At 47.1% G+C, this 144179-nt stretch overlaps 2 protein-coding genes across 5 annotated transcripts; both read right to left on the reverse strand.

The window, feature by feature from the left end:
* Nucleotides 1–5821: 5821 nt before the first annotated feature.
* On the reverse strand, nt 5822–44095 carry LOC144155265 (coiled-coil domain-containing protein 102A). 3 transcript variants are annotated; one of them, XM_077686594.1, is made up of 11 exons: nt 43735–44095; nt 40071–40229; nt 33052–33246; nt 31301–31522; nt 28422–28530; nt 25301–25417; nt 16731–16934; nt 14293–14463; nt 12264–12367; nt 9813–9852; nt 5822–6602 (listed from the first exon to the last, which is right to left on the reverse strand). In XM_077686594.1, exons 2-11 carry the CDS (start codon nt 40202–40204, stop codon nt 6525–6527), a joined length of 1374 nt encoding a protein of 457 aa, XP_077542720.1. In that variant the 5' UTR covers nt 40205–40229; nt 43735–44095; the 3' UTR covers nt 5822–6524. The 3 variants fall into 3 exon arrangements, with proteins under 3 accessions (XP_077542720.1, XP_077542721.1, XP_077542722.1); XM_077686595.1 differs by lacking the exon at nt 9813–9852; XM_077686596.1 differs by lacking the exons at nt 40071–40229; nt 43735–44095 and adding an exon at nt 39881–39999.
* A 6782-nt stretch (nt 44096–50877) lies between these two features.
* LOC144155266 (C-Maf-inducing protein-like) lies at nt 50878–94097 on the reverse strand. Of its 2 annotated transcripts, none has more exons than XM_077686597.1 (16): nt 93010–94097; nt 88851–89030; nt 84581–84652; nt 77987–78076; nt 77807–77914; nt 76578–76658; nt 76391–76494; nt 72509–72610; nt 70694–70777; nt 69774–69839; nt 69628–69654; nt 66914–67364; nt 64774–64920; nt 64613–64718; nt 62701–62771; nt 50878–54254 (listed from the first exon to the last, which is right to left on the reverse strand). In XM_077686597.1, exons 1-16 carry the CDS (start codon nt 93439–93441, stop codon nt 54201–54203), a joined length of 2175 nt encoding a protein of 724 aa, XP_077542723.1. In that variant the 5' UTR covers nt 93442–94097; the 3' UTR covers nt 50878–54200. The 2 variants fall into 2 exon arrangements, with proteins under 2 accessions (XP_077542723.1, XP_077542724.1); XM_077686598.1 differs by lacking the exon at nt 93010–94097 and adding an exon at nt 92463–92943.
* Between the last annotated feature and the right edge of the window lie 50082 nt (nt 94098–144179).

Here is a 144179-nt window from a genome sequence, read left to right on the forward strand (position 1 = left end):
TACAAAGCAATAAGAATGATGGGACAAACAGTGGAAGTTACGAAAGCACATGTAAACACAGAAGTACTGATGCGTTCTGCTGTTCGTACTGCGCACAGCATGCTTTGGTTTAGCTGCACAGCACTACGGGGCTTGGGGTTGTCTCAGACGACACTGGCCGATTGACGCAAGCAACGGTGTCTTACGTGACCCCATTTGTCGAGCGAGCACTGTTTCAGGGAACGAATATTTTCTCCCAGAACAAAAACAAGCCAAGTTTAAATGCGGGCAAAAACAAACCAAACGCTTGCCACGGTATGGTGGCGCCATCTAGGTTACAGAACGTAAAGAAACGCGGGAACAAACCAACACCGCTGTGTAGGGTGGAGACAACCTTTGAACGGTCCCGTGCCGCCGCAATTGGGCCAACGGGCTCAACGCGTTATTCTTTTCGTTTCCCACGAGACCTAGCAACGCGAAACAGACAATATGATTCAAACTTCTTCAGTAAACCGCGTTGCGGCGATAATTTTAGCGCGGTTTTGACACAATGACTTGCTTCGGCGGCGAGCGAGCAACCGAACATGGCGGCGCCAGCGTTACGTGTCTCTACCCTGTACGGCGGATGCGTGAATGAAGGTACTCTCGGCTGCAGAGCGGTCGGTTCCCGTGATGTCACTTGGGGCCACGAAAACGCACGATTGAGCGGGAAAATCAAAATTTTAACCTAAATTGTTTAATTTCTCAGTGAATAAAGCACCGTTTGTATCCGGACAAGGGCTGGGGGCACTATAAAACATGAAATCTTTCGAATAAAACCAACTTGCATTTTCTCTTCATGGCTCCTTTAACGTGCGCCGAAATCTCGTACACACGGGCGTTTTTGCTTTCCGCCTCTATCAGAAAAGCGGCTGCCGCGGCCGGAATCGAACCCGCGACCTCGTGCTCAGCAGCGCAACGCCTTAGCCACAGCGGCGGGTGGCTTATTTGTTAAAAAGGCCACACGTGATTTTCACCGAGTGGAACAGTGGTGCTATGCACTGGCCACAGAAAACAAAATGAAAATTTGTAGCAAGGTGCCATTAGCAAAGTTTTATGACTTCAAGTGCTTTAGGACGTGGAGTTAAAATGAAATATACACCCCTGAGAAGTACACAAAATGTTTCGCAGATAGAATAAGCATAGCACTCCTTGTAAATGCTGTATACTGCCCCATCGGGGACAACTGCGCTGGAGAATAGTGCGAGATTAAAATGAATTTGTGCTTTTCCTTATGAAAGCTTCTTTAAAATACCACACATACCGCTGAGACTGTATTCTTCTTCGCCCAGGCAGCTACTATTTCTGGCTCGTCTTCATTTTCCTCTCCTTTCATGTTTCCTTTGTTCGAGGTGCTTTTTTCAACTTCACTTTAAAACTGTGGTTAATACATTCTTCTATATACCTCTACAGCTACATCAACGCCCACCATACATGACTATGCCCACAGTGCACTTATAGAGATGTGAATTTTTTTCCTTTGTATCCAGGTAGGCCTTACCCAGGTGAGCTGCAATGCAGACAGATCAGCCATGCAAGCCTGAGAACGCAATTTTCCCCTAAAAAAACACTAACAGGCAAGATATGGGCACGGCCAATAGCCTGCAATGGGACTGCTGGGCTTGATATTCGGCGCATGCAACTAATTTGACCATCCAATGTAATGGGTGGCAAGTAGCTTCTAATCCGTACACAATTAGAGGCATAGGAGTTTGTCACAAGATACAACTGACACACACGAATAATGGTGGCTGCCGTGCACCTGCTTTGGTGATTATGCACCACATGAGCTGGCGTGGCACAACTTTAGCATGCTTCTCAAGGGACAGTGGTACTGTGGCCAGACAAGAAGCACCCAAGTTTCTGCTACGCCACCCCCACTGTGATTTCAAGTAAACGCCGCAGGGATGCCACAAATTTATTAGAGACAGCCAAAAGGGTTCTTTTACACCTCTTCACTGTTCCGTCAATGTACCGCACTAACTATTTTACGCTATACGCCTCGAGATTCGCGATCGCTGCGCCGCCTGCCGCCGCTTCTCCGCGGCGTTTGCGGGATTAGCGCTGCGTGGCTGATAGGTGGTCATGCAGTGTTTTGGTTCCTTTCGATTCCCTTTGCCTTTCTGCGCTCTAAACAACTTGTTTTTGTGACGTCTGTAAGCTAACTGAACGTTTAGGGCACTTAAAAAAAACAGCTGCGTCTTGGAAGAGCGCTACAGCGCCAACAAGAGCTACCCGGGGAGGCGTTTCTGCGCGCTTCTTGGCCGCTCTTGCGGGCGTCGGCGATGGCAGCAGCATATCACCGCTGTCACCTTCGAACCCGTCAGCACAAGTGAATTCTATTTATTGTCGCCTCGTTTAGACCTGATATTCTCACTGTAAGGGGTTGGTTCGTTTTGCAGCGCAGACAACAAATGCGGCTTTGCTTCGAATATGTACGTCGTAGAAAAATATGTTTCGGGGACGTGATAACCCAATAGCTGACAAAAACTTGTGCCTTTTATGGGAATATAAGCCACGCGAAAATGTTAAGTACACTCAAAGGCTGTGCATTGTCAGATATGTGCCCACTCTTGCCTTATAATAAGAACCAAGGTATATGTTAATGAAACCACGGGAAAATGAATGGTCTGCAAGTAAGGAATAAATAGAATAGTCGTACGGGAATGAAAAAAAAACCGAGTGCAGCTTCTGAAATGCTAAAGACGTTTGTTTGAGCAAGGTATACTATTCACCAGACCAACTAGATGCGAAAGGCACTGGTATTTCGCAAGATATGGGGGGGGGGGGGGGTTGAGGAGGAGGACGCTCAACTATTGTTGTTTACTAATGCGGAGCGAAATCAACGAATGAACGTTTTAGTAATCACACACACAAGCTGCGTGTTCACTTTTCTTTTGTTTTTCGCCTTGAAAAACGGCTGATCACTCGGCGGACTCATTTTTTGAAGAATACAGGCTAGGCAGTTCACAAGCGATACGAGGTGTCGTTGGAAGAGTTGATTGATTGATTGCAGGGTTTAACGCGCCGACGCAACGGAGACGATGAGGCACGCCGTAGTGGAGGGCTCCGGATTAATTTTGACCACCTGGAGATCCTTAACGTGCGCCGAAATCTCGTACACACGGGCTCGTTGGATGAGTGTCGTATCTGATAAGGGTCTCTCATTTCGGTGTATGCTAGATTCTGCAGTCTCCCTGTGTCATGACTCATATGACGATGTTTCGAAGAAGAGTTTGGTCACGGACGCGGATTACTCTATAAGCCCATCTTCGCGCTTCTCGTGGAGGATAAATGTAACACGTGAATCTTTGCGAGCGCTCATCTCGGGACAAGACGACCCAGCATTAAATTTGTCATCGCGTGCTGACTCCGGAGTGTAATTTTGCATTATCCATCGTACTTCTTTGGTACGATGTTTGTGAAATTTATGCCGCATTGGCTTGTCATGGTACTGATCAATATCTGATATGCGATATTGGCAGGCGTAACTTGCGTGCTGTCAAGTATGAGTGCTCCGCTGGATTTTTTAAGTGCACAAAGTCGATTTACATCATAGTGTGTATGGCCGCAACATGACCATCGGAGGAAACACTGCTTACGGCGACACTGTCACTAAATTACAGGGCAGCGGAATTACAATCAGCTGCATGCAAATGCTGGCTTCAGGACGCCGGCCTGGGACGCACGCCCGGCGCTCATATAGATCTCACTAAGATCGCGTCATAAACGTTTATACTCTCGTGAACATACCACGCTTGCAAACAGAGTGTCTGCTCCACGTTATTCGGTATTTCGAACGCGGAGAAACGGTAAATCGCTGTCTTGAACGAGCCCCAAAAGCAACGACGACAGGCGGGAGCGGGCCGGGGACTCCCGCGCCTGCTTTCGAAACGGGCCGCTAGGGGGATTTCAGTGGCGCCCCTACAGGCCGCGCTCGAGGCGTATACCCTGTAAAGCACTTTGTGCTCTGATGTACTCCAGTAGACAAGAGAATAGGTATGGCACTTTTAAAAAGCCTTTTGGGACAGCGGAATGCCTTGAGCAGTGAGAATAGACTTCAAAGTTTTCTCTCTCTCCAGTAGACAACACAGGTTACTGGTTTTTTTTTTTTTTTTTTTTTCCCAGATAATCTGCAGGCAAGCACGGAGGACGGAGCTTCAAGCACAATATGCAAGCGACGCCACCTTATAGGACTTAGTGCGACAGCTGGGTGTCCTGCCCTTGCCACCTTTACTGGATGCACCGGGCTAAATTACACTGCCACATAGCATCTTTATCTTTGGCATGTAAGGGTATTTAATTTGTTTTCATATCTAGACTGAGCGGTGAAGAAAACATGCTCCATTACCCGGCCCAAGCTGACCAACCTCGAAGTGGTCCGAGAGAAACTGTTATTGAAAAAGCAAGGTACTACCAGAACGGCCTGGTTGTTGGCTCTCCACCCCTATTCCCCCCAAGCCCTTGTCTGTTCAGCCTCTTATGGGCCAATACCGACTAAGAGGGCACTCACACCTGAAGTTCACCAGGGGAACACGTTCTGATTTGGATGCTTCTGCACTGTCGCCCAACAGGATTTACCGATGCCAACTGCTCATCATTCGCAGTTGCATCACAAGTGAAGGTGCGTTAAACACAACTGGAAAATTCAAACTTTCAATTTTCATGTCTTCAAAACCTAAGATTGGCAGGGTGCCATATCAAAATACCGTCACTGGGGCCACGCCCGGCAGGTAATACCATCACTCAGGGTCGTGCCCACCTACAGCCAAAATATTTTTCAGAAGTCAAGTGGCACATACACACGGGAACCCACCAAAGAGAGCCCCAGCCGATGTCCCACACTGCGGAGCCCATAGGCTTTGTACTGCCCAAGCAACTGCTCCCACCTACGTTGCAGAGGACGAGGTCACAGGCCCTCACAAGGATGCATGACACTGCAGGAACGTGATGCGCTGCTCAAAGAGCTTTGTGGGAGATTCCTCCATTGGGTGAATACTGCTTTGCCTGTTACTGTGACCTGCTTACAAGGCACCCGTTTTTTTTTTTTACGCCCCATAAAGCAGCTATAAGAACAAAGTTATACAAGTTATAAGAACAAAAGCAGGCTGACTCTAATACCTACCCAATGTGTTCTGAATGTTTAGCGTTTAAAAACTCTTGCAACTGCATTTACGAGGGAAACTGTAGGAGCTTAGCGACATGTACAGCCCAACAAACACTACTGTCTCGTTGTACTTGTTTAATACAACTTTTAACTAAGCCAAATGACTTATACGCAGCTTCACTTTTAACACGGGGTTCTGAGCTGACTAGATAGGGAGGCCCTGATTTGCAAATACCAACACTTTTCATGGAAAATTACTCACGCACATGCCCATTGCTTGTGAGCTGCATTCACGATGTTTTCTTGTTTGCTTCAGGTACAAGCACACCGGTGAGCATGTCTACATTTTTGAGCTCCCACAAAAAATTTTCACAAAAATTTGTTCCAACCTGGAAACATATCAACCAGTGTAAATTATTCATTTTTTGCCATTAAACACCTTTACTTTAGATAAATAAATGTCCCCTAGAAATAAGAAAAAGTAGCATTCTGTACCCACTACTCATGAGTACTGATTACACATCAGTTGTAACTGCACAGACATTAAGACATTTATGCCAGCTTAACTTTATGTGGTAACAGATTTATCCACACTGTTCAAGCATGCCCTTGTTGAAGTAGCATTGCGTCAACACAATGCACCAGGTTCAGCTCCACCAAGCTCACCAGGAAGGTATCATGATTTCTGAACAGCAATCATAGCGAAAGTGAATCCTTTAATCAACAAACAACACCCCTCACACACACACACCACCACTGAAGACCATAAATACTATATGTGACAATAAATATGGCCATGGCTACATCTTTCCATAAGTCACAGTAGAAAGAATCCTTAGCCTGGGAATGCTAAGATGGGCAAAATTATGGTTCCTTTTTATTTACATGCTTAACACGAGAGCAGCAAAACTATGATATAGTACACCAAAGTAACTGGGGGGGGGGGGGGGGGGGGGGGGGACAGAAAGGAGAGAAAATTTATTTCCGCTTCACTGTCCCTAGGAAACTTGAAATTTGATCCATGGGCCAAGCTGCAAGTGTTTAAGTTTATTGTTATTTTGTGGCCACTGCCAGTTGACATAACTCCTCACTGACAAACACACAGCAGCATTCGGCAAGTTCTGCAATAGTTTCTAAGAATAAAGAAACAGGCTGGAGGCAGTCAGCCATCAATTGACATATGCACAACTTGCAAGACACGTCGCCACAATTATCCCCTTTAACCAGACATGCAGGAGCCAGGATATGTATGTCGAAGTGGCTAACATGGTCACCTTCAGCTAAGGTACGAGAGGCTTTCTGCTATGCCTACACGGTATTTGACTTTGCGTAATATACATATATAACACACGCCCCTTCCGGCCTCTGGAACGGCGCTCAGTCCTGGCCCCCTTCGTCTTCACTGAGCAGGTCCTGTGCGCCTCGGCTGCTCAGATGATGCAGGCTGTGCAGTTTGTGTGGCACACTGTTCTTCAACCTAGAAAAAGCACGCCACAGTGTAGGACCAGCCACAACTGTGAAATCTGAACAACGAAACTTTACAACCAGCTGATGTGGAGAAAACAAGTTACAGAAAGAAATACCACTGTTTTGGAGCCCCATTTTGATAAGCGAGCAGCTCATCAACAGGCCGTTTGTAACGAGAAGCATGAAAGGCAATACAAAGCTCGCTGCAAGCGCTGAATGGCATCTGAATGGCATTTTTCCAAATGTTGCAAGGAAAAGTCACGGAGTTGCATTGTGAGTACGCATCAGCCGCTTACATTGGAAGCAGGCACTTTCCATGCTGCAGTCAAAAAACCTATCTGCCAAAGTGGTACTTCTATGACTTTCTCTTCTATATATTTTCTTTCTTGCAAATCATTCATATTTCTTAGATCATACAACTTAGTAATTTAGCCACGAATCTGATGGAACCCCTTCTACCCCTGCAAAAGTGATTTGAGCCCCCCAGAGGACGGGGATGGAAGGATATATTCATGTGACGTATTGACAAAAAAATTCGCTCTTGCTTAAGGTCTCTCCTCACCTTCGCTAGGTTTATGAATGTGCTTTTACACTTTCGGTAAGAAAAAGTCAGATGGATGTACACACTTTGTGATGAAACCAACTCTGTGAATTGCCAGTGCTGTTTGCAAGAAAGAAAAGATTGTGACTTTTGTGGGCTTCACTATTCAATGAGGGCTTCGCAGAGCTGTGCAACAGTGTTGCAGACAGATTAGGGTCTGTAGATTCTTAATGGAGAACCACTCAATTATACATGATGTGCCAAATTGCGTGACAGGTGTTCAAAAACCTAAACAAAGGCCACAAGCTCATCAATGCCGAATGTATACAAAGCATTCTGCTTTATGTAGCCCAGGCCTTTCGTTTGTAGCTGCTGTGTGTGCCATTTGAGGGGAGGGAAGTATATAGAGAAAATCCCACACATCCGTTTTTACATCCCAAAAAAGGTATGGTAAAATTTGGTTGGCCACATGTCTACACATGGTTCACCTCCTTAACACGCTTAATGGCATTGATGTTTCGGCACATTTTTGCATTTACATCCAGCCATGTCCCCAACACAAGTGTACTTTTTTAAACCCTTGTCGTTCAAAAACGCTTGAATGAAGAGTGGAGAAACCTGACACTGATGGCCAAACTTTCTCATTGTTTGACAGCCACGTGTGAAACTGCAGAATCACTACAAAAAGTTTCCTCCTGTGATTAATAGAGGCCGGATTTTTAGGCATTAAGAAAGCACCTTTTAGGCACCAAAAATGGGCAGGAAAAACAACGTTTTAGGCCACCAACATCGTAAATATAGGCACCATAAATGTTTAATAATTTCAAACGAAGACGTGCATCACCTGTATTGACAGGAAAACCAAAAATGTTATTGCTTACGATGGCGCAAATGCGCTAACAGTTGAACACAGCTGTTCAATTGTCCCATAAAACTGCTGGACTAATGGTGATCTATTGGCTGAATTCAATAAGCACACTGCTCACATTCAGGTTCAATGGCCACTATCATTATTAGCTCAAGCGTAGCATACAGTGAAACAGGCATGCAAAAGAATACTTGAAAGCTGGGAATACTGATTAAAAAAGTGCTACTTTATATATGCCTGATGAAATTTAATTAGAACACAAGAAAACCATTCACAGATAGTAAATGCAACAGAGATGACGATTTATCAAGAAATTAACATGTTCTTGCATGAGGACTGTTAGGTACAACTCTAGCAATGACATTATCCGAGTTGTTCAGGCAAGACATCTTAACACTGCCAAAATACACTCCCGCACATTTGAAGAGCATTTTTCAAAAGGTATTCAGCAGCCGAACAAATTTTTGATGGAAAAGCGCATTCTAGAATCACTGCGAAAATTGTGGAAACAATAGCAAACTGCCACAATCGTCATATTTTCGGATTAAAAATTGTGCCTCTTGTCACTGAGAATATATGTGTCCCATTCCACTACTGCTAGCGGTTGTTCGTTTTCCGAGAGTTGGTTTAACAGTCAATGCTAGCTACCTGGTAACATGGATAATAATTTCAAACTGCACTCGAAAATGAAAGTTGAGGCTATAAATAGTGTTCATATAGACACCGATTCTGAAAATAGGCATTCCTGGGCATTTATAGGTATTTAGGCACAAATGCTAAAATAGGTATTATTAGGCAATATAAAAACACCATAAAAGCCCTTCTTAACCTCTACTGCATGCTCATATATCAAACTGGGGCAATAGGAGTGCAAGGAACAAAATAGGCATTTGCCTAAAATCCGGTCTCTAGTGATTAACAATGGCTTGTTCTAGCCTTTCATAGCTGTCCTTCAGTCTTCGCTCAAAAAAGTTTTTCTTCGCCCAAGAAATGCCACAAACAGCTTATGAGTGCGTCCAACCAGTGCGCAATGAACACCCCAGTGATGGCCACTCCCTTGAATTTCACGACCTAATTTCACTTCCACGCAGCTCCCCTAGTCAAGCCCTCACCATTAGATGGCCTTCTCTGAAAAATACAGTGCCTTAACATGTAGAAATGATCGAAAAAAAAAAGAGGAAGCAATCATAGGGCGGCCTGAGAACCAGCACATAGCAAGGTTTTAAATATGCGTGATGTGAAACAGATTGAGGGTCACGTGACACACATGCCCCACTTGCAGCAGTCTGAGCTTTGTCTTACTGGCCACCCTGGCTTCGTCATTGTCAAAGTCATCTTTCTTGTTTATTGAGCGCTACTACACATAACTCAACAAAGAGAATGTCAAGCAAATGAAATAAAAACTCCCAGTTTTCTGAATTTTTTGCAACGTTTTACAGACTTGTAAACTCCAGCACACTCCAGCCTTTCCTTTCCTACTTGCTGGAAACCTCCGAAGAGAAAAAGCAGATCACAAAGAGGGCACCAGAGTCAAGACATTTGAGCATTGTCCACTTTTTTGAAAGTGACAATTTCATGCCTGCACATACTGCGTGCTTCCAAGTTCATGTGTTAGTTCATGTGTTATAGGAAATAAACCAAGCTTTCCCAGTAATAAGACAATAATTGTCTAGTAGGACAAGCTATGCATAGCTGCCAAAGGAACATGCGGTTAGTGAAACTGAACAATGAAGAAAAATGAGCAGGAAAATGAATGAACAATGAAGAAAAATGAGCAGGAAAAGGAGAAGCCCTGGTCAGAGTTCCCGTACCTTGTCAGTGTCCAGGTGAGCAAAGAAGCAATTGTCTTGGCTATTCAAAGTGAAAGAGGAAAGAAAGAAAAAAACGTACAGCCAGCAGAACCAGAGCACAGCCCACAATGAACAATGCTAAGAAAACATTGACCTCACTGCTCGTACAGCATGAAGTAGTTTCGTCAAATCTCAAAACAATAAATGTGAAAAAACTAAAGAAACTCTTGACATCCATTAAGGAAAAAAACACTGATATTACATACACGATTTAAAAAATAAAGGTTCACTCTGACAAGGATATTCAGAGCAGTTTTCGAGTTATGCAAGGGTACACTGCAGTCGCAGTGCTGGTTCCAAGCATAGAGCACTACTTGTGATAGCATTTCCTTATTTCGAATGCACACCCCTTCAAACTTATGCAGCCTTTTAACTAGGCAGTGCATGCTCATATGCAACCTTGAAATGTGGCAGTGAAAAGCAGCCCTGCTCGAAGGGCAACCCTTGGAAGTGCCTCAGTTACCAATGCAGACAGTGAAAAACAGCATAAAAATCCACACACACACAGTGTGCAAGGTAGGGATGAATGCTGAACATCAACCGACGCTGTCAACAAAAACCGACCAAAGAGATAGGTACCCAGACTGGAGCACAAAAATGCACAACACCAATGCTGTACTCTCCCTGTGTGGAGTGTGCTTCTATTTTCCCCCCTGCTTTTACTCTCTTTGAAAATGTACCACTTGATTCAGTTCTCTACACGTCTGCAATTAGCCTACCAACCTCTCACAGAGTTTGCATACTCCAGATAATCCGAGTTGAATATCACTTTTTTTGCTAACAGCTGAAAATTTGCAATTATACTGTAAAGTTTGACATTACTTTCTACACTAAAAAATAATTTCGAATCCCAGCCACCTTTCACCACTTAGCCTAACGTGGTAACCACAGGGAGTAATTTTTGTGACCGACTCGACAAGCGATGCGACGGGGATCTGCAATTGCTCTTTCAAATCGCTCGCTGAGGCAGCCACATGAAAGCGATCGCATGAGTGGCTTCAAAATGAGATACCAATATTCGAAGTTCGATTTTCGAAGTACACACGGCCGCAAGGTTTTTTTGTTTTGTGACAAAAACAGAAAATAAACGTATTTCAGTAAACAGAAGGTAGTACTTTTCTATGATTCACCTCGTTCACCTCATTCTCTCCCCAAGCCGAAAGTTGCGCTTCTTCAAGCTCTCCTATTGGCTAGTCACTGAAGCCATCTGGGAGGTGAGCGATTTTTTTCCTGACGACCCACAACCGAGCAATCTGAGGAGAGATTTGGTCCACGGCAAAAAGGAATTTGTCGCTAGTCACATCGCTCCCCAAATCGCTTGCAAAATCGCTCCATGTGGTTAGCGCTTAACAGAGCGCAGATTTCTGCCATAAGTCAGGTTCCTTTGTGACGTTTCTACACTGGTCTCCGCAATTTTATGGCTACTAGTATAACCAACGTCTTGTGGTGTTTGGGATGTTAGTCATGTCTAGAGGTTAGAATCACGGGTTCCAGGAGCCCTGTGGTGGCTTTCGAAAAGTACTCCGAAGCAACAGGGCATGTGTGATGACAGCTCCTGTAGCCATGAAACAGCCTGTGCAGTGGTCTTGCAGACCATGAGCAATAACGACGCAAGACCTGCATGATGGCACATTATATCGGCAGTAGCAACGTGTAAATGGGGTTCATGACTACGCTGCTGCAGACTGATCACGAAGTGATGACAAAAATGGCAAGAATGGGTAACAGTTTACTTTGTGTAACAAGCGCACCCCCAAATATGCATTAAAAATTTCGAGGTAGACGTGCTTCTATTACACAAGCAAATATAGTGCGCCTCAACAGTACAGTACGCAAATACAGTACGCCTTAGTGTTAGATGGTGTATTCCTGCTTAGGGTTAGGAGGAGGGGAGCAGCCGCCGTGCAACAGAACAGCAGTTCGTGTGAGCGCAAGGACGAGCAAGGCAAGGTCGTTGCTCTTCCCCGTGCACAAAAAAATGTGAGTTGGAATAGAACAGGGTACAGTCTTCTCAGCCAAGTATTCCGTTAACATGTGAACACACTTTTTCCCCTCAACTAAAACAAAATTAATAATAATCATAATAAATAACAGTAATAATAATAACAATAATGGTAATTTTGTTGTTACAATCTCATATCACATTTTCTTAGTAGCCCACAAAAAAAAAAAAAAAAGGAAAGCTGATGGTATAATTCGAGACCAGAGGACGTTGGTATTCATCCCCAATGAAAATGTATCCTAAATAACCCAAAAAATTACATTACTACACAAAGTGGCAGTGAATTACTACTGCAACACCAGGTGTAACACATACGTGCACCAAAACCTGGCCATTTGGCTGCGGCGCAAGAAGGAGATCCAACCAGGGCAGTGCCCGTGATCGCTCGCTCCACTCTGGTGGCCACCCACCTGGTCTGCAGGTGTTCCAGCTGCACCTGCAGCGTTTCTACCTGCCCCTGAAGGTCGTCGTTGGAGCGCTGAAGCTTGCGAATGCTGTTCGTGGCACTGTCGGCCTGCAAAGAAGAAGGCACACGTTGTGCAGGAAACCAGCACTGCTTCTAGATATGTATCTCGCACACCATGAGGAGAATGAAGTAGGGACGAGCGAATATTCAGTTCTTTTGAGTAGTATTTAATCAAATGAATGTCTATCCGATATCGCATATTTGACATTACTCAAGTTTTTATCCAGAACAAAAATACTCCATACTTGCAAATGGCTCGCAGAAAGCAGCAGCAGCATTGCTACCAGAATTGTTGATACCTAACTGGTGCCGGGAAATGTGGAAAATAAAATGCCGGCAGTAATACTGAGCAGAGCTGTATGTCCCAAGCCTTACTCTCGAGATGCACAAAGTCAGCCATTCACATTCTCGGCCAGTAATTTATGATCAGAAAAACTCAACCTCAGGTTGTTACCAGCTCAACATTACGGCTCAGTCATAAGTTATCTTCTTTCTTTCGAGGCAAAGTGCCCACCATCATTCACGCACATCATATCGAATCCCCAGCAAGACAGCCTGAGCACTACAAATACCCTGTGCTATTACGCTGCCAGGAATATCTCAGCCAAATATTACACACATACGTGCAGTGTGAAAAAAAAAAAAAAAAGAATTGCTCTGAAATATGCAGGGGAACTAAGCATACTTTGCATCGCTTGTTCTGAATCTGCCACATTATTCAGGTTTCAACGGACGTCACTCGAGCTCTAGCTGTCCTACTGGCTGCAGCTGCACATCAAAGTTTCTCAAAATAAACATAACCATGGCTAAAATAACATACTGGTTGGCTTTGACAAAACAGATATAACAAAAGCTAGAGGCGTGCGAATATCAAATTTAAGACTGCAAATCGAATACAAATTGTACAAACTAAGTGCAAACTGAATCGAATATTTCCTAATAAGAACATCTTAGCTTTAGTGTATAGAGCTTCTGAACCATAGCTAAGAAAAGAACATTTTTAAATACAAATATGTAGCAGAAACTGACTGCAAATCAAATTGAATATCTTTGAATATAAAAATCATTCTAAACCATAGCTATAAGCAAAAAAAGGATAACTTAAGCAGTCAGGGCTTAACACTACTGAGTGTTCACGTATGTCTTCATTGGTAAGAAAATGGTACAAGAATTAAAAATAAAAGGTTTAAGACAAGATGGCAAAAGTGAAAGAATAGAGGTTCGTCAACATGCTGCGAATACAGAAGTATATTTGACTCTAGTTTCTAAAGTGGTTAAAAGGAGGCATGCCAGTGACTGGATTGACCTTACTGCAAGTACATAATAACTTGATTGCTCACTCATGTTATTATCTTATAAATTTTACAGTAGTAATGCAACATACACTATAGTTAACATACAGTTGTTGTGAGCAAGGCTTACACATGTTAGGCTTTTTTGCATAGCTTTTACACTGTGGGAAAAAAACCTAACCTGAAGGGGCATGCCGTGCGGTGAGGCTTGAAAGTTTGCATGTTGACGGCAGAGCCAACTTTTATTGCTCTATGATTCAAAAACTTCGAATATTCGAAAACTTAAAATACTCCAGCAACTCCAAACATTTCAAATGGCAAAACTGCACTGCATATCAAATCGAATAACGAACACTATTTTGTGAAGTATGCAAAGTTTCGAAAATTCACACACCTCTAAAAATGGCACACAAAATCTCTCTCTCTTGCACTGCCAGTACCACTGACTGTCCTCGGTACTGTGAACAAACCTGGCTCTCTGCCAAAACCGGAAGCCTTTGCAGTCTGAAAACATGGCCACATGGGTTGGTAATTTGGCGGTGCACTTTGACGTGTCTGCATTTCCCTTATTTGTGCTCACTTTGGTCTGCGAGCTGGCATTGTCACGTAGCATGGTGCACGTAGCTTGTTCTATAGTTTGCTCTCTGAGAATGGCATGTCGCATATATGCAATTAACTTACCTCGTCTTCAGCTGTAGCAAGTTCCTTCTTGAGCTCATCAATGCGACCTCGAAGTTTTTTCACTTCAGCCTCGTACTGCTCTGATCGTCTTAAAGCATGAGACAACTCCGTACTTTTCTCTTGGAGAACTTTCTTGAGTTTGCTGTGTGCATGCTTGAGATCAAGCAGTTCCTAAAGGAAGTGCACATTATTGCATTATACATGTCCATTAGAACACAAATTTTGCAGAAAACAACATATAAGAGTACCACAAATTGATCTTAATGTTTCTCTAAGCTGATTGTATTATTTATACAGGCACAGGCACTTTTAACAACTTGTATATTCTTTACATATACAATTTTCTAAACGAAAAAGGCTCTGAAACATTTTTTTTTTTTAAGAAAAATCCTTAAAACCCTGCAGATACCCTGGGACACGTAACAGGCAACAAAATGGAATTAGTGAACGTGTCAAAAACGCCGTACCAACACTTTAATAATTAAAGGGGTATTACTCAGGAAATTGGCTGTACAGTGTTTGCATGCAGTAGATTTTAATGCCCCATGTAATAAACATGTCAACCTACAGCAGCACAAACACCTACAATTCTTTGGTTGCTAGATCTTACTTTTTACATATTCCTGCACTTACTAACCCTCCTATTTGATATGACGTGCAGTTTTAAGACATTGGCCTATCTCCACGGCAATATATAAAAGCTTGTTAATTTGAACTCGGTTAATTTGAACTGACACCCTGGTCCCGGAATGGCCCTGTATATTTCAATGGGGGAAAGCTGATAATTCGAACGCGTCGGTATCCAGAACAGTTAACTCTTTCCTTACCGCGCCTATTCAATTTCGATCAATTTGATCGATGGATTCAAGTTGAAATTCCCGCGCCCCAACGCGCTCCGTTGACGTGAGGCGCCATCTGAAATGAAGCTCAGGAAGCACACAACCCATGTCAGTTTCGGTTTTGGTTTCCGGAGACACGATGATTTTTGACCTTGCTGGGAAGATAAACGAGCGCCTAGCGATAGCGGCAGCCATGGCATCGTCGTCGGGCGCCGGGTCTGAAAGGAGTCGTCGTGTTTCTTGCGATTCTAGCATTCCTACAGTCGATTTTTCTGATGAAAGTGGTAGCAGCAGCCCTGAAGAAGATTCCCTATCATCAGAGTTTAGCACCGACAGCGATGAACCCCTCAATCAACCTGGAACGTCTTCGTCAGCTCGACGGTGAGTTTTTTTTCGGGATTTATCGCGTTTTTGAGCGCCTGCGAGGGGACTGAGCGTGTTGTCACTGTTATTATCTCTATCCGCAGGGTCTCTATGTCCTATGGGCGCGATTCGATGCCTCCCGCTGCACAACGCGTGAAGTTTTGTCCAAGACGGAGACCGGGGGTCGATCTGGGCACGGCGCGACGAGTGCTAACTTTTTTTTTGCTGTGCTAACAATTTTTTACGTGTACTGTTGAAACTTTGAGGATATTTAGCTATATAAGCGTGCCACAAAACGTATATCTTGAAATTTTTTTTACTGACTTATTTGTGCCCCCCACGCTCACTTTTCCAAAAAATTTTTGCGGTAGTTACAAAAATTTTGTTGTTTGGGATTTTTTTTCTGCTATTGTGTTGCACACACACGTTTTATACTTATATCATTAAAAAGTGCATTTATTTGTCTACATTTTGGTATATTACAATAAACATGAAAAATTTTTTATATAACAATAAAAAAAATTTCCCTGCACCTTATGAAAACGGGTCTTTTCCTGGCGGTAAGGAAAGAGTTAATTCGAACTGGGATCCCCTGGTTTCCATCACTCCTCACAGAAGGCGGCCCCGAGTGATTACAATGTGCTACAAATCCAAACCAAACCAAATTTACTAGAGATGCAAAACAACGAAAATGAAGAACGCCAGCGTGGCGTGCTATTTTTTCGAGTCCGTAAACATTATTTATGAAATCGCATGCCACAAATATGCAGTAGCGCTTAATTCCCAATAACAAGTCCAGAGGTGGCTTCTTTGTGTTCTGCCCGCACAGTGTGGTGCGATGTCCATTCATTCTAGTGCCCGCCCGTTAATTCGAACAATTTTATGGTTCCCTCCGAGTGTGAATTAACGAGATTTTACTGTACTAGAAAAGTTCAAAGTATGACAGGCTTCACGCCCATGAAAGAGCACCTGCATCTACTGCGAGGGTAGGAAGGGCTACTCCATTATTCCTATGGACAAGTGCGGTGCAGAAGAGGGAACAGGCATTATGGGAGTGACCCCTTTCAAACTCCTACGCAGGGGACACCACACACACGTGCACAAAAAAGAATGCAAAGGAAGTGAAGGGGTGGTGTGAAGGCCGTCCTATCACTGCAATCGTATCTGAAAGTGCGACAACGTAAGCAACCTCCCCGAAATGCGCAGCCCCCCCGGGGACGGCAGGGTGTCGGGCACCTTGGTCCGATGCTGGAGCTCCGCCTGAACCGTCTTCTGGTCGGCGCTCGCAGTGGGGGACTGGGCCTTGCGCTGCAGGCACTCGTGCATCTCCTGCAGGGAAGCCCGCAGGTTCTTGTTGTCCCGCTCCAAGGCCAGCTTCTCCGTCTCCAGCCGCTCCCGCCGACCCCACTCCGCAGCATTCTCGCCTTGCAGCTGCACCAGCTGGCCAGGGGCAACAGCACTGAGTCCCCAGGGGGGAGCGTTCGGCTGCGGCAGCTGCTCCCCCGTGCAGGAACTGCTCAGGGCCCCCCATAGATCCTTTTTTGCAGCAACACTCTACACGCGTCCTAAGGCAACAATATAACCCTGTAAAGTGTAAAGTTGCCAGGGCTCGAGGTCTGTTTTTGTGCTTCTCCTAGTTCTTCCTCCTAACTCCTAACTTCTTATATGTTCCTGTACATTTCTTCCAGCTCATTTCAACTGTAACTCTGACAAGGCAATAAACAAGAAATAAACAAGAAAATTCAGGAAAAATTAGTTATTTTATCAAGCGACACTTATTTAAGCCTGGTTGAGAACAGTGTCCCTTGCAAACTGGATCCCTCCATGAAGGCCTTTACAGTAAAAATAAGTGTGAAGAAAGTACAAAGCGGTCCATAAGAAGCTCAATGAGATTTCATTCTTAACGTTCCTGTCATTTCATTTTTCACTAAATACTAAAAATACACACTGTTGAGTTCAAAAGAAGTCTATAACCAATTACTGGCTGAGTAAACAATGCTTATGCAAAAAAAAAAAAAAAAAAAAAATGCCGAGCCCCAAGTTTTCCTAGACCAAGGGCCACAGCTCTTTCCCAAAAGAGCAAGTTAGGAGTGAAGTATTTCATCAAAGTGACCGCCAAGCATACTCCAGCCCACTTTGTTCACCCTGTACATCCCTTTCCATTGCCTGATCTTCCACAGTCTTCCATTCAAGTTTGCACAGCGCCTAATGGATACCACCAAGGATCCAAAATGCCCCCTCACGAAGCAGCTGAGGGCTATGCACAGCATTTAGTTTCATACTAATATACACTAGAGGGAAATCAGGCACTGCAATCGTGGGCCGTCGTGGGCGCCGCCACTGCAGCTAGCAACGTTCCTCACCTACTTGGCTTGGCTAACCACAAAGCTTCTTTCTTGTCTCGAAGCCAAAATCAACAGGAAAAAGTAACATCTTTTTAGATACACAGACAGGATTGCTCATCGCCATAATCAGGAAAACAGCCGCCGCGAAGAAAAATCTACCATATAAACCAGTATATAAGTCGAGTTTTTTTCCAAAAAGATCCGCACAAAAGTCACCCCTCGTCATATATAACGGTCATTGGCAGAATGTAAACTGTTGTCTGGCAACAATGTGCAAGCGTAGTCTGGCAACAAAGTGCAAGCTGCCGTGCAAGTAGAGTGTACTAGAAGTTTTAGAGTGGCCCGAGCGGCGGCCTCTCCCATTGCTCCGCCGGGTCGACTTTCGCGCAGAAAATAAACCGGCATAGCGGCGGCGCTGCTGTCCTCAACCACTGAACAGCCGCCGCTTCCCGGCCCCAGCTCCTATCCTGCGCGCGGCAAGATTTGCGCTGCTCGCTGCGGTGTTTGGCGCCTGGGCAGCTGATTTATCGATCGATTATGAAGTTTAACGCGCGGACGCTACACAGGCGATGAGGAGCGCCGTTGTGGAGGGTTAAGGATTAATTTGGCCACCTGGGAATCTCTAGCCTGCGCCAAAATCTACAACACACGGCCGTTTCTAGCTTTTCTTTTCCGTCAGAAAAGCGGCCACCGTGGCAGGAAATCGAATCCATGCCTTTGGGCAGCTAATTTAGAGAGTAAACGCCGTAAGTTGTAATTCCGCTTGTGAAAATTTTAAACTAATACGACCCAACATCAAGTTATCGACGCCTTTTACCTAACGATGCTTTAACATTTCCTGATGCGTATTCTGAAGCTCCCGTTAACTCAAAGTCGTAAAATTGTCTGAAACTTTTAAGACATGTGGAGTGCTAAAAATTTGTGGCCAGGTCACTGAAATAACAGTTGGTGCTCCCGTAGCTCCACTGCAAATAGGTGCTTTGCTAATAAAGGGAAAATAATTCGCGGGGAAAACAATTTTTAATATTGCAAAAGAAAGAATTTATATGATCCTCGCCTTTTTTGCGTTCGCATCTGCTTCCCAAAAAAGCGTTCTCAAGCTGCTCAATGCATCACATCGGTTGTTGCTCACCAACGCTACGTTCTATCTTGTTGTGAAGCAGACGTTGCATGTTTGGTGTTTCTTCTTTTGTAGGCACTTCCGGAGGCTCCTCATTGTCCGCATGATCAGCTGCGTTGTACCCATGTAGCTATGTCAAAACGATGTAAGCGACAGACAGCATTCCGGTAACAGGAAGGTCGGTTTTGCACAGCGCGTACTTCACGTAAATTTGCCATTCTCGACCGCGTTTGGCGCGTAGTAATTGGATCTAAGCGTTCGAGCAGGGACATTATCAGCTGTCTGTGCTAACTTTGCCTTGTGCCTTCTCTGTCGAGATTTCAAGATATCCGTGTTCCTAGGGAAAAAAAACGTTTCGAGAGAAATGGGGGCAATTTCGTACCGCCTATGGGAGGTAATTATGCACGCAGAGAAAAAAGCTTCGATTTGACAGATTTTCGAGATTCCAAAATCGAGTTAATATTTCACGTTCGGTATCGGGAAAGTTTTCCCCTTCACCGGTATTGGTTGCGGGCAGCACAGTGAGACCTTGACTGCAAAGGAATTCATCGTACTAGCGAACATTAGGACAGGGACACAGCTAAAGAGAAGACGAAACACAGCGTGTGTTTCGCCTTGTCTTTAGCTGTGTCCCTGTCTTAATGTTCGCTAGTACGATGTATTCATTAGTGTACAGTAACCAACTCGCACAACTTAGCGCTTTAGTTGACTGCAAACTTGGTTGTGTTCTACGTAGAGACACGGATGCATTTCTATATAAAGAGTCTAAACAAGTCCTGTGAATACATGCGAAGTTTTTAAAATGCGTTTGCCCCAAAATGTAACCAAAGTATTTTTTCCCAGGTAAATCTCTATGCTAGCGTTCTTGTACTTTTCTTGGTTGAATAGATTTTTTGTATGGTTATTTGCGTTACATTTCATTTTTGTTGCCATCGAAAATGCAATAGAAATGTGTATTTAGTACCAGTTCCGTTTATTTGAACCTTGAACTTTCTTTTATAATAGACTGTGTATAGTTTCCCGCGTTATATTTTATTTTTGTCGCGATTTATATTTGTTAATGATTTTATCGATGTCTTGATTTGGTTTTATGTGCGTGTAGTTGTTCTCTCAGTATACTTGTGAATAATATTTCTGTTTCTTTGATTCGACTTTTCTTAGCTGAATTACGCTGTTGAACTCAAGGACGCGGCTTCGATTCCCGGCTGCGGCAGCCGCTTTTCTGACGGAGGAGAAAAGCGAAACCCCCTCTTGCTCTATATTTCGGCGCAAGTTAAAGATCTTCAGGTGGTCGAAAAAATTAACCTGGAGCCCTCCACTACAGCGTGGCTCATCTTCTGTGCAGCGTCGGCGCGTTAAACCCCATAATCAATTATTCAATCAATCAATCAATCAATCAATCAATCAATCAATCAATCAATCAACCAATCAATCAATCAATCAATCAATCAATCACTGAACCAGGTTAAAGGTGGTACAAAAAATAGAATGTTGGGTAAATAGTTGAAAAAAAAAAAACAAGGTTTTGGGGACAACTGGGCTAACTGCTAAGATAATCCTTAAGTTAAAACAATTTTTCGCTTGCGTGTGTCATTCCTGCTGAGTCAGGTGACAGCATGGATTAACACCACGCTGATCCTTAATTATTACAAGTGGACCACTGCTCACGGCTATAACAACAGCTCACGTAAATTACACCACAATAAAAAATATTCTGAAAAGCCGTCATTCCAGGCCTCATATTTTTTTATTTTTTTTTTGTGTGAACGAATTATGTCCATCCAGCAGCATAACAAGGACAGGATCATAAAGCAATCATGATCTCGCTCATATTAGGCCGTTTCACGCAAAAAGTTTTATTGGAGAATTTGTAATAGCGAAAATGTCGCTGCAATTACTTAATTTACAATCCACTACAAATACTGCACCAAAGGATCGAGAAAACCGTAATTTTTTTTTGTTGTCGATTGGAAAGGGCAAAATTAACGGAAAATGCGCCGCAGCCTTTATTTCTCATTTCGCTACCCACACTCCACTGCATCTACAGTATATTTAAACAGTCGGACGTCCCCCAGAACAAGCTTCAAGCACTCCGCGCGTACAGCAGCAGCGTTTCCTGGCCGCCGACAATACGGCCGGGCTCGCGGCCGTGCGCGCGGCCAGCCGCCGCTTTCAGTTGTCGTTGACTACAGCGCCGCCGCTATTTTCTGCGCGAAAGGAGCACCGCTCCGGGCCGCCGGTCGGGCCACTCTAAAACTTCTAGTACACTCTAGTGCAAGCGTTTACGCATTTCCGTAGCGAGCGTAGTCCATCGCCATCGCCCTTTGCGTCAGACTGCTCTCTTGCTCTATCAGGCCTTTATTTGCTTTTCGCTTTTCTATAGTTTTTCGTCTTTTAATCGTCTTGTGTGTGTGCGTGCGTGCATTTATGTACCTGTCTGCTCCGAGATGAGTGGCGGAAGTCGATGCCAGTTCACCGCTGTGTTTAAGCTGAAGGCGACTGAGTCGCCGAACACGTGTGTGGTACTGGCAAAGCCAGAAAGCTAAGATGTGTGCGTGCAACCCCCGGAACAGATCGTTCCCTGGACGTCAAGCGGTGCACCCCAAGTTGGAGAACAAAGTGGCGGATTTCGTTTGGGAACTTCGCTGCCGGTTACAGCAGAGGCCACCTGCGGACCAGCTCCGCGAACTGCACAATGAGTGGATATCCGGCGACAACGAAAAAACATCTACGGGCCGGCTGCGAAGACCATCCCTTGCAACCATGTCAAGCTGGGTGTCCTCCTCTTGGCAGTCGCTGCTTGACGACATGGTTGCACGAGCGTTTAGGAAGTGCTCCATCAGCAAAGCGCTCGACGGCACTGAAGATGACACTGAGAAGCAATTCTCGGACGACTCTGACAGTTCGGACGAGTGACTTAGACACGTGTAGTGAGTGGCAGTGACGAACGGGCGTCGAAAATAAATATAGACATTGTGTGTGCGCTTCTCTGCCGAATTTTTTTTTTTTTGTCAACTTTTCCCACCTCAAGGTAGGGGGTCGACCTATATACCGGGTTGACCTTTATTCCGGTTTATACAGTAATCTGTGACATCGTGCTCAGTTGCGGGGAACAAGAAAATGTAAGTGATAAGTGTGTCCAATGTGGGACTGGCCTCACTTATTTGGTACTGCCCCCTTGCATGAAAAAGCAGAATTACAGAGAGCAGTAAAAGAACAGGAAGATTAAATAAACACCAGTGGCAACCAGTTGGCTGCTGGCGCGACACAGCGCGATTCAACAAGGTTGGTGAAAATGCAGCAACGAACTAGTAATACAAGTGCCCGCAGCTAACCTGAGTACTTGCTACATGACACCGCAGCTGCCGGCATGCCGGTTTCAAATTTCAAAGCTACTTGAAAACGATCGCACTTTAGTATCCCTCAGCTGTGTGGTCATGAGTCACGACTTCGACAGTGCCCAGGCATATTTAACCCACACTATGCAACGCGACTCAACTTGCATTGCCCATTTTTTCACACACTGATTGCAAAAACTTGAGTTTTTCGGCATTCAGAAGAACTGCGAGCTGGGCATGTTGGTACAGGTTCATGGTGGGAAAAGCGCTACAGTAACAAGGACAAGTGAGTACACAGGACAAAGCGTGAGTACGGGACAAAGCATAACGTGTACTCACTTGTCCTTGTTACTGTAGCGCTTTTCCCACTATGAGTTTTTTGGTTTTTAATCAAGTGTGAAAGCGGCAGAACTCAAATGTTTTTTGCACTTCAGATCCAGCACATCGCAGCTGGTATGGTCAGGAATAAACCTGCCAACTTACCCTTAGCTTTAAGGGGGTACGCGGGTCTTAGATTGGTCAGAAATGCCCAAAATGTCGATTTTGAGAGAATCAAATTTTTCGAATAATTGTACCTTCAAGCACCTGCCTTCAAAATATCAACGCTAAATTTCATTGGGAAATACTCTAAAATCATGTTAACGCCTCGGGGTCCACGAAATGCCCCAGATTGGGCAAAAGTTGTTTCAAATTCCCGCGTGCACTGCGGGCGAAGCAGCCGACCGATCTCCGCCATCTTGATCTTATTTTGAAGCTTGTTTCTTTGTGCGCATTTTGCAACATCTCAAAGTGGCGTCGCTTGAGTAGAATGGCCGCCCTTGCCAGTTTTCCGAAGGCGCCTTCTGGGCTGCCAATTGGTTGGGGTGCGCGCGCAGTTTGAGTTCGTCGTCTGAAGCCTCTCATTGGTCGGCGCAACTGCTACGCCAGTTTTTTTTATTTTTTTTTTTTATTTTTTTCTTTTCCGCCACCATGGCGTCTGCTACGCGCGTCTGACGGAGTTTGCTCTTCTGGCGCAGCGCTCGCTTAGAGCAGTGTTGCTAGACATTTTCGCGGTTTCTGCGGATTCTTTCACCGCACACTTTCATGACTGATGCCAGGAGACGTACGTTTGCAGAGGATGACCCGTCATGCGTAATTGAAGCGAAAGCGTCGTCCGCCTGCGTGGTGCGAATTTTGGCCGCTCGACTAAGCCAGATGAAAATTGTTCGCCGCCTCGTATTGCGTCACCTGTCCCATCGCCTGACCAACTACCTCGGGAATTCAGACCTGGTCCAAGCACGTCTTGTCGACATGACACAAGGTATTACATGGTGGAGGAGATCGCCACGCGTACAGAACACGCAGACGAGATCAAGCGCGGCATGGAGACCAAATCACCAACGCAGCGGAAATTCGACTTCCTTGAAGTGGATCTGGAGCACTCGGAGGTAGAAACCGGCACAAATTTTGTCTTAATGGATATGGCAATGCTGAAAGACCTTTTTGCACACGTCGAGTGCGGCAAGTGCGGGCTGGCGGCACCGGATTTGAGACGGTTGACAGGGAGTACGGACTCGCCGTGAGGCTCAAGGTGACGTGCTCGGTTTACGAACATCGTGTAGAGCGTTTTTCGTCACCAAGGGCCAAAGGATCTGGCAACATCACTCCTTTTTAGGTGAACATAACGGCTTTGAAAACTATTCAAAGCATTAGAAAGGGGGTGTCTGCTCTGTCAGTTTTTTGTGCTGGGATGAACTTATCCCACAGAGGCCTACACCACAAGACGTTCCAAGCGCACTTGAGAAAAGTGGTCCAGGTTTGCGAGGACACTGCAGCAGCCTCTGAAGCAGATAGTGTGTGTGTTGTCAAGGGCTTGTACAGGGACCTTGCCCAGCCACCAAACAACACTGATGTGATGTTTGATGGCACGTGGATGACTAGGCGACGGTCGTCACACATTGGAGTGGTACAGCAAGCCTTCTGCAACATGTGAAAGCCCCCACCCCCCCCTCTCACTTAAAACTTCAGTGTTGCAAAATCAAAGATCAGTGTTTTGTCACAGGATCGCCTGAACGTTTTCTGCCATAGGCCAACAAAGCTTGCCTTTCGGCTACTTTTTTTTCCCCAAAAAAGGCTCTTTTCAGGGCCAACGACGTGATGCATTTGCAGAGAACGCACTGTGCAGTGTCCCACCCCTGTATCCTCTCAAACTTCCTGCGCAAAAACCACGACTAAAATAGTTTCACCCCGTCAAGCAAGTTTCACCCCGTCTCCTCCGCCGTACCCAATTTTCTGGGTACCAAAGTGCACTGTAATGAATGATGCCAGTTTACGAAGGACTGTTGCAGTTTTCACAATGCCAGCAAGACGCCAACCGATTTGAAGTCGATAAATTTTGCTGGATTCCTGACGGTGTCCGTTACTTGGCCTCTGCTATCTCCGGTTGTAGTTGACACTTTTGGAATCCAAAGACAGATTTGAGAATGGGAAGAACATGTCTTTGTTTTGCTTCATAAGGTCAATCTTGGTACCATTTTTTTCAGTACAACCTGAGGCACCTGATGACATTCTTAGTTTTTCTATTTAGGCCATGCATAAATAATGACACAGTTATTTTGATGAGCCAAAATACCGAACACTGCCATCTTTTATACTTGACATTTTTTTGGGATGCATTGACTTTTGAGAAAAACGAAGAATGTCATCAGGTATGGGGACTCTCTGGCTATCAATTCATGTAATAAAAAGCTACAAAATGCAATCCAAAAGTTCATTAAAGCTACGTAAGAAATTACCTCATTACGGTTTAGACTTTGTATGAGAACTTTCAAACTAACAGCAGCAGCTGAAATATAATTGCATATTTGAAATCTATAGTGAAAAATAAATTTGTTTGCAAATCTCCTCCCCCCTCAACTGCATCTCCCTAGCAGTCTAAATCTTCAAACTTTTGTCCAGCCATCTACGTTACTGTGCAAGTATGCATGTCCACACACCTTAAAACTAGTGCCAGACACACGTTACCTGGGCCCTCAGTTCTGTCATTCGCTTGTCCAAGCAAGTGCGGCCACTTGCTTCGTCTTCAAGGTCAATAAGAATGCACTCCAGTTCATCTTGGTGCTCAGCTTTCACTTGATTCAGCTGCAAGAAACGGGCAAATCATTATGAGAACAAATTACCTCTACCTCGAAAATGAATTGTGGTTTGGTAATAAGAATGAATGGCAGCAAAGGCCAAAGAGAAAAGGTGCATTGGCTGCTGCTTTGCCTTTAAGTGACTTGGCTCTTTTGCTCAACACAACAGCTGTGCAAGAAACCTATATGCACCAACAGGTGTACATAAAGCTGTGTACAGTCAGCCAACTTATGCTGCAAGAGCAAAACACTTTGACCATATGTCATGTGTAAACGTCCCATCTCCTTTTCACTGTGAGCTTTGCAATGAATACTGCAAGTCCAGAAAGGGTCCGCGGTACGTTTATAGTTGAAAACCACAATCTCATGGTTGAGAAACACTATCACAAAGCTTTGATTGAGTTGGTACAGCGTAGTTGGAAGGGAAGCAGTGCAACAGGTGATATGCAAGACCAAGGGACACAGACCAGCACTGCAACTGTGTGCCCCCCATTCTTGCATTTCCTCTTGTACCTACACTGGACCATGGCATGGTAATCTTGCCACGGACTAGTCACAACTGTCAGATACACTTCTCTGAGTACACAGGTTGCGCCAACTGAGTACACAGGTTGCGCCGCCCAGCTGCGCGGTTTCCATGCTTCAAAGCATGCTCCATCAACTTCAGCTTAGAGCTAGCTGTGTAGATCCCGTATTGTCCCACTGTATGACGTGCACCGTGAGCACAAAAAAAGATCAGAGCACAGCATGCCCTGTGACAAAATAAACGCTAAAAAAAAAAAAAAAAAACATGTAGAGAAACAGGCAAGTCGCAGAGCAGCATAAAGCAGGGTAGAAATGCTGAGTGTGGGGTACGTTTGCTGCTTTGTTTGCACGCTGCCGTGCTTCTGTGGTGCCACACGCAAGAAGGTTTGTTTTATGCTCAGCAGATGGCATTCTGCAAATGCGCAATTTTTAAGTTGTGAACCACGGTATTCATACTCACACCAACGACTACTGTTCAGATTTTTTTTTGTTAATGCTTTTTTAGCATTTCTGTTTGTACTGTGGCGTGATGCTACTGTGATCATCGACGGCATCAGCAACTATGCCGAAATAAAAACATTGACAGTAACTTTTCTATTCGCGCCGCATTTTCTACGCAAGGTAACACAAAAGTAAATTCTCAAGAAGAAACGTGCGGGGTGTGTTCATTATGCAAGTGGTTCATTACGCAAGTACCGTATAATGCGGAATATAGGTCGAGATTTTTTACAGAAAAATTTGCTGAAAAGTCACCCCTCGACCTATTAGCCTCGAGGACATACCGTGGCGCCACCTATGAGTGACGTCACTTGTAGGACGCCGGGTCGTGTTGTCGTCTGCTACAACACAGTTCCTGAGCGTACGCGACCGCGTGTTTTTTGTTGTGACCACCGTCTCCCCCCTCCTTGTGGATTCGATCCGAATTACCCAAAAAAGTGGTCTGCAGACCGAACAAAACAATCCGGGCAAGCAATTAGCGACTCGCTGCTCGTTCCTGGCGACACCGCCGCGTTTAGGTAGTTGCTCCCATCGCAACCCACAGCTCGTACGCAGCCAGCTAACGCCAAGGACGATGCAACTGAAGCCGAGAAAAGTACGCTGTAAATTCATTATGAAATACTTGTGACGAGACATGTACGAGACTGTGTGTGTATGGGAACACCTTGTAAAAGCGACGGAAACGCGTCGCTCACTTGTGATCTCACCGCGCGTTCTGCTGGCATTGCCTGGTAAATGAATAACTACGCGAGAACGGTGATCGGATTGCTTTGCCGCACATGCTTAAACGTGCTGCTGTTATCTAGATTATCTTAAGCAGTGCCTATTTCCCCTACAATGTTTTTATAGTTATGCCCGGATTTGATTAACGATCACTGTTTACTTTTTGCAACAACTTATCCGCAATGTATGAATGGTATGAACACGAGTTTTCAGCGCCGTCGAGCGGCTTTGGGCAAGGCTATATTTACTTTTCATTATGATCTCGGCATGGAAATTGAACCTACCTTTCTCTAGCATCAATTTCGAAACCCACGACTGCTTACAGAAGGCGACGCTGTGTTCGAGGCAAAACACGTCGTTAATGATTTGCGAAAATGTGGAGTTTTAGAATATAAGAACCGAGTGTTGAGGAGGGCCCCCAAGAAGTTAAGGGAACCCAAATGCAACACGCGCGCGCGAGACGACAGGGTCTTCTCCAACAAGCTCGCCGCCAACTTCGGGTGCACAATCGAATGTTGGGAACGTGTAGCGTCGCGGGAGATATTTCATCGCCGCTATCGTTGCAGTTGCGAATGACAGTCCCTAACACAACTTATCACCGCACTGTGACCCCCCTTGTCGTACGTGGAACTCTGTATCCGCGGTAATTGCATGTTAAGCGATCGATGATCAAGATGCCTGCCACGGCCTCGGCCAACCTTCGGCCCCTCGCCACACCGCGCGTGAACGGGCCGGCGGTGCCGCACCGACCTCCGCGCGGCGTGAATTGCGACCAATATTTGAGCGTCACTCTGAAAACCACAGCTGATGACACTACATAGCACAATTTTAAATTTTAAATTTTAATTTTCTAAGCTCTAAGAATAGCATCACTTTCAGCATGTTTTGACTTGTAAATTAATTTATTACATTTGTATATATCCAAACACAATGTAACTTATTCATTTTGAGAGAGTAAATTTGTCATCTATAATATATAACTTTCATGCAGTGCACCTTGTTTTAATAGGTGGACTATTTCAACTTAATTCTTTTACTTAAAACCGAGAATGTACTTGAGCATCCCACACATTTACTGCCTGATACTCCAGAAAGGTTCTTTTGTTTTTTTGTACAAAGGTGCTAGGGCACCTCAAATCTTGTGAAATATGATTGCAGAAACAGTTTAGATCCAAATGTAGGTGGAATAAAGTGCATTTGGACAACATGAAACAACAAGCCCAACAATAGAGCGAAACATCGAAGTGAAATGCTCTGAATGTTACCTCCTTGAGCGTATCCTGGCGAGATTTTCGGAGCTCGTCATACTTTGCCCGCAGCTGTCCAAGTTCTGCCGTTTGTTTTTCAAGGGTTTTGGCCAGGTGACTTTTCTCCCTGAAAAATATTCCGTTATCAAAACAGTACATACAACTATGCTCACTGCTACCAGTTATGATAATGCTGCATACATTCCGTATTTTTGTGCACGTAACCCACACCAATAATTGCCCAATCTTTAAAGAGCAAGGTTTGAGTGCAGGTAATACATGAATTATGCAGGTTGCACTGTGACACGTGCATGATGCGCCTTTTCTAGCCAGCATATTGTCAAAAACAAAAGTAAAGTGGTTTTACTGGTTAGTCTTTAATCCGTGCCTAAAACCCATGCAATCTTAAACCCATGCAATCCTACTTTTATTGTGAAGACGCTTGGCTTTCCAGGGTCAGATTCCACTGTGCAGCGTCAAAGATCAGGTAACAGGCTCCGCCCCTGGCACAAGCCAGATGGAAATGCCTGATAACCTAGCAGCTATGATCAAACAATCAGCTCAATACATGTATCTCGTTGAACAGCAATACAGTTTTCATTCGATGTCTTTCCCCCCTACCCGTTCCAATTGCAATCTTTTGGAAGGACGGCCACCCTACCTGCGTGTGCCATGCCTTACAGCATTTAGTAGGGAGTGGTGGTAGGGCCGTAGAAAGGTGCACACTGCGCCAACACTGCACTTGCTGAGGGGCTGCCCGCAAGCCCAGACTTGGTGCCAGAAACTTTGCACTGCGTTTGTTCCTTGTACCCATCTGCCAAGCACGGCGGCCACCCCACTGTCCACCCATCTGTCTGTCAAACAACACTGCTTTTATGCGTCCCTTGCAGAGAAACAAGCAGAGACACGGGCATTTTTTTTCTTCTTCTCTAGTGTACCAGATCAAATTGCACTTGACAGCTGTCCCACATTAAGTGCAGATACCCATGAAAGGTCCCACTTCAATTTGATTCTCAAGTTAATGCACAGACACAACAATACAGCTTTTTCGAGCATGAATATATTGAGTTGCTCACTTTCAGATAATGCATTGCCGTTTCTCTCAATACCGCACCTGGGATGATACACAACGGACTCACACGACAGATTCGCTGAAGTTGCCTTATGCAGGTTTCAGATAGGTCACACACATGCAACACACTCACACCTTCTAACAGGATTGCCAACACCCCTGTGCAGCAGGTGCGGAGAATGCCTATCCATAATTCACATTCTATAAAATGTAAGGCACTCAACACAACACGGCATGAACATTTTTCAGAACTCTACAGATAACATGCTCCACCCCACCCATCGTTCCCATTAAACGTGTTTTTACGTATCCATCAGAGGTTAAATTTTTACAGCTTATAAGAGACTACACATAATCACAACTCAGCCCTTTAAACCGACTCTCATCTGTCTTTTAAACCACTTACCATTACCTATATGAATGTAAGTTTTACACTACTTGTATATAAAGCGAGCTTTCTTAGTGAGACTGATGGCGTCCTGTCAAAAAACTAATGCATTTATCCATAGACCGGTTGGTTGACCGAAAAGCTCCGTTAAATTCTCTGGACACACGGCGTGTTCTTGAACATTGTGTCAAAACAGTTACTTGAAAATCACGAAAAACGAACGGCTCTAGATAAGACAATACACACACTGATCATAAAAAAAAAGAGTACCATAGTATACCTTTATCTCATAAACCACATACCGGTATACATTTAGATTGTTCGTAGACCTAGTACGGGAAAAATCGTCGCATGGGTTTGTTGTTCGTTTGCAATTTGGGTCTTCGAAGCTCGCTTGACGATCAATTGCATGAACTTTCAACGAAGTATGAATGCATTTTTAGCAAAGGTTTTTACACACTTTTGACGCAGTTTTGCTGATAGAAAGCTTCCGCGCTTCTCTCAACTTCCTTCAGGAAAGGATGGTAAAGTTTTATTTTTTATTTTAATAATGTTTGGCGCTCTTTTCCCTCTGTTGGTCTTGCACCAGTAAAAAAATCATCATCAACACTGCTTCCCTCAATGGGATTTTTGCTAGAGACATGCTGCCATTTTACTCAACCTTTTCTAGATTATGGATCCCCATCCCTCTCCCCCACCCAGTGTTTTGCTGTTACCTTCGTACAAATAATATTTAGACCAGGAAGCCAGAATTTACTATGACTTTTTCTGTCTTCATCAAATAAGCAGCTCAATTGCAACCTTTAGGGAAATTTTCTACTTTTTGACATTTTCATTGCTTCAGTGTAGCTTGAATGAATGAATCAATCAATTGTTTGGAGAGGGAAATGCCAAGTGACATGGGTGGATAAGAATTGCTGTGCATCTACCCGCCGCGGTGGCTCAGTGGCTAAGGCGTTGTGCTGCTGAGCACAAGGACGCGGGTTTGATTCCCGGCCGCAGCGGCCGCTTTTCAATGTGTACGAGATTTCGGCGCACGTTAAAGATCCCCAGATGGTCAAAATTAATCCGGAGTCCTCCACTACGGTGCGCCTCATCGCCCGTGTTGCGTCGGCACTTTAAACCCTACAATCAATCAATCAAATTCCTGTGCATCTACCATGCAGACATGCACAAGCATTTTGACTGAGATGGGGGGCATATAACTTCTATGGGTACGCCCATGACTTCAAACCTGCAGTTCTGGCCCTGCCTTTCACCACATATAGTTGCACTGGCATCCCTGCCAATTCTTCATGCAACGGCCCTCACTAGTTCTGCAACCACAACGCAAGTTTACCCAATTGCACCTTCCTTCACTTGTCCCCATGTGTCCTACTGAGGCCATGTGCATTGAGCACAGCGTGCCAGCAACAAAGGGGGCAATAGGGCACCCACTGTCTCTCAACGAGGAGCAGCTTGGTGCATTCATCGAGGCGCAGCTGTAGCAGTGAAGCCTGCTGGTCCGCGGGGTCCAAATCCTGCTGGGGCAGAACGCCTGCCTCCTCGTCCAGCAGCTTCTCCAGGTGCTCCCGCTCGGCGTGTGATGAGGCACTGCCAGACGATGCCGCTAGCAGCTCGGGGTCCCGCACCACTGACGGCCCACCACCATCGGTGGTCCTGAGTACCATTCACAGCAGAGGAGCAGATAAGGCTTTCACAAAAAGACGTACACTGAACTGATTCATCAAAGCAGTGCTACACTCGGGTGGTCTTCACTGAAATGGTGTAATCGCCTAGTTTATTTAGCATCTTCCTTACATAGAATTCCTGCTCTTCTGTTGGCAACTATAAATAAAAGTATGTGTTTTCGAATAAATCCACAAAACTCCAAGAAACATGCGCCATAGATTTTTGACAGCTTTGGGGAGAAAACTCGGGGAGAAAACTCTGGCTTTGGACGATTTCTGTCCAGGAAATGAGTGTTCATGTATCCTTTTCTTTTACTTTGGGTGAAAATTTTGTTCAGAGAATTCAAATACAGCCAACTCTCATACTAAACCATGTGCCCAAATGGCAGAATGAATGAGGGAGAGGGGAAAGAATCTAGTTATAAAGCAGCAATCTACGCAATAGGTTCACTTATACCTATCAACTTCTACCTATCAATGCCTGTTTTAAGCCTTGCTTGTGGTAGGCACCCCCCCCTTTATGCGCTTCACACAAAACTGTTCTACTATGTCATGACATTGGTTCTACAGCACCCTGCAGGTTAGAAATTCATTTTCAAAATTATTACACGGATGGGCTGGTCTGCTGAATGGAGGGCTTGCCAAGGTAAATGGCAGAACCTCCCATGCGAGCCTGGCCTCAATGCCCTAAGCTACCTTTCCCAGACTTACTGACGAACATTCTCCCACAACTTGCTTGACAGTGATTCAAGCGGTGCCACTCTCAGGTATGCACATCTTGTACGGGTTGGTACAAGACTAGTACTAGTTGGCATGCATGTCTTGTACTAACTGGCCACTTTGTACCCTACCAATTGGCTTTATCTCTATACCAGGTGGAAGTGCTGTGGAGGCCAGTTGTAACAAAGTTGGTGGCAATTTGAGGTCCCATTGCTCTATCCACTTTGTTATATCTGGCCTCCACAAGTGCAGAACAAATGAAAATTACGATTACTTTGTCGCTACCACTATTTCATTATTGCTTACTTAGATTATTTTGAGAAATCGTTTCCAACTTAGGGGTCAGTTGTTTCCGTCTTAGTACGCACACAAAAGCTTGCAGGCCACAACTGGAACCAAAATTTCTGCCAAGGTGGCAATGGTGCATTTGCCAAGATGTTGCAGGCCACAGATGAATATGCAATGTGACAGCTGATTATGCCATCCATGACCTCACTTGCAGAAATAGGCTAGTTGGGACAAAATGTACTTAATGGGCGTAGTCTGGGAAGAACTGTTGCAAAATTGGCAAACTGCATTCTATCCCTTTTGTTGTGCATGCCACACGACTGAATTAACCCTGTTAATGCAGGGGCATCCCCAGTGGGAAAAATAAGGTAGTCCTCAGGCATGTGACCTGCCTTGTCCTGCCCATACAGGAGCTACCAATGGGAGAGGAACACCTCTCATCGGCCAATCGTGGTGGCCCCGATCCCAGAATGGGAGAGCAGCACAGAGGCGGCTCCCACAGGCCCCCACCGCAAGTAGTGGAACTCCTGGCGCAGCTGGTCCACCTCGGCCTCCAGCTCGTGCTTGTCCCGCTTGAGAGCAGCGGCCTCCTTGGTCGCTGCATCCATTCGGGCCCTGAGCAGGCGAGCCTCTTCCCGAGCCTTGTTGCGCTCCGTGCGCACCTTGCTCCACTTCTCGCGCCAGTTGGCTGTGCAGTCAGACCACCTGCAATGGGGGGGCCTCACTGGGTGAGCCTTTTAAAAGAGCGCTACGCACTGTGATTTCGCAAAAAAGAAACAAGGCAGAACTTTACCCTTAGTTTTATTAATCTTTTATATTTGTTGGATGAAACGAGGTAGCACAGTGAAGTTCCATGAATGCTCTCTGTATTGTTTGGGGTTTACCTGCATTTCAACAGTATTCTGCTACAATACTGGTGCTACCGTTGTAATTAGCTAACAGGCACATGCATTAAGAGTGTGAAGAATAAGCCAAATACCACGAAAGAAAAATAAGAATGAGCCTACACTGTGTCAGATCAGGTAAACATTAGAGTGCATTTAGACTAAGTTAACTCTGAGGTGTAGGAGTGCCTTTTTATTCATAACCATATTCACAACCCAGTGGGGTAGCCAGGGGGAAAGGGGGGAAGGGGGGGGGGGGGCTGACCGTCAGCCCCCCCCCCCCCCTCCCTTCCCTTTTTTCTCTCGAAATTTTTCCGGCCCGCGCTGTGCTGCCTGTTATGCCTAGTATGTCACCTGTGAACAAAGGCGCATAACCTTCGGACATGCCACTATTAAAAACATTCACGACTCAATGCCTACCCTAACGCATTGGTGCTTACACAAAACAAAGCGCCCCGGTCAGGATAATTGTGGAGGAGTGCAGCTCCAAAAGCGGTGGCGCCCTTGGGTAAGCTCAGCCCACGTTGTGCCCCTTTTGTGTGTGGCATGTCGCCCCACAGAGAATAATTGGCCAGCTGAGTCGTTCTCAGCAGAGGAGATTGACTCGTCACGGTATGGCCAGGGAAGCAAGGAGTGGTCCGCACTAACTGGCGGCATAAAGAAAGAGAGGCATTGATGGGTGAAGACTGGTACGATGAAGGCCGGATAGGGAAAAGACGATCTTTGTATGTGTAAGCAGAACCACGTGCAAGCAATGGTGGCAGACAGTCAATACTCCTGCAAGTTAGCTGAAAGAAAGCGATGGGTCTGTGTATTGGGTGAAATGTAATGTGCGCTTTAGCTGAATGCGGCAAAGTATGCCCCTCTTCCATGTGTCCCCCTTCATTTTTTCGTTTTCACGTTTCTGTAGAGCCTGGAGGGTGCTGATGTGGGATAACTGCTTGGTCTCAGCTTGCACGCACTGCATGTCCCCTTCTGAAAGCGGTGTTGCAGACAGTCATTCTCTCCTCTGCGATTAGACAGATTCGTTTGGCAGTATTTTTCGCCAACCTAGGCAACTGGGGAAAAGCGGGTTGGCAAAAAGGGCACACTGCGGCTCGCCGCCAAGTTCCAGACTTAATCATAAACGTGAAGGCACGACGGTCACCAGCCCTGCAGACGGCGGTCGCGACAGTAACAAATACCCGATGGCCATCTTTGACCTCGGTCACAACTAAAGCCCCTCCATTGCGTCCACAGTCGCTTTTTCCCTGGGCAGCGGCTGCCCAGAGCAGTGTATATTCAGGGGCCAGAGTCACAACAGCGATGTGACAGAACGGCGCAAGGACAGCAGCGCCCCGGCTTTGGAAAGTGCCAACGCACAAAAGATACCACAAATGTAAGTCATTTTCTTCCCCTGACCACTGATTTATCCTTGTGTTATCATTGAAGTCTTTTAATATTTAAATAATCGCTTCCTAATATTTACACGATGTCACAGTACCTTTATGTCTGCGAGCCCAAAAATTTTTATCTCGTTTTATTTCTAAAGTAATATCTGCATTTGAATTGGTTGTTGAAAGAAGCGCCCACAATGAAGCAGATAGGTAACTTTGAACAAAGGGAAAACGTAAATTCAACTCATATAAACGCCTGAATATTCTATGATGCACAAAGTTGGCGAGGGTTACTCAGAGCGTATCGGGACAGCGTTAAGTACATGAAGAGTTACTGCTGTCCATGAAGTACATGAAGAGTTAAAGTACATGAAGAGTTAAAATATATATCTGTTCTCGCTGCAGTTTTAGCAGTTTGCTTCATTTACAGGCACACAACTCCATGTGAGGTAGCCGCTGCTGCATGGTGTGCTCGTCATCACGACTTTTGTTGCCCCGTTACATACCGACACGTGCATCCACTGCTACACCAAATTTAAAATCATCATAGCAGTGTGCGCAAGTGAAGGACCTTCGTACTGGTGGCGACGAAATGAACGTGCCTTTCCAGTACAATTTTCCTTTCCCTCTTTCTGGCCTTTCTTTGAAGTTTTGTGGGCTCAAGAGTATCCTTCTTTCAATGCTCAATCGACTTGGCATGATAAACGAATGTAGTAATTTAAAAAAAATAGGCTACAGACCACAGGCCCTTTCAAGAACACCAGCACACTTCCGCGCTCCCCCCCCCCTCCCCCCCTCCCCCCCCCTTCTTTCTCGGCCCATATATGGGTGCACGCTGATGTGATTCTGCTTGAATTTTGAGCAACAGTCAGCATTACTTAAGTAATCAAAATGACCGAGGAATCAACACCGTAAACAGAAATTATCACCGCAAACTTGGCAATTTTTTGCCAATATGCTATGTTGAAGCCTGAAACCATGCATCAGTTTGAACATCACGGTCGTTGTCAACCAAGCGAGTGCCTTAGCTGTACTATAACTCTCCGCTTCGTGCTGAAACACTGTAGTCTGAGCATTTATGTATGCGGGGCCATGCCCTTACGCATGTTTTTTTGGTGCACTGCGGGCAACAAAATGCTAACTTGTTTCGAGCATCGACCCACGCCCGAAGGTCATGCTGGCTCTGTACAACTGCCCAATGCTCCGTTTTCTGGTGGACCAAGGAGCTTCCCTACATAATTTCCATTTCCTGTGTCGCTAACGAAAACTACAAAATTCCTATGCGTCCTATACATTCCCGCCCATGCTGTTTTATCGTTTAGCTTTAAAACCGGCAATGTGTACTCGGCTGAACAAAGCAGCGCACGCGTCCACTAAAAAGTATGTTCTTTCATTAATGTTTCAAACCAGAATGGTAGGCCCTCATTATAATTCTTTCCTCAGATCTCACGACAAAATTTCAAATGCAGCAAGATTTTGCTCAACTTGCGTAGAACATAACCAACCACAAGAGTATGGTCATACAATGCCGTCTTTGCATTATTACATGTTCTTGCTATATTTAAAGTTATATATAGCATTGAATAGTGAAATTTGCAGAGACTTGCTCTACCTTATTCAGGAGTGGTACCTACAACTAAAGGGGATGGCCGCCCAAGTAAAGTTACTGGATAGCACCCGCCTTCAGGCAGACTATAGGGCATTTATGCACGAAGCATTGAAAACTTGACGGAATAATGCAAGCATTTTAAAACACCAAGGGGGAGCTCATTACAGCAGAGTCGACATGTGGGCTGTACCGAAATGTTTAACCAGATTGACGTTGTTACAAAGCACCAGCTTCTCATGTTCGCCCGGCGTCCTTAGAATCTACGAGGTGGACTGCGTCAGAATCAAAACAGAAGCGAAACTTTCAACTGACATGGCTTGACAATACCGATGTCTGAATTATTCTGCTTTGCGTAAGGGCTAATCCTACCATGTTCATGTAATCTTCACCATTAACAGCGCAGTTCTTGTGCGTGATGCCTGTGTTTAGGTTTGGTATTTGCTGAAATTATTGGTCGTGATATAATACTGCTTGTATGCAAATTCATAGCCTGTCGTATTTTTTTTTTTTAAGATCAGACCAGCACTACACATAACGTAAGTGCATAGATTCGATGTAGGCTGCACAAAATGAGCTTCATTGGCCTTACACTGGAAGCTGCTGTACGGGCGTAAAATGCTCATAAGCAAAAAATTTTCTTCTGCATAAGCAAAAAATTTTCTTCTGCAACTAAATAAAAAAACAACTATGTAATTCTTACGACCTAACCGTTTTATTGCGGATGTCACACTCATCATACCACACACATTGAAATAACGCAAGTAATCACATGAAACTAAGGTCATTTAATGCAACGGGCACAAGGTGCCTGTGCGTGCAGTATATGTCCCTTATCACGGGCGCAGATTTGCACCACGTGGTCTGCGGATTTCTTCTCAGTTTACAACTTCACCTGGCACTAAAATACCATCATAATCAACACCAATATCATGAGCGAGACCTTACACAGCCCATTTGAAGACAGAATACAACCTTGTTGAATTTGAAAGAACTCCCCTTTGGTAACTCACTCAGCTCCATCCCAGTCACAGAAGACGTTTTTCAACCAAAGCAATGCAACAAATATCAAAAATTCGCAAACTTCGCGCTGCAGTGACGTAACATCGGCAGGAGTGATGTAGTTTAGGCCAGCACTAAGACGTAGTTATGAGTGTGTTAGCAGCACGTTAAAATTCACATGATATGACTAATTGAACTAGAGGCCCTTCAACAATCGCACGATCATGTTTCTTGGCGGTGGTTTAGGTCGTTGGGCGCCAATCGTACCAACAGGATCCTGTGACATCATAGAGAAATTGCCGGAAAGTGGCTGGGGATTCGTCACTGCTTCTTAGGTTTTCTTTAATATCTCGATTATTCCTTTGAAGCTTGCGATAAGAATGGTATCATTGCTATCCAGACAATGGAGTCTATTTAATGAACCAAACATGTACACTCAAACCCGATTATAGCAAACTCTAATATGCGTTGCGATTAGTTCAAGATATCCAATAATTCGATATAGCCGAACCCGTCTATAACGAATTTTTTTGTTACGAGTTCGCAATACGTGAGACGCCCCCCCTGCCATTCCCAGATAACAAAACGAACACATTAAGTATGCCATTACCTTACACACAACAATCCATTTTTTGCATACAATAAAGCTACTTTCCGCCTTAACTGCCTACATCGCAAGGAAGGTGTGCTTTCTCATTCTCTACACAAGACATGGTTTGCACCAGTTCAAGTCCGTGTCCTCCAATATCGAAGCAATACTGGTGGGGAACATTGGCTGGCAAAAGCGCTTCATAAAGCGTCGGACGGCTTTACATTGTGACATCCTCAGTCTCTTCAGTGCTTTCAGCAGCACCAGCTGCCATGACACCGGTGACGGTGTGTGCACTCGAGGGGCTCACAGTGACGGCAACATCATCGTCAACGTTCAGGAAATCCTCTGAGGACACTCCTTTCGGCACAGTGCAGTTCACCGATGATGCCATCTTGGTACAGACTCGCTGGCTGGATGGGCTCCGTCGTGAATCCCGTCCGTCGGAAACAGTTACGGAAGGTGTCGGGCGTCACGTCGGTCTATGCGAGGCTCAACATCTCAATCATGGCCAATCAGCACCTCAATCGCCGCTCCAAGACAACGCATTTAGGTGGTAATTGTAGTCGCGCCGAGTTCCATATATCTGATGTGAACTTCATTACAAGCAATATGCCTTGCATGCATTTTCGTAACAGATTTGCTTTTGTTCGATATATAGCGTAATTTGCTCTATCCGGGTTCGTTATAATCGGGTTTGACTGTATTTTGTCTTCTTAGCCTTTAGGGACGCTTGCAAACTAATTCAATTTTTGTTCTGTCGGGGGGCGGGGAAAGGGGGGGCTTGAGAACAACATTAGCCCCCCCCCCCCCCGAAAAAAAAATCCTGGCAACGCGCCTGTCACAACCTTCTAATGCTTATTTATACAATCTTCAACCAGATACATACTAATGGTTGCCATCTTCCTCTTAAACTTTTTGTTTACACTACAGCTGCCGATCACCACCCATCCCAGCTAAATAGACCTGTGGAGTAGAAACAGATGAATGTTGTATAAAAATGCTTTGACGACCTTAGGAGACATTAAATGTTATATAAAATTTGATGTACTTTCCTACTGCAGTATACTTGGTGTTCAGCTTCGAAAAGCAGCTGGAAAGTCATTAAAAGATACCAAAGTCTGCTGCTGTTCAGAACAATTGGAGCAAACGAAAGCACCCTTGCACACTCCAGATATTGGAATAAATGGGACTTGAGCCCAAATCTGCGGGAAACGAGCAGAATGCACTCAATGTGAGCCCAAATGAAGACTAGAGGAGAGTTGGTAAAACATTATCGAAAGCTGCCACGGCAGTGCCCAGTGCCACAGAACGTGGCCACGCCCGCCCACTGGGTGACTTGGCCACGAGACGAAGGTAACAAGGCACGTCACTCGAGGGGGGAAAAAAGGGAAGAGCAGCAAGTAAACAAAGGAAAACGAAAAACATGAAACCGGGTGATGGAAAGAGATAGTGAAGAAACAGTAAGTGCATAGTGGTTTATATACGAGAGCTTTTGATCTCAACTTATTCTCGACTACACATCAGCTCTCGCATTAAGTTCGATTTGGCACTACATAGCGAAATGCACAATGAGGTATACACATCCCTCCTTCAAGTTACACATGGGGAAATGGTAGAGTAAAAGACACAGCACGAGGCCCCCTCCCCCCCCTTCATAGTTGGCACACTTGCCGTTCGCTTGTGACCGTTATGGCAAAACCAAGCTGGCTAAAGTGAGAGCAGCAGCTATGCTCGCACACCTGCTGAAAGAAATGGGCAGCAGCGCATGGACAGTATTCACCATTTTGCCACAGCTGTTGACACACGAGCCGCCTGCTGCACATTTCTCAGTTTCAAGCTGCTTGCACTAGTCGTGCAAAGCCGGTGTGTAGTTACTCACGTAGTGAAGCTGGAGAAGAGCCTAATTTCTTTTTGTGCCTTTAGTGGCTCCTTCCCTTTCTTCATCTAGCACTGCATAATCCAACCACAAATTTTTTTCTAGACTTTTGAACCCACTCACAGCCAGTTCTTAATTCCCCGTCCTATACATTCACGAGAGGAACAAAGGTTTTGGCACGAAGTTCCCATACCACCGCATAGTTTTTTCCATCTGGGCAGCCCTGGCACGAGCTTCCTCCAGTTCCCGGAGGCGAAGTTCTTCTTTGGCTTCCCATTCTGAGTCATAAGAGCGGTAAGATGGGTCACGCTTTACGTGCGACGACATGGCTCTCAGTGCGCCTTGTGGTTGCCTGCACGAGAGTCACCAAACCATTAGCCTGTTGAGCAGGGAGCAACGACACTCAGTTCCTTGCCACTGTTAAACATAATCATAGTCAGCACACTTTGCTTTTATCATCACTGCTCGAACATAAAAGGCTCGGGAGGATTGGATGTTGCCTGCAAAGTGCCATTCTGATAGTCCCTCAGCACTTGCAAAAGGCGCAGACTTGGAAAGCATAACGTCTTACATATTTCTTCAAAAAAGGTCTACGAATGTACAGCTGACTCGTTAACCCGAACCAACCCTTACCTACAATGCTTTGTGCAAGTTTGCAGTCCAAATATGCCAGTTAGTGCCATCATGCCATTGTAATAGATGACAAGCTGAGAGATATGAAGAGTGGTAAATTTGACACTTTATTTCAAGGAACCACTCTTTGTACCTTTTTACGAACCATCACAACAATAATGTGCCACGCGTACCAACTTGTATGTGCAGGAAAAACTGCTACAGTGGAATTTTCAACCCAGTGTGACAGCCCCTTTTTTGAAAGGAATACAATGGACTAGTTTCCTACGTTCAAAATAAAATTGAAGATGTTTTTTAACAACTCCGCAGTTCGTGTCTACATGTGCAACAACTTTCTCTGCAATGACTAAAAATTCAACTGCATGTTATTTAAATGCAATAGTGCACAATCCCAACCTTTTTTGATGGCACCATGAAAAGAAAAAAAAACACGAAAGCAAAATATGCGGGCGAGCTTCAGTGACGTAACCAGCAAGCAACCAAACCAAAAAGATTATTAATGGGCTATCAGAGGGGCTTTGCTGTACAATTTTAAAGCCACCTAGTTGCAAGGACATGGCCTAATCCAGTAGTATCATGGCAGGATAACTGCCCAGCTCAAAACAAACGTGTATGCACACCCCGAGTATGCTGTCAAAACACATTTATTGCACCATACACGTGGCTGTAGAAAATCTCACCCACATCAAGACACCATGTTACTCTGGCAGTATGAAAAGCCATGCGATCCCATGTTACTGTGAACCGTCATTAAGATAGTAGTTCTACTAAGCATACACTATAGGCAGCCAACTCACACAAGTGAAAAACAAAACTAAACTGAGATGCTACCTACAAGTCCCCATTGCTACAATACCCAGAAAAGAAATGTGTCGGGCCGTAAGTGCCAAGGCTACATCTGGGCAATATGGCGCACCATAGTGGAAGGCTACGGACTTTAGACCACCCTGGGACCTTTAACACGCGCCGAAATCCTGCAGACAGGCATTTCCATTTTTTGCCTCCATCATACTGCTGCAATGCTTATTGGCACTGCTGCAATGAGGATGCATGGGGCCCTCTGTAGAACAGCGATGCCTGGTAGTCCTCTAGCTTCAATAACAATGTGGACCTTGACACTTTGCCTACCAAAAAGATTTAATCAGTTCTGCCTGTGAACTGGCAAAAACACAGACTTAGTTGGTTTTGCAGTAACTACATTTTGATATTGCTTTTCTTGCTTTTCTGTAAATGAAACGCTGCAATAGCACAGAGAGTACGGGTATTCATGAATGACAACGTACAAGCCTCCTCCCCCTTTTTTTTCATATGTTAAGTTCCACGCAACAAAACAATGGACGGGCTATGAGGCACGCTGTAGTGGTGGGCTACGGACTAATTTTGACCCCTTAGGGATGTTTAACATGAGCCGAAACGCCTATCAGCCCCTGGGTGTGCAGTAAGTGTCAACGTGAAGTGCATAATTTTGGTAATGTTTGTGTCATTTTATTTTTCGTCAACCCAGCATTGCATCCTATTTCTTCAATGCTAGCATGACAAAAATAAACTTGTTGCTTATAACCCAAAAACAAACAGATGACATTTGTTTTTCATGCAGTGAGCAGCCAGTTCACAGTCAGATGTCTACAAATATGTAGTGACATGCTTGACCAAATAAGGGTACATGATAGCAAAATTTCAGCAAGTGAATATTTTTTTGCTTGCAGTGAACAATGAAAGTTTTGTTGTATTACATTCGTTGCACCCACAGGAAAATATCATAAGTAACTGATGGTGTCCTGACTGACCGAAAACTTCCTTATTGATACTTGGAGGATACAAATGGAATCGATAGGGGAAGGATTAATGGACACACAAGTGAGAAGCATGGGTCTAGGTTGGCTTTTTGTGTGACCAAGGAATGGTACAGGTGCCCTCAGAAGTAATTGGAACACGGGAGCTGTAGCCAAGCCGCATAGAAGTGCCGTGCAGCTGCACCAGTGGTAAACGGAAGAAGCAGAACACGCATGAGCGCCTGCCGACGGTGATAACTCATTAATACCTGTAAACACACTTTTACCATGGCATGAGCATTTTTCACAGCATACTGGTTTCACTGATGGTGCTGATAGCAAGACACATCGGGCGGCAGCGTCTCTCACACACTTACAGCATACACGAGCTGCTGGAAATCTGCAGTGATGATTTTTCCTTCTATTATTTCTAGTTGTGTTTGCTGTCAGCGCAATCACCGACATTATTATGCTGCGAACAATGTTCGAAGCCAGGTTAAAAGATGTTGTTTGAGAGGTATAGATGGGCTATCCCCTTCCATGTCCTTTGGCATGCCAGCATGCATGTTCTGATCCCTCCGTTACCACTAGTGCAGCTATACGGCGCTCCGATACGGTTCAGCCACAGCTCCCGTGTTGTAATTACTTCTGACGGCACCTGTACATCGCATTCTAGCTCAACAAAGTGGCAAATTACACTTTTTGTTGGAATAATAGGAGCTGATCACTTGAAAACTTGTTAGCGCACAAGAGAGATGACCGCGAAACAAGCATGTCACATATCTCTATTCGCAGACTATTGCCTATTGGACACTTGGACATTATCACGAGTTGTTGCTGCTCGTTAGAGTTGTAGTTTGAATTTAATGATTTTGTAAGGCAAAGCCAAAGTGCGTGTAGCTTGACATTTATAGGCGACGGTATCATGCAAGCCCGCCAAGTCAGAGAGAGGCCGCACAAGCGGATATCCCTGGCTGCCGGCAAGTGCTCCGCCCGGGTATTCCTTTCCAGCAGATATGCAAGGCTCATCGCTAACATGGTACTGAGGTCCATTACACCCCCCCCCCCCTCCGCCCCCCATTAAATAGACATGAAAAGAAGGCACGATATAAAATGACATGTCCCTTGTCATCCGCCGGAGCATGCGAGGCAGCTGCTCTCCGTCGCCGGCAAAACCGCCCGCTCAACTGCACGATCTGAGTGGAACGTCAGCCCATAGCCTCCTTAAAGGAGGCTATGGTCAGCCACACAGCAGCTCGCCAGCTTTGCCTCCTGCGTTGCTAACTCCCGTGGGAACAACAAGAAGGCACGCGGTCAGCTGGTACAAGCTCGTAACCTCCACTCCACTGTCGTAGCAGTTGAGGCACACGATCTAAAGCGATCGCATACGAACATGAAACAATGGCACATATATTTGACAGGCGGATTCGAGAAATAGACGTCATCACTTGCCTTCACTGTAAGAATCACGGATCTGTGCGGCTTGGTGGCCTAACGTTCCTTCTAGTACAAACTCGCTTCAGTGAACCTTGCGCTCCCGTTCCGTGTGCCCGCACTGATAGACGTTGCGAAGCCCACGACTGTCAAACAGCATTTTGACAATCACTGATGATATCGCGAGCGATGCTAGGACTTTAGATCAGCGGGATATAACACGATACCCGCAATGGCAAGTAAACGCAACGGCTGCATAGCGGGAGCAGATCTAGTCGAACGGAGTCGTGAACGATACGGAACGGACCATGGAGGAACGGACCACCATTTGCAGACCGCCGTCTTGGAAGCCACGTTCATCCAAGCCGCCTGACAAGCCGGAAGTGAATTTCACTGCCTTCAAGGAAACTGGCGATGAGGGTGAACATGTCAAAAACATTTATAGATGCTTATTTCTTCTGTTGGTTTCTGATTTGGATATTTTTTCTTTCGCAAAATGTTGGTGTGTCGAGGGAAGTAGCCGCTTGTTCCAGCGCCGCCTTTAATAAGGCCAGATGAGGCTCTGAAGTCCCATCACCAGTACATCAAACGTGACGGTAGAGAAATCAGCTGATTCTTTGCGGTTGCGAGGAGTTGGTAGTGTGATTCCGGTGAAGCCGCTTTACGGCTTATCCGACACCGCTTCCCCACTCGCCCTCGCTACCACTAATGCTTCGTTCACAAGTTGCGCAATCAGCTGATCAGCAATTGCAGTTTTGACTCGCGTCGTCCGCTCGGAAGAAGAGCGGGAATCGAAGGAGCGTCGGCGCGCACAGAAGCGCGAATGGGCGCGAAAACAACGAAAACCCTCTGCTTCAGACGTGCAGCCACCACCGTTACCACCTCAAGTCCCACTTCATCGAGTAGCTGCGAATCCCTCCCGGATGAATTATTATTATAATTCTTTATTCAGAAGGGTGAAGGTCTCGTCAGGGATGGGGAAGATGGTAAAGGAGGTGGGGGCGTCTACATCCTCATGTATCCCCATGGTAATGGCGAAGGTCCACAGGGACATGACAGGCTCTTTTGGGCGAGCCCGGCCCAGAGGAAGCGATGCCTACTCCTGGAGGGTTTTGATGTTTGGCAGCTCTTCTCTCCGCCGCGAGCCTCAAGCACTCCCACAGCATGTGCTATATTGGGCCGCGTTGGCCCGTGACACGAGGAGGAGGTCACGATGGTCGTCTCCCTGCAGTTCACGGGGGCTTCTCTCAGGTGTCTTGAGCGGCGGGAAATGTATGCCTGCCACTTTGCGAGCACGTGCTCCGTGAGAGCAGCCCCGGCTCTTATTTTGTGTACCAGCACTTGGGGTCCCCCTGGGACAGACAGACAGAAAAACTTTATTTCGGTTAATGCCATTCAGGTCGCGCTTGTAGCCGGTGGCATCCACTCACCAGCGACCTCCTCAGCCCTGTCGATTAGCCGGACCTGAAGGTCCGGATCGGAGCTGCGGAGCGCGGCCTCCCAGTGCTCCTCAGTGGTGATCAGTGGGAACGGATCCTGGGGGCATGCCCATATTATGTGAGATAGGGTGGCGTGTTCACCGCACAGGTTGCAGGCTGCAGTGGGGTAGAGACTTGGGTGTACGTGGGTAAGACGGGCTGGGTTGGGGAAAGTGTTCGTTTGTAGCAAATGCCAAATATGAGCTTTGCGGTTATCTAATTGCTGGTCCGCCGGTGGGTAGATCCGGCGGGAGAGGCGGTAGTGTGTGGTGATATCATTAAATGTGACCAGGCGATCCCTCGCAGACCGCGCCCCGTGATAGGGATAGAGATTAGGCCCTGCCCGGATCGTGAGCCCTCGGGCGTGTTCGTGGGCCGTCTCGTTTCCCTCGAGGCCGGAATGTGCGGGTGCCCAGGTCAAGTGAATTGTCTGGCCTGGGGATATGGGTGGACATTGTCCCAGAATTTTGAGTGCCACTCGCGATAATCGGCCAGTGGCGAAATTTTGAATTGCAGTCTTTGAATCAGAAATGATTGTCTTGGGGGTGGGATTCCGTATTAAGGCTAAGGCTATGGCCGCCTCTTCCGCCGTTTCTGGGCGGGTGGCTCGTATAGTTGCCGAGTTTAGAAGTCTTTTAGAGAGGTCCGTTATAGCGACTGCGTATGCATCATGGTGCCTGTATTCTGCTGCGAGTCCTCCTGGTAGTGGTCATAGGTCGTGGTGTGTGTGGCAGCAGGGAGCTTCGCCCTGCTCTCTTGTTTGGTGGTGGCTGTGTCGTCTGCAGGGTCGGGGTCGTGCTATTCTAGGGGAACAGTCTGATGGGTCAGAGTGTATGCTTTTTTGTCGCTCGCCCACGCGTGGGTGGCCTCGTTCCCGACTCCACCCGCATGTCCTGGCACCCAGTCCACTCACACGGTAATGTATTTTGTTGGCCAAAAACTCTTCGCAATCGTCTGGATAAGGTGGCTTGTGGATACGACGACTGGGGTGCCACCAAGTCTTGCCATCGCCTCTCTACTGTTGGTATATGCGGTAAACTTCCAAACCTGGTGCTCCTTCGCTTGGGAGTGGTTCGATGTTGTTCACCGTGAGCAGTTCTCCCTCCAGCTCGCATCGCACTGTGCTCAGCAAGGTGTCAAACTGAAACGTCCGCCTTGCCCACACTGGCCCATCTGCACAAGCAATGGTAACACATTTGGTGGTCACATCAATGGTGGCGTCCACGAATATTGCACCTTCTTGCAGGTCCACTCGCACTGCGACTGCGGCACGCTTCTCTGTGGTGGTTTTCCCTGCAAACCCTCAATGTGGGTTTGGGGGTGCTGACAAGCTCATCTTCCCAAGGGGGGTTTGGATTTGGTGGTGGCCCCGCATGAATAGCAACTTAGTTCTTCAGCTTGAAGGGCTTTCAGTTCGACATTTTCGCCGGTGTCCTTCACGTCTAAGCCCATGCACATCACCAGTTGCTGGTTCATGTGTGCTCAGGTGGAGGGAGGGGGTAGAGGCGCACGCACTGCTAGGCTGCATGCCCACACCGATGACATGCCGTTGTGCTGGTGGGAGATTTAAACATGGATGTCTCACGGCCCATTGCGACCTGCCTGCTGTCCTCTGTGGTCAAATGGTTTGGGTTTGTGTGCTACACAAACATTACGTGCCTACATTGCAGGAGGGAAGCAGACAGCCCCATGTTCGCCTGCGAGAATAAAGCTCGAGTCCTCCCAAGCTTCATTCAGCTAATGGGCTAGGAAGTGCTCAATCACAAATTTTAAGTGTGTTTTGTTTCGCGCACTCCTTGGACTGCACCCAGCTTTGCTGGTCATCCTTCTTCAGAGAATGGAAGGGCACTAAATTTTCAGGTACATTAGCCTTCGCGATTGCAGAGTTTAATTTTTTATTTAGAATGGTCATTTTGTGCTGCATTTACCAGTGATTGTAAGCACCAGGCAGAGGACATCAGTAGGGGCTAGTTGGTGCAGCGTAGCTGGAGTGGAAAGCGCTTAAATTTTGAGCAAGGGAACGAGGACAGGAAGAGCGACAACACAGAATATGCACATCGCCCTGTGTTGTTGTTCTTCCTTTCCTCATTCCCTAGTTCAAAGTTTAACCGCTTTCCACTCTAGCTAATCAAACAGAGGAACTGGCACACTGAAAGGGGTTTAAGCTGCTGTCGTGTGGGAGGGAAGGTAGGACTCTGTAAACATAAAAGTTGCAGCCTAACGTTATTGTTCTTTAATGGCGCAAGGCTAACTAAAAATGTTCTGTGTCTGAAACATCTATTTCAGAAAAATATTTTGGTTGCCGTTATTATTCCCTTTCGTTATGATGCATCCCAACCAGACGGGCTTCTTTCCGTCAAACCCACAATTTCAACTCGAACTGAAGCATAAGAAATAGATGAAACATTGAAATACAAACCTCGTGGTGCGACGTGTCACCTCCTTGAGAAACACATTGCACTACACCTGCATTCATGGGCATTTTTATACAGGGCTGTTTCTTCACCTCCTTCCTTCAAACAGCAAAAATCTACAGGGACCACGTAGCTGTGCACAGAGCCCACAACCCACCTGTATCTCGCATACGGTAAGTACATCCTGCTCCCAAGTACATCCTGTCCTTGAATAAAGTAGAACAGGCCAGTTCGAATATACTCGTGGTGGCCAGCATATACGAAACAAGACACAAAGAGGGGATGACACAGGCATTCCAAGCTCGAGTGGGGATGACATGAGCTCCATAGCACCCGCGTCATCCCCATTCTTTTTGTCCTTTGTTTTCTATGTGCTGGCTATCATGTGCATACACCTTGCCACATACCTGCAAGGGTGTAACCCCCATATGTACCCAGTTCAAATTTTTATAGAAACTTTTATATACATATAGCCATTTTCATAAACCTGTCAATTTCATACATCTGGATATTGTACTATCTCTACTAAAGATCACCATATGTAGTCTTTGTACCCCTCTGATGACCTCCCTAGCTACCAACAGCACCAATCAAGTGCAATGAGTACAGATTCCTGGGCTAGTTGGTGTTGCACTGTTGAAAAATTCATGGCGCATGCAGACAAGGACACTATGATAAGGGTGTAAAGGAGAATACGATAAGTGTGTGACTACACATGTACACATTTTTCTCATAAAACTAGTTGAAAGTAAGTGCTCTGTGGTGTCTCTTCCTTCTGTGTCCTTGTTTACATGCGATATGAATTTTTCAAAAATCAAATGCCATCACTGCAAACACCAAGCTTTACTAGTTGCAGCCAATATAGAAACATTGTGCAAGTACAATTAATGAAAAACTGCACACATGATGCGGGAAGCCAAAAAATAAATTGGTTATCAAAAACCAACTCATCAAAGCAGACAATGCCAGTAGAACAGTTCAAGAGCTGTAGCTATTTTGCACACACATATAAACTTCCAGCTAAAGAATATCAGTGTCCTTCCTGCATTAATGGTGATGAAATTTCACGTTTAGTTATTTGTTTTTGGTGTAGTCAATTGGCAAGCGTTGCCTTCTGTAGCCACTCCCCCCCTCTTCCCAACCTGCCAACAATGGTGTCATGCCTATGGAACCGGAACCTATCTTGCTTAGAATGATATATGTATCCCACAAATATTTGTTCAAATTATCTTCGAAATAGATAAAATTAGCACCCTGGCAACGTCGTGTCTAGGGCTCAGGCCGACACTATTGCCTCCTATGCATCGACCTCTGCAACTGGTCATAAGCCAATAGTGGGTTCACTGCACCTGGATCCCCGCTTGAAGCACTTTCAGCACTTTTTTTTTTTTGCCAATGAAGAGAGAGTTTCCCTTGGCCAGCATTAGCTGTTGCAATGTCGCAACTACAACCAGTCTGCTTAACTGAAGCATTTCCCCTTACATGCACTATACTGTTGGGCTCTTGTTTTGAAGGTCGCACGTTGATTTTTTGCAGCAGCTTGTTGTCAAGTTCAGCGGTCACAGATGACAATGGGCACATCATGGTTGCCCCGATTACCCTTTGTGCCCTTATCTACGAGAACATCCGCCTGCCTTAAGCCCTAGGATTCACAAGCAATAAACAAGATAAGTGTGCATGGGCGAAAATGACTAAAAGGAGACAAGAATGCCAACGGAGAAGAAAAACAACAGGCCCTCTCTGCTCAGGCAGTGTGCGTAGACTCCCATGATAGTTGCACGATCATCTGGTGCCCCAGCTACATTTCCTGCCAGCTTGTGCTGTAGCACCCTTTTGAGACCAGCAAACTGCTTGCACTCGACTTCTCTGGTTTTCCATTCTTCCATAAAAAAGGGCACTTGTTCTCCTCTGGAAAGTTGTCTAATGGTGCTGAACCAAGAAATGGCATCCTTGAGTCAAACAGTTTTACGCAGTGCAACAGCGCCCAGCTGTCTCAACAACTCGCAAAAGCCATGCGTGGATTCAGCATGGGAAAGGTGCTCCTTTGGGCATCTACTCTATCTTTCCCTTTGCCGCTCATTTACTCCATCAGGGACGCTCTTCCTGGTCTTTAGCCCTCCTTAGTGCATCGTTCTCCCCTTTACTAATGTTCTTTCACTTTATTGTCTCACCATCACCTTAGGCGTGCCGATGAATGTCTACAACCAAGTGTTATCCAAAGATTTTAGCTGCCCATCATAGAGACTACTGCTTTTCACAAAGACAACCAAAAGATATTTCCTCCTCATTCATGATGCCCGCACTGGCGGTGCACAGTATTAACCCAACCACAATAGTGGCTTATGCCGCACAAACAAAGCAGTAAAAGGAGCCTGATCTCGTAACCTGTGTGCAAAGCCCCAGCATCCGTTACGCCTTAGCCACTATTGGTGCATGTGCAAGTTTCAATACACCGCTTACAACACAGCCAATTGATTTCCTTATCCAAGTCCTGTACAAGGCATTGGGACTTTCAATGAGATTGCCCCACCCAAAAGGGACCATGATTGCTATATTTACAAAAAAAACTGCTCGTAGCTAGCTCTACACGACTTGCATGAACATTAAATTTGATTTCAAGAAATATAAACAAAAAGGACAGCACTGGCGCTAGGTTTACTGCCAATGCCCAAAAGCAATTGCATCCAAGAGATAACTGGATAAGTAGCATCTTTTTTTTTCTTCAGGCAAACTTAGGTACCATGGCCACCATGGCAACCATAGCCACCATGGCAACCATAGCCACCTTGGTTGGCTAGGCACAAGGTGCATGCTCGCATCGCGGATGCCCTGCTGTCACCAATGGACACAACAAAGACTTGGAGGACCTCTCGCCTAGCAACAGGAGTACAAGGAAGGGTAGCGCATACCTTGCTGCGTATCAGTGCAAGTATTTAAGTGTATTTCATGCCAAAGTGTTCTGAAGTACGAAAAGATGAGTTTTTCACCAACATTTCCCCAAAGCAGCTATCTAATTTCAAGCATATCGGCCATAATAACTTCATGAAACTTACCTTTACCTACAACTTATGGTATCCTGGACTAAATGCTCACAAAATTACGGCTTTCCTGTAGGCTACACAGCTCACAATCTCGTAAAGACTTCAGTACGCAAGCAAGACAGAAGAGACAGCAATGCAGAACAAACCTCCTTCCGTGACCTTCCTGAGTCACAGAAGCAGGCCATTTGATGTCTCCAACACACAATGGGCAGTGAATGAGACGAGGAATTCATAAACATAATCTATATTTAATCAAGCAATAAAACTTGGAGCAATAAGCATTACACACATTCAAGGACAAAATATCTGTAGCAGAGATCATACATTAAAGGCACGGACAAATCATAAGGTGCTATCGAGAAAAGAAATAAAGGAAAATGAAAAACGCCAAATGTAATGCTATCGAATTTCAGTAATTTCTGCAAATACAAGCTTCTGCATGCAGTTGACATGGAAGTGTCCAGAGTATATCAGACTTGCTCTCTTCCCATGCTGTGCGCGGTAAAAGACACAAAAGTTACCAATGCGGCTAAAAGCAAGTACACAACATACCACGTAAGCCCTCCAGTGATGCTTGCACTTTGCCAGAAAGCATGGTGCATGCATAGCGTAAAGGCAAGGACACTGCAGCAGAAAAATAGCGGCAGGGTACAACCAGGCAGTTCAGCTGATGCCAGCCACCCAGCCATGTTGCCACCTCTGCACAGGTGGCTTAAGGGTGGCACAGCCCACCCAGCTGGCTTCCGTGCCCACCGTCCTCAACGCACACGCAGGTGGCACCGACCGGCTCGCACCGCACTTGTGCCACCGCGTGATTCCCGTTCGTGCCACCTCGAGGCGTATTGGCATAAAATGAGCAGCATCAAGATACCTTGTGGTGGTCGCCCGCAGTAATCTCTCACAAATCACAAAAATATATTTCCTGCCATCGCAGCAAGGAACAGACCTCTTTCTTGTTCGTATGCATGTCGAGCCAATCGTACTTGCTGCGCACGTACAAAGGCCCGCGTGTCAAAACACCAGAGCGAGCCTTTCTGTTGAAGCAGCTACATTGGAAACTAAAATTTCACGGCTTGGAAGCAAACGAGGAACAAGCAACTCCGAAGCTCTACAGTGCTACTTCTTTTTCTCTTTGGGAAGGAGGGGAATGGGAGGGCGGGGGGCAATTGAGACATGCAACGTTGACGTCACACCTTACATGGCAGCCAACTCACTAAGGACTACAGCTACATACCAACCACGGTCATGATATTTGTACATGAAAAGCTAAGCCTGCAAGATGGACAACACTTTGAATTCATAAACTTTATCATTGAAAGTTGTAATTTGTACATGTAATCTTTGTGTCAAGTGAGCTAGCACTCAAGAGTTCAGGTTTTTTTCCCCCATGATTTGTGCTGTTCAGGTGATAAGTATTGAACTTGATATCGGTAGGTCCGAAAACAGCATAAAAAATAAGAGGCTACACACAAAGTTACGCCGCATGAGGAAATGCTACACTGCAGAGGCCAAGAAAGAAAAAGTAAGTAGGCTTACGTGAAAGAGTGTAAATGTGTTGTGCCAACGAAAACAGTCTCAAAGCACACACACATGGTTTGTACGTTGCTTGCTAAGGCTTCTGTTTTGACACAACTGCAGCAGACAAGCCCATGCTGTCCCCATTCCTGGTCTTCTCCTCTTGGCCGGGCCCACCAATCCCCGAGCTGTCTCCCGCACACGGCTGGCTCCTCCTCCCCTCCGCCGTGCCACCGGGCATTGCCAAAGAAAAGGGAAAAAGAGGGGCCCAATAGACGTAAGACACTTCTCCTTTTTGCCACACCCGTGGACCTGCGGCGCCAGAAAACTTTTGTACCTTGCACTGTGTGAGGTGCTCCAACAAACCAAATGCCACTATGAAACAAACCGTCGTCCTCAATTCGCCCCCATCAAGCAATCCAGTGCTCACCGAAAGTGGGCCCTTGCAGCAACTTTTTACAGTCAATATATATGCTCTACTTTGTACTGTTTGGACAACACAGACTGACGCCTGTGTCTCGTCTGGCCACTGTTGTCCCATGCAAGCTCAGAGAGTAAGGACACAACCTCAGAAGGGGGGACACGAGAGAGCAGGAGGGCTGGTGGAAGGGGGCCCCAGGGAAGAAAGAAGCTCGTCACGACTGAGCCGCCCGTGGCTGCTGAGCCCCTCCACATTGCTCAGCACCTCGACTAACCAGCCGCGTCTCAGAAGCAAGGCTACGCAAAATATAGTCACACCTTGTTTGACCAGCAGCTCGGCACACACAAGCACTGCTACAGGGGCTGCTACGTGAGGGGGCATCGTAGATAAATTAACGGGGTGGTACTCCACAAGATTCAGAACGCAACCACCAGCACAGCACAGTATTCTGAGCAGTAAAGAGTAAATTGATACCTCCAGGCTTTGCTCCACACGGGTTTAACCTGCTGCACACACACACGCAACACACCTATGCATCCACACAAGATATACTATCCCTGAACATATGTCTTAGGAGTTATTCATACGTTATATATATATACACACAATCAGCGTACATTGAGGATACATATGATATCTCAAATACAAGCTCCATTGACGTTTTGGCAAACTATTGGATCACAAGAAACAAAGACGACGGAGTGACACGTTAATGCCCCTTTCCAAGACGGTTACTGCACAGAAGCACATGTGGTGCCACCACCGCGCTCGAGCGATTTGTCATAGCTTAGAGTAAACTGTCTGAAACCTGCCTCTCCTCTTCACTAGCATTCCTTAACAGTCAGATCTCTTCTGGGGTCCCTGCCACGTTATGAGTACAGGGCTCAAACAGACAGTTATTACAGGGCGGTCACCATGACGAGACAGTTCATAGGAGAAAGAAAACACACAAGCACCACAAGGAGGCATAATGAGAATGCCTTTGTCACCACTAGCACATGATGTGTATATGCAGAACACACAGAAACGAGCACTGCTCCACTATCTCGTACATAACACAAGAAATAAATGCTCATTCGCAGCACATTCTAGAAACCCTGATTGGTGGAATAAATTAATAAATAACTACATTAGCACGAGTAGGATTACAGTGTCCGCAGTACCACCAGAACAGGTTCCCAAGCTGGTAACTCTTTGTGGTACCTTCCATCTGGTCACGTGATTGCACAAACGAACTTGCTCGAAAATACGTGCAGCAAGTTTTTCCACATTTGGTCATTCTGAGAACCCCGGAAACGCAAGGGGAAAGCCACAGCAAATTCTACTCTAACAGTTAAAGGCCCGTACCAAATGCAGAAGATAAAAGGAATGTCACACAGCAGATTGAAATCTGCATCAAATGGCTCGTCATAAAACAGAACAAAAAAAAATCTTCTGGCCTTTTAAGAATAGAGCTGCTCAGTTAAACAGCAGGTCGATCATTTTTCGTACTAGGCGTAGGAACAAGTTGGATCACCATGGGAGACACCAAGTGGGGGCTTCAGGCCAAATGGTGGGAAAAGGAGAACTTAGGCTCAGTTCCAAAATGCAGTGCAGAAGTTTCCTCCGGCACAGGCTACCAAGCATCTGTGTAGCGCACATCACACTCCTGTAGTGCAGGCAGCTTCTCCTGAAAGGAACACAGGCCTTGTTAACAAGCAGCACACCCCAGAAACACAGCCAAAGCCTTGCCAAACACCGGCCACATGGAACAACAGAGTTACAGGGGCATCACATTGCAGGAAAGACCATTTACCAGCAGCATAAGCCGATACGGCTGCCAGGTGGTACTGACAATGGACGCCACACCATTTTCAGATGAGAAACGTTAGTGGCAGCCTAGCTAATTCAGGTTAACTGGAAAGATGCCATTAAGTTGATGAATGGTAACCGGCGAAATGGTGCCAAACAGTATAGGTTACCAGTCTTCCAATTTTGTCATTAGTCAAATTCGATTGGGGTCTTTATACACCTGGGCTATGAAGTGCGCCACAATGAAGGCCTCCACTCTTTAGACAAACTGCGAATCTTTAACGTGCACTGACACCTTGGCACGTCTTCATTTCTAGACTCCATAAAAAAACAGCCACCACGGCCAGTATCGAACTCATGTGTCATGAGATAGAGGGAAAAGAAGGAGAGACTGGGAGAGGGGGAAGGAGGAGGGGGAAGGAGGAGGGGGGGGGGGGGGGTGTCACCGTCTCCAAGGAACCTCGGTTTACAGTGCGTTACGATTCAGCGCACCGCTATTCTTTCCGCGCGTGCTGCAAGCTTCATGCAGTGCTCTTGTGCTTTTTGGCAGAGTCTACCACTACGTGCGCCTTCCGCTTGGGTGCCTCACTGTTGGTAACTCCAACCAGAGTCCTTCAATGCTTTTCTGGTCGTGAAACTCCACCGTAATGCTATGGGAAAGCTTCGTGTGCTGTCCAAGGAGGCCACACCACGGCACTGTCATTGATCGGAGGGCAGCTGGGGAAGCGGCTGGAGGGCATTTGGCAAGGAACGGACGCTCGCCGCGTTCACTTTACTTTTGCCGTGTGCCGCTAAAATGAACTTGGCATTTTGTGAGTGCCAAAAGATTTCTTGTGAACGGTCATGCTGTTACTGCATTCCTGCCTGCCAATCTGGCTACAGAGGAAATAACGACAAAGCATCGCTATTTCACTCTTCTTCTGAACAGCGCCGTTCCCAGAGGGTCGATGGCCATGCTGTGAAATCGATTTTCAAGTTGAGTGCTGCAGCTGGGAAGGGCTACAAGGAGCACTGTCAAACGTAGGGAAAGAATTTTGACCATCTCGGAACCCAACTCCCCCTAAAATCTGCCACCCAGGGGGCTTGAAAATTCCTCAGAATCAAACCGACATCAGTCGACAGTTTTGAGCAAGCGCTCCGCCTGACACAGATTCCGGTAAGGGCTACAATTAAGACTTTCCTGTCGGCTTCGTTTTGTAGCAACAATTGCGGGTATAATTACCAACACCGTGTTTCTATTGAGAAAGTGCTGCCGAAGGCGGGAGCAGGTTCTGCCATACGGCTGCACGCACGGAGCAGCGGCGACTGCCCGATGCCCTCCGATCTGCAGTGGCACCACTTGCGGTAGCCTTTGTCCCCAAATGAAACTTGGGCGGGAGTTTCACGACCAGAAAAGCATTGAAGCACTCTGCTCAAACCGTTGCAGCGACAGCCAACGATCGCAAGTTCAGACCTGACCCGGCAAGGCGGACGCCGCAGTCGAGATCTCCTCTCCCCTATCTCTCAGGCTCAGCGAGCACCGCACCGCTGCTGCCGGCCCCTCGCGAACTCAGAAAGTGTGTTGTGTCTGTCTGTACTATTTGCAGGTCATGTGCACATTAGCACTGGGAAAGGCGCACAGCAGTTACGGCTATTGTGTATAAAACCGCCCTCCCGGTGGATAGTTCCCATTCGTTTTGCAGCAGCAAATCCTTGCCGTCACTCTGCTCAAGTCCTGCACTGTAATCTTGCCCTTAACGGTATTGTTCCTGTATGGCTTCAGCTCATCTCTATCCATGCAGTAAACCAGTTAAGCTTGCTTTCGGATTCTTGTCATCCTCACCAAGTCAGCAACTTTTGCTGGCCGCTCACCACCACGCTACCACACGCATGGCGGAGGCGACAAAGCCCGGTTTGGGGACGCCTTCCTGAATGTAACCAGTACAACCTCGTTACAACAGATCTGCTTACAACAGATATTTGGATAAAACATACCGATTTGCAATGTTTCGCTCGTATTCCTATCTGCGCCATTGATTAAACTTCTTTTACAGCAGATTCTGTTACAACGTACATTCAGATATAACAGACTAGATTAAAAGGTTAACAAGTCTATTTTTGCACCTCTACAGAGGACTCTTTAAGTGCACCCCTTTCATTTCATATATATGGAGTGTTTATTTATAATTTACAATGCTGATCAAACGAAAGCAATTTGGAACAACTAAAAATAATTGTGAATTAGTAGAAATGAAAATTTTTGCTTGCCAAAAACATACACTAGCAGTATGCATACGTGTGATGTCCTGACACTCAGGTGATAGGATTTAAAATTTCACAATGTTAAACCCGTTTTACATGGTGCGATTTTCCCTGTGAATTCTCAGATGCGGCGCCGCTCGTGCAGCAAAACGACCTTTGTTCGTTGCTGCGGCATAGTGCCAAATGTTTGGAACGGTTGAGCCAGTCGAGCATCCCCCGCGAACACCGCTCATGCGGCGTAGAGGGGCCGGACCTGTGGCCAATAGGAACACAGCTAGGCGAACGTCACGGCATCACCGTTTGCACGCTTAGCAACCAGATGGCGTTGCATGTATAAGCGCGGCATAAGTGCGGGCGCACCAAAACAAACGCTTGTGCGTTCAGAACACAATGTCGTGCGCCGTTTTCAACGAATGCCTAATCGGTGTCCGTGCAAATGGCGTACATCATAGCAGGGAAGAAGTGCAGAAGAACCCAAGAGGAACCATCCGAGGCTATAAACGTTGGTCAGAGGTACACCAAAATGCGCTAGGCACGCACAATAAGCGAACCCAGGATTGCTTGCTGTGTTTGTCTTCTCTGTTATGTGTGCGCATATTGATAAATAATTGGCGATTGTTATGTGAAACTGCAAATAAACTCATATTTGCCGCAAAACAGTATGAAACAACTTGCCCAGAAAGTAAAATAAGTAGGGGTGTGCGAATATAAATTTTTTAATTTGGACCACAGATATCCGTAGGATGTCCGTTTTACAGCCGAACGTTCCGAGTCCCGCGCTTAACGTCTGGCGGACGTACTTTGGATGTATTTTTCTGGGAAACGTGAACGTCCGTTCAATTCGGTGCAACGAACGTCCAAGCTACGTTTGTGCATGGACGTTTGCTATGGTACCAACAATAAAGTCCGCTGGACGCCCATCGTACGTCTGTATGGTTGAAGCAATATTCCTCGTTCATGTTTGTAACGCATTGTAATTAGCCATTATGTTACCTATATTCTTGCTGCCTGCAGCGGGAGGCAAACAATTTGTCAGCTCAGAAAACAACTGTAATAGCTGTAACCCTCGCGCCTTTCTGGCTCACGCACAAAACACTCGTTGCGGGCTGAACGAGTCAACTTTATGTAGTTATGTTCGAATTCAAAAAAAGAAGACAGCAGATCTCGTAAAGTTTCATAAAAACAGTCGGGTTGATATACAGTGTTGTATTATTTGATTTGCTGCTAATTAGGCTAAAATGTATTTTTTTATAACTAAAGCTTTTCACTGTTTTTCTTTTGTGCGATGCAAAGCCAACACTGGTCAAGCCACGTCAAGACGTATAGCCATAGCCATTCGCTTTTGTGTGCGAGTTGCGAAGCACCAACAAACTTCGATTATCTTAGAGAAAGAAACCCTGCTGCTTTCTTCTATACTCGGTGACAACTTAAGAATGGCACCGGAAGTTGCCGCTGTGCCTTATCACCGTAGCCGGATGTTTCTCTGCGCAGCGCAAGTAGGGCGTTACTGGGAATATTTTGAACATGGCGTGAGCCGTTCCCGTGATTTTTTGGACTTAATATGCTTATAAACGACTCCAGTGACGACAAACAAACTGCGTGAGACAAGGCAGACGATATCACGCATTCATAGCAAACCCCTTTCAAAACGCGCGCGCACTGACGTCACGGGTCCGGCGTTTTGGCGGAGTGATCTTTTTTTTTTTTTATAGACATCTTTTTGCGTCCTCAACAAAAGGTAAGACATTTTTATAAGTGCCAGTGAGTGGGAGGGGGCAGAAAAATCATCTTTAGCTTTCCATGTACTGCAAATGCCGTACGATGTGCCGAAGTTAGGCATAACTGGCTTAACGCGTTTTGAATGACAGTATAAAAACGCGCTCAGGGAATCACCTTTTCTTTGCAAACATAGGCACGATAAATTAGTTATGCCGTTTCCTTAAAGCTATCAGTGGTACGTGCACGTACTCTCACTGAAAGAGAAAGTCGTTGAGTATGCCCGCCCGCATTCTTCTTCTTTATTTGGTACCCACAGCGCCTTTTTGGCATTACAGTGGGGGGAATAACAAAAAGAAATAATCAACTAGTTACACAGATAACCAAAAAAAAAATGTTCCATAGGTCGCGAGCCCCTTTTAAGATACATTCGTACACACAAGGAGAAAAAATAAAAATAAAAAGAAAAGATGTGCCATGCTGTTCAAATTTCGGAACTAACGGTTGTCAGTCGCAGCACAAGCGGTACAGAATATCAGCGAGTTTCAATAGCTATACAAAGAAAAGGCCGCGCCAAGTCGCTCCCTTGCTTTTCACTCAGTTGCTGTCACAAGAAAATATAACACTGCATCAACAACAACACGAGCAAAAAATAATCGAAGAAGTGAAAGTACCACTGTCCTACCATATCAGGCTACAACGCAGTCTCTCTCTCTCTCTCTCTCTCTCTCTCTCTCTCTCTCTCTCTCTCTCTCTCTCTCTCTCTCTCTCTCTCTCTCTCTCTCTCTCTCTCTCTCTCTCTCTCTCTCTCTCTCTCTCTCTCTCTCTCTCTCTCTCTCTCTCTCTCGCACACGCGCACGCACACACGGGCACGCGCTCACGTAGACACACACACACACACACACACACACACACACACACACACACACACACACACACACACACACACACACACACACACACACACACACACACACACACATAAACGATTTTTGCATCACAAAAAATGCTCAGTGAACAAATGTGCATTAGTTCAAAGCTTTTAACAAACACATGGAAGCGTAAAATGCATCCCCAGACTGCTCCGTAACTACGGGCACAGGTATTGATTCCATTGGTGTATTGTTTTCGGAAAAAATGAGTTTGTGAACGCCAATGTGTTGCAGCGAATTTCACGCACCTTGCAGGTGTGATCCATTCGCGCTGACACGTAATGAGGTGCAAAAATGTAATCATCGCGGGGAATTTCAATTTGAGAACAGTATATGGAATGGAATAGTTTTAAGTGAACCATTGCCCTTCGATCTTCTAGTGTCTCCCATTTCAAAATCTCTTTGCAGTGACTTGCGCTAAACGTTCCAGTCAGCCCGGCGCTACCTACGACGTGGTGTGCAGTGGCTACTTTTACGTTCACTCAAGTTTACAGAAAGGGTTGTAAGAATTTTTACTGTGTGAGTTCGTTGCAGAGATGCGTTATGCATTGGCCTTGAGGTGAAATGTAGGCACAGTGTCATGAAACGTGTAAAAAGCCGCACAGTGCGTTTTAGGTAGGGGGGTGATTTCACGACCCCAGAGAAGAGGACGCGGCCGTAGTGTTTACGCCGAGGTGCCCTATAGTGTGGCTTATGCCGGCGAACGCGGCGAAGTAAACGCATTTTGCTGACGTGAACATGAAGCGTGTACTAATATATTAGCCATGCTTGCTGTATGCGCTTGTAGACGCACGTATCTGTCAATACCCGCCGCGGTGGCTCAGTGGCTAGGGCGTAGTGCTGCTGAGCCCAAGGACGTCGGTTCGATTCCGGGCCGCGGCGGCCGCTTTTCTGATGGAGGCGAAAAGAGAAAACGCCCGTGTGTACGACATTGAGGCGCACATTAAAGATACCCAGGTGGTCAAAATTAATCCAGTGCCCTCCACTACGGCGCGAACACCTTATAATTGATAGACACCGTCAAAGCGCGTAGGTGAAAACGTATGTTTATATTGTAGGATATTCGGCGGGCATAGAAGAGCTTTGCTCGATGCAACCGAGGTATGCAGTTATTCTTTTTTTCAAATTAGGCTAGGCCTTTGTTCTGCAGTACCCTATCCGCAAACTGCTTATGCTAGTGCGCACGACAGTGCAGCTTGTCAGTTAGTGAGATCGAGGGTGGCGAAGCACTGCGAATCCTACCAGTCTCACTATCATTTGGCTGTATACAGGTTTTCAAGAGTCAAAAATTTAGTTCACCATGAAGTGATGACCGAAACATGTTCCGACATAAAACCACAACAGTAAAGGATCCCCAATGTCTCGTAAAAATTGTTTTTTGAAGGGGGCAGTCAAAATTATTTCAAACATCATTGGTATTTGTTGGCATGCCACTACATTAGCTGTAGATTCGTGCCAACCAAAATAGTTCAAAAGCAGGCTAAAATTCTTTTTGTGTGTCTAATAATGTAGCCATATATAGGACAAAATAAACCATGAAGTTTGAATTTACATGTATTTGACTTCTTCTGTAGGGTGGCTCCAAAAAGAAACATGTAATTGTTGCTTTTGGCTTTGCAGGTGCTGACCGAGGAGTTGGGGAAAATTTTGAGCCAAGATGTTCCTGGCATGAAGTGCGATGAGCATGTGAAAGGTTGTACTTACATTGGAGGTTATAATTCGTTAAATAAAGAATTTTCAACCTATTCATTCATTTATCTATTTCATTTAGCATATTTGTTTTCAGCAGTCTGCTTAACTGTTCAATAATGCACTTTTTCAAACTAACTGTAAATTTAAGTGCTTTATTGATAACATGCCTCGAAGCACTACTCAAGCTTTAAGAATACTCGATAAAAAAGCCCCTTCTGTAGCTTGTTTTGACAAAACAATAATTATAAATGCTTGTACCCTGCACTGTGTGGACCGACAACTCCACACCCTATTCATAATTTTCTTGGCAAGAGTGGGAGCAGCGATGTTTGCAGTAGCATAATACAGTGGAAAGTTGCGAGCTTATTATCGAAACCGCTTTTCAATACGGAACCATGTGTACACTGCGGGCTGTCATGCTGAAGCATCCTATTCACCGAGGTGGTAACTGCCAGCTACAACTTATTCATATTTATGTTGATACAACAGCCCGCAGTGTATGCATAATCCTTATTGAAAAGTTGTGACGATAAGCTTGCAACGTTCCACTGTATTATGCTTCTGTAACATCACTGTTTGCACTCTTGGCAAGACAAATATGAATAGGGTGTGGAGTTGTCTGTCCACAGAGTGCATGGTGCAAGCATTTATAATTAGGGTTGTGCCAAAACAAGCTACAGAAGGTGCTTTTGTATCAAGTATTCTTAAAGCTGGAGTAGTGCTTCAAAGCATGCTATCAATAAAGCATTGAGGCTTACAGCGAGTACAGGTTTTCCTTGATTCGAAAAATTTGGGACTAGAAATGGATGTCCGGCGGACATCCAATATCCGCATTTTGTTATCCCCTGGACGTCCCCTGTACATTTCGGTTTGGAAATGTCCGATTTTGAACATCCACCGGATGTCGGAAAATCCGGCTGGGACGTCTGTCTGTCTGACGTTCGTAGGATGAGCAATTACTTTGCATCGGACCATCCCACGGACGTCCGAAAAACATCCGCTGGCTTTTTGCGGATGTCTGACGGATGTTAGATAGACGTCTGTGGTCCAATGGGTTTTATCTCTTTCTTTCATCTCTAAAGCTGTGTCGTGTTTATGCACTCCCCTCATGCAACGTGAGAGCATTGCATGAAGAGGAGAGTACAAAATAATGAAATGACACTGGCAGCAAAAGAAACAACACCATGCACCATTCGCAGCCGCCACACCAACTACCATAATGACATCCCACTGGTCAGCAATGTGTTCTCATGTCGTCTCAGCCACCGAAATTTCGGTTTTTATCCATCACATGGTTAATATCAACTTCGTTTGTCCACACATAGGCTGTGCACAACAAACATTCCAACAATCTGCTAAATTTATTTCCGAAGCCTTGCTAGTGTCTCGTCATAGCCGTCAGAAAATAGGCGGGAAGGATGGTGCAAGGGTAATGAGAGTTTCAAACATACTTTTCTCGTTAAAAAATGCGTGCAAGTCGACAGAAACACTCAGATCGTGGCCTATGCATTTTAGACTTCAATTAACTAGACAATGTTTAGAACTTCCTTCAGAGTCCGATTAAGTAAGTCCTGCGCTCAAAACACCCACACAGCCACAATATTTGCTAGCACCTGGGGTGTGGGAAAATTTTTCATAAACCCACAGTCCAGGCCTTTGTTTGCAGCTCAATGCCCCTCTTAGTCACGACCATGCAACCCAGCAGCCCCAATTCTACACTATGATTAACGTAACACTACTTACTTTCAGGCACTCAAATGTTTGTGCAGACAAGCTGGTACTGTTCAAATTCAATTTCCGCAAGCTCTTCATTGCTATATAAATAGGCAAAAAAGAAAAAAAAAGCACCCATTAGCAAAACTCTTGATTACAGAACACTTCCGACCCAAAAAGGAAATTAAAATGTGGCCTTTAAGATCAGACACATGAACATTTGATGATTTTCCTGTCAACAAATGCTAAACGATAAAATTTTTTTAAATTGTACAACAAAGGTCAATGTTGTCACCTCTGTCTTCAAGGCAATAGGTCCCTGCACTGTGAATAAATAAATACGTTGAGCTCTAGCAAAGCTCTTTCATACCAAATGTTAGGCAAAAAGAATATCCACTGAATGCATCAGTAAGTTGCTGAACAAGCCAGTCTTATAGTCTAAACAAAGTGGAAACAATAAACTAGTCCTTGTACTTCCCATGGTATCATTGGCACACTTTAAAGGGGTACTGACACAAAATTTTGAAGGCGAGATAACTTCGGAAATAGATTGGTGTGGACACATATACATCATCTGCAAAATATCAGCGGCGAATACAGCCTAGAACATATTTAAAATCAATTTTAAAGTGTGAGAACCGCAACCGAGCAGCCAGCACAGGACCACGCGCAATCGACATCCCGTGGGTATTTTGTAAATAAACAACATCCACACACGTCACGAGTTTATGTTTGCCGTTTCCGCACTGCCGGCGCTTTTCGCCGGCTCGCCGCTCCAATCGGAGGGCCAGAGGGCGGAGCCTCTGCTCTCGAGAACGAACTACCCGATCGTTGGCGGCGGAGGCGCCGTGAATTCGTCAGCTCATCGGGCAGCTTGCCGCGACCAAAGTTCTACAGCGATTCCAGGCACTCTGCTTCTATTACTTTTGATTTACATTGGACACGAAAACGCGCCGGAGACACGAAAAGCCCACTGACCGAGCCGCACGGTCGCTGTGCAGGCGGCGGCCACGAAGTGGCCAAGGCCGGCGCCGGTAGCTCGAGTGATAGCTTGTTACAGCTGCACGAAATTGCACCCAAGTCCCAACCACGGCAGTTTATATGAGAAAGGAGTTAATGATGCGATGGCGGGTTGCGTTAAAAATTGTCATCTGCAACGCTTACGAGAGCGACAATCGAATATCCGCCGCAGTGCTAAGCCGAACACATCTGTAGGCGGACCTGTAGGCAGACCGCCCGGCTGCTCCCAGCGCGCGTCGTTCTCTAGCAGCGGCAGCATTTGCACTTGCAGCGCCTGCGTCACGTCCACGGTCGCTTTTTAATTAAGCGGATCACGAGATCAGTACGTGGGGGCATTGGCAGAAACTGCCGGCGACACGGATTCGACAGGGCTACGGCAGCTTTGCTCTGTGATATCCCTCCGACAGTCACATGGTCAGCTTTGTTCACACAAAATCCATCGTTTCGCGGCACCCACTGAAACCGAAACTGCGACTGGCCGCATTGGAAATGCCTCTAATTAAACAACGGTTGCACGCTGAAGCAAATGAGGTTTCTACAGGTGATAAGTAGGTCACTAGCTACTTATCGCAACAAAAAAAAAAACAAGATGAAAAATTTTTGTGTCAGTGCCCCTTTAAGAGCAAGGATATTGTTCTGAACCAATTTCCCTCAAAGGCTCTTTTCATCTCCCTTTTTAAATCACTTGAAAGAAACTAGCCCATGGATGAAGCTGAATTAAAAGTGCTCAAAGGAGACAACAAAGAAATCTGAACACACTACACCTACTCGCAAGCAGTCCTTAGCTTCTTTATTTAACTAAAGTTTTACCTGCCTACCCCTAGTGTCCCAGCAAAATAAAATGGTTTCACGTAGGAGGTTCAAGCATATGCAGGACGCAGAACCAGCCTAACAAAAACAAAACAAAAGCGTGCAAGCTTACATTCCAATGATGTGAGCCCCTTGTCGGTGACTGGAGTTTCACACAAGTTGAGCACTTGAAGCTTAGGCAGGTGCTCCGAGATGAGCTTCAGCCCAGAGTCCCCAAACTGAAAGAGCTTGGCCTTAGTCAGCGGTATGCCAGGATATGGGCTGTGTGCTCACCTGAGTTGACCACAGATTCAAGTAGCGCAAAGAAGGGAGCTTGATAAGATGCTCAGCACAAGCGCTGGTCACTTGGGTGAAAGCCAGGGACAGGCATTCCAGGTTCCCAAATGAACCACAGCTCAGCAATTTCTCCAAGTCAGCATCCTGAAATTATAGGCAAATGTCCTTATGTTCTTCAGAAATGGTCACCATCATCAACAAACCCGTAAATAGAAATGATACAAAGCTTAATTGTTTGCTCACTGTATATGGTTCAATTATTATTAAAAATTGACTGGCTGTTCTTCAGCATATACCTGCCTTATTTATGATTACCCTCAAGCATGTACAGGGTGTTGCAACAATAAATGAGCTTTGAGCTTTACAACATTTTCCTGACCAAACCGTTCTTTTGTTCGAGTCAAACTACACGAAATTCCGATGCATGGCATTTAAATGTCTGTTTAGAAATCTAATACAATGATTTGCGTCTAGGGCAAATTTGACCGCCACGATTGAAAAGTGACTTGAAAAGCGGTGATGCCACCTGGCGTATACAAAACAAAATGCACTATTGTATGTGGGTTTGCAAGTGGGTACACAGCCCCACGGTATAAAGCCACACTAAAGTACATTCGTGGTCATCCTAAGCGAGTGACAATCAGAAATGTTTAATCTGCTGCCACATTTCACTCCCCTCTGCTGCAAACCGGCATCGTGCATATCGTTTTGGGTATGTGAGGTGATGCCACCATTCTAAAGTGTTAACTTTTTTGTCAGTGCCACTGAATTTCTCAAAGATAGAAACCACTTTTATTCGGTTTATAAATGAACAGGTAACTTCTATTACTGGTCTCGGTATTAAACAAAGCAGACCATGAAATGTAACTTTTGCTTGATAAATTGGTCACAGTTGGCACAGGACCGGGGTAATTGGAAAGTAATGGGAGAGGCCTTTGCCCTCCAGTGGGCGTAAATAGGCTGGTGGTGGTGGTGGTGGTGGTGGTGGTGGTGGTGGTGGTGGTGGTGGTGGTGGTTGTGGTGGTTGTGGTGATGATGATAATGATCCAGCCTAATGCAAGGTTCGGCCATCAAGTGGACATGAGAAATGCAATGTACAGCACAAGAGATGAATCAGCAAAAAATCATTCCAAGCTTATTTGAAGGGACACAAAATCTGCCTAGCCATCACAAATGTTGTAAAGGTGCCATTTTTTGCACCTTGTCATGTATGTGCCTGGCCTGCATGTGTCTGGTATGTGCCTAGCTTATAAGCAAAGGACAAATAATTCTGCTGAATTCCTTTTTGCACAGAATACATAAAACCACCACATATAATGACAGGTAACAGGTGTTTCCATGACGCATGGCCATCCCTTACGAGAATCACAATGACATGCATACGAAGCGACAAATTTTTGCTTTGAGCTGCGCATGCATTAGGCTCTATGATAAAATGTCATACCGTATTTACTCGCATAATAATCGCACTCGCGTAATGATCGCACCCCTGAAGTTTGTCGCCGAAATTCGATTTTTTTTTATTTCCCGCGCAATGATTGCACCCCGAACTTGCTGGAGCGATAGGTCGTACATGTGCCAAGTCTAGCCAAGCCCCGTCACGTCTTTTTTTTTCTCTGCACTCGTTCTGTCACTTTTTTTTCTGTCCCGTCTGTGTGCACAGTTCGAAGTTTCACAATGAGAAGTCGTGATTGAGTGAGAAATAATTAATAAAAATGTTTTTGTGCTGTTCATGTGATGTGTGCGTCTATTACAAAGGTAAGTCATATTTACCCTTTATTTTTAATTATGTTCATGACACCTATCGTAAAATTATTGACCCGCAACTTGTTGCGTTTCCTGTGGTCAAATATGTTTCGCGAAAAATTTACCCCGTGTAATGATAGCACCCCTAAATTTGCATCAATTTTTTTGGTAAAAAAGTGCGATCATTATGCGAGTAAATACGGTACTATTTGTAGCCAGGAGCAATGAGAAGGTGCGCTGTATTGATTGTTAATGGTGCTCCTTGTGCTGTGCTGCAACAGATACCAATTTTTTTTCTTTCTTATATGTGCATTTATGAGGCCGAGTGCTGCGGTTTTGTGCCATCTGCCTGTCGGATGCTAGCGTGACCCTTCTGCTCTGCCACTCTCACCGTGGAGCGTGCGGGCAGCGTGAGCTTGGTGGGGCCCCCCTTCTGCTGCAGCTGGCGGGCCTGCCCCTGGCGCATGCAGAGGGCCCCATAGTGGGGCGAGCTCTGCAGGGCGGAGCCTGCCTGGAGCCGGGCATCGGGGCAGTCAAGGGCGCCCAGCTCGAGCATGGCGCACAGGGTGAGCTGGCAGCCCACATCGCCAGCCAGGGCACGCTCGCGCAGGGCCCCCAGCCACTTGGCCAGGGGTGCCAAGAAGGCTCGGCGCCGGCCGCAGCCACAGCCCACCAGGGTGCCCAGCAGCTGGCTCCACAGGGCCCCGCCGTCCTGGCATGCCCGGCTGCCCGGGCTGTACAGCTCCAGCCAGCCAGCCTTGCCCTCGCGCGCGCCCAGCACCACGCTGTGCACCTCGCACCGCCCGTCCGTGCCCAGCCGTTCCACCACGGGCTCCAGGCCCCTGCGGCGGCAGGGACCCCCGCTCTAAGGCTTCTCGCTCCCCCAAAGAAAGCGCAGTTCGCACGAAACAGCTGAAACTGGCAAGCAAAAGCCGTTTACAAAGCTCACTGCCAGACCTTGGGCTATTAGCCAAATCATTGCGAAACCATACCTCTACCAAGAGGACACACACTGCGACCCTGGCACACGTAACGGCAAGCCTCCTTTCTTAACCACCAGGAGCAGCTTGAAAAGAGCTCCACACGGCCCATACCCCATCGCCAGAAAACAGTGGGAATAGCCCTAATCCCAGCACTGTACACCCCAATAATCTTAACCGTAATGACACTATGCTTACTAAGGCATCACAACTTGGCTTCATGCCGGGCACTTTATTCCCACAAAGAGTTAATTCACCTCAATGTAAATGAACTTTTTTTGGGAATGCGGTTCATCTGTGCCTGCTTAGGAAATATAAAAATGCTAAGCAATCACTGCTGAACACATAATTTGAACACGGGCAACTGAAGTTCATATCTGAGGCATTCTGACGCACATAGTCACAGACCACCACACTTTGATGTCCACTTTATTGAAAATGAAGCAGGGTTCTGCGATTGAAAGTTTTTATAAAACTTGCTCTTTATATTCCCTTTACGTCAACACATTCCTCTTGGTTTACAATCCCCTGGAAGAGTCTGTGTAACCAGCGTTCTGCCGAGGAACAATGAGTTATGTTGAAATGCTGCAGCAGCACTTTAATCTTGCTTACACGGAGCCCCATTACATAACCATTTACAAAGTTAAAGGGAAACTGAAGACAACACCGAAGTTGGTCTAAACAGATAGACTGGCGTTTCCAGAAAACAAATACACCAGTCTCTGGGGCAGTACCCTTTTAATAGTCTCGTAAATAGTAAAAAAAATGAAGCTATCAGTCGCCCAGCAGAGATGACGTAAACGGCGACTGAGCGGATGTGCCAAGAGTCATGTGAGGAGCAACAGAACGAAAAGCGCGCACACAAGCTCTCAAAGAAACACATAAAATCTTCCTTTGCATGTTAACTTACATAAGTAATAAACAGTTATAAATGTACAGGTATAATTCAAGCCATGGCAACATTCGCAAGCTGCCAAGTCATGGCGTTGGTGGCGGCTGCGATGGTTATTGCAGGTTCGACGTAGTCACATGCCTGTTGCCTCCAACTGTATGTATACCAAGGCTGCACTACATAAGCCCATCTGTCCAGCTGTAAATTTGAACGTCGTTTTAGAATTTTCCAATGAAAGTGCACACGTACGCCTGCATAGTAATAGCCCACAAATGCACACATACTGCCATTCAGGTGCTCGTACACCGGAGTACCTAGGCTCGTTTTCACACTGGGCATTGGGCGCGGTTACAAGTGCAACTAATAGATGGTGCCACGTAACAAGTCGAGTGCATCGAAGCGACTAAAACCAGACTATCCATAACGGGACTGCAAAGCATTCTCGCTGCGGTTGCGCTAGACGTTTTGTACGGTGAAGTAAAAGGCTGTGCGGCGCATTCAAATTGTTTAACCACAATCGCACGTCCCGTGCGGCACCAAGGATGGCGCACACAGTCCGGCAGCCTGCGGACGTGTAGGGCGGGCAGGTTTTGTTGTATGCACTGAGAGCGCAACTAATGGCTCCTGCGGCCACGATGATTCACTAGGTAGGTTTTACTTTTTCTTCTAGACCACACCACTGTCTCACTCGCTTTCGGCCTTCGTTTACGTCCCATGAAGCATCATGAAATGGCACGAAGAATGAAATGCGTTTTTCAATTGGTAATTTCCCGGCAATTAAAGCATCTTTCACCGCTGCATAAATGCTGAGAGGGCTACGGGGCAGTTGAACTTTCGTCTGAGCCCAACTAGTTGCCTTCAGTGTACCCTTAAGTTTCCATCATTTAGTGCATGCTTAAGGCAGAGCATTTCTTAAAGGTAGCTTTCTAACCGGCCGATGGAGGCCCGTGTATCGAGATTTTGGCGTACGTCAAAGATCCCCAGGTGGTGGAAAATAATCCGGGGCCCTCCACTACGGCGTGCCTCATAGCCCAGGTGTAGCTTCGGAGCGTTCAACCCCACAATCAATCAATCAGACCTTTATAAACAGAGTAACCGAAACTCTGGTAATCTCCAATATACAGCTACTGCAGTACATTCATTTCAAAATATACGTACATAGTCACACATGCTATAACACCACTTGCATCTGTTTTAGAAGAGAAAAACAAATATCAAGGTGGTTGCACTTACAAGGTGAACCTCTGGCAGGCAAGGGCACTGTTAAAGAGAAAAGCAAAGTACTGCATTAAGGTTCTTGCCGTAAATGGCATCTCTTGTGCTAAGTTTTATATATGCATGCAAAAATGCACAAATCATCAAAGAATAGCAACACTTACTCATCTGGAAATGGCAAGGGTTGCAGAAGTTGGCCCAGTGGTAGGCGCCAATCTTCATAGTTGACACTGCATTAGCAGCAAGAAAAGAAGCTGTGAGCACGGCCTGCTCGCTCAGGCAAAGCAAAAAAATAAAGTGATATTTCAGTACTGTGGAACAGAAAAATTTTCAGCGCCAAAATGCCATTTTCTTTGGCGCTGAAAATTGTTTTCTTCAAGCAAAGAGCTGTTGTCAGAAACTTGCTGCAACAAAAACACCTCACATGTAAAAATCTATTCAACACTTATATGCCAACATCACCGAATTTTGCAGCTTGGCCAAATCTATTCTGAGCATGCAGTGGGAACCTTCATACCAACTGTGGCATAAATGGTAACTGTTTGAAGTGCACAGGTAATCAATTGTAAGCATCTGCCATGCCGGTAGGGGGAAACAAAAGGCCCTGCATAAGTAGTCGCATTATGTACATCCAGACAGGCTGTCAGAGAACCTGTCTATCGCCCCTCTGCTGACTTCTCCCATAGTGGCCGCACACACGCTTACATTGTGCTGCATGCTTCCACCTGAGCAGCCTAAAGGCACTCCATGCAGCTACGGCCTGCCAGCCAGTCTTGCTTGCGCCACTTGCTTGGCCAGCCATGGTAGAACTTCCATCAGGCCTTAATGGCCAACCCTTCCAGCTTCAGCATCGCCCGCTTACGGTGAGATTGTGAATATCATAGGAGTCTCATGTTCTAGTACTTTGCCGTCATCTTAAGTCAGACTACACGGCAACATGTTCACACGAAGTTGAACTTTACGTTGCAGCTGGCTTTAAGCAGACATCAAGTTATAAATATGAGCACAGACCAGAAAAAAAGATGCAATCGAATGAACATTAGGTCTGCGAAAGTAAAGGAGCGAGAAATAGAGAGAAACTCACATCACATCTAAAACCTTCACAAAGCAGTCATGCTTGGCTTCCCAGTCAATATTGGAATGTGATGCATCATTGTGATCTTCAGGACTGAAATCAAATGAAGACAGATTTTAAAGCATTCTGAAAGTTGTTTTAAAGTAAAAATCGATAGCCTTAAAGTTGCGGTAGCAGTGTAGGGAAGAGCCTGGCAGAAAGCCTGCTCCCTAGGCCTCCACCTAACTGATCACTGTAGCCTGCGTGCCAGCATTTCAACTCATTCCAGCCGTCGGACAACAGCTAAGATCTTCAAGCAGGCCAACTAGTGCCTTCCTGGCAATCCCCAAGGTGGACTAGTACACCTCTCCGCCCAGCACACTCCAGCTTAGCATATATGGGCTCTGCATTTTTGGCTTCTAGTTTTTTGTCCCCTGAGCACACTTTTGATGCTGGCAGCATTGGTACGCTACTCAAGCCCTTTTGGTCCGCGTTTATGCCCCCACTCCATCGCTCAGTTTTTGTTGTAGGTTCTAAACTTTTGTCTTCTGTGTGCGTGTTTGTGTGGACATACATGTTCATTACCCCCCAAACCTGCAATGATACTGACAGTATGACCTTGGCCATTGTTCAACTCACACACACAATCCCTTTACATAGCCACCTGAAGCCAATTCTTCAGTGCTTCTTCTCTGAACTGACCCTCTTACACTTACTTTTTTCATAACTACCCAGCATTGCACAGATCATCGCGATAACTTCTTCAATCCCCTGAACACTTTGCAGTCATACTGCTCAGAGTGATCGAAAGAGGCACCAATTCCCTCCTCCCCCCTTTTTAACCCGAAAGTGTTTTATGCCAGGGTACACAAGCCTCGGCATAAATGACAAACATGACATCAGCAGAAAAAGTTCTATTGGAGCGGCGGCGCTAGGATTCGAGCCCACTATCAGTCTGGCCGCAAGGGAGGTATGAAACGCTCTGCCAACTAAGTCATGAAGTCATGCCCGGAGAGCTGTACACACACGCCTTATGTCCTTCCCTCTAACTTCTCCATTCAGATAGTGCTGCCGTCTAGGAGAGGTGAAGCGAAGTAGTGCATCATGATGATAATGAGTGCCGATAGTTGGCGCCTCGGTAGGGCAGCGTATAGCAGTGGAAGCTGCTGTGTTTATTCGTCTGCCACCTATGTGAAACGCCACTCAGCTTGTGGAACGCAGCCGCCGTGTTCCCCAAGCTGAGCTCGTCGCAATGCAAGCATCTAGCGTACACACCACGGAGCAGGACCAATGTGGTCGCACCTTTGCCGAAGCGACCCGCCAGCAGGACATCGCTCGCCAAGCACACCCACAAGACTGCTCTGCCAACCCACAAATCATGCTCCTTTCACTGTAGCGGACCGTGACTTCAACGATTCACTGACAACCCGTTCGATTTCGTTCGCACGGTTTGCGGGTGCCTCGTGTTTCAATCGGATTTACGCAATGCTCTGGCGCGTGTAATCCAGTGTCTAATGTTGATGCGCCTAACGGTGTCATACTGATGAAACATAAATAGTAATGTGCAAGTTCATATCGATGCACAATAAACATTCAAATGCTCCCGTGAAGGCACATTTCACTTTTGTGTTTTACTGATTCGTATGAAAGAAGGATAAAACACATTTTTTCAGTAGTACCACTGCACAGTCACTGATGCTTCAAACAAATCCAGACCAACTGGTGTTAGGGCACTGGCATGCAAGTTTGGAGCAGACCTCACTTGAGCATTAATTGACTTGCAGTGTACTTGTGCCTTGTATTTAAAATGATGCCAGAATAGTTGATGAACAAGAAGAAACTCACTTTCGGCGAGCCTCAAACAAGGAAAACACACCAGCCAGTACCGTAGCCACCAAGTTTGGCAGAACTCGAGGATGGGGACATGTGCTTCCTTCCCCGTGCACACTGCAAAGAAGGACAGCAAGGTTAGACCTGCCGCAATAAAGCAGTTCACCCTCTGAATGATTTGAAATATTTCAACACTGCCCGTTTGATAGTCAATATATATTACCAATTTGGGACAACGGGAACTTTAAAGGGACACTGAAGTGAATTTGTCAAGCTCCCGTTTTTGCTTGCACTGCGTAGACTGGCTCAAATTAGCACACTTTTCATCGTTTATCCGGTTGACAAATCGGTAATTATTTTACAAAGCGCGAAAGAAGAAAAACTACCATGCGCAGTTTGCGGCGGCCGCACCAACTAAGGCTGTGACGTTGAGAGGAGGGGCGCCGTGATTGGACAATGCCCAAGGTTAGCAATCACACAAGTTTCGGTTTCGGTTTCGGTTCTGTAAAACATAACCAATGGCTTTGTTGGATGGGCATTCTCAATATCTCAGTAATCATCGTACCGCGTTTCTGCCTTGTTGTCGGCTGTAAAATGCACAAGATAAGCCTCCCAGGACGGCTTGTAGTCGTAGCATTCACTAGCCGAGACCTACGCAGTGCATGAACGCCCTCCGCGTACCCGCAGACGCCCAAATGTCATGCGCTTTTCCCCCATATTTGGAGCTTGCCTCCCTCATGCCTGTATCGTAAAAAGCGTGTTCGCACCAGGCCAAGGGTCTGTTCATTCTGGCCTGTGCCCACTGCCTGCAAGCAGTCGGTGCTTATGGCAACAGCACGCCAACGAGAACTCGCTAGCGCGCCAGTGCCAGCCTGCGCGCGTTTTGTGAACTACTTCGTGTAGCCAATATAGAAAACATCGGCGGAAAACAAAAAAGTTAACTTACAAAAAAAAAAAAAAGCACGTACCCGCGGGGATTCGAACTCGTGACTCGCAAAACATTTACGGTGAAGTCCTAGCGCCCCAGACTGCTAGGCTACAGAGCGGGACACGAAAACCTTGCTAATATAGGGTATATATTGTACAATGGGTTTACACTTTTATTTAGTTTTGGCATTTCAAGCCGCTTAGGTGACTATTTGTTGTACTGCGATCGTGCAGTAAGCGTCGCCCGAGTTTGCACAGTAGCTCACGTCTAGCAATTGCATTTCGTAGACGGAAAAGCGTTCGCAGATGCGTAGTCGTGCTGCTGACCGCTGTGCTTGTTCGCCCAGCGTAAAAAAGTGCTTCCCGCGCCCTAGTTTTACGCTGTACGGTAAAAATATCAGTTGATTTTATTTGCTTAGTACATATATTGACTTCGCTGACTCTTCTCCCGCCTTCAAGAGGCCTTATATTTTCCTACTGGCGTACCAGTCAGCGAAGCGTCGCATGTGCAGTGCTTGTGTGAAGCGACCTTGACTTGGAGCTAGATACAGTGTACAAACAAACCAAGTAAAGAAAGGCACATTCTTCCATTCACAAACGTGTCCTGGCTTCGTTTCAACTAAGCGAACGAATTGCGACCAAGCAATTTTTTTTTAACCTCCTTGAGTGCGACGACCCGCCGGCGGCCGGCGGACGAAACGCTGGGTCGGCCGGGGAGCCGTGCAGTAGCGCAGCCGTGGCGCAGCCAATTGCCAGCTCATCCCCTCCTGACGTCACACGAAAACGCCACAGAAAATGGGCGAGCATAAAGAGAGGAGGACAGCGTTTTCGAATTAGTTTTTCTACTAAATAAAATCGCGTAAACGCGCCTAGAGTGGTCGAAACATGGCCTGGGGACTCCGGACTACAATTTGCGCTAGTAATCCCGCAATGTTTACATATCACTTCAGTGTCCCTTTAAAAACAATGTGCACGATGCAACTACATGATGTTTGCTGTGACTGCACCTAACAATGCCTGGTTACATAAGCAGTATTGAATAGGCTCTTTCACTGTCATAATATGGTAGCTCAACTTAAAGGGGCCATGCAGACAAAACACAAGTTTGGTTCCTTCGAAAGATTGCCTTGTTAGAATAATACTGACATCACTTTTAACGTAAACTTTGTTCAAATAAACTACATAATTAGGAAAAAAGGGAATAGCCATGCGACTCACTAACTCATTTCCCGCACTAGAAAATATGACATATGCACAGCCGTGCGATTGGCTGAGGCCAGCAAAAGCAAATGCAAGTTAGGCAGGGCTTATGAGCTTGCTGAACGAGCTATTTTCGCCTAAGTGTAATGCATATTCCTTTTATAGCAGTAAGAATGGTTGGGTAAACAAAAGTTACGAAAGTGCACATAAACATAGAAGTACCAGTGCGTACTGCTGTTGGTACTGTGCTCACTATACTTGTTATAGCTGCACAGCAGTGCGGCACTTTGCGGTTGTTTCAGACGACAGTGGCCGATTGGTGTAAGAAATATTGTCTTACATGACCCTATTTGTCAAACATACCCCATGTTTCATGAAATGATTACTACCTACCATAACAAAAACAAGCCAGGTGCAAATATGGTCAAAAAACAAAGCAAAGGCGAATAGTGGTGCAGAGCAGTATGGTGGCACCATCTAGGAGGACTGACAGTAAACAAGGCTCCGCAGTCCGCTGCAGACTGAACAGTGCACTTGAAGTTCGCTTGAAGACCTGTCCTTGTGACGTCATGGTAGACGTCACAAAACAGACGATTTGGCGGGAGAATAAAAATTTTAACTTGATTAATTTCTCAGTGAACAAAGCATCACCTCCTGCCGGAAAAGTGCCGGGGCCACTATAAAACACCAAATCTTTCAAATAAAACAAACTTGTATTTTGTCTGCAAGGCCCCCTTAAGTGACAGGGTTCATCAAAGCATTTGGCCTGAAATTCATGCTAAACTCAAGGTCCCCAAACATGTTGGAAGATTTAGACAGAGCAAAGTACTTTTTAATCTTATAACATAGCAGCTGTCCTTTCATTCCAATAGATGCCTTATTCTTCTGCACAATATCTGTTGTTTTTCCTTGCAGTATTGGGACAAAGATGATGGATATACCCCAAGTTTGGTCCTTTGTTCTTTTCTTCTAGCACCCTACCCGCTGCATTGAAGCACTTTTCCCCGAGGGTGTTCATTCTTCCTCATGGCTAGTGCTATACATATAGCTAACGCTTCAAGCTGAACTACAATCCACAACTAGGGTAAAATTAGAACAATACAAGGGCCTGTAGCTCCGATGTTGCAAAGATTTTTGATTTTGATTTGATTGTAGGGTTTAACGCGCCGACGCAACGCAGGCGATGAGGCGCGCCGTAGTGGAGGGCTCCGGATTAATTTTGACCACCTGGGGATCTTTAACGTGCGCCGAAATCTCGTACACACGGGCGTTTTTGCTTTTCGCCTCCATCAGAAAAGCGGCCGCCGCGGCCGGGAATCGAACCCGCGACCTCGTGCTCAGCAGCGCAACGCCTTAGCCACTGAGCCACCGCGGCGGGTCGATGTTGCAAAGACCTGCTGCTAAGTAAGTGCAATGGCCATGGCTAAGTCACAGTGCCTTTCCAGAAAACACTAAGATGGCTTATCTGACATCCTGTGCAAGCTGAGCACTAGAGATACGCCTACTCAAAGCGGTACATGATAGAACTTGACATACTGCACAAGAGGGTGCCACAGATTTAATATCTCATCAACTCTGACAACGTTCAAGGACAAAGTCATGCAAACCCTGTAATGACCGCAGCTAGTTTGTGACACCTTCCATGCACAGCACCGCTGCTCAAAACAATAGAAGCGGCTCCCTTAGGCAATTTCTAGCCTAAGGGCAGCTGCTTAGCATGAAAAAAAATACTATTAAAGGGTGGGGTAGCCCAAGAAATAGTGCCAGAACCTTCGAACGAATTCCTCCACAGCCTCCAATCCAGAGTTCTGGCAGTTCAAAGACTGAATGTACTCCTGGACCAGCAAGCGCGTCATCGGGTATTTGCCGAAGTCCTTGGGAAAAAGAGAAACAAATGATTAGAACATAGTGAATATGTGCCGCAGGGGGAGTAAATTAATTACGATATGCAACTTACCATGTTGCGCTTCAGTATACGCTGAACCATGGGTGTGTACATTTCGAATACCAACTTTGACCGAGGGCACTCTCTACAGTGCTGTAATAAAAACAAAAAACAAATGTAGTTCGAAGCTGCATCAAAAAATCTAGAATTATGAAATCGACTGGCAAAATAAGGATCTTATTTTCATACGGTCCTAATAGCCTAATTATAAAAGCCAGCAAACTGAAAATGCTACATGGACTACTGGACTACACTGGACAAGCATTCTGAAAGGTTAGTGCAGACTGTGCACCCTGAAAATGCTCAGTAAATCCTTTGTGACCGGAAATGTAGTAAAGTAGCAATCTGGGCCAGCTGGTGTAAATTCACACAAAATGAGGACAAAAGTAGAGAGAGGATACGCAAGCACGTCCTCTCTTAGCATTCATCCTTGCTTGTTCTGCTGCAGTACAAGAGGAAATGTAGTCCTCAGTACCTTTATGGAATAATAGAAACCTTGCCCCTAAGAGCCAACCTCAGGATGCAATTTTGGTTCCTTACCATGGTTGCTTCCTAACAGTAAAGACTAACGCCAAGAGTACAGCTGCAACTACGATGGCAAAAATTTAGCAATGAGCCTGAAGCTTACATTCATAATTAACTAGAATTAGACACCTCGAGCCCATATGAACTCTCAATGTTCCAATGAGAAAACAAGCACCCAGAGTTGTGGCATTTTTTTAAAATTTTGGCAGCGCACAACCAGACTAAAGTGAGCGGTGCTTTAGTGACACCATGTTAGGAGAGCCAAATAGCGATGGCGTCATATCCTAAACGCGACTCCTTGAATATGCGTTTATCACAGCTGACCCATACATGCCTGCCGAAGGCACTGTCTGGTGACATCGGCTTGTAAAGGCAATACCTTCAGCGGAGGGGAGGGGAGGAAGCACCACCCCATTTTTATCTTTTTTAATTATGTAGCTTGATTAAATGCAGTATGCATTAAGCTTGACATATATGTGTCATTCCGACATGGCTACATTTTGAATAAATCAAGGTTACATGCTGTCTTCATGCTCCCTTTAAATTTGGTCAATTTCATAACATTTTTGCCTCACCACAAAGTACTTCGTCTTATGGAGCGAAAGAAATTCGAACCACCAAGTGGATTTTCAGTAGATTCTCAACATGTTTGACAGCAGCATCACCCCATTCCAACTGGCACAGATAGTACAATGCCTGAGAACAAACTTGCTCACCTTACAAAAATATTCACATATCTCGGGGGTGGGTGTAGTTCTCTCCATAAGTGGCAGGACTGTCTTGATGACAGCCTCCACAGCTGTGCCAGGAAGCCATCCTTGACTCTGAAGCACAAATGAGGCAGTTTCAGTGAGTGTCTGCAGAAAAGCGGGGTCCCACTTTGAAAGACAGCTTACCGCAACAAGGAACTTAGATATAATTTCTAGGGGCTGCTGGTAGATGTTCTTGTCTTGCAGAGGAGTTGTTAGCACAAGCTCAACTAAGTTCTGGAACAAACCAAAAGGAACAGCCATTAATTTAGGAGCTTTATGGGAACACTTCGCAATTTTTTTTCATCAAAATTTCTTCAGAGGCCCCATCAGACTGCACCAGCCGCAGCTATCAAAAGAACATGTCGTCTGATAGATACCTTGGGTGCCAACAGTTTGACACGCTGTGTGGGCAGCAACACACCATAGCACAAAAAGATGTTGAGCAACATGCTCTTTTCAGTGCTCAGTTTTGCAAGATGAGGAGAGAACAAAACTTACTGAGTTCAAAGTGAAGAAGGACGAGAACCGACATTAATAATGGCCTATTTTAGCAAAGAAACGTACGTTCCAGTAAAAGCTTTCTGGGAGCAAAAATCATCTATGCTGCTTTGCTTCATTCAGGCTGTGGCGGAGGTTGCATGCGCAACCAGCAAATTTGTAAAAATGCAATGGTATCTGAGCTAATGAGCACAGTCGGGCATGTTAGATTATGCAATACAAATCCAAACCAAGAAATGCTTTTTTTTTTTTTTTTTCCCATCAAACGTGAAGGCGATGAGCGAGGACTGTCCGCAATGTAATCACGACCAGGGCCCCAATGCACAACTCCAAAGTATTACCTGGTCTAAAAATGATAACCTAACTGAGTCTGCTGCAAAGTACTCACTCCAAAAGTGATAATAAATTGCTCCTTTTAGTCCTTAGAATAAAACCAAACAAGTTCAGATCATACTACACATAGCACACAGCTTCACCAGCTTCTAATTCTCCGGTACTTCCCCATTGCCGGCTCATTGTTCATGCAAAGTTTAGCGCAGTGTGTACAGAGCATTCGCGCACGACTATAAGCTCAAATCTTGAGGCGGCTAATTATTTTTGTGGAATTGTTGCGCAGCATAAAAAAAAGTTTCTTATGGGCTAATTTAATTTGTTACTCAGCTTTCAGTGCCAGATTAACACCCATAACACGGAGGTCAATTTTGAGCTGAAATGGTAAACTAACCTCCCGCCCACCGATGGAAATTCATCAGCACTGAAAGCTTCATCTACAAGTTATTCTAGAAACAACTAAGTGCTCACATGTTAAGCAAAAACTGCATTAAATTAACAGGGAGGAAAAAAAAAAGGAAAACATTACAGTCCTCTGAGCATCCCCGGAATCAAATACATCAATGCACATGTAAGTGACCTAACACGTGCAATCCACCAGTATCAGAATACCAGGCATAAGAGGCCTGCGCAGCCATTCCCTTTATGTGCACCCAGCGGCAAAATAAGCAGAGCACGCGAACGCGTCGCAAAATGCATCACCGCGCCATCTGACATTGCCCTTCTGGCGTCGAGACATCCATGTGCGCATGCGCGTCCAACCACGCTCGCCATCCTGTCTTTTCCTTCATTTCAAAAGGCAAAGCTGATCACATTCAGTATTTGGTGATAGGAGTCACTTTATTTGCTAAAATGGCTCGCTTGCACACGCTTCAGTGGCGAACAGCGAGGGTGAAGTTTGCGTTGCTCACTCTGCCCCGATCCAACAGATAACATATTTTGCCAGTCTCGGTAAAGAACTTGTGCCACATATATTTTATCGCGTCTTTGTATTTTTTGCTTAAAGCATGCAGTTGGTTGGTAACTAAAAATGAGAACAAAAAAACGGGAAGGAATTTAGGGGAGAAATAGTTTATTTGAATAAAGTGTGATTAGAGGTCACCTTGCACACGCACTAAAACAAGTACTGATGGGGAAAAAATGCGAGCAGAGATCAGCACAGTTGTGGATTTGGAAAAAAGAACAAAAATAAATAACAGGTTGCAATACGCTAATAATAGGTTGCAATTAAGACTAATACATCAAAATCTTGTTGCAGTGCGTCCTTTGTCAGAGTCACGCAGTTAGAGCAAAGCATGCTTCACCCTCGCTGTGTGCCGCCGAAGCATGTGCTTTCGAGATGTGTTGAGCATAAAAGGTGACCCCTAGCACCAAGCACTCAATGCTATCAGCTTTACCACTTGAAACGAAGGACAAGACAAGTTAGTACATGGGGGCTGGACGCACATGCGCACATCGGTGTCTCGACACCAGAAGTGCAACGTCAGATGGTGCAGCGATGCATTTTGCCACGTGCTCGCATGCCCCGGCTTATTTTGACTTACCATTTCAGCACAGAAGCCCTAGTGCACAGGAAAAACACTTTTACATAAACACTGAAGAAAATGCGGCACCCACAGTTGTGCAAAACTGCCTATGCTCCATTTTCTTCAAAATTCGTGTAAAAGTATTTTTCTTTAGCCGCACAACTTGTAAGCTTAACTCGTGCACTAACTAGCCCGGTCAAGAGCACTGACGATTTCCGCATTTTGAAAGGTTAAACTAAGAAATTATTAATTTCACCTTTGAGCCCCTAAACAGCCCAAAAGGCGCCAGAAATGTGCACGCGCAACTGGCCTCAAGTTTGCCCAGCACTGCACCAGTGCACGAGCCTTGCTCATTGCTTTTAAGCTCACTGAAGCAAACTGGACGACTTTAATTGTTTATATTAATGTGAAAAGCATTACACGCCTTGTAAGTCCTAACATTCAAAGTTCTTGTCAGATGGCACCAAAAATGGCCGGCAGCGCCGGCCATTTTTGGTGCCATCGCCGTCAAAAACATGTCAAAAAGGCCCAGGTTGACGTAAAATTTCTTGCAGAGGTTTCTGTAAACAAAGTAAATTAATGGCTTTGAAGATAAAATTTGGTATGCCCTCGACTAGGTGGGAAATGATCCCAGCTCTCCAGGGTACAAGATGCACACACTACTTTGACACCACAACTTCTCCACGACTCTGGCTGACTAAAGGTGTGCATAAGGTGTGCGACACGGGCGTGTGATGGCACAGCCAATAGGAAGGAAGCACACATCACAGCACTTGAGCAGAATGGGTGCCCCCCAGTCTCAGAAAAGGTCGAATGTGGGTAAGTAGTGGCATGAAGTGTCACCAGACTGCCTGTTGAAGTAATTCGCACCGTGCCCAGGATGGAAAGTGCCTCTACGTCGGATATAGCACTAATTTATGTACCAGCTAAGCACGGCCAACATCACAAATACACCCGCAAAGCCGAAGCACAGGAGGTGAAGAATGCAGCAAGGAGAGTAAATACTAAATAGACAAAGAAAGAGACATGAAAACAATGCAGCACAAGTATTTCCAGAGGAAGCCATAATGCTTTCACGTTGAAAGCATGCGCAGACTTAAGAGGGGACTGGGACACTGCTCTTAAAACAGCTTCCTCTAATTGTTAAGTAAACTCTGTGAAACTTGTCAGTCTTGCTGCTTTTCCCCAACTTATTTCAAATATGGCATTAATTTTTGAGTAAGCCAATTAGTTACCAATATAATTAGAGATAACTAGTCATTTTTGGAGGAACAATAGACAGGGGTGAGACAGCTGAATCAGATTTGGGAGCAGTTTTCGGAGCAGCGAAATCTCGATTTTGGAGCAGCAGAACCTTGATTTGTAGCAGAACGACATTTATTATGTCACCTTAGGAGCTTAAAAAATCAAAATTTTGGCTACTCACGAGAGAAAAGTGCATTTTTTAATTGGTTTTGAACGTACACAACACTGAAGAAGCCCTTCAATAAAGTTTTTTCTAACAGGGTATCACAAGGTACGAACTGCACTACCTTTTTACAAACCATTTTTTTTTTATTCTTAGGCTCTATGCATAGATAGCTTAGAGTTCTGTTGAAAATATCGAATTGAAAAACTAAGCAATCGTACGCAGTTTTATTATGATCTGAATGCCGAAATTATTATTTTTGTAGTAGAGCCACGGCAAAAGTTGCGCGAAGCGAGGTGACGGTCGTAGCCCCCACCAGCCCTCCCATTTCAATCCCCACGGTGCACGTTCACTACGATCGTAATTTGAGTAACGTTGCTATGTTTAGCCACCTACATTTTGGCATTATATTTCCCTTCAGATGAATGAACCATTATTACTAGCGTGCAATAATAGCCCGTCCCGCTATCGGACACTGCTTGAACATTTTGCGGCGACGTAGCCTGCACCACCACTTCGATCGTCCCACTCTTGACGATCACAAGCTCGCTGTGAACGGCAGCAATACCTCAGCGTTTTATGACACCGCAATGAGTCCGAAATTTCAATTCAAGTGCGCACCCCGCCCCACACTCAAGGCCGAAACACAGCGAATTCGTGAGCACCACGTTGTTTTTGATGAACTCCCGTCTTTCGAGTCGCACAACTTCCCGCAACAGATCAAACGACTAAATGTAATCCCAGCCACTCCCACAACCAAAACCAAGGTAGAAATCGGCGAAGAGCACTCTGCCTGAACCACAAGCAACTGCTTAGCCCGGATGCAATGTTTTCCAATCTTCACCACAACAAGATGGCGGCGCCCAGTAATGTCGTTCCGGAGATACGGAGCCAACGAAAATTGCTGTTTTTTCATCAACTTACACAAGTAGTTTGGCGCCTCAGTACACATAATTATTTTTGCTACAGGACTTTGCAATGGTTTTCGATGGGAAAACTAAAAACGCACAGAGTATAACATTTGCAACTTGACATTATGACTTTCGAAAGAACTATCTCAAGGACAATTTTATGCAGGTTTTTTATTGAATGGTCAATCAATTAAACATTTACAAACATCATAAAAACAACATTGGGGGTGCTGAAAAATTATGCCGTCAGTAAGCATTTTCCCCCACTGAAACTGGCGGCAGCGTTAAAATCCTTGGCTCTGAGACTGTTTTGGAGCAGTTTGGCAAGCTTTCGGAGCGGCCTGGCGCAGGAAAACACATTTGTATCAAATCTGCGCAATATGCGCAGCTGTCTCACCCCTGAATAGACAAAACAGTGTTAGTCATAAAACTGTAATCTTTATATTTTCCAATACTATGTACCCTGGTGAGTGCAATAAGAGAATCGGTTTTTTGATGCACCACTCGGAACTAATTTTACAGCTCATCAAACGCTGGTGGTACCAGTGGCAAGGGACCATTTCAAATGCCCATTTCGAACACCAAAGTTTAATGAGCTGTAAAATTAGTTCCAAGCGGTGCATCAAAAAACCGATTGTCTTATTGCACTCACCAGGGTACATAGTATTGGAAAATATAAAGATTACAGTTTTATGATTAACACTGTTTTGTCTATTGTTCCTCCAAAAATGACTAATTATCTCTAATTATCTTGGTAAGTAATTGGCTTACTCATAAATTAACGCCATATTTGAAATCAGTTGGGGAAAAGCAGCAGGACTGACAAATTTTACAGCATTTACTTAACAACTAGAGGAAGCTGTTTTAAGAGCAGTGTTTAAGTGCCCCAAGAAATGTTTGTGTATGCTAACCTGTGCGACTGCTCATAACAATTTTTCGCAGTTCTTTCTTTTTTTAAGAAACAACATTCGTGCCGGCATACAGCATGCAAGTTTGATTTGCCACAACTCAAGTGAAGTCAAGCCGCACTGATCAAAAGGCAATTATTTTCTGTCCTCCTTAATCGAAGGTTAATTTATTGTACTGTTATTGAAGGTTAATTTATTGTACTGTTGTCAGAACAGAATTTGCACAGCAGTTCAATATGGCCCCCTTTTGTTTCATTCCATTCAGCTTTTACTTTGTTATAGAGAGAAAGTAAGAATGAGGGTATAAGGTGCACATGCATAAGTACCGGGTCAGGCCTCCAACATGTATTGGCCAACAACATTGTTGTGCGTTTCAGTTTCCAGAAGCTGTCATACTGAGCAACATCATTTTTGCTGCCTTTTATGTTTGCCAACTGTCTGTGCCATGTGCGAGGCTATTAGGCAACAATGGCAGTTTCACTAACAAGTCAAGGGACTGTTTGCAAACATGTTTATGTTACTGGCGTATCGTTGCAGTGGGAACGTGCTTTTACTAAACAAACAATTTAGGTTGGCGACTTGCTTTGCAAAATGAACCGCTTTTGTATTATTCTAGCATGATGTAAAAATGTACACAGAGCTATTTTCTCCCTCCAGTGACGAGCAATAATTCAGTCATACACCAGCGTGTTTGAAATATTATACAGGAAAACATGCTAGAAATAGCCGTCATGCTTCTAGGCCAGCCAAGTATTTTTAGGCCTATTAAAAAGAAATAGCATTTTCTGCGTTAACAAACAACTGCTGCTACTGTGCGTGGTGTATCTGTATCCATGGTGCTGTAATCTACCGATAGAAGCTAATTAAAGGCAAACCTGATGGGCCTTGTGTGCACTGCAACAGTCTTTTGACAGCGTGCAACGATGACGTACAAAATCAGTTTAGAAGGCAGGAAATGCTAAGCCACTGTGTACTAACAGAAACAAAGTAAAATCTTTAGTCATTCACAATCCCGTAATGTTTGCATTGTCAAGTCAAGTGCTATGCCAGGCATGCTCTGAATGCTACAGCGCATGCCTGGGCATGCTCTGGATGCCCAGGCATGCTCTGGAAGCCATACAAGACTGTATGCAGTCAACAAATAATGTACACCTTACCTTCAGTTCTTTAATCACAACTTCCACTCTTCGTGAGGTCAAAAGAATCTTTTCATGCTTCAGTAGGCTTTTCTGTTAAAGAAAAACACATGGAATGACATTTGTGACAAAAAAACACTTAGCCATAAAAATTCCCCCCTTCACTGGCCAAAAATTATCGAGGCCACACAGTTTAAGGTACAACTCTCTTGCTCACGCTCATCCCATAAGAAAAAAAAGAAAAAGAAATGTAAAACTTTGCACTGCCTATCATGCAGCATTACGTATGCATGAACACAATCAAAGAGCCCTATGAACAGCTTGTACTCGATGCTCCTTTACCGAACGCAAGTGACGACTGAGGACACAGATCACCCGCAGCAAGCCTACATTGATGGCAACACATTGCATGTGCCATTCATGTCCCAGACAACGGCACCTACAAACAGCAGCTCAGCCGAGAGACTTTTCTGGCTTTGCACACAGTGACCAGCCAATGGAGCACAAGGGTCGCAACAAAAACTAGTTTCGTTGTGTTGCTCTTTATTTTGTGACCTGGTAACTTTGTCATGACTTTCAACATTTCAGTACATCATAACTGAATTTATTGTGCACAAAAGTTGCAGGTTATGGAGGCAGTATCTGCGGCCACCTTCTACAATCCACTGCCCTCCTCTTCTGCCTACGCTCCCGTCATCAATGTTGACCCCATGCAGCTCCACATCTTTGCAACGTCACATCCTGACACTTGTTTATACGTCACAGGCACGCTCACTTGCACGGGGTGTGCGTCAGCAGTATATCCTCGACGTTTAAGAAAAATACAAGGAACACACGCGAGTAACAAATTAACCACACACAAGCCATCGTGTTATAAATATACTTACAATTACTATGACAACATTTCTACAAAGAGCTGCATTAAAAAGTGTATTGTTAATAAGAGTGTTATGAATATGAACGCCACTTATGTTATTCTAGCTTTCAGTTTATCACAGCACAACAAACAGAAAAAGAAAGACGTTATAGAAAGATGTTCATGCTCTGTGGCTCCAGAATTATTTTCATGCACCACTTTATCTCATAACCAGTACTTGAAGCAAACTTTTGTGATTCTTGAGAGCCTTCCGAGGCAATTTGCTGAAAGTCTGAGCCAGCGCTACCATGTTGCCCATCAGACAAAGGGCCACACTCAAGGGCACCAAAAACAGCACAGGACATCCCTGTTCACTTTCACAGCTGTGCATTTCTATGCCGCAGTTTGGTAAATGAATGCAGCTTATTACCCACACAGTAAACCATTTCTCTCGTCCTCTGAGATCATTTATCAGACCTTCTAAAGCAAGTATGAGCTTTTCGACACACCTGTTATTGACATTTATGCAGAGTCAAATCATAACCTTTTGTCATAAAGGTATCTGACCAGAGCTTTCTTGAATTCTCAAACATGTATTTCAGCAGATGTATGCACGTTCACCCAAAACGATGCCTACAAATAAGGCTCACTGTGTGGTCTTTCTCAAAATCTTCTATGAAAGCCAGTACTCATGACAATTTCAAGTAAAAAAATTAGAAGTAAGCTTATCTTATGCTTCCTTTGTTTCTTCCCTTATTACTACAGCATACAGGGCCTCCAAGCTTGTGCCACTTGCAATGCTGGATCAATTTCCGCCCACTGTGGGTGCTTCACCCAAATTTCCAAGGAGTACAAGAGGCGCCTAAATTGAGATCTTTGGGGGATTTCGAGAAACTTTTTACAAAACCAAAGGTGTTCGAGGAATTTAAGGGCTGCATGAACAAATAAACAATGGGGAGCCCATAAATGTGAAACAAAAAAATTTGAAATTAAACACCCAAGTATTTAACACACTACCTGGAAAGTAGAGAAAAATGAGCTAGATTCAGGTGTGGAAAGCTAGCTCATTTCTCATTACTTTTCTTTTGCATGATCCAAAATTTCTATATACTTTATTTACCCGAGCATGAAGTGCTCCCCCACGCTTTCCTTTGTGTTCATGACTGTTTGTTTCCTTTGCTTACGTATATACATTCACGCATATGCACACACACGCACTTTGGGGAGAGGGTTCCCAGAGTGCCATGAAAGAGGCAAGGAGCACGCTAGCTGCACACTTCAGCATGTCCTTGTCTAATAACTCTATGCCAAAAGGCACTTATACAAGTCCTCAAAAAAATCTTCAGTGTAAAGATGCATGTTTCAAAAATGGCCCTCTCAAGTGTACATGCTGAACTATTTGTGAAGGCTGCTTCAGTTATGCCTGCGGAAAAATTGTAATTAAAAAATAAGCCAACTCAGGCACTTAGTATGCTTAAGCCATTAAAGGCACACACGCATCAGAAACCTGCCAGTTCCAAAAGCAATACTTAGAAGTAGAAAAAATAGACAATCGCTGCATCTGCAGGGTGAACTGAGGCCTGTGGCTGAGAGCTCCCAAATGTCAATTTACATCGGAGCAGATCACCGTCGTCGAAGTAGCTATCACCCTTGCGCATAGATATGGGGGTTTTTCACACACGAAAAACCCAGGAACATTCTTTTGGTAATGACTGCATGCAAACACATGCCTACTCCCCTTCCCCTGCACTAAGCTTGGCTAACTGCCCGCAACCTGGCCAGCACATTTCCACTAAACAGGGTCCCACCACTGTGACACTGGAGCCTGTTTATGCTACATAAACAAACTTTCAGCATCCTCTCTGTTACACCTTTGCATGCCCATGCACGCACGTAAAATATTTACTCAGGGTCCCTGGTTTCCATCGAAGAAGAAATGGTAAGCAACACTATGAACAAACACGTGACTCTTATGAATGAAATGCTTCAGCAATAGAAATGAGAGCTAGTAAGAACTGCGCTCAGGAAGACGCCTAAATGTACAGGCATACAGGAAAAAGCCTAGGTGCCCGTTAAGCATGAATCCATGTTTCTTGATGAACAGTAACAAGAGAATCATATGACCAATAAATGCTAAACTATGTTCCAGTTATATCCATGAAGCGACTTCTTCCTGTTTCTCATTGTGGTGTTATGGCCCCCCGGTATTTTTATTCCGTCAAATGCACAGATCACCAGGAGTGCTTAGCTCCCAGTGAGTGACTGCACCTTTTGGCCGAAATCAATGGGAAAGGCACAGCCCCCAAACCCTCTCTTAAAAAAATAATGCACAAAAGTGTCACATGTTAAATAAGTAGCTGATGAAAAAAACTTGTCCAAGAGCAAAAAAAAAAGATATAACTCAAAAAGAAAGATGTCCAGATTCAAATCTGGCTCATCAGTATGCAAGTCTGATGTGGAACCACATCGTGGAGCCGAGTTGGATTTGTTTAGGTAATGCTTCCTTCAACTGTATGGTTGGGACGTCCCCAGGTTTTCCACTGCAATCTTACTGCCGCTTTTAAGAGAGGTAGATACTGTGTGATTACCCTTTAGGTACTGTCAGTGGCCGGCACCATAACACAGACTCAACCATTTACTCAGCTTTGGCATTTACATGCGACAATATTAAAAAATGATTGCGCATTGTCAAAATCAAAGCCGTCATTACGAATTGTTCTCTCTTCTGTGGCCATAAGATTGCCACCTCCCAGAGCAGTGGCCACAGACAGCACTGAGCATTGGCATTGAGGGAAAGGGTTCAACAGCCCTTCTATGACCCAAGTTCCCAGCATCTCGTTAAAGGAGGCAAAGGCTTGCAGAGAGTCGCAATAATGTGCACAAAGCCTGCTTTTACAGGCCACAGTGAGTCAGTGCTGTGTGCCCTTGACAAAACTGACCCATGCATACGCAACAAGTTCACTGCATACACATCAAGTTATTTTTTCCCCTGTTTCAGGAAACATTTTTATGCAGTTGTTACTCTGCCAAGTAAAAACAGGAAAGACAAATGACAATACTACTACTGATAACTCTACTAAAATGCATGTACAGAAATGTCGATTTTTGCTGATACTAAAGCAGCTGCATTTTAAGGGGCTTGCTAATTTTAACAAGCCACACACAGCTACTGATAGCTCGTTGTAAGCTACAGCAATAATAATTAAGTAAAATCGCTCCTAATATCAGCATATGCACTGCACGTACTACAAATAACCTCATAGATCATGTAGAAACCGAGTTCCACACCACAAACTTCTGAAGTCTGATGAACACTGCTAATTACAGGCTGAACAAATGCGCATTGCAGCATTCCCAATACAGTGCTAGCAACATCTGACCCACTCCCCTGTAATGAGCAACGAAAGAGAGAGGACAGTGCAAGAGGCAGCTCACTTTCCAGAGGATAGAGTGTAGCCACTGATCACGGAGATATCCATTGGCCGCCTGGAGCAGAAGGGAGCCCTCGGGAATGACTACACGGAGGCAGAACTTGTGACTAGGGTCCCATCGGCACAGGGAGTACACATCTTCCATGACGCTGTAGCTCACGGGCTGCTCCATAAAGCCACCAGGCTGCAAAGGGGATGAACAACGCACGTGCAGCATCAATGGCACTGGCAGTGACATGCACAGCATTTGCGTGACATCAGCACCTCCCATCTGCTAAGCCCCTCACTGCGGTTGCTTAGCAGTCGGCTGACGTGTCGTGTTTGCACGCTCCGCATTTTACTTCCGCAGAATTTTTATCACAATGGAGGGCTTCCCATTGTGTAAACACTCCACAAGGTGTGGTGTACAACGCAGCTGTTTTGTTTTTTACAATGCTGAGCTGGCCCTGCCTGCCTCTCAAGTACCCAGGTTAATCGTGACAAGCAAGCACTGCTCAATGGCGCAGCTTTTGTACCCCACAAGCTTTCCAGAAAACATGAAAGGTAAAGTCCCCCTACACACTAGTCGATTGATTGTGGGGTTTAAAGTGCCGAAGCTACACCTGGGCTATGAGGCACGCTGTAGGGGAGGGCTCTGGATTAATTTTGACCACCTGGGGATCGTTAATGTGCGCCGAAATCTCAGCACAGGGGCGCTCTCGCTTTTCGCCTCGACCAGGAAAGCAGTCACTACGGCCGGGATCGAGCCCGCGTCCTTGAAAGCAGCAGCACAACGCCTTAGCCACTGAGCCACCGCGGCTGGTCTCTGCACACTAGTTAAAGAGGGTAGAGTTTCAATTAATGAATACAGGTAACAGTAATGCCTCTTGATGCAGTGGCTCCACTTTTATTCAACCACTCAATTTTCTCTCGCAAAAATGACAAATCCTTAAACTGAGAAAGCGTGGTAGTGCGGGCTTGCGGAACATACTGAACATTTGAACAACAGCACCCTGAACATTTGAACAGTGACAGCGCCCTGTCCTGTCACTCTTCTGCCCCATTTAAGCGATGTTGTTCAAATGTTCAAATCCTTAACGGCACAGAAAGAAAATCTTTAAAAAACCTTCCTTTGAAGATTAAGGCACTGATAAAGCTGTACTGTAACTGAACATTGAATATTGAACCGAGATAGAAGGCTGTCCCAAAACAGTATTTGAACCCTTCGGAGAAAACTATGGGTCTCGACAAACCAAAAAGCTAAGTTGAGCCCCTCGGCAAGCTCACAACCATGAAAATGCAAAAAAGAGCACAACCAGCACTGTAAGAATGTTGCTGGCTGGTGCCCTGATGGTTGCAAGTTGCACTGATATTTAATTCTACACTCCGTCTATTCTCATCAGCCTGTATAAACTATCACACACAAAAAAAGATGGGTGCAAAGAAACAAAACATAGCCCAATCAGCCACTCAGTGCCTGTGTTCCCCGCACTAGTTTGTGTGTTCTAGTTACCACAGAACCAATCAACTGTTAATTTTATTCAGCATTTAGAAGAAAAAAAAACTAATATGATATGCGGTGTCTCATGCTATTGATTTTTTTTAATGATAAGATAAATATATCTTTTCCACAGCCTGTTTATCTAAATATGATGCCAGAGATGCGCATGTATCAGTATGCTGCACACATGGTGCATTAACCTTCTGTTACTAGCCAGTTACTAAATGTTGCACGTTTAGTAACTGCTTACTAACTGAAGGTCAGCATGAATGCCTAGTTTCGATATTGGCAGTGCATTATTAGCCTCCCAATAAGACTAATATACCTGGTACCTGGTAGTAAATTCAAGAAAAAATATTGTTGCAATGCTTTTTTTTAAACCTTAGTTATGTTCTCGATAAAACATCTAACTGCACCTGGCTAGAAATAGATCTCAGGTGCACGACCTGAGCAATAACAAATGAAACAAAACTCAACATTTCAGGTTATAATGAGTTGCAGTGGAGGTGCATATGACACCCACTCAAGACCAGCCAGGCCCTTTCAGTTCCCCCGCGAAGTGAGTCAAAGCCATCCACTAAATTGTCACTGCATTCACAAGCCTCGTCAGATTCTTTCTACCTGTCAAGGCGCTTATGGCAAGCACGTATTTTACATGATGTATTGTGCCTTTAAACTTTTTAGCAACACTATATTAACACAAGGGCTCTTGTTACGTCGATAACAATTCCTCAGTGACAATTATGTGTCAACACCTGGCTGTTAAACACAAAGACTACACATTTTGTAGCTTTGTCGGCACATGTTTTGCTTAGAAATGTAAAAACTAAACCAAAGGTTCTCACATTTCTTGCATGTGTCTATCTGAGAAAAAGTGGGCAAGGGAGCACTTCCTCATAGATGAAGCTAGCTTCCAAAAGTTGCTGGACAAATGGTTCGTACACTTTCAAGCAAGTAAATAAACACTCTTTACCGCAAGCTCTAGAACAAGACCCGCTTTTTACAATTCACAATACTGTGCACTTTTGACATCACAATTGCAGCTGAGTTTATGGTACCCATCTCTACCAGCTGTGCTATATTTGTAAATTGGCACCTTGATTTATCTGTTAGAACCAACTTGTTCCTGGCCTTTAGGGTGCTTTTAAAACGCTGCCCTTGCCAGCTCACCACAAGTTTGTTCTTGCCACATTAGCAAGAAGAAATATTAAAATACTGCTCTATCTTTCAAAAACATTATGTCGCAGGTCCACTGCAGTATTCCAGTACCAATTACGATTAGTATTGCAATGACCTTTGTGCAAAGCTTTAGTGTGAATGGAGACAGTTTGCCCAGGAAAAATTTTTAACGACACTCATCTATTATCGCAACACCCTGTCTTATTCCAGAGGCAACCAGCATAAAGGTCAATCTTTCAGTACTAAACCTAAGACTGTTAAGAACGTGCAGGCCAGATTTCATTCACCGTTTCCACACGACGCGGCCATAAGGAAAAAAAGAAAAAGAAATGTAAAACTTTGCACTGCCTATCATGCAGCAATATACGCTGCGAAGAACAATAAGGCCAGAGTTCAAAGCTTCGAGAATCGCTGCTACAGCACAAGCATGGTGATTCACAACATACCCGGCATAGTGCAAGTAACTGCAGCATAAAATGTCACAGCCATTCATCTTTCTTTTTATTTTTTTCCTATGCATTGAAATAACAGACAATGCCTGCAGGCCACACAGATCTGTCATGAACATCTGCTAAGAGTAGTTTTTTTTTTCTTGCCCTATGAATGGCTATAGTGCGCTTTCCGAATAAGCGTGCCCGCCCTAAATGCGAAATACAGCAGGAAGAACATCCATAGCATGATTTCACTTGCTTCTTTTTTTCTTGTTTCACAGTTATGATACCGTCTATTAATAGACATTACAGCAGCAACCGCGCAGCTGACCTTGCACAATCGTACGCAAAGCCCACTCAGTAGTGGTAGAGTACACGCACGTTACATAACAAGCCGCTGTGTGCTCCGGGGGCCCCTTCAAAATGTCCACTAATATTTCATTACTAAAAAAAACATCCAGGAAAATTAATACAAGGAATTTTTTCACGATTACAGTGTTTCACAAAAATAAATAAATTTTCGTACGATTCTCCTGAAACTCCACTGGCTGTGCTCAGCGCAAGTAAACAGGAGTTCCGCCGCACTTCGTACGATCATAGGTGTGTAGAGTTTGGTATTGTTAAATTGTTTGCTCAGCAAGCAATAAGCCATCAATCACCGGTGTCGCTAGAACGCCTCCTACGCAGATATTCCATAGACAAACAAGCCACTAGTCACACGCACAAAAAAAAAAAACGAAAGAAAAAGGGAAAGGTGTACGCATTGCCACATAGCACGAATTGAACGAGCAACGTTTCGCAAGAATAAAAAACAGTGCTGACAAAGTACTGTAGTCCCAAACGACGTCACACTGTCCGACATATACTGCCGCCCTGCTTTCAACGATTTGAATGTATCGCATGAAATTATTTCTGTAAGATTCGTAGACAAAAAAAAAAGGGAAAAGAAAGCAACTGGGAAAACGACTGAACTAAGCAAAAAAAGCACATCAATCGATTTCAGAACCGACCACGTGCATACAGGGGGGAGCCAGTACAATGGAGAAGTGTCAAAGGGGGATCGGCACACGTACCGTCTTCGATGACATCTCCGAAGTGCCGAGAAGGACCTTGTGAGTCTCCCAACGTCTAAGAAACTTGGAGCTGAGGATTTTGCTGATGACAGTGCGGCTGTGGTTGAGCCTACAAAGCTGCACGTCGCCTTCGTGCGTGAGTTTAAACTTGGGTCCTTGAACGCAGCAAGCAGCAGCAGCGGGCGGCGCGGCGGCGGTGGCCGAGGCCGAGCCGGGCCCCTCCGCGCTGGTCCCCGCCGCGAGGGCCGAGGAGCAGTCGCTGCCGTCGCTCGACGTCGAGTCGACAGAAGCCTGAGCTCCGCCCGTGGAGAAGAGATTTCTGACGAAGCCGGTCTGGGAGCTGCTGCCGCCAGCCATGTCACCGATGTCGTCCAGCGGCAGTGATCTTCGCGAACCGGGGACGCTGCGGCTGTTGTTCGGCCGCTCCTCCATCGCTGTCGGTATGCGCGGCCTCACTCGCACGACGGCCCCCTAAGCTAGCGGGAAAACCGCATGCAGCATAGCAGCCGACATGCGCGCTCTAGGCGACACTTGGCCCATGATGGAAAGGCGTCACGTCGCGAGGCGGTAGGAACATTAGAGAACTTTAAATTGCACAAACAACTCGGCACGGCCTGCGCGAACTGCCTGCTGCGACTTGCGACTCACTAGCGCTCGAAATCAGGCGGAGAAACAATGTCGGACTGGCGTTGAAAGTGGTACATACTCAGACTTTAAGCCCACTATATTGTCCGCTATCGCGCGTTCTCCGCTCCTCGTAAAGAAACATTGTTCCTGACGTCCATGCCACTTAACCCCTGGTTCGCCATTGTATAACAGGAAGTGCCCTTGCTCCCGGCTGTAACCGCGGATGAGGAGGATGTGACGTCCCTGCGTTGCCCCTAGCAACGGCCGCGCCGGCGAGACGAAACCGAAACGAGCGTGTTTCCACGAGTTGCACAACTGTAGAAAGCGGTCGCGTGCTCTGACGCTGAGCGATGAATTATAGTACGCTACGATTGCGAAAGCTGCGAGACGAAAAAGGGCGTACATAGCGCGTGAACGGCGGAACAGCCGACGACAAGCAGAAATAACCACGCTGCAAAATCGAAAATTAAGCGGCTTAAAAAAAAACCCACCTCCTGTGGCTTTGCATAATGTAAAGTAGAAAAAGAGCAGGCTTTTGCATCGTTCGGGGCACTGCGGCTATGAAACGATGGAAGCACACGTGCACGGTTTCTAGAGAACGAGAGGGAGAGAGGGGAATAAACTTTAATGAAATCGAGGAAAGGCTTCAGGGAGGCTAAAAAAGCATGATTTTTTGCGCAAGACTTCGGCATATGTCAGAGTGTCGCCTAAATATGGAGCAGTGAGATATTTGGTAGGTGTTCGTAAGGTTGGTGCCATCTCCGTATTGTTAGTGCGGGACCTTCTTTAGTTACACCCATCGCAATACGTATGCCTTCTGGCTGCTTTCGCCTTCCGACACAAGGAGTTAAACCCGCACCGCACGCACACGGAGCGGCGGTATGCGCTCCTCCGCAACCGCACCCAGGCTGTGAAGCACGTGCACTCAAATACTAGCCTCGAATTAAGTGGCACACTGCAGATGCGCTGACAGCATAATTGCGTCATAAACTGCTAAAAAATTGGCTCAACTTTCACTAGTGGTTGGCTGAAGAAACAGCACAGCTGGCGGCCCCTCTCCCTCCGTCGGAGACCCGGCTGTTGCACCTCACATGAACTTCGAACTTGCGGTGAAAGTTCTCCATTACTGGCAGGCCCGGATCGTTTCGGCCGCAGCTTTTCATATCTGTCCCAAAGTGGACCGCATTAGCACGCGCTAGAACCCGCGGCAACCGGCTTCGCGCACTAGGCGTTCTTCACTAGGTGCTCTTCACTTACAGACGCAAACGCACGTGAACTGGCAAGAAGAACGGCATGCCGGAGACCACGCCATGAGCGCTGGGCAGAGTGTTCTCGAAGGTCGAGCTGACCGATGCCGGGCGTTCCTCACGAGGCGCACGCTCACGTGCGCTCGGTATTTTTCTTTGTTTTTTGCGAGCTCCTCACGAGGCGCACGCTCACGTGCGCTCGGTATTTTTCTGTTTTTGCGAGCTCCTCACGAGGCGCACGCTCACGTGCGCTCGGTATTTTTTCTGTTTTTGCGAGCTCCTCACGAGGCGCACGCTCACGTGCGCTCGGTATTTTTCTTGGTTTTTTTTTGCGAGCTCCTTCGTGCGCTCGGTATTTTTCTTGTTTTTTTTCGAGCTCCTCACGAGGCGCACGCTCACGTGCGCTCGGTATTTTTCTTGTTTTTTTTTTTTGCGAGCTCCTCACGAGGCGCACGCTCACGTGCGCTCGGTATTTTTCTTGGTATTTTTTTCTGCTAACGCTCGACGGTGGAACTAAAAGCAGCTTTGCTGTTAAAAGATCGTTAGTATATCTATACTAGTTGACAAGCATGATGTCATCAACAACATCGACACCATGCATGAATAATGTGTTTACTCAGTTTCCATCAGCGTTGCAATTTACCTGAACAAAAAACACAGTAAATCGACCATTTTACAATGACGTCGAGATTGTGAATAAAGTTGGGTCAATACTAAAGCGTGATTGAATTAACAAAGTGTACTGTTGGGCGAGTTGGTAGTTCATTGTAAAAGATATGCTACAGCGCGAAATAAAACGTCGCCTCGCGCTGTAGCATCTTTTACAGTGATTAAATTAGCTTCCCCCTGGCCCTTTTATAATAATCCCCATATGCAATTAGCATCACGTTTGAACCATGTAGGAGGCCCTTCGGTCTACCATTCTCCGCCTCGCCTCGGCGAGTCACTGGTCCCACCCTGACAATCGTCACAAAAGACTACACCGTCTGGGCCCCGACTGCAAGTTTCGGTTACCTCCTGGTATTCAGCGAAACCACGCCACGCTGTTTCACCAACTACGGCTTGGCGTAGCCTTTACCCGTCGCTACAAGCACCTCATCGGCGTTACGAGTGACCCCGATTGTGAAACATGCCGCGTACCAGAGACTATTTCGCATGTTCTCTGCCACTGTCCACGCTACGCGCATCCTCGAGAACAATTAGCGAGAACATTGGCCCGTTTGGACTGTCGTGTGGTGTCGGAGGAAGTACTGCTGGGACCTTGGCCAGGCGCGCAGCGTTCTCACAAGGCATTTAAAGCTGTGCTGACATTTCTGCGGAGCAGCGGCCTCTCAGCAATATTGTAGTTGAGGCCCGTCCGGCTTAACTGCACAGTATAAGTATAGGCATCTTCTGTACATAGCCATTTATTCATTTCTCCGCCATCTTCATCTCTCTCGTCCTCTATCCACGCTCTTTCCTCCCCTTTCCCTTCCCACACACAGAATAGCTGGCCAGATATACTACCATCAGGCCGACCTTTCCGTGTTTTTCATTTCAATAAAATTCCTCTCTCACTTGAACCATATGGTGTAGTTAAAGTTATTGATTCACTGAAATATTCGTCATTTGTCGGAATCGATGGTATTAATTAAAAAACACCATTCACGCGAGCCGCTTGTCTTTTTTTCAAAAAGGGAAGGCTCCCTTTTGAAGGGAAATCGTTTTGCTCCTGATGATTACGTACTGTCCTATTTACATTACTAGCGTTTGTGCGAAAATTGTCGAGAACACTTTGCATTCACATATTGCTAAATTTCTGACTCCCTTCAACTTCATTCACCTTAATCAGTACGGCTTCCGGGTCATTCCTGCGAAAATCAGCAATTGCCCTCTCCTTTCGTGATATACAATCATGCTTAGACCGCAACATTCCCACTGGCGCAGTTCTTTTTTTTGTTTCGATAAAGCATTTATTGAAAGAATGATGAACACGTACACGTTTATTGAAAGAAGAGAGAGAGAGAGAGAGAGAGAGAGAGAGAGAGAGAGAGAGAGAGAGAGAGAGAGAGAGAGAGAGAGAGAGGGGGAGAGAGAGAGAGGGAGGGGTCCCCCTGACATGACCGAAGGCCTCGGACAAGACTTGGAAACGGGATAGGAAGTAAGGAGTGGGGAGAACAGGGAAAGAAAGACAGCTAGAAGCAGTCCCCAATGCCGGCTTCTCTGATGAGTATCAGCAGAGTGTCCAGCAGGCAGGCGCGTAGCCAAGATTTTTGCTCGGGGGAGAGGGGGGGGGGGGTCTGAGGTTGTTCTCAACCCCCCCCCCCCCCCCAACCCCCCGAAAGAAATAAAAATAAATACAAAATACATGTTTGGCTCAGTAAAACGGCAGCATGGTCCCGACAACAATGATATACATTTTATCGCTAATATTAAAAGAATGGAGATATTAAATGAAACATTTGACGCGGTGCCGATACCCCAGCCACTTTCCGGCGATTCCTCTGACATCACCGGATCTTGTTGGTGCAATTGACTGCCAACGACCTGAGCTAAGTTAGTTACCAAAGGCTAGTTCTTTGGACAAAGTTATATTAAGTATTCACATGGCCCTTTAAGGTCTCTCACAGGATACTGCTGTTAATTATCATGGTATTGTAGGGCCAGGTGAAGTTGAAACTGGGCAAAAACCCGCATACCGCGTGGTGCAAATCTGCGCCCGTGATGCGGGACGTATATACACACTGCGCGCACGGGTACCTTGTGCAGGCATTATGTTAAATGACGATAGTTTCATGTGATTACTTGCTTGATTTCAACGTGTTTAGTGTTATGAGTGTGACATCCACAATAAAATGACGTAGGCCTAAGAATTGGGTCTATATTTTGTTTTTATTCTCCAAAACGAACTTTTTTTTGCATGCAAGCATTCTACACCCGTACAACAGCTTCCAGTGTATCGAGCTCATTCTGTGCAGTCTACATCAAACCTATGCACTAACGTTAATTGTAGCGTAGGTTTTATCTTTTAAAAAAACGACAGGCTATGAATATGCTTACAAGAAGCGTTAAAACTGGAAATAATTTCAGCAAATACCAACCTTAAACACACTGACATCACGCTCAAGAACAGCGCTGTTAACGACGAAGATAACACGAACATGGCAGGATGAACCCTCGCGCAGAGCGGAGTAATTTTTTTTTTATCAACGTTTATTTTGCCACAGGGCATATATATGGGGGTACGAGTTGATGACGAAAGGTGATTAGATTTCGCGGATGAAGTCAAGGAGTGAACGATGATGGCGCCCATGTATCCATGCGGCATATGCGGAGGCGTCGTCTACTCGGAGGCCCGTCGCCGCAAGGTGCCGCAGTCTCGTCGGCCTCAAGGCGAGGCGGGACCGCAGCAAGCGGTGCAGGTCGGCGATCGCGTCGCTGCGGTGGCAAACTGGGCAACCAGGGTTTGTAAAGGAACCTCGGTATTGAGGCCAGTGGCGGGTCACGGCGGGAGTTAATGCCACGGTCGGCACCACAGCATCGCTGGGCATCCTTCTTCACAGAGCAGAAGGACACTGAACTTTTTTAAAGCGAAAACTTCGCTGCACAGTCACCCGATGGCGTCCTGTCAAAAATCTAATGCATTTCCCCATAGACTGGTTGGCCAACCGATAAGCTCGCATAAAAAAAACATTAAAAAAATCCCCGCCAACTGGACCAGAAAAAAATATGTCTTCCCAGCAATGCACCTGTGTTTAGAGGTGAAGCTGACTTTCAAGTTTGGTTTCTGTAAGCTGGCCTGTTCTGCATTGCGTATTACGGGGTGAAGCATGGCCATCTACGAAGGAAGTATGATTACAGAAAACGGCTGTAACTCTTGTGTTGTCAAAAGTATACCGAAACAAATTACATGACAATTACCCGCTTAGGAGACTCTAGGTGCGTAAAACGTGGCTTCTGTTGTGTTAAAACGGTCAGTTGAAAATCGCGAAAAAGGAGCGGTTCTGGATGAGACAATACATGCAGCGATCATGAAGAAGGAGTACAAAAGTATAAATCTCATGAATCACGTATCGGGATGCATTTAGATTGCTCGTAAATGCGTTTACTTAGTGCGCAAAAAAGCGTCGCTTTTGCGATTCTCTCAACTTTTTCGGGGAAGGGATGGTAGATTTTTTTATAATTACCCTTGTGCAATTGCTTCTTTTTCTTTTTCTGATTCATTTTGTTTTTTTAGGAGGATGTATAATCGTAAAACAAAAGTGTATTTGACAGTTCATTGCCGCGAGCTGTGTGTTTCGGTTAGAGCACTGCACGGGCCTGATTTTAAAGCCCGAGCCCGGCCCGAGCCCGCTTCGCGAAGCCCGAGCCCGACCCGGGCCCGTAACACTTAGCCCGAGCCCAGGCCGGGCCCGGGCATTCATAAGTGACCCTGGCCCGAGCCCGGCCCGGGCCCGCCATCTCAAGCCCAGGCCCGGCCCGGCCCGGTAATTTATTTTTTGGCCTAGGCTGGGCCCGCGCGTCTGTGACCAGGCCCGGTCTTTGACGCTGAAGAAAGTTTGTTTATTATATTCCGGGCGATCAGACGGAGCATCTAGTCTGTACAAGCACGTCATGAACTGAACGCAAAAAATAAGGGTTTAAATGTGCACGTAGTTTAGCTTTCACCGTCTGAAGTTCACGCCACATCGGCGTAATAATAGCTCGTATTCTTAGACGAGAGACACCATCACCTTGGATTACCCGACTCTTGGCAACTTCACGCGGTTGTCTCGGCCACAACATGGTATTACTGAAATTTTTTGATCCGCATTTGAATCAACGAGTATGTACACGCGTTGAAATACTTCACCTGCAGTGGTCGTTAAGCGGTGGTGTTTCTCTGGCAGGCGTGTTTGATTCCCGGCCACGGCATCCGCATTTTGATTGGTGCGACATCTAAAACACACGTGTACATACATAGACATAGGTGCACAGCTCCAAGATATCTGAATTAGTTCCTTGCCCTCTTGGGCATTCCTTGTAATCGTATCTTTGGTATGTTATACACCAAAATATAAAATCTTGATGCAGTACAAGAAATGTCATTAAAATTGCAGTATAGTGGCCATCAGACCTAGCACAACACGTTTTTAAAACAATGCGTACAACTAACAGCAAGAAGCGCGCAAAAATAAACCAAGAATATTCATTTCGATGCTCTTTTCCAACACTTCACGTCGGACCTATTAACGGCCGTGCCTATGAATTCCAGCCCGAGCCCGGCCCGGGCCCATGGCGTCGAGCCCGAGCCTGGCCCGGGCCCATGGCGTCGAGCCCGAGCCCGGCCCGGGCCCACGGCGTCGAGCCCGAACCCGGCCCGGGCCCGCCGAAAATCGACTTCGGGCGATTTTTTTGTAATTAGGTTTTTTTCTTGTACTTTTAAGGGACTTGTACTTGTACTTCACTCTTTTTTGTTTCTCTTTAAAACAGCCCTGCTTAGAAAGGTGCGTAAAATAAGACAGCTGAATCCAGGTGTTGGCGTACGTATTAAGTTTTTCATCAGTTTGTTTGCTACACGGGAGGGAGGAGATTTCAATAAATAAATAAATAAAGTTTAGAAATTCCAGGGATGCCTTCCTCGTGGCGAAGCCCGTAATATCAGTCTCTTCTCGATAAATAAATATTTATTCTCTTTTTTTCTCGTAAAATAAAACCAACCAGGGCTTTAAAACAATGTCAGACCCCGGAAATGCAACCTCCCTTTCCGAAGTAGCCAGACGATTGTCCGAATTTTTTTTCCATGTCCATGCACACAGTAGAAATAGTAGCAAAAAAATCTATAGTTACTAAAAAATAAGATCAATTTAATTTTAAGCGTCACTTTTTTCTGCCTTAAGTAAAGCTTACGTTTCGGGCCGATAACTTCGCGATTAAGCGCCCTTTCCGCGTAAGTTTTGTTCTTGTTTCAGCATTTTCTTTCAGCATAAGTGTCGGAGGCAAACAGTTACACTTGATTTAGTTTTGTTAATACTGCCTCCCAAAGTCTCCTCAGGCGGTTATTCGGAAGGCCAATTACACCTTCGCACCCTTGTTTTGGGTGTGAAATTGTGGGTCCATGCTTCTCGTTATAGGCTTGAAAATTTGGGATTATTTGGACATAGGCGTTTTCTCCTTCACTTCAAGGTGCACCGCCAAAGTCTTCTTTTGATGGACGGAAGACAGAGCCGGGTGGAAAGAACAGGGGGGAGAGGGGGGCGTTCAGTGCAGGTCGGCGCCCCCTTTTCGCCGGGGCCTTGGGTGACCGCCCTGGTCGTGCACCCCCAAGACGGTACTGCCTTCAACAAGACATGCATTTAAGTGCTGCCGTGGAACTGAAAAGAGGAAGCGCTCAGTTGTGCGCAGAAACCACACAACGCGACGCTGTGAGGAAAGTGCGCCTTCCCGCAACGCGGTCGCGGCGCGCTAAGACGCTACAAGAGAGTAGAGAGTAGAGAGTTTTAGCATAGCGGCTCCCGTACGCTACGCTAAGGTTAGCGGGTAGCGGGACCGGACTGCGCATGCGCGCGCGGGGAGTGCGAGGAGGTTGCCCCTCAGCGGAGGGAAAGAGCGGGCATGGCGAAGGCAGGGCGCGCGGAACTAATCCACCCCACCGTGACGAATTTGCTCTCCCCAGTCGCGCCCCGCTACCCGCCGCCGTAGCGTTAGCGGACGGAGCACGCTATGCTAACGCTACCGCACTAGCAGACGACACGAAGACCCTCCTCCAAGCCCCTATGCGCCTGCGCCGTTTAGCTTCGATGCGCATCCGCGGCTTGTGCGCTGGCGCTCCCCGGAGCGCGGCCACGCTGCGCCGTGTTCGCACCAAGAGTGGACGGCCCTGTACATGCGCTGTAAGACGGTTGACAGATTCTCGGCCAGGAATAAGCTGGGTAGATGCAGCATGGTGAGCAACAGGCTTGATTCCCGAGACAGTGTTTCCACACGTGGTTGTTTGATTAAACACAGACTCCAGTTTGTTCGGTGTAACCAATGTTGTGTACTGCATTCCTATGTCCTGTGGCCGGGTGTACGTCGGCCAGACCGGCCGCTGTCTCAATGTACGCTTGAGGGAGCATCTTCCTCCTTGAAAGGAAGGCCCTACACACACCTGGCGCTGCACTGTTCAGACTGCGGTTGCCATGCTTCAGACACGCAAGTGCTTTTTAAACACAGAGACCGTGCTACCAGGGAAATTGCTGAAGCCTTCCATATCCGGATTAGGGGTTCGGATTGTATAAGTCACCCATCGCTGAGAATGCTAGATAAAGAAGTGCAACTTCTTAAGGACAGAGGGTAGAGGATGAGTGAAAGAAAAAGAAGAGAAGGAAAGGGGGCGGTTGTCCTCTTGTACCGCCGTACGCATGTGCGACGGTCACATGTGCCTGATTGTTGGGTCTTGATATGGTAAAAATGTGTTTTAGATGCAGAGCATCTGATTCACTCGCCTTGTCCCTCCGGCGTCGTCGTCGTCGGCGTTGTCCGCCCCTCCCCCATTCTCCTCGCCGCGCCAGCTGCGCTCTCCGCCGCTCACCCCCTCTCCTCTCCGATAGCGAACACTCTCTCGCGAGGGGCATTGGATTGGATTCGATTGGATTGGCTTGGATTGGATTGGATTGGATTAAAGTGGATTGCGTTGGATTGTGTTGCGTCATAGCCGCGGCAGACGCGCTGGGGCCGGCGCATGTGCAGTACTCTCTCTTCCGCGGTTTCCTCTCCTTCGGGCGCGCTGCGCATATAACCGGTGTGCCGTTCTCCGGCGAAGCAACATCCACGCTTGGCTCAAACACCTAGAGTCCACGCCGCTTTACAAGTACGCCAACGTCGTCATCGACTGGGACCGGCTTACGCAGTCCCCTCAACGTTATGCGCGCTATAAAACGCGGTCCCTTCGCCACTCCGCCTATGCGTCGCATCTACACAGGTGTTCCCGCGAGGGGAGGTGGGAGTTTTTTTTTTATTTTAATAAATCTTTCAGTTGATAGTAAGCGCTGGTGTCGTTCTGCGACGTATATATTCGAAACGAATCCGCGTTCGTTGTCCACACTGCAAAATGAAGCCAACCTCTCATTGTGCCAGTATCAGGCCTAAACGAGGCTACAGTAGAATTCATTTGTGCCTGATGTTTTGGAGGTGACAGCGGTGATATGCTGCTACCGTCGCCGACGCCCGGAAGAGCGGCGACGAAGCGCACAGAACCGCGTCCCCGGGTAGCTCTTGCAGTGCAGGCGATCGCGTACTCTACGAAGACGCAGCTGCTTTTCAAGTGACCTAAGCGTACTCTTTGCCTATATACGTCACCATAACAAGTTTTTTTTTTTTAGGGCGCGGAAAGGTGAAATGAAGCGAAACAGAACCAAAACACTGCACGAGCCCCTATCAGCCACGCAGCGGACACCTTCCGTTCCACACTGAATGCATCCTTCTCGGAGCCCATTCCGGATCCCACCGCTCTTTTTCGGCGTGTCCTCATGGACTCCTCTCAACATACGTGGGTGGAGGAGTCCCGCCCAAAGCCCGATCTTCGGCTCCTGCAGCTTTGGGCTCAGCGCAAGCAAGCTGAAGTAATTTCCGCACGGGATCCTTCGTCCCTACCAGCCAGGCTTCAGTATCAGCGCCTTACCGGTGCTGCCAGGCGGCACGAAAAAAGACTGTCGAGGCAGCGCTGGCTTGACTGGTGCGCCTCTCTAGGCCCATCTTCCTCAACGGCGTCTGTCTGGCGCACGTTTCGCGCAATGGAATCGGGCAGTCGGCCTCCAGATGCAGCTGACAGCGCTTGTATTGCGTCAAACAAGGACCCGGCACAATTCGCCCCCGACGTTGCTCGGGCCTTGTTTCCTGCATTTGACGTTGTGCCAGTCGCCATGCCGTCTCCGTTCCCCCTGCCTAACGGTGTTGGATTACGGCCTACTCATGAAGCCGTTTTGGGAATCCAGGCACCGTTCACAGTGGCTGAATTCCTGGCAGCGATCGATCACGCTAAACAGCGGACTGCTCCGGGTCCCGACGGCATAACTTACGAGGTGTACAAGAACATCGACGACCCAGCCCTCGTGCCGCTTTTGGACTCGGTTAATCAGGTGTGGCTCTCCGGTCAACTACCTGACTCTTGGCTTCGGCCGGATATTGTTCCCATTCCAAAGCCCGGGAAACCACCACATGTACTTCGGAACTTGCGCCCCATCGCCCTGACATCGACGCTGTGCAAGTTGTTAGAGCGAATGCTTGCAACACGGCTTCAGTGGTGGCTTGATACCTTTCAATGGTATCACCCGGCGCAAATTGGATTCAGGCCCTATCTCGGTACTGAGGATGGGTTGGAATACCTCTCATCTATGGTTTTAGTTGGAGGCCGATCCCGCCGTGTGAGATCTGTGCTCGCCATGGACATATGCAAGGCATATGACAACGTTAGTCACGCTGCCATCCTACAAGTTCTACATGGCCTCCACCTTCCAGACAAAGTCTGCGATTTCGTCCGATACTTCCTTCAACACCGTTCTTTTTCCATCCGCATCAACGGAGCAAGTTTCGGTCACTTTACACCAGTCCGAGGCGTACCACAAGGGTCTGTTTTGTCTCCGCTTCTTTTCAACATCGTCATGTTGCCGCTAGCTTGGCACCTTGCTTCAATCCGAAATCTATATTTCCTCATGTACGCGGATGACATTACGGTGTGGTCAGTGCATCCAGACCTGTCACGACAAGCTGAGTGCCTCCAGCAAGCACTAACAGACTGCCAGAGATGGTGCGAGTATGCGGGCCTCTCTCTCTCGCAAGAGAAAACTGCTTTACTTCCCGTGGCCAACGCTTGGGGCCGCCGCCTCCTTGCAGTGTCTCCCGTTTCACTGCAACTGAATGGGAACGACAAACCCGTGGTTGACCGTCTTCGGGTCCTAGGACTAGAAATATCGGCATCAGGGTCAGCAGCTCAGTGGCTCCGATCTGCTCGGCAGAAAGCCGGACAGATGCTCCACCTCGTTCGCCGCATCGCCCAGAAGTCTGGCGGGGCCTGCTGGACTGTTGCCCGTCTCCTAGTGCGCGCCGTACTACAGCCACGGCTTGTGTATCAGGCCCAGTTCCAGCACATGACGCAAGCGGACTGGGCTCGGCTTGAGGCCATCAACAGGGCCGCCATGCGCACCATTACTGGCCTCCCTCGCATAACACCAATCCCGCCGCTACAAGCCGAAGCCCAGCTAAACACCCTAGATGAGATCATCCATCAGCGTCGTTCCGCTCGCCTGCTAAAGCGTGGATATGTACCGGAGGCAGCGGCTCTCGCTGCGTATATGGGCCACGTTCCTGATACGATGCCAGTCTTTTCTGCGGCTAGACCGGCCTGGCTCTACCATCAGGTGACGGACAACAAGCCTCTGGCAAGGCTACATGTCCGAACCTCTGGCCTTCATCAACCTCCGGATGCAGCCCTCCTTCATGTCCGTCACTGGGCGCCTGCGACGCGGACACGAGTCATACAGGCTTTCGTGGACGCCGGGGCACACGACTGCCTCGTAACCACAGCCTTGGCTTGTCCCTCTCACCCAACCTTAAACCAGTGCTGCGCCTACGAGACCCTCCGACCTCTCCCAAGCCTGTTGGCAGAACTTACTGCAATTCGGGATGGTCTCCAAGCGCTCTCATCGACAGTAACTACCGGTGTGAAACTGGAAATTTACACGGACTCAACGACGGCGATACGTGATCTACGTCGCGTTGCGCGTAGCACCAGCATGTCGGCACGTATTCACGCGATCCTGGACACATACCCATGCCCTGTGCGTGTATTGTGGGTTCGCCGGGACATGCTTCCTGCCCACATAGCGGCGGATCGCGCCTGTCGCCGTATAGACCTACAAAGGCCGCTGCCACTTCTTCCGGTGTCCACCCTAAAAGAACTGCTGGTGGAAAAGGAGAACCTCCGCCGCGCCACGCGTGCTTTACTTCCACCGCGTGGAACCGACCTCCCCAGTGGGCTCGCTCGCTGGGAGGAGGTCCTGCTGCGGAGGCTTCGAGTTGGGGTGGCATTATCTCCAGCAGTGACCCACGCTTGGCCTGCCCGCTATCACGCACCGTTTGCGGACACCTGTCCCTTTTGTACGATCCCTGCGTCTGAAGCCGACACGAGCCACCTTCTATGGACCTGCCCTGCCTTTCAAACCTCTCGCCTGCAACACCTCCGGGGCACAGGGCTCCATCCTGGGAGACCCCCTGATCTACAGCGGTGGATATGGGGCCCTCAGTACCGGTCTCTGTTGACGTTTCTGCGTGAAACCAATGTAATGTTGTATATATGACTGTTATGCCGTAAGGCAAACTCTCGCAAAAAAAAAAAAAAAAATCCCGTCAACGCCGCGGAGAAGCGGCGGCAGGCGGTGCAGCGATCGCGAATCTCGAGGCGTTGGGACCAGGGTGTCGAACCGGAACCGGAACCGAACCGAAAACCGGCACCGAACCCGAATTTTTGCCCGGAACCTGAACTGAACCGGAACCGTATTTTTTCCGCCATTTTTTAACTGAACCCGAACCGGAACGAATCGAAGGAACCGTTCCGAACCGGTTCCGGGGCCTCAAAACTGTGATTTCTAGTTTTCCATTTCGGTACCCTACCTTGCGTCTGAAGATATTTTTGCACTCGCCAGACAAAACCATGAAATATTTTGCGTAGTCTGCAGTTCCCAACGCCATCATGTTCTCTTCTAATTAATACCCTCAATTTAATGTAAAGTTGTCCGTATATACTATCAGTTTGCGTTAGGTACTGCCCATCTCTCCCAATTATCTTTTAAATTTAGCATAACTTAAGTTATAACGGTATATTACGAGGCAACATATCATGGAATATTCTTCATGGTTTCTATCTACATGGTGTTTAAAATCGTGTAAAGTTTTCAATGTGTTGTTAATTCGCATGCATACCTGTCCGCTTGTGAAGGCCTTCAGGGACACCATCAACAATAAATCCATATCTTCCACTTATTCTAGTTTGAATGGGCAGTTATATACAAACATCACTGAGACACCAACACTCGCAGTTCTCAAAATTAACGTCACTTTTTCTTGTATACAGTGCCGTTGTGTCCTATGGTTACTGCTCTAAGAGAACATGAGATATAAAAAAATGGGGAATCCTAATTTCCACTTTTAAAGTATATTTGATAGCATTTTCATGTTATATTGAATCTGCTCAACCTTAAACTTAAGAGGCGGATGGATTGAAGTCGATTAGTGCGGATTAGCGGGTAGACTGGGGTGAATTAGTTAGGTGAGTGAATGAGCTAATGTTAATTAGTGGGACTGGTGTGTTGATTCATTTGGATTAAAGGAATTAGCGGGTCAGTTAAGGCGGATTCGACGGTCGGACCAAACGTGATATCTTTGGGGTCCTTGGCATTTGGAAATTTTGCAGCGTTCTCCTTGTCGACCAATCAGGAAATTTTGTCACGCACAAAGGAGCCCCAAAGTTATGTGACGACCGCCTGAATGCTATAAAAGGTCTTTCTTTATGCCCGTATTGCGCTATTATGTTGTTGCTATATTAACATTGACATCTCGGACTTAAGGTTAATAACTAATTGCCTAATACATATTTTATATTCATCAAAGGGTTTTCAAAACGTGTGTATGTATGAGGGTAGACAGTTGGAAAGAAACTAAACTGCAAGAAAAAAAGGGAGGGACGATCAACTGGTTTGATGCAAAGACGCCCGATAGCATTCTTCAATGTCTTCTCTTTGTGTTACCGTTCTGCAGCCTCCCACACGTGTAACATCTCAACCCCCGAACACAGCCCCCTCTAAGCTGAGGAAGCGGCGATAGCACGTGCGCTTAGCCAAAGCGGCGCCAAAACTCCCATAACAGACTCTACTTTGCCAACGGTCGATTTCATGTTACAACACTTCCGATGATCAATCAGAGACCACCAACGTGACCAGTCACGATTGTATTGGCACCAGCTCATACTGGCATCCCCGGCAAACACGATCACCAACCTCGTGGGTCGAGATTTGACTCGCTCAGCCAGCGCTGATGAAGCCCGGCCCGAGTGCATGCATCCTGCAGTCACAGACCAGGAAGTTACTCAGCACTACGGCCTCTTCCATAGAACGTATTCCTCCCCGCACAAATCGCTACCGATTAAACAGGAAAGATTACTCCGCACCCTGTGGGCATACACCTTCCCACACAACACCAGACTTCACCTCTTTGACGGGACACAACTCTCTCCATTTCGTTGCTTCTGTGGAGAGCCTGGGAACATAATACACATAGTAGGCGGCTGCGACAAGTGTGCCGTAGATCCATTCAAGCTCCACGTTTCCATAGAGAATTGGGAGACAGCCATGGCCAGCTCCGGCCTGGAAGATCAGTTGCTCTTGATGGAAGCGGCTGTCGATTCAGAGGTCGCCTCTCTGAAACTTTGCCTCGATTGAATTAAACTTCATTCTCTCTCTCTCTCTCTCTCTCTCTCTCTCTCTCTCTCTCTCTCTCTCTCTACAAGTGATCATTACTGCTACTTGTGACTTCACTTGGCTATCATCTTTCTTAGAGCCCAATTGCTGTCACCAGTCGCTGAAGGGCCATTAGCAAGTTCCTATCTCCGGTGGTTCCCTATCCAATGCCGTCCTATACGCGCGGTCCAGTGAGTCTTTGTATCCATTCTTTCTTTCTAGCAGCTCTGTTAGCAGATAAAAGATGAGCAGAAGGAAATTTCTCTAAATGCCACCTGCCACGCTTGGCAGTCGCCGCCACATACTCGTCACACTGCTATAGAAAACATTTTGCAGTTAAGGAGCTCTTCAACACTTTAGATAAACTCGCCGCGGTGGCTCAGTGGCTAAGGCGTTGCGCTGCTGAGCTCACAGACGCGATTTAGATTCCCGGCCGCGGCGGCCACTTTTCTGGTGGAAGCGAAAAGCGAAAACGTTCGTGTGTCCAAAATTTTCCCGCGAGGAAACCCTGATGTGATGCGACGCATGGGGGGGTTCAATTGGCGTTTCCATTGGGTTGATTCTCTTGCGCTGACGCTGGTATTGGATTGTGTCAGCCCACTCGCTGAAGGGACCGTCGCTTCCATCACGTCTTCATCGGAAGAATCAAGCCAAGCAGGAAGTCGTCAAGCAAGTCACGCGGAGTCGAACGAGAGCGAGCGCTGACTGAACCGCCGCAGCGCGCTACCCGATTTATATTCACAGCGCCTGAAGGAGAGGAGACAGCGGAGGAGAGGCGCGCATGCGCGCACTTGCGTACCGGAGCAAACGCGAAGCGCGCGCGCAGCTGTTGTTGTTATGCTAATGCAACGGAGTGAGAGCGTTGCGCACAGCTGTCGGAGAGAAGGACGGGGGAGAGTTGCGCATGCGCAGGTGGTGTGCGGACGCCACCGCCGCCGGAGGGACATACCCCCGAGCAAGAGATGCGTCGCATCTAAAAGAAGCGAAGGTGAAGCAAAACATGGCATGAGCCCCTATCAGCCAGCCAGCGCTCTTCGCGCAAACGCGGCGTATAAGCGGCGGCAGGCGGCGCAGCCATCGCAAAGCTCGAGGCGTATACGCGCTCGTCGCAGACGGAATCGGGTCGCCGCCTTCTTGCCCGGCTCCATATCCAACACACCACACTTATGGAAGGAGCGGGTACGCATTCCAGCGCCGGGCAGGTACGCCCGCCACGCACGCCCTCTTCCCGCCAAAATGGCACGAGAAGACCATGATGGCCGACGCCTGCCTCGGGCGAAAGCTCTGGCCCACCATTATGGTTCCGGACCCGGCGTTTATTATGTGGTCGCCTCCGACCCACACCATGGGGTATGATATACGCCGCAGTTGTTCACGAGACCAAAACAGTCAACGGCCTTAGCTTCAGGGTCAGCAACATAACTATTATTTTCGACTCGCGAGGGGCCTGTCGGAACATGGAACAAGGCTGGATCCCTTATCTGGCGTATTGAATCCTTCAAAATAGCTCCTACATCGGGGACCCTGTTGACCGATACATTATTTGCGCGCCTGCTCACCAGGGGCTGGCTGGAAACGAGGCTGCCGACGCTGCCGCTCTCTCCCCGGGAAGTTTCCTCCTCCCCCTACGACCAGGATGCTGATCCCAGCTTTCAAAGAGACCGTCAGTCACCTCCAACGTAGTAGCCACAGCCTTTACAACGGCGGATGAGCGGCTCTAAATTACTTCGCCTCTATACCAATACATGGCCTTTCCCGGCAGTACTAAAGAATTTTGACCCTTCTTTCTTTGGCAGATGCCCGCACTGCGGAGTGGTGTCTTCGGACATCTCCCACATGGTGTGGGCCTGCCCCTCCAATCCCGCTATCCCCCCTCACCCACCCAACCCAACCCGGGAGGTTTGGGAGGCGGCCCAACAAGCCTCGGTAAGGCGAGCCCGGGCGGCAACCGACGCCACTGGAGCCCAGAACTAGGGGCCTCTACCTAGTATCAATATTGCTGTAGGGGCTGGGTCAGCACATTCATAAATAAATGTTTTCCGCCACCACCACGCGCTACGTCGCCCTTTCTCAGGGCTAGAGTTCCGCTATATAGCTATATATAGCTATATAGAGGAACTCTACTCAGAGCCCTCTTCCGACACCGCAGCTGTTTCTTGGCGCGTGATCCCCGGCTCGCCTCGCGCTCTGACTTTCTGTACCACCCTGTGCACCTCACAATGATTTTTCGCATCTCGCGCGATTCGTGAAACATGAAGATATAAGGCGTCCGCCTTGAAAATGTGAAGTTCAACTGCACAATTGCTGAAGTTCCCAGGGATGTTCCTTTTGCTGCACCCGTCAAGTTGGCCACTGGGAATAGCCATGCGCCGTAGCACCCGTAATAAACTAAAAAGAGGGGCTTCAATACAACGCTTAATGCGCACTACTTACTACATATACCGAACACCCGCCTGAACACATGCATCTGTAAAAAAAAAGTGAAAAATATTATTTCGCCTAAAATGATTTAAAATTCCGTAAAATATTACATGAAAATATTCCGCCTAAACTGCGAGCCTATTAACTTCACTCTTGTTAAACCCGATCGGTCAAACAGAGGAGAGACAAGAGTCGTCGTTCCGATGATGTTGTTGTTGTTGTTGATGATGATGATGATGATGTTCCTTACTGAATGGCCAACTGCCCCCACTTCTTCTTTCTCACTTTGTTTCTCTACCTCTACTTCTACATTTTCTACAACTCTAAAACATTACGCACTGAACATTGCAATTTATTTTTCAATATCGGTTGCTCACTTCGTTCTTAAAAAAAAAAGACCGAAATTTCACTGAAAAGTCGCCCAACTTGATATTAGAAAGCTTCTTGAAAAATACGCCTCTGTATAATAAAGCAACATGCTAGCGGATCCCCATAATTTTCCTGTGCCTATTGTACTTAAGGGAATAAAAAATGCATAGAAGCGGACAGAAATGTGGCAACACGGAAACGCCGAGACACGACTAGAGCACGTTTTGTATCGCCTGACAACGCGGAATCGGGAAAAACGTGACGGCGCACTACCTTCACTTGGTCGCAAGACATCCTTTTAGCTTGGCGCTGGATGAGAAGCCCTTTGATCTTCGTGCTGAAATACTACTTTTATCCGCTCTCCGAGGCATCAGACGTTGCTCAACCGTGGTAGCTTGTCGTCGAGCTCCTGGGTACGATCGTGATCGCGTGAGAGAGAGAGAGAGAGAGAGAGAGAGAGAGAGAGAGAGAGAGAGAGAGAGAGAGAGAGAGAGAGAGAGAGAGAGAGAGAGAGAGAGAGAGAGAGAGAGACTTTTATTGCCGGGAGGGCTAATTCGGGGGAGGGGTGGTGGCCGAGGGAGGAAAGTCCGCGGTGACTTTGGCAGCCCGGGCGACGATGGCATCTTGCACCGCCGAATTCGAGTTGCCCAACGCCCTCGCCCAGTGCTCACCGTCTCGATATGGGGGGAATGGGTTGGGGGAGGGGGGGGGGGGCATTGTTAGAGGAGGTATCCATGGTTTGGACCCCCCACAAGCGGGGCAGTGGGGTGAAGAGTACAGATTGGGGTACATGCGGTGCAGGCGGGAGAGGCCCGGACGGGTGCACGTTTGCACTAAGCGTGCGCATGCGGCGGATATTTATCAGTTCTCCAGCATGAGTACCCGAAACGTTAGAAATTGCCTCCAGCTCGAGAAATTTTCGGGGATGGTGGTGGTAAAAACATATTTTCTTTTTCATATTTTGTACGTGCTATGACACTTTCTTTGTAATTGAGAATTATTGTATTGACTCACTCGTTGTGAAGACTAAGTTGCTGGTACGGCATAGCCAACTAAATAGTGAAGACGTAAAAATAGGATGAGCTAGCCCACACTACGTTGTTAATAATTATTTCTGGAACCTCAAACGTTCCCAATTTAATGCTTGGGTCAAGTTACGTAAAACCCTGGCAAAAAAAAAAAAAAAAAAAAAAAAACGGGGGCAGGAATAGAAAATTTCAATTGTCGACCACACCAGTGCCAGGTAGGCAAATGGTTAATAAATATTTGCACCATTTTGTTTATCTGTCACGTTTTGATTAGCTATAAAATACTTCGCTATATGGTGAAATAATCAACTCCTTTTAACCCTTTCGGCCCTTGTGTCCTAGTTATATTTAGGACATTAACCAAAATTATTGTAGCAATTTCAGAACGAAACCAAAACAGCTAGTTTTCTGTGAAATAGTTCTTCAATGATTCCTCTTTCGATACATAGCACCATTGTTCGTTTTTTGCAAGAGCTGAACGCTAGAGAGAGGAAGGCATTGCTGTGAAGACCAAAACTGACGTCGGGGTTGCCCCAGGGACCGAAGTCCTAGTTTGATTAAATGGCTGTAACTCAAAAAATACTTTCAACACCAGGCTTATTTTTAGTGAGAAAGTAATAAGAAAAATACGCACAAAAAATCATTTTGTTAGAAATAAAAAAATCAGGGTTGAAAAGGTTAATAATTTGGTTGCAGTGTTTAAATAACCACCGCGTTGATTTTTCCGAGCTTTAACTAAAACGCGCAAAATTCTAATAATCCTGCAGGTGGTTGCACGCACCCAAGATAACACGTAGCAATATGCAAAATTTACGAAAAGTTTGAAAACCTGGAAAAAACCGTCCTTTTCAGTTTTTTTTCGAAAATAGTTGAAAGTATTACTAGTTGTTTGTAACGAGCATGTTGGTGCATTCGCGCGTAGCGCCAGTGCAGTTCTGTTTTACTGAAGCGCAAATTACACACACACACACACACACACACACACACACACACACACACACACACACACACACACACACACACACACACACACACGCGCGCGCGCGCGCACACGCACACGCACACGCACACGCGCACGCACACACAAAACATCCGCACAGCGATATTCCGACGATAGATGAACGAGGCGGTTCGACTGCTTCTGTAGCATGCCTACGAGGTGGCAACACGTTTATTGAGCGAACAAAAAAAAAAAGTACGGTGGGCGGCCTCCTCAGTCCAGGCTGCGCGCCGCCGCTGCTCGTGTGGCCCGCTGGATCGAGCTGCGCTGCTCCTGCAGGTCCGAGCTGGTCAGCGCGCATTCGCATTGCTCTGGGGTTGAGAAAGGAAGAGGAACATGACGTCGCGGGCACAGGAAGACGAGGTGGGCCGCGGTGGCAGGAACTTGACAGTCCGCGCAGTAATACTCGAAGCGTGAGGGGGAGACGTGGGTATCGTGGCAGAGGACGTGCCGGTTTGTCGTCGGCGCCAGATTCTTCGACGGAGTGGATAGGTGGGGCGAGGGATACCTTCGGCGAGTGTGACCAAGGCCGGGAGGCTGGCCAATGACGTAGCGCTACTGGGCTGGCTCCGGCCGCGCGAGAGCATGCATGCTGGAGAAGCAGTGCGATTGCAATGGTTTCGGCGGCAGCGGCCCGCTTCTCCCTGTACGAATTACTAGGAGAAGAAAAAAGATGTGTCACAAGGACGGGTTCCTTTTAAAGACGACAGTCTTTCTTGGGCTACTTGAACGGGAAAATTTTGGTCTGTCTGTATGTCTGTCACTCGATTCAGCCAGCCGGCAAAAGTGAAACAGATGCTGCGCAATAGTCTTGTATACTCAAAGCCAAATCTAAACGTCCAAGTCCGATGTTAACGTTCATACTTGTCAACATTGTTGAACAAGAACAATACATTACGCAATTTCAAGGCAGAAAATCAATACATGAGTGATATTTGCGGTTTTCCTTAATTAAAAAAAAATTACGGATGCTTGCTTTTTGCGATAGCAAATAAAATACATCAACTTCAGTAAACCGTCGCCTGTAAGGTCCCTGAAAATACTAAGGTAGCGCCATCTTTAGATCTCGCCGCCTTTCGCCCTCGCCCGCGCTCCTTTCCTCATTCGTTTTTTGCCATTTTCTTTTTCGCCGGCGAACGCCGCGCGCCATTGGCCAACGGCCAGTGACGTAGTACCTCGTCCCCGCGTTGTTTGTTTTTTCTTCTCTTCGCCCCCACTGTCCATTTAAATTCGCCATTTTAGGCTCAGCTGCCTCGGAGCAGGCCTTATCGAAGCCGTCAGCGTATAACAACCGAAGAGTCAGCTGCTCGTTTCAAACAAGAGTTGCGTCGGCGTCACTTAAAGGGACACTGAAGTGATATGTAAACATTGCGGGATTACTAGCGCAAATTGTAGCCCGGAGTCCCCAGGCCATGTTTCGACCACTCTGGGCGCGTTTACGCGATTTTATTTAGTAGAAAAATTAATTCGAAAATGCTGTCCTCCTCTCTTTACGCTCGCCCATTTTCTGTGGCGTTTTCGTGTGACGTCAGGAGGTGCCGAGCTCGCAATTGGCTGCGCTACTGCACGGCTCCCCGGCCTTCAGACAGAGTCAGTCGGCCCAGCGTTTCGTCCGGCGGCCGCAGACGGGTCGTCGCAATTCGTTCGCTCAGTTGAAACGAAGCCAGGACACGTTTGTGAATGGAAGAATGTGCCTTTCTTTACTTGGTTAGTTTGTACACTGTATCTAGCTCCAAGTCAAGGTCGCTGCACACAAGCGCTGCACAAGCGCACATGCGACGCTTCGCTGACTGGTACGCCAGTAGGAAAATATAAGGCCTCTTGAAGGCGGGAGAAGAGTCAGCGAAGTCAATATAGGTACTAAGGAAATAAAATCAACTGATATTTTTACCGTACAGCGTAAAACTAGGGTGCGGGAAGCACTTTTTTGCGCTGGGCGAACAACCACAGCGGTCAGCAGCACGACTACGCATCTGCGAACGCTTTTCCGTCTACGAAATGCAATTGCTAGACGTGAGCTATCGTGGAAACTCGGGGTACGCTTACTGCCCGAGCGCAATACAACAAATAGTCACGTAAGCTGCTTGAAATGCCAAAACTAAATACAAGTGTAAATGTGTTGTACAATATATACCTTATATTACCAAGGCCGGCTGAGCCGGTAAATTGTTGAGAGAACTTTATGAACTTGAAGGCCGATGTCCAGGTCAATATATGGATGACATTCGAAATGTCAAGGCGCAGCTACAGGCGTTTGATGTTGAGAAATACCGGGGAGCACTAGTGCGAGCGAGATCACAGCGCTTTGCTGAAGTGCAACCGTGTCGCCGGTCACTAGGTGATGAGCGCCGTCATGCTCTGTCTAAACAAATACTTGAAATTGAGTATAAAGAGAAAATTACTGATGACACTACTGTGATAATGATGGCCTTCGTCGATTACTATAGAACTGTATTCCAAACTCCCAAAAGAGCAGTGAGCGAGGACTCCATTGACAAATTCATTACTCTGCTGCCCAAATTAAACCAGGACGAGTGTGAATCCATTGACCAGGAGATTGGCATTCAAGAATTGGTGTCTAGCATTGAATCATTGTCGAAAGGCAAAACCCCGGGACCTGATGGTCTCACTGCAGAATTTTACCACACATTCTGTTCTCTGCTGGCTCCATTTTTACTTGAGGTTTACCGCGAGGCTTACAAGACTGGATTTCTTCCACCTACGCTGTACGAAGGCCACACGGTTCTAATCCCCAAAAGTAATGATCCTGACAAACTGCGCAAAGTAGAAGGATATCGTCCCATTTCCTTATGTAATGTAGATTATAAAGTCTTCGCTAAGATTTTGGCCAACCGTCTTCAAAATGTAATTGAGCTACTAGTTGGTGACCATCAGACATGTGGCATCCGTGGGCGATCTATTCAAACTAACATACACATAGCAATTAAGGTCTATATTGGAGTGTGTTTCGTGTACGTCCGCCCAGGTAGCCTTAGTACAACTAGATTTGGCAAAGGCATTCGATCGCGTCAGTCACCAATTTCTGTTTCGTGCTCTACAGCATGTGAACGCAGGATCTTGGCTTACCGAAGGTATTCAAATATGTTATGCTAATGGCTCGACAAGAGTGATAGTCAACAATCGACTAACCCAACCAATCCACCTTCTTTCATCGGTTCGTCAAGGGTGCCCATTATCACCACTCCTGTTTTGCTTATATCTGGAACCATTATGCATGCGCATAATAGAGGACATTAATGTTAGAGGGTTCACGCTATCGTCCTTCGAAGTGAAAATTTTAGCATATGCCGATGATGTCGCTTTATTTTGTACTGACAAGGCCAGCGTGGAGAATGCTCTTGCCATTACACAAGAATTTTGCGAGGTTTCAGGTGCGGCCCTGAATTTCGAGCTGCGGATTTTGGTTAGAAGAATGGGGAACCACACCCGATTGTTTCGCCGGAATCAATTGGAATAGAGACCTAACTTATTTAGGAGTACCCCTCTCGCAGTTTCGCAAAACTGACTCGCATTGGTCGGAGCAGGCGGTGAAGCTACAGCGCCAAGTGAATGACTGGCGGGGACGGCAGCTGTCCATCTTTTCTCGTGCTCGGGCGTGTAACACGTTCCTTGTGACCCGACTTCTTTATGTCCTACAGGTGTTACATTGCTCACGACTCAGGATACAGGCTTTTCACCGGATTTTTGCAACCTTCATTTGGTGTTCGCGTAGTGAGCCAATGCGTCGAGATAACCTTTTTCTTCCGGTTGTGCGAGGGGGACTTGGGCTTGTTCATCTGTTTCTTTGGCAGCTTCTTTCTCGTTTATTCTACTTTCGAGATGTTCAACATCCTTTTTTGAAAGTTGTACTGCAAATACGTCTTGCACATTTTCTCCCTGATATTGTGGTGTCTTCGCTGTCTGTGGACGCAGCCCGAAGCCCGCGAGGTTTCCTCAAAGAAGTGGTTGACACAATTCGCTTCTTACAGGCTCGGTTTAGCCTTGAGTACATATTTACTGCTACGCGCGAGTCTATTTCTGATGCCCTGGTTTCTGGGCTTTTCCCCACACCTTTATATCGTGTTCTGTACCTACAGTGTCCGTACCAGGATATCCTCAATAGAGTGTGTAAAATGTGTGTTCCGCCAGGTGTTAAAACATTTTTCTTTAAATTACACACTGGCACGCTCCCTGTTAAAACTTGGATGAAAGATCGCGGTCTGTGTATAGCTTGGTCGACAGACTGTCGGCTCTGTACTCGACCAGAGACAATTGATCACTGCTTTGTAGACTGCAGAGATGCTGTCTTTTTCTGGGACATTCTTCAGCGAACGCTCAAAAAAGACATGGATATTACGCCTTTCTCTATCCGATTTTTGCCATTCGACTATCCTGGTGAGCCACCTTATGACATGTTCGTGTTGATTGGTTTGTACAGTCTGTGGCGATGCCGCTTATGTGATAGGCATGCTGAGCCACCAAGATCAACTAAGTCTTATTTCCGAGAAACTGTGGTATTTGTACATAGTGTGTATAGTTCGCTTGACCAACCACCTGACTGGTTCCCTCTTTTGAACGCTTGTGTGTGTTTGCCTGAATTTTGATGTATATTTGCTTCTCATAACTTCAGGGTATTCTTTTGTTTGCTTGTATTCCTCGTACTGCAACGTCTGAGCGTATTTTCCCATGTAATAAAAAAAAAAGGTCTCGTGGCCTAGTGGTCTGGTGCGCTAGGTGAGTTGTCGCAAGTGTTTTGCAAGTCACGAGTTCGAGTCCCCGCGGGTACGTGCTTTTTTTTTGTAGGTTAACTTTTTCATTTTCTGCCGATGTTTTCTACATTGAGTTCACCTTTTTTTTTGGGCCGCAACGTTCATGGCTCCACGAACTAGTTCACAGAACGCGCGCAGGCTGGCACTGGTGCGCTAGCGAGTTCTCGTTGGCGTGCTGTTGCCATAAGCACCGACTGCTTGCGGGCAATGGGCACAGGCCAGAATGAACAGACCCTTGGCCTGGTGCGAACACGCTTTTTACGGTACAGGCATGAGTGAGGCAAGCTCCAAATATGGGGGAAAAGCGCATGACATTTGGGCGTCTGCGGGTACGCGGAGGGCGTCCATGCACTGCGTAGGCCTCGGCTAGTGAATGCTACGATTCCAAGCCGTCCTGGGAGGCTTATCTTTATGCATTTTCACAGCTGACAACATGGCAGAAGCGCGGTACGATGATTACTGAGTTATTGAGAATGCACATCCAACAACGCCACCAGTTGTGTTTTACAGAACCGAAACCGAAACCGAAACTTGTTTGGTTGCTCACCTTGGGCATCGTCCAATCACGGTGCCCGCTCCTCCTAACGTCACAGCTTTAGTTGGTGCGGCCGCCGCAAACCGCGCATGGTAGTTTTTCTTCTTTCGCGCTTTGTAAAATAATTACCGATTTGTCAACCGGTTAAACGATGCAAAGTGTGCTAATTTGAGCCAGTCTACGCAGTCCAAGCAAAAACGGGAGCTTGACAAATTCACTTCAGTGTAGTTTCGCGATGCCGAGTTGTTGTGCCTTCGGCTGCTCAAATAAGGTCAGTGCAGTCACGGCCAGCTCGGCTGTAGCAAGCTGTAATTTATCAAAGCCCACACATGAATTAATGATAGCTGTACAGCATAAAAAGGATTCACAGCTGCGCTCGTTAGCGCGCTTCTGGCCTTGGAATACGGTAGTTAATTTAGAACTGGGCACTACCGCTAATTGTAAGCTGAGGACATTCTTTAACTGCGCGTTCTTTGAGCCAGCCTTTTCCAGATATGCCCGACAGGGCCTTACTCGAAGTAATTGTGAACGCCAATCGCACGAACATTGCTATGCCATGGACGCACTGCCAAAAGTACAGCCGTCATGGGCGAGGCCAACGAGGAGACGCGAGAACTTTGACCCTGACAGCAGCCTATAGCGACGTGAAGGTGACATATATTTTGCAACAGCGTCAAAGCACCGGAAAGTGCACGGAATAAAGGTGGCATGAATTTCAGTAGCTAAGGCGGGACGCATACTGAGCGCTGCCTAATGATATACAACTAACGCAAAAAACGCGAACGCAAAAAAGCCAGCGCAGCGCTCGAACTGCCGTGAACCAAGGTCACCGCGAACCATGCGCAAGCCCTCTGTGCAGCGCTTGCACGACCACAACTTCATCACGCAAATGCAAGAACGGAATTACTGTAACAGAGCAATTTTAAACGTCCACGTTCGATCCTTTCCCGTTCACGAACTATCCTGAGCATGCCGCACACGTAAACAAACACCGCGCTGTCCGTATGCGCCAGCGGCATCCATCCCGCAAATATCCCCTTCTACACAAAAATATACAACAAAACAGCCTCACTTAGGGCGTGTTGGTAATACGGGGCTCTAGAAATACTATGTAACGGAGTAGTTTGAAACGTCCACGTTCGATCCTTTCGCGTTCACGAACTATCCTGAGCATGCCGCACACGTAAACAAACACCGCCCTGTCCGTATGCGCCCGCGGCATCCACCCCGCAAATATCCCCTTCTAGACAAAAATATACAACAAAATAGCCTCACTTAATGCGTGTTGGTAAAACGGGGCTCTAGAAATACTATTAATGCTACCAAAGTGTGATTGCGGTGCGAAAACAAGAGCAAACTGCACGAAAAACTGCAGCGAGCGGCCCGAAGCGTTGCGAGGGCGTCTGCTCTGAGGAAGCCAACAAATATGGCGGCCCCGCCGCTGAGTTACAGGGACCGCGGCGCCGCGGGTGAGGGGAGAGAAAAAAGAGGAGGGCAGCGGAGAAGGAGGGAGCAGTTGGCGCTACCTTATAGCGTCCTCGATAAACACGCACCGGTGTTGCCCCCAAAACCGGCGCGGTGCACAGTGCCCCACGACGGTGCGTACCGGCACGGAGTGTTGATCGAGGACAAACGGGGCGGTTCTACCCAGGCGCCATCTCTCTCATAAAAACGTTCACAAGTAGCAATACAGCACTGTAATGAGACACACGGCTATTAGAAAGTGGTATTTATTGAAGGCCAATGATTATATGTACGCACAACTGAAATCCGTCACACATGCGGAACAACGTACCGCCACCGCTTCCACTAAACAGCTACATACAAGCTGCTTCTCATCTTCGTTTGAGCCATAATGCGAGTGCCTGTTTTGTTCCGCCCTTCCGTTACAGCAAAACAAGTAGGTCTTCATCGTCTAGGCACTCCGGTGACAGTTCATGATAATTCGATCGAACGAAACGAATGTCAATCCCCAACTGTCTGGCAATGCATGCAGCCGTCTTCGAAGTACACGAAGTTCGCGTCCTCATTTACAATCTCTGGCCGTTGTTACCGCCCGTTAGAAGCCTGTCGTATCGTTGCCCGGTGAATTCACAAGCACGCCATCCTTGTCAGCAACAATTTACACAGCTCCTCCCGCCTTGACACGAGTGCGGCGATGCGCCATCGCTGCAGCAGACGGCGGAGGAAGCCCCTTTGCCGGCGTCGTCCGCGATGCATCTCGGGATTGCGCCCCGGCGCACCGTCGACTCTCTTGGTGCGCGGCGGTGCAACCAAAAATTGCCCCGCGACGGTGCGGCCCGGTTTATCGAGGATGGACGGTGCACACCGGTGCGGTTTATCGAGGATGAAAAGGCGCACCGGTGTGCCCCGGTGTGCACCGGTGCGGTTAATCGAGGATGCTATTAGTAATTTTAGGGATCTTAGTTAAGGTGGCTAGCCACCTTACCTTATAGCATCCTCGATTAACCGCACCGGTGCACACCGGGGCACACCGGTGCGCCTTTTCATCCTCGATAAACCGCACCGGTGTGCACCGTCCGTCTTCGATAAACCGGGGTGCACCGTCGCGGGGCAATTTTTGGTTGCACCGCCGCGCACCGAGAGAGTCGACGGTGCGCCGGCGTGCAGTCCCGAGATGCATCGCGGACGATGCCGGCGAAGGAGCTTCCTCCGCCGTCTGCTGCAGCGACGGCGCCATCGCCGCACTCGTGTCAAGGCGGACGGAGCTGTGTATTGTTGCTGACAAGGATGGCGTGCTTGTGAATTCATCGGGCAACGATGCGACAGTCTCCTAACGGGCGGTAACAACGGCCAGTGATTGTAAATGAGGACGCGAACTTTGTGTACTTCAAAGGCGGCTGCATGCATTGCCAGAAAGTTGGGGATTGACATTCGTTTCGTTCGATCGAATTATCATGAACTGTTACCGGAGTGCCTAGACGATGAAGACCTACTTGTTTTGCTGTAACGGGAGGGCGGAACAAAACAGGCACTCGCATTATGGCTCAAACGAAGATTAGAAGCAGCTTGTATGTAGCTGTTTAGTGGAAGCGGTGGCGGTACGTTGTTCCGCATGTGTGATGGATTTAAGTTGTGCGTACATATAACCATTGGCCTTCAATAAATACCACTTTCAAATAGCGCTGTGTCTCATTACAGTGCTGTATTGTTACTTGTGAACGGTTTTATGAGTTCATTTCTTAGATTAAGAGATGGCGCCTGGGTAGAACTGCCCCGTTTGTCCTCGATCAACGCTCCGTGCCGGTACGCACCGTCGTGGGGCACTGTGCACCGCGCCGGTTTTGGGGGCAACACCGGTGCGTGTTTATCGAGGACGCTATTAGTCGCCTGCTGTTGCCCGCGCTACCTGGCGGAATTCAAAAAAATCAAACGGCAACAGGAACGAAAGGTTCCACTAGATAGGTTCCGCGTTCCGCTTGGAATACTTGTGGAGTAGGGCTATGGTGGCTAGAAGCGGTAGGGCAACGTGGTTTTTTAAAAGTTGTAGTCGAGTGCCTCGATTCACGCGCGTCTCCGCCGTACGGCAGCGCTGGCATCGAGGCACCCGACTTGGAGCACTGGAACGCGGTAAATTTAAATTGACTTGAGCAAACCTTTAGCGCGTTATCTTGGAAGGAACGAGGCGTGAGAGGAACAGCATGAGAGGTGAGCGGGAAAGAGAAAGGATGCATTTACTTGCCAGGGGTGCCAATCGACTATCGTCTTGCGTCGACATTTGCAACAAAAGGAGCAGATACGCGGCCATTTTTTTTTTCGAGTAACAAACAAACTTTGGTTTATTTATTTGCCAGTGTCTGGAGTTTAGTTTTTCGAGATTTGTTCTGTTCGTCACACAATTTTTTATTGCGCTGTCGGCAGAGGTTCTTGGCAGGCTTGTACATATTACTAAAAAAAAAAAAGAATACAATTACAATGATTTCACTGTAAAAAGCAACCGATTGCTATTACAGCCTCAGAAAAAGCGGACGAAAAATTTCTCTAGTGTAATATCTTCCCACGTTCTCATAAAATCTGTTCTTTTTTTTACTTCTGGAGGACATGTATACACATACCGCGGGACATAAATAGCGAGGTGGCCAATAAAGCTAATCGAAAAAAATTGGTAAGTGCAGGTATCTACCTCAACTTTTCGTCAAAGTTTATTTTAGTCTGGCGCGGTACCGTGTCAAACTTCAAAGCACAGTTCCGCTTTTATAAGAAATAATAAAAGAAAGACTTCTGAGTCGAGAAATATTGTAATGTGCAATTTCGTAATCGATAACAGGAAAAACGTGATTAAATTACAAGAGTGGTCATTCCTAAAAGGAAGTAATTGAAGCATTGCAAAATTGCAGTGAACTATTATTGATTACAAGTAATTTATTAGTGACAACGCGTTACGTCTTGAGCCCAAAATTTGATTCTACAACAAAGTACCTGCTTCAAAAACAATTGACTTTTTACGCGCTTGCTCGCACACGTGTAATCAGACGTGTCCTCGTCGGGCAGCAGTTCTAGCGTTAACCCAGTGACCAGCTGTCGCTGGTTCAGTACCCATAAAAATTCCGCTCGTTTGGAATGTTCCTGAACCACAACATATAGTTGTGGGCCACAGCGGTGGGCCACAGCATCTTGGCAGCTTTCGCACTTCAGCCGCTTCAGGGCAACGTGAACTGCGCAGCCTTCCGCGTAATCGCTGGGACAAGCAAGTTATACCGGTTACACCGCAGTCATCTGTGGTATGTAGACTCTCAGCTCTGGCTTCATGTCAACTGAGTATTTGATATTGGGCACTTCATCGTCAGTAGTGTGCAGCAAATTTATGCTGGCGTTGTTCGCGCCCTAAATAACTTGTTATGGCATTGTTTGTAAGCAAAAAGTAAGTTTAGGGCACTTAAAAAAACAGCTGCAGCTTGGTAGGGTGCTCGAACGCCACCAAAAGCTATCCGGGGACACGTTCTGCTCGCTTTTTGGCAGCTCTTTCGGGCGTCAGCGACGGAAGCTGCATGTCACCACTGTCGCCTCCGAACACGCCGGGTACAAATGAATTCTATTGTCACCTCGCTTGAACGCGGTACTAGCCCAGAGAGAGCTTGGATTCGTCTTGCAGCGCGTACAACGAATGTGGCCTCGTTTCGAATAGAAAAATCTGATTGATTGATTGATTGATTGATTGATTGATTGATTGATTGATTGATTGATTGATTGATTGATTGATTGATTGATTGATTGTAGGATTTAACGCGCCGACGCAACGCAGGCGATGAGGCGCGCCGTAGTGGTAATGTCTCGCGGTAATGTGATTATCCCAATACCTAACAACCACTTGTGCCTTCTAAGGGTATATAAGCCACGCGAAAATATTAGAGAAAGAGAGAGAGAGAACATACTTTATTGTCACCCCTCTTAAGACGAATGCACCGTGCGGAAAGTCCGGTGTCTTCGTCCCATCAGACGGCGGTCAGGAACCCGTGGTCTCTGGCGGCGTCCTCTGCCAGTTGGATGACAGCAGCTTGTATCTCGGGAATGAAGCTGAGCAGTGCGGCCTCCCACTGCTCACTACTTCTTATATGCATTACCTGTTCAAAGGCCCGTGGTTTATTGGGGCATTGCCAGACCATATGGCTGCTGCAATGTTGCACCACTTGCATCTGTCCGTGTACCTATCCGGATAGCTGCGGTGACACAAGGCGGGGCGAGGGCACGTATTTGATTGCAACTTGCGCCAAGCAACTGTTTGCCGCTTGTTTAGAGCAGTGTGTGCAGCAGGAAATTTCAGTCGGCTCAGCCTATAGTGTTGAGTAATCTCTCGGTAAGTTGCCATTGGTCTGTGACACACGCCTGGTGCTCATACAGACCGAATGTACTAAGATCGCGCCAGAAACTTATACCCTGTCGTAAATACACCACATTTGTGAACAGAGCAACTCAGCCACATTAATATGTGTTTCGAACGCATACAAACGGTAATCCTCGCTCGTGAACGTGCCGCAAAAGCAGCGGCGACAGTGGGGAGCGGGCCGGGGACTCCCGCGGCTGCTTTGGAAACGGACCGCTAGGGGGATTTCAGTGGCGCCCCTACAGGCAGTGCTCGAGGCGCATATTGATTTGTAAGGTGCGCTTCCCTCAATTCACTGAAGATGTTCACCATTGCCAGCCGCAAGGTTTGCCAGCCGCAAGACATCATTACGCCCGCCGGAGGAGGGTATGCAGACCGAGCAGACTTCGGAGGTCAAGGCAAACAGGTGGCTCTTTGTGGTGGCTCCCGAGCGTAAACGGGCTTCGGAGGGTACTGTCCGAGGCTGGTTCAGGGGTCGGGTGGCGGCCGCAAAGTTCAGTAGAAAGTTCAACAGGAGATCAACAGAAGGTTCAACCTGACTTTCGCCTTCACATTCGTCAAAAATTCTAAGCATCAGGGCCCCGTAATTTTTCAGCGGATGCTGATCGGCACATTGTTGAGGAAAAGACTCGTTAACATTTACCTGAATGCTTATGCTTTTTTGCATCTCAAGGTGCAAAACGCAGTATGGATTTGTTTGCGCTTTAAGAGTCTTTCTTCATTTTTTTGCCTAATCAATTGTATTTGTCTTTTGCTTCTATGTTTAAGTTTTTGTTTAACAAAATATTCCTGCCGCATTCAGTCATGTTTTGTGTTTTAAATTAAAAGCAAGCAAAAACGCCGATGTGCTATGGTGCTTCTTTTGGGGGATTCGTTGATGCCTAATTCATTTATTCGGTGCCCTTACGCTACTGCTAGAGTAGGGATCGGCAGACCAAACCATTGTGCAGAATGATTATTTTAACAGCGGAGCTGATTGATTGATTGATTGAAGACACGTTTATTCCATTTTCTTGCGCTTGCGCGCTACTATGGATATATGGGTCGGTAGGGGATTGGTAGGGAAGGGGAAGTGGGAAAGGATAATGCCGCCATTCACTGCGTCAGCGGCCTGGACGCAACACTATGATCGCCTGGAGTCATAGCCACCGTACTGTCCTGCGCGTCGCCACAAAGCCGGTCGCCAACGACTGGTGCTGCGGGGTCCAACAGAAAAAGCAGCAGGGCGCGCCACAAGCCGTAAGTTCGCCGCTGCAAGAAAAAATACCAAGAAAATACTGAGCGGTCGTGAGCGCGCGCCTCGCGGCGACCGCCGATCGTCCTCGGCACGCGCAGTGGATTTAGCAAACAACAACAACAAAAAAACTCTAGCGCTGCCGGAGAGCGCTACCGCGCATGTAAAAAAAAAAAAAAAAATACCAGCGCTAATGCTAAAGTTAACCCTGCTTGGGAGAGGTTACTGCGGCCGCCGCATTCTCAGAAGCCATAATGGATATCTGATAATTGCAGACATGGCTACGAGTGTGCCAATCCTTCCCGAGACGGCGTGCAGATCGCGCGCCACCGCTGCCTCGAGTCGACGACGAAGAGCTCTACAATATTGTATGCTGAGGATGACTTTGCATCCACCACTCGCCGCGAAGAAGACGAAGACCTCATCGCGATGCATATGACGACGAATACTAGCACCGCAACCAGGGACGTAACCAGAGGGGGGAGCCCGGGGGGCCCGCCCCCCCCCCCCCCCCCCCGAAATATTTTGGGCCATACCCCCCGTCCCCGCGCCACCTCTCTTTACCCCTCGCACGCATTCTAAAGCACCGCCGTATAAATCCTGGGCTTGATGGCTATTTGAGGCGTTTTTTTTTTTTTCGAAATGAGCCAAATCTACATAAGCAGAATTTGAGGGGGAAAAAAAAACGAAAGTTGGGAACCGAACCTAAATGCAATGCTGTCGAAAGTATTAAATGACATGTTTTACATGTCAGCTAGAAATCTACAGCGACAAGTAATTAAGAATTATGCGGTGAATTTGAGCCATATTAGGATAAGTTCGGATTTGGCTCGTACTCAGTTGAAACCAAGGAGGTTTGAAACAGACAAGTTGGTGCGGCATTCTTATGAAAACTTATTGCAATTGACTTTCAAGATTGTTACGATAAGCAAAAAAAGGCAATAAACATATGCAAGAGGGCTTAGGGGCAGTAAAACTATACATGAAGAGCCGGTGAGTCCTCTTGGCAGCATTAGCAGCTCTTTTCGAATGGTTCCGTAGGGTACTTTTTTGGGCACGCTCCGTACGAAACTCATGAAGCTCTTCATCTCCTTGCCATAAATTTCCAATACGCTTCACAAGAAGCCTGCTCATATGATCATCACCTTAATGAAGAGGCTCGTACCCACAGAGAGGGGGGATTTGCCATGGCTTGTAAGCGGCAGCAAATTTGTTAAGTACGTAAATGGGAAATATGGGAGTAATAATAATAATAACCAGATTTACTCCGTAAGGACGAGGGAGGCAAGATGAAGGCGAGGGAGGCAAGATCTCAGTTTCATTTCGTTCACTTCTGTTCACGTTATCGTAGACGTGTGGCGGCAGATCATTCGCCGATCTCCTGATTGCTCTCTGAACTCACGATAAGCCAGCTCTCAAAAGCGAAAAAGAATGTGATTAAAACACCCACAAAACAGTGAGAACACTACACCAAAAGCGAAATCCCATCGGGCAAATGAATTTGGCTCATTTTGATCCGTGACACAGCAGGGTCTGGCTCATTTTCCATACGAACTAAGATCTGCGTAGACGTTTGCAGGGCATTGTCTCAACTATTTTCTTGCCACATTTTTATAGGGGAAAGTAGCCGGGATTTTCTTGACAATGCAGTTTTATCTGAATTAGTTTTCGTTGGTGGTTTAGGTTCATCGTGAAAAAAAAGACGCCTAATTTGGTGTTCAATGTGGGATTAAAAAAAAAAAAAAAAAACAGGCGAGGTTTGTTTGCTCCGTTTACACGGACGCCAGTGGCAGCAACGTTACTAGAATTATTCTAGTAACGTTGAGTGGCAGTACCGCTGTACACTGGCTTTGCGCTCTGCTGCCGGCCTTCCACTTGCCACCGACCTCCCACTCCCTGCTGGCCATAAATAAAGTCTCTCTCTCTCTCTCTCTCTTCGCTGCACCCCCATTACCCTGTTTGTCTGCAGTCGGTGCTTGGGTCCTCTCGGACAGCAGCAACTTATCGCTTGTTTCGCCAGGGTGGCGGTTTCCACGGCTCGGGTCGCATATGCTTCGGTAGGGAAGAAAATTTTTGTTTTTAAACATTCAACAAATCCCTCCGTCCTAGCCCGCCGTGGTGTAGGCGGTTACTGTCGCTTATGCCTGGTGTTTGTGGCTCAACCGTTTCCTTCCCTGAGCCGAACCCACAGCGTATTTTTCACTAGTTTTCGTAGAAATGTTGCTTTTGCGCTTGTCGGTAAGAAGTCTGCTTGCCGCAGAGAAACCCGCCGTAGGGTTTGTTTATAATGCCTTCCAACGTCCGGCTCGCACACGTGTGCAGCGTCCGCCGAACAAGCCAAGGCGACACAAAGGCTTGGAGCCGGATGGCGACGAGCGGCGTGGGAGTACAAAAACCCTGTTCCACAGTCGGCACGTCCGTCTGGACAAGAAGGATCGCTCACAAAGGAAGCGCAAGAACGTTACCAAGCCCGACGACGGCAGGGTGACAAAGTGAAGGCGCGCATCGCAGTTGTACGGTGGCAAGGGACACCGGCGGCATTACTTCGGACAACTAAAGCCAGTGACAGCGGCATTGTTGATTGACAGCCATTGTTGTAATGGCTGCTATGCACAACGGCGGGTTTACGGACCCCGAGCTGCATTCCTATGAACAGACCTCGAGAACACCGGGATTCAGCGGGGAAGGGCACGGAGTCAAGGTGGCCAATGGTCAACATGAGGGAGACGGGTGTGCAGCGGATGATTGGTGAAAATGAACCCGGGCCGGACATCTCGACGGACACCAACCAGACTTTTGGACGAGAGAAATTTCGGCTTCCGAATTGGACTGCGAACTGTGTCTTTGTAAAAGAGAGGTTATAAAACCCCGAGTACTAGGATGAAAATACGAGGCGCATTAAACATAGCGTAGTCTCGCGATATCGGAGTATCGTCAGGGTGTCGGCAGATAGCAACGAGTTTACTTCAACAACGGGCCGAACGAGAGGACGGAGGAGAAGCTCATTCCCGCCTTGCATCCTGAGCCGTTTGTCTAGGCAAAGACAGCAGGTCAAGCTACGCTGCGACGCCGAGGAAGCGACAAGGCGCATCCCTGGGAATAACAAGCTTCTTTACAAAACTTCCATAGGTAAGCGCTGACGCACTGACGCTTGCCACCGTTGTTTTTTTTTTATCTACATATACTGTAGTCCAGTGCGTCTCGATACTGCAATTTCCGTGGCCTGACTCATTGGCACTCGGAACTCTGATGGTGGTTTAGGGTAATAACACACGGAATTAGGCGTATGACATTCCACATTTACCTAGCAATTTGTTTCCTTTCTTCATAACTAGTAGCCACAGGTTTTGTTTGGAAAAAAATATGGAAGCGCAAGAGGTTTGCCCCGGAGATCTAACTCTCGAGTGCCTACATGCATTTCTGTTTCTGCCGACTTCGATTGTGTATAACGTGTGGGATGCGCCGGAAATATGTCTTAACATTAGCAGAGGGAAAGTATAGTTACTGTGCGGTACGCGCAATTATTCCTGTAAATATTTTAATTACTGCTGTTCCTTTTTCAATTTTGCAAACTTCGCATAGGGATCTTTAACGCGCGCCGAAATCGCGAACACACGAGTGTTTTCGCTTTTCGCCTCCATCACAAAAGCGGATACACTTAATTTCATTTCTCTATGCAGGTTTACGCGCCTTTTTGGTAAACGCTGGGTGTTCATCGTGTTTGTATAATAACGGTCGTTACCCTCGCCCTCTCCCCTAATTTGCATAGAAAAGTTACCTTGGGTTGCCCCCCCCCCCCCCCTCCGAAAAAAAATCCTGGGTACGTGCCTGACCGCAACTATGCAAGTAAACAATGATACTGAAACTTAACTATGTGTCCGGCAATGCTCACCTACAACAGCTTGCGAGTGACAGCAAGCTTCCCTGAATGTTTCAGTGCAGAGCACTTTATGGGCTCGCCTTGTCGTCGTAGCTCGCTAACGGTCGATGCGACTGCCGGAATCAGGCGGCGCAGCGAGATAACGGACCCAAGTAGAGCCTGATGTACCGTCGTCAGAGGGTCACGCCAAGGCTTCAAAAACCACGCGGTTTAAATAGTCAACCGTTCGAACCTCGTGAACCGCTGGCGCTTGTCATACATCTCCCCGTTGTTTTGCGCGAAGAAAACTGCAGGTACGCGCGCCGAGTGGCAAGAAAGAGACTTACAATCTTTGAATACACTTATACTGCTTATACACTTCACGCTTCGCCCCTCCCCAGGCTTCACGTTAGTGGACATGGCCCGGGATCTTTTCCGGTTGCTGGCATTCGGACTTGGCCGTTTGTTTTCTGGCCTGTTACAGAAAACACAAGCTTTTTTACTGCAGAGCCTGTTGCCTTGCAGTAGAAGTTCTATGTAAGTCCCAACGTGTGACTGCGTGAGTGCGGATGCATGCGTGTGTGCGTGCGCGCGTGTGTGTGCGTTGTTGCATTTGGGCAGGCGTCCCCGAGCCGAGCCAGCCGAGCTCCGTCGCCTCCAGCATGCCAGGTAGCGTGGTGGTCGAGCGCGGACAGCAAATGTCGTTGCCTTGAAGATGACGACAACAAGCCGAAGGCAAACTTAACTGGCTTACTGCATGGCGAGATATGAGCCGGAGCAAGACAGGAACATTGCCCTTTCGGGCGAGGTTACAGTACAGACTCGAGCAGAGTGACAGCATTGGTTCACTGCTCCAACAGGAATTAAATGGAAGCGCTAACGGTCAAACAAGCCTTTCCTCTTGTTTTTTGCCCACGACGCGACATCGTACACACACACAACGCTCTTTCCAGAGTTCGTGACTCGTGAGGGGTCGGTTGTTGTGGCGCACGCTGAGCCCGAGGTCCCCGAAACGATGTCCGCGTCCTTCGGGCATGTAGCCACACGTTGCGTTTTCCGCCGCCGAAGTTTGAATCACGCAGACAGCGAGGCGCCTTTGCGCCGGCCTTTAGCATGCACGTTGCGGCGTGTTGGGATCCGTTGGCTGTCGCTGCAAGCCTGAGTCACCGACACAGAGGCGCCCACTCGAAAGGCGTACGTAGTGGATGCTGCGCCACAAAGCACGAAAGCGCTGCACGAAGCTTGCAGCACAGCGGCGCGCTGATTCGGCGCGCTGATTAGGCTGGCGCTTGAATGCGTGTGTGCGTGCGGGCGCATGCTCGTGTGTGCGTGCCGCGTGCGTATGTGTTCATGCGGGTGTGTGTGCGTGTGTGTGTGTGTGCGTGCGTGCGTGCACGTGTGTGCGAAGTTTGACCAAAACTGAACGTAACGGATTGCCTTTACACAATTCCGCATGCATGCAAAATTTCATTCAGGTTCCTACGTTATAAGTCCAGTCCACACTTTGGAAACAGCGTTTAAATTCGTGGTAACACTAGAGTTCCTGTATATAGCTCCCCTATGGAGCAGATTTGCGCATCCATCCGCCATCTTTAGTTTGAAGGGGGCGTGAGAAGAGGTCCCACCTTCATTTATTGAAGAGGACCGAGAGGTTGGCAGAAGGCGAACAGCGGCGGATACGGGCAAGCCACGGCGCCGGTGCTGATCCTGCGTGGCAGAGTGCGAGCTCGCTGCTGTCGGCTCGGTGTCTCGATCCCAACTGCCGGCCGCGTGACTCGTGCCTGACGATCTGAAGTCGCGAGGTGCACTGCTCCGGTGGCGCGAGCTCCCTCGGCTGCCCCAGCCGAGCTGCTACATCTACTCCCCCTCCAGTTGTCTCGCGATGGAACGCGAGAGAACGAACAAGAAATGAGCAAACGATTTAGAACAAAAAAATGTCTTGTGTATACATTCACAGTCCCAGAGGGAGTGGAATGGCATGCTGTAAGCTATTTACAAGTTGTGTCCAGTCCTGGTTCGGCCGTTGAAGCTGTCCTGTGGCTTGCCGTTAGTTCGGGTGGTCTTCCCAGGGTGCTCAGCGGTGGACGAGTCACCGGACGCAGGACTAGTCGAGGAGGGTAAGAAAGCAGGGTCTTCTGTTTGCACAGGGTGTCGCACAGAAGCACTGACGGGTCTCCGGTAATAAAGCGTGGCTGTTTGGGTGCCGGGTGCTTCGTACCACAATACCATGATGCTGCTGCTTTTAGAACACGCTGGTGTGTACATCGGCACATCTTAACACGAGCTTTCAGTTGAGGACGTTCGGAGTGAAGGGTTGTCGTTTGGACGCCGTGCCTGGCGTGGTGCTGCTTTGTCGTGTGTTTGCGTTGGCACTGACTGCAGCCACCTGCCAGTGGTCGTTTGCGATGGTGGCAGATTAACCGCTGGTGCGCAGTCTTGGCCATCGTTCTTAGAGACAAGATAGTCGTTCCGAAAGGCTTGCTTGGGCAAGTGCCTTGGAGAACAGGTGGCAATTCTTTGCACGTCCAGTGAAGTTCTCGATCCTTGAGATGTTGGAGTCGGCTTTCTGGGCGTAGGGCATGCTCTCAGGAAGGTCTGCCCCACCAGCTACCATTGACTTCTGAGGTAGAACTGGCGACGTGCTGCTTGCTCGTTGCGGTGAATTGCGACGAGTTGGATTCGAGATGACACTACGCAAAACGCCTCTCTCCTCGGTGGAGGACGTCGCGCACTCTGGTGCATCAGTGGCGGTACAGAGGTCAGCGTTCCAGGCATGGGTCCCAGTGGGCGCTGTGATGATGGAATCACCAGGCGATGAGGAGCGCAAAGCTGATGACGACGCTTCCGACGTTGGCGATGGCGCACTCATGAGTGCGGGGCGCACGGGGCATGTTGTTAGGCACCAGTAATTGTACGGGTACTGACCATGGCTGGGTTGGTTCCACGTGAGGTGGGGTCTCAATTGCCATAAACTCACTCGCGGTTGCAGTCGAGGATGGGGCCGGGACGCACTTGGGCATGCATGTCGGACTCACTCGTATGACGAGGTCGAGACATGATGGAGAACCCGATGATGCAGGTACATCGCTACGGGCAGTCAGGGCTGCTGGGATGCTAGGCGGCGATGAGATCACCGGCCCTGGTGCTAAGTCATGCTGACGAATGCTGGTGGGCGAGAGGATCGCTTGCTTCAGCAGGGAATACTGGACCGACGGAGCAGGGAGAAGTTTTTCGTGAATGTCGGACAGGCGGTCGGTTGACAGGGCTCGAATCACAGCTTTGCACTTCGGAATATAACTAGTAATGCCGTTGACAGCGAAAAACGCTTCGGCCTGAGCCAGCCATACCTCGACATCTTTGGCGTAAAACGGCTGTAGTTGCAGGTAGGGTTTGGGCCTGATAACTTCTCTCTCATCATCTACTGCATGCACGAAGAAGCTAACCGCAACTGATGAGCTTCGTGGTGGTATCGACGGTTCCGTGGGCGTGGATGACAGTCAGGTGCGTATCGGCGTCAGGTGAGGCCGCAGGGTGTTCTTGCGATGCGGAGGACGGAACTCAACGTGGCGTCTCCGCAGTGGCAGTTGATGGTCCTGGGGCTGTTGCGGCAGGAGACGTTTGCTGACGATGAAAAGGGCTGGTCCAGCCGAAATGAGCAAGGACTGCCTTTTTGAAGTCGTTGTACACATCGTGGCTTTGCAGCGGCAGCCGAAGTTGTGCCACGACGCGCTCTGGGACAGCCTTGCTGGCGATGTTGTAGCGCTGCGCCTGCTCGGTGATGCCTCGGATGAAAAAATGGCTCTCAAGCAGCGCGAACCGTGTTGAGGAAAGAAGAAGACGAGCTTGGGACATTATCACCATCTGTGTTAGAGGAGGAAGACGTGGAATAAAGGCGTTCTGAGCGGTATACCATGGCCTGAGGCCCAGTTCCTCGACATTTGGTGCCGTGAAACCCTGGAGGAACGCCCCAGTGGACTGCATATGACAGCGCAGCGCATCTACGAGGCTCGCGAGGCCTGGGAAACTCCTGGTTGGGACACTTCGTGATTCCTTCATCTCGGAGGCCTTGCCCTTTGGCGGCGCCCGCCATGGCCGGCTGCTCGACGCTCCACACCACCCACTGTGAACCCGGAGACGACGCAGAGGACGTGGGCCAACTGCTACGGCTCAGAGACACCCTACGACTTCAGATTTCAGACCTCGTGAAAGCGGCAGACCACGCATTGGAGAAGCGCCCTGTGAAACCAGGTACGCTGAAAACCCTCTACGAATCCGCGCAGCAGAAACAGATTACCCTCGTACAGCTCGACAATCAGGTCAGAAACCTATTGGACATTGATGACTACACAAAGGAATATGAAGAATCTGATTTATACCTCGGAATGATTTTTCGAATTATTTTCCTGCTTCGAGACACGTTAACAAAAAATGGCTACGTTTGTACAAACCCGCAAGACAGCAAAGGCAAGACTTCGTGGAGACCCCCTGAAACCGTCACTAAAGGTGGATCCCTCCGAATGACACGCAGCGTTCCACTCGCCTCTCCAGTTGCCTTTGGAGAGCCCTTTGTCTCTGCTAACGAATCGCCGACAGCAGCGACCCTGGAGGCAATCACTGAGTCTTCGGTATGCGTCGTAAACTCTGCACCTGGTGTCACGCTGCAGCCGCAGAGCGAGCTCATACCACAGGGTGAAGAGGCCGATGAACTAGAAACAGAACCCGTCGAGTGTGTGACTAGAGAGCAGGAGCATTCCGTTCTGGCTGCTCTGGATTCAAATAGTGCCATCGTAAACAACAAATCGAATTGTCGCAAGACACGGAAGGTTAGGCAGGGTGCCGGAGGACAACATAGGAGTCCTCGAGCTGACGTCCCAACGCTAACTGCAGCGGATTTCCAACAACGAAGAGGTCAACCATTTTCGCGAAGGAGGGCGATGAAGGCTACTGTGCACTCTTACGGACGAAAACGGCGTCTGAATCCCGAGGAATACCAATCAATCCGGCGTTGCAAAGAACCTCGACCCAAGATCGCCCGCTATCTAACTCCTACCCTGGAAACGAGTGTTGTTGAACACTCCTTGCTAGCGCTAAACAGAACCGGTATAAGGAAGCTACATCACTCCTCGAAGCACCGGTGGAAAAGGAAACAACTCACGACCTGAGACCGACCGGCTCAACGAATCACAACCAGGATGCTGAACTTATCTTTGTGGTATTTCCTGCGCGGGTCCTGTGCATGTCTGTGTGCATGAATCACTGTCGCGGGCGGGAGTGTGTTGATGAAAGAAGAAGACGAGCTTGGGACATTATCACCATCTGTGTTAGAGGAGGAAGACGTGGAATAAAGGCGTTCTGAGCGGTGCCATGGCCTGGGGCCCAGTTCCTCAACAAACCACACAGGAGGGTCTTTATCGTAAAACTCCTGTAGTCCCGGAAGCGTGAGGTTGGGCGGCTGGACGGATGAGCTTGGGAATCCAGACCGGCGCGGTAAAACCATGGCTGACGTGTCCTAGAGCGCGATCGCAACGCTGGCGTAGCGTTGGTGATGCCGCTGAGACAGTTGCCGTGAACGCCTTCAACTGCGGTGCGGGCTCGTTTTCCGGGTCACCAGTTATGAAGGGAGCGTGAGAAGAGGTCCCGCCTTCATTTATTGAAGAGGACCGAGAGGTTGGCAGAAGGCGAACAGCGGCGGAGACGGGCAAGCCACGGCGCCGGTGCTGATCCTGTGTGGCAGAGTGCGAGCTCGCTGCTGTTGGCTCCAACGTTACTAGAATAAACTCAGTTTGAAAGCTCCGCCGGAGAGGCGGGCCGCGTGGCGGGCGCGAGAACTAGTGGCGCTGTAGTCAAGTCTTGCGCTACTCTCGGCGCGTCGTCTGCTACTGCGGCGGGCCGCCGCGGCAGCCGAACGCGGCGGGCCGCCGCCCCGACGTACCGCGGCGGCTTTCTAGTACTGCTGTTGCTAAACTTAAACATATATTATCTTCCCGGTCGACAGGCTTAAACATCTTCATCCTTCCAGTCGACGTTACCGCATCCCATTTGTGCACTGTTTGTGTAGATATGCATACGATCGTCTGTATGCGCATTGACTTACATGCGTTGCTCATTGGCTGGCTAAGAATCGACGGTGGGCCTATATTTGAGCTGTGTAGATTGCGTTTAACTTCCATATACGGGAGTTTCTTAGCGAGTGAGCATTTTCAGCGTAGTTTCGATAAGTACTGAGCTACCTTATCTCGACGAAAAATGACCCAACACGTTTGTAAAAGCCGCGCCTTTATGCCTGTGCAGCAACACGACAGTTTTTGTGAATCTCGTCAGTGCGAGGATCCGTTAACCAGCTCCCGATGTAGAGTTCTTATTCTCAACTTTTATATGCGCCGGGCTCGTCTCAGCTCCTCCGGCCTCAGCGCTGTTTGTGGTGCATACGAGCCATTAGATCACCGAAGATGCGAGTTCGCCTACAGTTCTGACACTCAGTTCATCTCTCGCAGATTCACTCGACTTTTGCGAAATCACGTTAAAGCCTTAATCCACAATTTAGAGGTGCGGATTCTACGCCTAAGTTAATAAGGATCTTTGACCACCTTTTTGATGTTTTCAACTCAAGAAATCCCTCCACCTGATCGTACAAGGCACCTCTGCGAAAGGCGAATGAGGATTCAATGATGACTTTTTTAAAGGCTGAATTTTACATAACAGGACTCCAGGATGCACAAGGAAAATCAGCGATTGAGGGCCTCAAGAAAACCGTATTTTTAGGACTCCCCATACGTATGAACAGTGTCATGGCAACTTTTGATAGGCTTATGGAAACAGGGAAGCTGCAGAATTCGCTCACGCACAAGATGTCTCATAACCACCTGAAAGCATTTTTTGGTTGCGTAAAAGGAAAGGGGTGTCAAAAAACAACAACCCTACTACCTTTGTTTGTTTAAGGCAGTTGTTTAAGCAATTCCATATAGCCGTACGCGATTAAATATGATCGAATACGCATTCAGCCGTTCGCGGGCGTAATGCGTATTCGCTTGAAACATTCCAAAAGTCAGGTACTCGGTGGAAGACACAAAGGGGTGTATGATTTTTATTCACCCGGAAATAATTCGAAAGGCCGTACAAGGTGAGACCAGCCCGGCGCACATAAAAATTCAGCACAGGAACTCTACACCGGAAGCTGGTTAACGGGACCTGCCACTGATGAGGTTCACAAAAACTGTCGTACTGCCATGCGGGCCGGAACGACCACCCTCACGTGTTTTGCCTGAAGCCAGCAAAACACGTGTTGTTTTGCCTGGCGAGCTTCGGCGTCAATAGCGGGTGCCTCCTTCACTCCAGAAGGTTTTCATTAAGATCATCGGTGCAAGTGCGCGTGCTTTGCAGCGACCAACATTACTAGTAACGTTGGCAGCGAGTGTGTACGCTTTTCTCGTCGGTCATTTCTGGAACTGTTTTCGGTCATGCGAAGGAGCTTGCACGAAGACAAGTACGTCATGTACAAAGCGTAGGAGGAGCAAGAGATTCATCCACGGTTCGGCATGCCGACTTGCTTTGCGCCGGGGTGCAAGAGCGGCTACCGCAACGGCTACTCCACTTCACGCCACTTCTTCGGGCCACAAAAGGAACCTACGGAATTCAAAAGGTGGGAGCAAGCTTTACATCGCAAAGATAAAAAGCTAACTGCGAAATGCAAAGTCTGTGACATTCATTTTGAAGATGAAGACATTGTAAAGCACTACCGCATGTTGTTGCCAGACAAGAAATTTTGATAGCACGCGGAAAGTGGGAGCTCGCACCCGGCGCCATTCCGCGTTTGTTCCCAGCACTTCCACCCTATATATCGAAGCCGAAACTTTCGAGATCAAGGCGCAAATCACCCCGAAAACGCACGGTGTCCCGCAAAAGTCCAGTGCCTAGTTCTTCGGCGGGGGAGCCGCCGGAAGTAGAACAGCAAGACGAAAGGCAAGCGATTATTAGCAACGCTGTCGTGACTCAGAGTTCCCCTGGCCTCACACTAACAATTGATAAATTGTCAACTGTCACGCTGCCTTCAAAGCAGTGGATTTTCAAGAGTTTTTACGATGAGGGAACGAACAAAAGGTGTGGAATACTTTACACTCGCCGGCTCGTGAATAAAATGAAAAATAAAATATAAAATATAATATAAAGTAAAATAAATATAAAGTCACTAGAGAGTTTTAGCTGACCGTTTTTGACGCTCCGCTATGCTCCCGGCGTTCCGCTCAGCACAACCGGAGCGTCAGCAGCCGAAAGGCTTTTAGCTAAGCGATAACCGTATCTCCCTCGACGGGGAATGATTCGCGTGACTGGTCGTTTCGCGTGTGCCTGCAAACCAAAACTTCATCCTAAAGGAAACATAAGAATTTGTATTTGGGCGCCCAAACAAAGCAAAATACCGTGTTTCTTGGCCTCATTTAACCTTTTTTTTGTATAATGTAGTCAGTGACATGGTATAATTTTTCTAAATAACAATAAACAAGCCGATAAACTTTGGAATAGCCAAGCCAAGGCTGTCTTTCTCGGCGCCGCATAGAAGCAGCCCCGCGCTTCGGTCGACGTTTTTCGCTTCCGTTCTAACGATCTTTGAGGTGTGTGGCACCATTGCCTATTCGGAAGCTCTTTCGCGGCTTCGTCAGGCGTGTTTCAACTGAAGAAACGAAGTTCGCCGTAGCGCGCTCGCATCGCGGGGGCAGCCATGTTAAAATTCCGCACGGTAGCATAAGCTGCCGTGACGGTCCGCTAAGAAGCCCCGGTTAGCGGAGCGGGGCCCCGCTCCGGTATCGCCGGTAGCACGCTAGCGTGCCACGCATGCGCAATGGCGCTCCCGCTCGCTATCGGAGCGGAGCGGACCGTCAGAAACGGTCAGCTAAAACTCTCTACTATCTTACAAACGTGATCGCGGGTTTGATTCCCGGCCGCGGCGGCCGCTTTTCTGATGGAAACGAAAAGCAAAAACGCCCGTGTGTACGAGATTTCGGCGCACGTTAAAGATCCCCAGGTGGTCAAAATTAATCCGGAGCCCTCCACTACGGCGCGCCTCATCGCCTGCGTTGCGTCGGCGCGTTAAACCCTACAATCAATCAATCAATCAATATCTTACAAACGTGTTGGGTCGTTTTTGGTCGAGATAAGACAGCTCAGTAGTTATCGGAACTACGCTGAAAATGCTCACTCGCTAAGAAACTCCCGTATATGGAAGTTACACGCAATCTGCACAGCTCAAATATAGGCCCGCCGTCGAATCAGCCAACCAATGAGCAACGCACGCAAGTCTATGCATACAGACGACCGTATGCGTATCTACGTAAACAGTGCGCAAATGTGATGCGGGGTGTCAACTGGAAGGATGACTAATTTTGAAGTTTGTCGACTGCAAGGATGATAAATGTTTAAGTTTGGCCATAGCACGACTACAAAGCCGCCGCGGGCAACTCCGCGGCGGCCCACCGCGGCACGCCGCCGCCGCCGCAGTAGCAGACGACGCCCCGAGAGTAGCGCAAGACTTGACTGCAGCGCCGCTAGTTCTCGCGACCGCCGTTTGGCCCACCCTCCTCAGCTGGCGGAGATGCGGAGCTCCGAAACTGAGTTTATTCTAGTAACGTTGGTTGGCTCGGTGTCTCGATGCTCTCGCAGGGCAGAAGCGCAGGGAAGCGTCGTCGGGGGGTCGGCGGGTCAACACCCGAACACCCACCACGCACCGACCGCGCCGACGCCCGCGAGGCACTGCTTCGGGGACGACCTAATACTCGTCTAGGAAGGGCAGGCCCTGCGTGGCCGAGGCCCCTACCCTCGGCAGGAACCTTCAATAAAGTCATTTCTCTCTCTCTCTCTCTCTCTCTCTCTCTCTCTCTCTCTCTCTCTCTCTCTCTCTCTCTCTCTCTCTCTCGATCCCAACTGCCGGCCGCGTGACTCACGCCTGACGATCTGAAGTCACGAGGTGCACTGCTCCGGTGGCGCGAGCTCCCTCGGCTGCCCCAGCCGAGCTGCTACAAGTTCCAAAGTCGTGCGAGAAAGCCACCCGTTACGCATGTCGGCACCGCTGCGCCGGTTGCAGCAGCGGGGCTAAGTCGGAGCGTGCGGGAGTGCGTGTGCTGCCGGCTGCGCCGGCCGCGGCCCGCTGCGCGGTACAGCCGCAGCCACTGACCTGCGCACAACTGAAAAAGGAGTTCGGTGCGCAGCACTGAAAGCGGGCTTTCCTGTCACAGTGGAATCAGAAGCGCAACTCTATGGAATCAGGAAATCAGAAGCGCAACTCTAGCGAAGCTTACGCAGGATATCTAGTGAACACTGCAACCCTGCCTCCTATCGCATAGCAGCGGTGCACGGCAGGCACAGACCGCTCGCTTCTTGGTACATTACTGCAGTCTAAGTAGCTGGCGACTTTTCTTCAAAAACAACGAGGGAGCATAGCATAATTTGGCATGTCCAATAGGCGCACAGTGGAGCGGCCTTTGCAAGTACAGATGAGAGGAAAAGAAAAATGTTATGCCTTGAAAAAAATTAGTACACTGACTGCCCCTTTCGCACAGCCTTCGTTCAGCGTCAGTTGCTGTTTGGTAATAATTCGACTGAAAAAATAATAGTTAGCCCTAGATGACGTCATACCATGCAATCCCACTACTGGAAACGTGACAAATTAACGCTTCTTACTGTGAACAGTATTTAAACTAGTCAGTCAGTATATAGGCGCCGCATTCCTTAAGCAATTCTCAGGGAAATCTATATCGTGTTACATTGGCGAGTGCGTCCCCGAACCGGGCTCCGTCACCTCCGTCATGTAGTGGTAGCGTGGTGGACGAGCGGAAAGCATAAGCAGCTGCCATGGTGTTGACGACAAAAAGCCGAAGGCAAACTTTAATGTTTTACTGCATGCGATTAACAGCAAAGATACAAAAACAGCAAGGAGCCGACGGGCATAGCGGCGCTCTACTGATTCTAACTGCCCAGAGAGTAGGTTTTACACACAAAAGCGGTAACGGTTCCGCTGCTTCCCCGGTGCTTTTACACACGGCCTGGACACAGTACAGACACACATGAACACTCCCGAGTTCGTGACAGCCGGCAGTAGCGGCATACGTTGAGTCTGAGAGAGGGGGGAGAGAGAGAGAGAGAAAACATTTTATTCAGCAGCTCCTTAGGTCAGAGGATACTCGTGGCCGCAGGCATGAGCCGAGCGGCGACGTCGGTAGCTCGGGTGACCAGGGTGGTTTGCACGCCTGGGTCCGGGCTACACAGCGCCTCCTCCCACTGCTCCTCGGAGGTGATTAGGGGAAAGCTATTTTGAGGGCAGGCCCACATTATGTGAGGTAGATTGGCTGGGGCGCCGCATAGGGGGCAATCAGGTGTGGGGTATATTGACGGGTGAATGTGCGTTAGCCTTGCGGGGTTTGGGAAGGCGTTTGTTTGTAGGAGGCGCCAGATGTGTGCTTGCTCGTTAGTTAGGTTTTTTTCAGCCGGAGGGTAGACCCGGCGGCAGGGGCGGTAATGTTGCGTGATTTCATTGTAAGACACTAGTCTGTCCCTTGCAGATCTGGCTCCGTGATTTGGATACAGGCTAGCTCCCGCCCGGATGGTGAGGCCTCGGGCCATTTCGTGAGCTGCCTCGTTTCCGTCGAAGCCAGAGTGCGCCGGTGTCCAGACCAGTTCTACGGGGGACAAGGGGGGATTTCGGTTCAAAATTTTGAGTGCTGCTTTGGAGATTAAGCCGGCAGCGAAATTTTGAATTGCGGTTTTAGAATCAGAGATTATTGTGGTTGGGGTGGGTTGTAGTGAAAGTGCTATGGCTATCGCCGCCTCTTCCGCTGTCTCAGGACTGAGGGTCTTGACAGTTGCGGTATCTAAAGGGGACCCCTCGGCGTTTACTGCGGCGATCGCGTAGGCCTCGTGGTGTCTATACTCAGCTGCATCAACATACACGACGTTGGGTTTGCTTTCAAATTTTCTCTGAAGAGCTCGAGCTCTTTTTTCCCTTCGCTCTACGTGGTGTAGGGGATGCATGTTTCTTGGGATTGGCCTAATGATCAGGTTTGCGTGCGTGTCATGCGGTATCGGGAGTGCGCCAGTTTGTTTAGCAGGATGTTTGATACCTAAATTATGCAGGATGTGTACTCCTGTAGGGGTTTTGGATAATCGGCCATATTGATTTAACAAGTGGGCTTCAATAAGTTCTTCGGCTTTATTGTAAACTCCTAGTCCCTCGAGTCTGGCTGTGGAGGTGCACAGGGGCAGGTGCAATGCGGATTTATATATTTTTCTGATTAACTGGTTCACTTTGTTCAGTTCTGCAGTGCTTGGGTTTAGATATGGTAAAGAATAATTTATTCTACTGATGACAAATGCTTGTACCAGCCTGGTCCTCTCATCTTCTTTTAAACCTTTGCGTCTGTTTGAAATTCGGCGAATCAGACCGATTGTTTGGTTGATATGTCTCTCGATTGCCTGGAGGAATTTAGTGTTTACCCTGTTGTTCTGAATTTGGAGGCCCAGGATTTTTAGTGATGAGACCTCTGGAATGCGATTGTCGTTAATGTGTATTTTAATGTCGGGGTGTTGCTGTTTACTTCGTTTAGGGGGGATTAGAAGGAGTTCAGACTTATTTGGTGAACATGATAATCCTGCCTTCTCTGCTTCTTCTATTACCACCTGTGAGGCCTTCTGCAGAGTCTCCTCTATGTATGCGTCACTACCACCTCTCATCCACAGAGTGATATCGTCTGCATATAGACTAAATTTCAGGTCAGGGATCAGGCTTAGCTTTTTGGGAATGTTTAATATTGCCAGGTTAAAGAGGAGCGGGGAGAGCACCGCCCCTTGCGGTGTGCCCTTGTCTGAAAGTAAAATAGTGTTCGAGGTGACACTTCCTATGTTAAGTACTGCAGTTCTGTCTGTAAGAAAGTTCCTGATGTAGTTGTATGTGCAAGTTCCTGGGTTAGTTGATTCTAGCCCTTCCAAGATGGCAGCGTGGGTGACATTGTCGAAAGCCTTGGCAAGATCTAGTGCCAGTATTGCCGCCGTGTCTAGGCTATCTGAAGGGGTTATAATGTCATGAGATAGCTGGAGCAGAATATCTTGCGTAGACAGTCCGGCCCTGAAGCCTATCATTGTGTGCGGGAGCTGCTGTGTATCTTGTATGTGCTGTGTCAGTCTTGCTAGGATGATATGTTCCATTAGCTTTCCCAAGCATGAGGTTAACGAGATCGGTCTTAGGTGTTCGAGAGTTAAGGGTTTGCCCGGTTTCGGAATAAATACAACTTTCGCGTGTTTCCATGCCTGAGGGATGACGCCTTCTTTCCAACACTGATTGAAAAACTTCGTGATGTTACTAATCGACTCGTCATCTAGGTTTTTCAACATCTTGTTGGTTATTTGGTCTGGGCCAGGGGCCGACCCTGAGCGAAGTTTAATTATTCCCGCACGCACCTCTGCCTCCGTTATCTCCCTGTCCATCAGAGGATTTGGTAGCCCGCTATACTGGGGGAGGGATTTTGGAGTTCCAGAGGAGAGGTAGGTTCTTCTGACCTGTTCTATCAAGTCTCCGTCAGTGCCTGGGAAAGCCTGGATTATTTTAGTCAGCCTGTGTCTTTGGTCAGTTTTGCTGTGATCTGGGTCAAGGAGATGTCTGAGGAGCTGCCATGTTTTTCTCATGCTCATGTTTCCTTTCATTTGATCGCAAATTTGGTCCCATTGATCTTGAAATAAGCGCGATGAATGCCTTTCTATGTCTTTATGAAGTTTAGATAGTCTAATTTTGAGTTTTCGGTTGCTTTTGTTTTTTAGCCATCTTCTTTGTATGCTTTTGTAGGCTTCCCACAGATGGTTAAGGTGTGGGTCGACAGCTTCAGATGGTATTTCCAGATCCAGGTTTCTTGTGGCGGCTTTTACATCTTTCAAAAGCTGTTCGATCGACCCATTGATCTATGCCTGTTAAATTCTCCAAGCTATTTGGTTCATCGCTCGACTCGCGGATCTTTCGGAAGTCGTCCCAGTTTGTGAGAGTTTTCTGCCTAGGAACGTGTGTGATTTTATGTGTTAGCGTCAGTACAGTCTGTATTATATAGTGGTCGCTACCGAGAGATGTGTCTGTCACATTCCAAGTGGCTTTCCTTATGTGTAATGTGAATGTGAGGTCAGGGGTGGAATCTCTCTGTACACTATTGCCGATTCTGGTTGGCGTGTTAACTTCTGTTTCTAGCGTGAGGTGATGTATTTGTGCCTGATTCCAGAGGTCTCGTCCTTTAGGGTTGCACGTTGGGTACCCCCATGCCGTGTGATGTGCATTAAAGTCCCCCACTACGATGAGAGCATGAGGTCCAGCTTCTTTACGCGCTAGTGAAAATAAGAGATTAAATTTATGGTCTGTAGCTTTCGGAGCACTGTATAAGTTGAGTATGAAGAGTTTGGTTTCTCCTCTGTTTTTCGGTAGGATTGTTATAAAGTCATGGGGAATTTTTACGCTGTCGAATTGGGTTCTATGGGAGGGTAGATTTCTGTTCACCAAGACTGCCGTTTTGGGATCATCAGTGTTTTGGAAGGCTTTGTAGCCTGGCAACTTCACTACTGTGCCTGTTTCCTGTAGTGCTATTATTTCAGGAGGAGTTTCTAGGCTTTGTATATGCAATTGTAAACTACCCCTTTTCCGTTTAAATCCTCGGCAATTCCACTGCCAGACTCGCACGGTGCCGAGTTCTCTTTTAGAATTGTTGGCCATACTGGTTATCTATTTGGGGTGCCTGCGCTGCGGGGTTGCTTACTGTGTTTAAAAAACCCTGCATAC

This window comes from Haemaphysalis longicornis, unplaced genomic scaffold (assembly GCF_048455015.1).
Source record: "Haemaphysalis longicornis isolate Haplotype H1 unplaced genomic scaffold, Haemaphysalis longicornis Haplotype H1 scaffold_1, whole genome shotgun sequence".
In the NCBI taxonomy this organism is placed as follows: domain Eukaryota; kingdom Metazoa; phylum Arthropoda; class Arachnida; order Ixodida; family Ixodidae; genus Haemaphysalis; species Haemaphysalis longicornis.

Bases quoted from the DNA above. Each gene is read 5' to 3' on its own strand.
- LOC144155265 (XM_077686594.1), bottom strand. From the start codon at position 40,204: ATGTCGTCGCACGTAAAGCGTGACCCATCTTACCGCTCTTATGACTCA. The intron at 16,935-25,300 runs GTAACGTGTGTC...GCCCCTGGCCAG, and splicing joins TGACAGAACTGAGGGCCCAG to CTGGTGCAGCTGCAAGGCGA. The intron at 14,464-16,730 runs GTGCCCGACACC...CACTTCCTTTAG, and splicing joins AGCTCCAGCATCGGACCAAG to GAACTGCTTGATCTCAAGCA.
- LOC144155266 (XM_077686597.1), bottom strand. From the start codon at position 93,441: ATGGAGGAGCGGCCGAACAACAGCCGCAGCGTCCCCGGTTCGCGAAGA. The intron at 89,031-93,009 runs GTACGTGTGCCG...TCCCCTTTGCAG, and splicing joins CGGAGATGTCATCGAAGACG to CCTGGTGGCTTTATGGAGCA. The intron at 72,611-76,390 runs GTTCTGGCACTA...CCTTCTTTGCAG, and splicing joins GTGGAGGAATTCGTTCGAAG to TGTGCACGGGGAAGGAAGCA.